Source organism: Saimiri boliviensis, chromosome 2, assembly GCF_048565385.1.
Source record: "Saimiri boliviensis isolate mSaiBol1 chromosome 2, mSaiBol1.pri, whole genome shotgun sequence".
Taxonomy (NCBI): domain Eukaryota; kingdom Metazoa; phylum Chordata; class Mammalia; order Primates; family Cebidae; genus Saimiri; species Saimiri boliviensis.
In genome coordinates, this window is record NC_133450.1 from 239823181 (window position 1) to 239966104 (window position 142924).

A 142924-nucleotide genomic window follows, 5' to 3' on the forward strand; every position below is an offset into this window, starting at 1 on the left:
CCCTGGAAACGATCGCTAGGATGTCGGGTCCAGTGGGGAGCAAGACTGTGCCCCGAAACAATGCACAGAGCACGTCATTTACGTGAAAGGGAACTTGATTCCACGTGTGTGAACGCAGAGAAGAAACACTAAAGGACCCCCTCCAAACCTGAGGGTGTTGGCCATCCCCCGGGAGGAAAGAACGGCCTTCAGAGAGAGGCCAGCCACGGAGAGGCTTTCCCATTCCACTCTGTGTGCTTCCAATGTGTTTCAGTGTCTGAGAATGGAAAATATATTTGGGCATTAATTGCGTGACTTTAAAAAGCAGCAGAGAAAAGCAGACAGGGATGTGCTGGCTTTGGCAGCACATATACTAAAAAACAAAACAAAAAAACAAAAACCAGAAAGGTGGGAAAGAGGTTGGATTCATACCCATGAATAAGAAATATAATTTGTTTAAAAGGCCGGGCACAGCGACTCACGTCTATGACTTCGCCACTTCGGGAGGCCGAGGTGGGCAGATCGCTTGAGGTCAGGAGTTTGAGACCATCCTGGCCAACATGGTAAAACTCCATCTCTACTAAAAATACAAAAATTAGGAGGGCATGTTGGTGGGCACCTGTAATCCCAGCTACTTAAGAGACTGAGACAGGAGAATCACTGGAACCCAGGAGGCAGAGGTTGCAGTGAGCCAAGATTGTGCCATTGCACTTCAGCAAGAACCTCTCTCTCAAAAAAAAGAAGTATGATTTGTTTAAATGCATGCCTCCATTGGCAGGCAAGACGCCCTGGGTTTGGTGGCTGTTTTTAAGCTGAAGACACTTGCAAGATTACTAGTAGAACACAAAGCGACTTCTAAAACACCAAAGAGGCTTATAAAACATCTTCAGTGTGCCTTAACCCACTGCAGAGCTGAGGAGCCCCAGGGACTTGCAGGCAGCAGGTGTCACCGCAGGCAGAGAGGTCACCAGTGTGAGTTTGGGACCAAAGAGTCCAGTTTCCAACTCTGCATTGGCCACGGCCACGCTGTATGGTCTAGGCCATTCACTTCAACTCTTTAATGGAATTAAAGATACCTACCTCACTCACTGAAGAATGACTGAAGCTGAGCACAGAGGCTCACCCCTGTAATCCCAGCACTTTGGGAGGGAGGCAGATCACTGGAGCCTAGGAGTTTGAGGCCAGCCTGGGCAGTATAGTGAGACCTCATGTCTACAAAACAATAATAATAATACAAAAATTAGCCTCGTGTGGTGGCACGTGCCTGTAGTCCCAACTACTCAGGAGGCTGAGATGGGAGGATCACTTGGGCCCAGGGGGTTGAGTGTGCAGTGAGCTGAGATCACTCCACTGCACTCCGGCCTGGATGACAGAGCCAGACCCTATCTCAAAAAAAAAAAAAAAAAAAAAAAACTGAGATAAAAACATGGGATGTGCTTAAGCACTTCATGGGACAGTTTCTAATTGTTCTAATAATATTGGCGATTATTACTTAAGTAACCCTAGGGATTCCCACCAGAATGCTTAGCAACATCCCAAATCCAGAATGCAGGAGAAACTTCCACTAGCCAGAGTCAGGTTTCAAGGCCCTACACTCTGCACCGGGTGAGTATTCATTAAGAACTGTCCGTGGGCAAAGGATATGAACAGACACTCTACAAAAGAAGACATACAGGATGCCAAGAAACATGAAAAAATGCTCATCATCACTGGTCATTAGAGAAACGCAAATCAAAACCACATTGAGATACCATCTCACTCCAGTTAGAATGGCGATCATTAAAAAATCTGGAGACAACAGATGCTGGAGAGGATGTGGAGAAATAGGAACACTTTTACACTGTTGGTGGGAATGTAAATTAGTTCAACCATTGTGGAAGACAGTGTGGCGATTCCTCAAGGACCTAAAAATAGAAATCCCATTTGACCCAGCAATCCCATTACTGGGTGTATATCCAAAGGATTATAAATTGTTCTACTGTAAGGACACATGCACACGATTGTTCATTGCAGCACTGTTTACAATAGCAAAGACCTGGTACCAACCCAAATGCCCATCGACGATAGACTGGACAGGGAAAATGTGGCACATATACACCACGGAATACTATGCAGCCATCAAAAACGATGAGTTCGTGTCCTTTGTAGGGACATGGATGAACCTGGAAACCATCATTCTCAGCAAACTGACACAAGAGCAGAAAATCAAACACCGCATGTTCTCACTCATAGGCGGGTGTTGAACAGTAACACATGGACACAGGGAGGGGAGCATCACACACTGGGGTCTGTCAGGGGGAAATAGGGGAGGGACAGCAGGGGGTGGGGAGTTGGGGAGAGAGAGCATGGGGAGAAATGCCAGATGTAGGTGATGGGGAGGAAGGCAGCCAATCACACTGCCACGTGTGCACCTATGCAACAGTCTTGCATGTTCTTCACATGTACCCCAAAACCTAAAATGCAATAAAAAAATAAATAAAAATAAAAAATAATTAAAAATAAATAACTGTCCGCCTTGGAGGGCGCTTTGGAGGAGTAGAGCCAGAGCCTCTCCAGGACCCTCACTCAGGGACAGCAGTCAGAAACAAAAAGAGCTAAGGACGCACTGCCCAGGCCCAGCATGGGCTGCCCTGGGAACACATGGATGTAGGGTGCAAGGCGTACGGATGTGGGATGCAGGGCGTCCAGTCCCGTCCCTGGGAGAGGGCAAGTCCCGTCCCTGGGAGAGGGCAATCGGGTCAAGCTTCTCAGTGGAAGCAACATCTAAGAGTGAAGATGGCAAGAGGAATGATAATGTGTCCCAGATGGAACTCAGGAACAAAAGCTTGGCGGTGAGGGGCACAGTGGTGCCCACCCAGCCACGCAGACGCTGCAGGTGGACGTGGAGGTAGGAGTGTGGGCAGACAGGCCCGCAAGGTGACAAATAAAAGACGGTTCACACCTAATAAATTCTCCGGCACATCACACACCCTGTAATAGCAGAGCTCCCTGCTGGGCTGAACGTGGGGACTGGATAGCTGCACCCTCAATGGAAAAAGTATGCACGGACTCGGGGGGCCTTTCCCAGTGGCAGCAAAAGGGCGCTCCCGGGCTGGGAGACACAGAGGAAAGTCCACGCCCACAACCCCCTGGGAAAATCCCCTCAACAGCTGATCAGCCTGTTGCACAATCGTCAGACTAAGGAGAGATAACTGAAACCTCAGTGATGCAGAGCTCCCGTCAGGCACTGGCAGCTCAAGGTTTCCCCAAGCCTGGACCTCAGGGTCCTTCTCATGCAATGTCCTTAGCTGTCTGCTGCAATGGGAAAGCTGGTGACAGAGCAGGGGACAGGCCCCAGCTCCTTTCAACAGTGAATTCGCTCGGCATAGCCCAGGAAGCTCATCGAGGGGGAGGAGACGGACCTGAAAGTCGAGTGTGGCTGGGTGAGCACAGGGAGGGCGACTTCGTCCCTGAATAAAACCCAGTGAAGTAGAGAGGCTGGTTCCAGACAGAACTCATCCCCAACTCTCAAGACTTACACCTTGTTTCGTGTCCGGCGATGTGGGCAAATCATGGCTCACTGGCCCAGCTTTCCTTTCTGTCCGTGGTTTGTTGTGGATTCACCTCAAAAGAAATGCTAGCCTGAGGAATCCCAGAGCCCGGCTCCCCACTGTCTTCGAAGACCCAGCAGCCACGTGTCATCACAGGACCCCAACCCACCTCTGCCCGGGGGACTGGTTCTAGTGTGGCCAAAAGGGGCTGGCCAGTGGACTTCCCAGCTGGGGAATTGACTCAAGAAAAGAGAGAGTCGCACTGTGGGAACCCCAGCTGACGGGATATAGGAAGAGTCGAGCTGAGAAGCTGCGTCCTGCAGACGGAGCCACTGGGTGCAGGAGAGAAAGAAGCCCCCTAATAATCAGAAGAGAAGATGCGGACACAGACGCCAAGGCTGAGAGAGCAGCCACGCTGGGCCCGGAGTGGAACACTCCAGGGAAGGTGCCAGGGCTCCAAGGAACTGTGCTGTGTCAGCGAGGGAGCCCCCGGGAGGCTCAGGTCCTGCTCCCCACGGATGCGGTGACCTCAGGGTTCGCCTCCCTACAGCCCGCCTGCGAGCGCTTCTGTTCTGGTCCCAGCAGCATGCACTCTGAGTGCTAGTCGGCGGTGGGGGCAGCCAGGTTTTTGCTAGAGATATCTCACTGTGTGGCTGCTGTTTCTTCTGGTTGCGTATGCCCGACTATGTCGTATCCAAGCTTCTTTCTCTGGTCTTCCTGAAATTCTGTATGAACTGCTTAAACTTGCAGGGTGGATTCTGTGGTCTGCAACTAAGACAGACTGTCTCTTTATGATTTCCAGGAGCTGGAGCGGCGTCCGGACGGCTACACCACCACCTCACAGCTTTCTTCTCCAGTGCTCCCAGATGATCAAGGGAGACTCCGGGGCAATGAAAAATGACTCTGGTGGATCAGCTAGGAGACCTAAAACTAATGTTTTAATGCATTACATTGAGCGATCTGAAAGGCTAGGAATTTCCTCACAAACTTTGTGCTGAAAATACTTCTGTATCTTCATGTTCGAAGGAATATATTTTGAGGAAATGGATCACATCTTATGTTTTTATACAATAAGTCCACTTCAAATGGCATCAAAACAGTTTAAATTTGGGCACAGTGGCTCATGCCTGTGACCCCAGCAATTTAGGAGGCTGAGGCAGGAGGATCACTTGAGGGCAGAAGCTGAAGACCAGCTAGGGCAACATACATCTTGTCTCTACAAAAAATAAAAACTTAACTGGTCATGGTGGTGCACGCTTGTAGCCCCAGGGACTCGAGAGGCTGAGGTAGGAGGATCTCCCGAGCCCAGGAAATCGAGGTTGCAGTGAGCCAGCCTGTGTTCACGCCACTGCACTCCAGCTTGGGCAAAAGAGTGAGACACTATCTCAAGGAAAAAAAAAAAAAAAAAAAGAATAGTTAAAATTCTTTTCAGAAGTATTTGAAAGGAAAATACTGTATAATCCAGTTCATTAGTGAAAATAAATAGCTGAAGTAGGTTTTTATTTCCTGTCACTTCTTTTACATTTCTGAATTCCATTCTTAGCAGGTTTTGAATTAATATTTCAATGTTTCACACTGTTCTCCTCAAAAGATCATTTTAAAGCAATTGCATTTGATCTGAGAGCCACATCTCCATCTGCTAGCTGGGTCTGTAGGTTTATAGAGTAACGAGAACTCTTTCACTAACTTACACATTAAAACTATGACCCAGATGCTCTTATTAAAACTATAAGCCTACAGATAGTCACCCAGTGAGTAAGTCATATCGGTGGAAGAGGGCACAAGAAAGTTCGTTAACACAAACCAGGAAGTGACTTTTCTTTTGAGGCCGACTGTAGAGAGATACTGGGAGCACCGGAGGATGAGGAAGGTAGACTTTACGGGCCGTGAGAGGGATCTGGTGTCCCGAGAAGAGCTTTCCCGTCTTTGTCAGTGACAGCTCCCTTCCCCCAGTCCCTCAAGCCGGAAGCCCGGGAGCACTCTGCACACCTGTCCCTCCCTCACGCCTCATGTCGGATCCACAGCCAGGTTAGTCCGTGCCAGCTCCAACATGTTCGTTCCCCAAATTCGTCTCTGTCCTTCTAAGTCTACGGGCAGCAGCCAGTCCCGCTGAACCCGGTCTCCTGCCTGAGGACTGCAGCGGCTTCTCACCGGCCCCTATTTCCTCACTTGGCCTCGTACGGCTCCTGCTCACGGCAGCCAGAGCCATCCCCCAGCTGTGTGCGGCAAACCACACCCCCCACTCCGTGGCCTCCCCACGGCCAACCAGACCCCACGCCAGGTCCCACCTGCCTTGCCAACCTCACCTCCCCCATGCTCCTCCCAGTTCACCCATGTACCCAGCTCCTCTGTACCTTGGAGGCCGAACAAGAGAATATCCTGCTGCCAGGGAAATCCTTCGCCCAGCTCCTCACAGGAGGCACTCAGGTCTGAGCTTAGCTGTCACTCTTCAAACTCGGCTTTCTCCCACTCGCGCCACATCTTTGGATCTAAGCGGTGCCATCTCTCCCCACGGCCCCTCACCCGCTTTTCCTACACAGAACGTCTCCCCATTTATAGTTACCTATTTGGTCTCATACCTGCCTGTCTCCCACCAGACTGAGAGCATCACACAAGACAAGCGCTTCCCCGTCTCGTTGGCTGCTGTGTTCCCCGCACCTCGCACTGGGCCTGGCATGTAGTGGCTTCCTATGCATATCCGTTTTATTTTCTGGACAGATCAAGAGAAAGTGTTGATCAGTTAGCAGCCTGGGCAACATAGGGAGACCCTGTCTTCACAAAAAAATTAAAAATTAGCCAAGCATGGTGACATGTGCCTGTAGTTCTCTCTACACTGGAGGCTGAGGCAGGAGGATTGCTTGAGCCTGGGAGTTTGAGGCTGCAATGAGCTATGACCACTCCACTGCACTCCAGTCTGGGTGACAGAGCAAGACCCTGTCTCAGAAAAAAAAAAAAAAAGAGTCACTGAGGATATTAATTCAGGAAGATTTAGCAATAACCAACAAAGTGGGGATTACATTGATCAACAGAACTCCAGCTGAAAACAAATCTGGCCAGTACCTTCCAAACTCGGGGGATGGGAGATGACACGAATTACATATAAGCTGATAGTTTGTTTCCACCTACTAGTCTGCAGAGATACAGGCAAAGATCCTTAAAATTGTACTTCCAGTTGGTAAAGCAGTTTGCATTCTATACACATGTTGAAGAGAAGCTCACCCAGCAGTCTCGCTCTTAGGTGTGACCAAGAGAAATATGATCCGAAGGAATGTGGAGGGCAGCATCATTCACGACAGCCACAACTGGAAAGGAGAACCCAACGTTCATCAATGAAATAGACCAATAAACTGTGGCTTATTCCCACAGTGTAATAAAACAACTACGGAAGGGACATGAATGAATTTCACAAACCTAATGGTAAGGAAGCAAAAAACACAAAACGCCCAATGCCAAACTTCATGCTGCATAACTCAATTTATATAGAACTCTGCAGGGCACGGTGGCTCAAGCCTGTAATCCCAGCACTTTTGGAGGCCAAGGCGGGTGGATCATGAGATCAAAAGATCGAGACCAACCTGGTCAACATGGTGAAACCCCGTCTCTACTTAAAGTACAAAAAATTAGCTGGGCGTGGTGGTGCGTGCCTGTAATCCCAGCTACTCAGGAGGCTGAGGCAGGAGAATCGCCTGAACCCAGGAGGCGGAGGTTGCGGTGAGCCGAGATCGCGCCATTGCACTCCAGCCTGGGTAACAAGAGCGAAACTCCGTCTCAAAAAAAAAAAAAAAAAAAAAAAAATCAATTTATATAGAACTCGAAAAAACAGACAAAACTCTACTATGATGTCGAGGGATACGTGTTTAAATGAATCACTGAATTTTAACACGTCCCCTCTCAGGAAAGGCATTGAAGCAACTATGCAAACTCAAGATGATAGTGATCCTTGGGGAAGCTGGGCACGAAGGTATCTCTGCCGTTGATAAAGTTCTGTTTCTTGACAAGGGTCATAGCTACATGCATGTTCACTTTCTAGTAAATAGCTGTTTTAAATAAACTAAATATGCATAAGAGTCACATATTGAAAATACCAGTTCTTGGGCCCATGCCCAAGAACTGTCTGATCCAATGGGCCTAGGAAGCTACCCTTTAACAATGAACTTGAGAGCTTCAGATGGAGCGGGTGAGGCTTGCAGAAATCATACCTGACAACCTCATGGCTGGAAAGAGTTTTAAGGGACAGCCAAAACGTTTGCCCTCATTTGGAATTTATCGCCCTGGACTGATCAGCTCAGACCGTTTGATCCAGGCAAGGCCCCCATTGGTAGAAGCAGATACAAAGAGCGGCAAGATGTTAGGACCATCTCACAACCCAGCAGGGGTTTAAATCAACTCTGAGACAAAGCAAGGGTGAAGCTGGGAATTGCATTGCAGTGTCTCTAAGGTCAGAGCTGTGTGTCTCATGGGAAAACTGACCCTGGCGTATTTTCACAACTCCGTTCGATCACTTTCCTTAGCTTTGGAAAGAGCAGCTGTACGTCCACCGTTGGGTTCATTGTCGGTGATATGTCATGTGTCAAAGGCCATTATTTTGCAATATGGAAAACCAAGCCTCGTCCTGATGTGGGCATTCAATCTGTGAGCACTCATGTCCAGCACAACTGGGTGGCTGCTGAACAGGCTCCGGTTTTCTGGGGTAATATATCCGCAAAATGCAAGAGAATGGGGCGCACAGAGCCAACAGTTCCTTGAGTTTCCGACAGTCTATTTTGCTGACCTTTTTCTCTGGACAGCTCCTGAGCTCCCAACTTCGAGGAGCCCTTCCCCCGCGGGGCTCTGGGCTCGGCTGACCGGGACTAATGCAGCTGCGACGCCAGGAACTACCGCTCAGCTCCGCAGCACTCCAGCCTGAAGTCGCCATTGAAAACCGCTCAGCCAGAACTAGCCAAATACACCCATTCATCAGAAGGACTTTCCTCCTGAAGACAGGCCCTAATCCCTAACTACTAGCCAGAGAAGCCTGGGTTGTGTTACACTGTGTGGTGGTGTGTGGTTGTGTTGTGCTGTGCGACGTTGTGTTGCGTGGTTGCGTTGTGTTTAACACCCCTTGGAGACTCTGAGATTTGCATACAGCAGAGTCTTCTCTTTGACTCCTCCTCAGATGTTCTGGATTTTTGATAACCTATGCTAGGGATTTCTACAATATTGACTAAAACCAGACATGTTTCAGGAACATCTGGAATCCCTGTGTTTTTCTTTTCCTGGACCCAACAGGCAGCTTTCCCTGAAAACCCCCTCGTCTGATGATCCCACCTGCCACCTGGTATTCCCCACGCGCCAATCCCTGGCCCCACACTTCCCAAGTCCTATTGTTTCCAACAAGCGCCTTCTGTGTTTTGACATCCACCTCCCGCCAGCAGCCCTCCAGCACAGGCAGGCCGAGCAGGGAGCAGGCTGGCACAGGCGTGCTCCTAATCCCCAGCATTAAATCCAGGGTGAGCTCGGAGGAAAGCGATGAGGGGGACTTTGCTTCCATCAGCTTATTGAATGTGGAAAGTCTGCGGGGGGAAAAATTGTGCATATGCAGACATAACCTCTTAACACACTTCCCAAGGATCTCAAATGAAAAATTCAATACACAAAACGGGAAGAACTGAGCGTTGTGGGTGGTATCGTGGAAAAAGCTGGGAGGAGAGAGAAAAATATTTTCATCCCATTGTCTCTGCCAGTAAGTAGTTCTGGGCCTTAGGTAATGTGCTTGGTCTTCAGTTTTCCTCATTTCTGTAAGGAAGTATTTGGATGTACCAACAATGCCTTTCAGCTCAAAAATTCTGTAAGCCTATGGATACATGTTCTTTTCCATACCATCTTCTACTTAAGACTACATGAGCAAAAACTTGACCTCAGGACTTGACTGAACTATGTGTACTCAACCATCTTTTAAAAATCTGTCCCAGGCAATATTAAATTTCCTTTTTTTTTTTTTTTTCTTTTTTGAGATGGAGTTTTGCTCTTGTTACCCAGGCTGGAGTGCAATGGCGCGATCTCGGCTCACCGCAACTTCTGCCTCCTGGGTTCGGGCAGTTGTCCTGCCTCAGCCTCCTGAGTAGCTGGGATTACAGGCACGCGCCACCATGCCCAGGTAATTTTTTTGTATTTTTAGTAGAGACGGGGTTTCACCATGTTGACCAGGATGGTGTCGATCTCCTGACCTCGTGATCCACCCGCCTCGGCCTCCCAAAGTGCTGGGATTACAGGCGTGAGCCACTGCGCCCGACCCAAACATTAAATTTCCAACTGTGCCTGCTGGGCCAAAAGTCCTAGCAGTTTGTCCCAGACATCTAGGCAATCAAGGACTGTCACCTTCTCCATGTGTGTGTATTCATTTGAACCCTCAACAAGCCCCTTACTTCTCTCCCGCCTCTTCCTTGGGTTGCAAAAAGAGCAAACTCCACAACACAACACAACACAACAGGCACAATCAACGCGGGTGGAGGACTGTGAGTAAGTCTGAAAACTTACAGCCAAAGAGAAAGGTAATAAAGTCCTACAGAGTTGTTAGAGTTCGCCCTCAAATTTGGCCCCCAACTTTCTGGAAGCCAGAGGGGAGAAGGAAGCCTGGGGCAGAGCAGACCGGGTACTCAGGGACGTCTGCACAGTGCAGTCAGTGGGAGAAGGCAGCTGACTTGTTTTGATATCATTTCTCTCAAAAGCTGTGGTACGGTTGTTCTGTCTGCCTGTGGCTGGAAAGTCAGGTGACACTCAGTGCTGGAGAAGGGAAGGGAGCAGGGGACCGCATGTGGTGGGTGGGGCAGGTGCCACTCATGTAGGGTGGCTGGGGAAGCTCAGATCAGGGGCATGTGAGCAGAGGTCTGCAGGAAAGGAGGAGCCTGGATACTGGGGAAGAGCACCCCGGGTAGAGGGAACAGCGACTGTACAGCTGCTGGGGCCGCTGAGCTTGGTGTGTCTGAGGAGGGAGGCCAGGGGCTGGAGCAGGGTGGGCGGAGGGAATAGTGACTGGGGAGGAAGAGTCTCTGGGGTCGCGTGAAGAGCAGATCCTGTGTGGCCAGCGAGAACTCTGGCTTTCACTGTAGGGGACACAGGGAGGTATGGCAGGCTTTCCAGCACAGTTCCTGGTGTATGTAGCTGGAAATAACCATTACAGCTGTTTCTTCCTTCTGAAATACCCGGAAGCCTCAAAGAGAGAGAGCCACGACCCCTCCTCCACCCACATTTGGGTCTTCACCATTCAATCTGAAGAGCTCCTAAGCTCTGCAAATGAGCACCTCCTTACGTTTTCATCCACATGCCTTGCCCTCATCCCAGCTGCCTTAATCCATTTGGGCTGCTGTAACAAAATGCCACACGCTCCGTGATTTATAAAGAACAGAAACGTGTTGCTCACAGTCTGGAGGCTGGAAGTCCAACGTCAAGGGACCAGCAGAGCAGGTGTCTGTGACGGCAGTCCCTGCCTCCAAGATGGTGCCTTGTTGCTGGGTCCTCCTGCAACAGGAGACAGAAGCACAAAAGACCTTGCTGGCTCCCTGCAGCCCTGTCACAGGCACTAACCCCAACCCTGAGGGCAGCCCTCACGGCCTGACCACCTCCTAAAGACACCACCTCTTACTACCATTGCTTTGGGGATTGTTTCCACATGAATTTTGGAGATGACACGAACATTCAGACCATAGCATTAACCTTGCTTGCCAAGGCCAGAGCCCCCGGAGGGCTAAGATAGTGGTTTTCAACTTGTCTTTGTTCCTTATAGTTTGTGCATTTCATGGAGAAATTGTGGGAGGAATCGTCAGCGGGTTCCAAGCATTCCACCCGTGGCTGCTTCAACAAGCCCAGCTCTGTTTCCACCTCTGTCAGGGCTTACGTTTCCTGTATGTCTGAGTCCATCGTCACTTGGAAATCATTTTCCTAGAGAAAGGATTAGAAGGATGTTCACCAGAGTGTCTTGGTCATCAGCAGTTACCATGGGCACAGGAAATGGGATGGAAGAAGCAGGGGGTGAAGGCAGAGCTTATTCTTCTAGATTGTTTCAATTACCTACAAGTCGTGCAAGGCATGCATTTTGCTCATTTGTAAAAAATGATATGAAAAAAGTAAAACCTGCAAAATTATCTTTCAACTCTAGGATGTGAGCCTTCTGAGGTGTTTTCGTTGGGTGCTGTTGAGTCTGGATAGAGAAGAGAAGGCTGGAAGGGAGGGGAAAAGAGGGAGGCTTTGCTCCAGGGGATGGCTCCAGATGCTCTAAATATAAGAAGAAAAGGCTAGCTTTGGTGACTTCCTTAAGTGAATCCAAAGGAATTGTGTTGCACTGGATAGCTTTCAGCCCTAGATACAACCAAGCAGAAAACAGCAGATTGACAGGGTGTCTCTACCAGTTTCTGATGGCACCACAACCAGTGACCACAGACCGCCAGTGACCACAGACCACCAGTGACCACAGACCAGATGGACTAAACAACAGAAATGGACCCTCTCACAGCTCAGGAGGCAGGAAGTCCAAGATCAAGGTGTCAGCAGGGCCACACTCCCCCAGAAGGCTCTAGAAGAGAACCCGTCCTGCCCATCCACGCCCCCCCTCCACAGCTGTGGGCAGCTCTGGGCATTGCTTGGAATCTCTGCCTGCCTCTCTGCACACGGCCTTCTCCTCTCCACGCCCCCGGCACCGCGCCCCCGTGTCTCTTACAGAGACACTTGTCATTGGATCTAGGGCTCAGCATTAGATCTCCTCTGGAACGACCTCCTCTCAAAAACCTTTACCTAATTTAATCCTCAAAAACCCTCTTTACAAATCAGGTTCCGGGACATGGAAGTGTCTTTCGGAGAGCCGCCACTCAACCCACTACAGCCCCCCAAATGACACCTCCAGAGACCGTCACCGCCCGCGATAGGCGGTGGGGGGTGGAGGGTGGGGGCGCGCGGCCGGAGCCCGGGGATCACCCGGGAACTTCAAACCATCCACGTCCGCCCTCAGCCCCTCCTCAGATGCTGGTTTCAGGGCGCTGGGTTGGTGCCAGGGCATTCGCAGTATTTCCAAGGCCCCAGGGGTTCTAATGCGCAGCGACGGCAGAGAAACCCTGGCCGCTGGAAGGGGGGTGCGGGCAGGACGCGGAGGCTGGGGTCCCCTCCGGCTCCACCTGCGGGGAGGGCAGGCGTGAGGACAGACGCGAGAGCCGAGGCTTCCCGCGGCGCGTGGACGCCGCCCTCGTGGCTCTGCCGGGCCGTGGGGTGCGGGCTCCTGCCCTGCGGGCCATCGGGGTCCACCCGGCCCCCGCGCGCTGTGCCCGCAGCTCGGCCGTGCAGAGTCCTTCTCGGCCTGGCAAGGTCTTAACAATGTGAGCAAGTCGTCTTGGGCCCTCCGCAGAGCCCCGGATCCATCTCATGGTCATCGGGGAGGAGATTTTCATCCTTTGAGGGCAGTCCCCAGACGTCGGCCACAGTTACGCTGAGAGCCCCCACGCTGTCAACAGCTGGGTGCGATGGTTCTCTGTTGTACCCCTCTGCTCCAAACGCCCTTCTCTGGGGCCTGAACTCTGCAGCAGTGAGCGAAACTCATTGGTTTTCTGAAAGAAAGACACACACTCAACAGGGTGTATTGTGTTGCAATCGTTACCCAGCCATGGGCCTCAGGTTTTACTACAAACCTAAACGTGTCATCTGTGGGTGGCTGTGTCACACACTGAGACACTAAGTTGCGTGCATTCTTAATCCTGTATTTTACCTTTTCTTTCCCCCACCCCATTCAAGCAGGAAGCCTCTTCAGTGCCCATTGGCGGGAGCCTGCCCGGGTGTGCTCGTGGGCAGGGAATGCACAGAGCGTGGGAGCTGTGGAACCAGAGCCCTTGACCAAGAGCAGCCTTGTGTGGAGCTCCGGGGAGGGCAGCTCAGGCAGGCCACAGCCTCCAGGGTGCCCGGTGCCCTGCAGAAGGCAAGCACAGCCTCCCCTGCTCCCGGGGACCCTCCAGTCTGGCCGAGGAGGCCTTCTGTTGAGAAGTGACCCTGCCCCCTTGAGTAAACATTCTAACCACCAAACCTTCAGTAGAACTGCTGAGTTACTTCGAAAATTAGGTAAGTAATCTGTTGGAGACGGAGAACTGACTGAAGACAAAAAACGAAGAATAAATGAACTATTCTTGCGATAGAGAAGTGGTAAAGGCAGGGATTTCCTGAGACTAAATTGGCCTAAGGTTGGGGAGGCATTTTTAAAAATATTCTGACCACCTACAGTGAATGCTCCTGGTTTAAAAATGATGCTGGGCCGGGCGCGGTGGCTCACGCCTATAATCCTAGCACTTCGGGAGGCCGAGGCGGGTGGATCACGAGGTCAGGAGATCAAGACCATCCTGGTCAACATGGTGAAACCCCGTCTCTACTAAAAATACAAAAAATTAGCTGGGCGTGGTGGCGTGTGCCTGTAATCCCAGCTACTCAGGAGGCTGAGGCAGGAGAATTGCCTGAACCCAGGAGGCGGAGGTTGCGGTGAGCCGAGATGGTGCCATTGCACTCCAGCCTGGGTAACAAGAGCGAAACTCCGTCTCAAAAAAAAAAAAAAAAAAAAAAAAAAAGATGCTAAACGCTTTGAGGAAATGCAAACTACAGAGACATGAGACAAACTAATTTCTTAAGTTACCACGATGTGCAGATAAGCATTGAACTAAGAATTGTGTTGCCTGGCTTTCAGGGCTGACCTCACCATTACCTAGTTATACAACCTGGGAGAAGACACTAACATTTCCAGAGCCCAAGTTTTCCCCCCTTCAAGTGCAGAAGCCGGCTTACAAGGTTACTAGGATGCCTTTTTACAAAAATCATCATTTATATCTATGGGAGTGAGCTGGAAATTAGAAGGGAGCTATAGTATGTATTCCTGGCATTGAGCTGGGTGTTAAATGAGATATGTTAGGGCAATAAAATTTTGCAACATATAATGACACATAGGAAATCCCTCCACTCCCTCTACTCTGTCTACAGTTGAGAAAACTGTCTTCTCAATAATTTTGCCCAGTCACACAGCGAGTAAAAGGTGCACTCACCTACATTTATTTGACTCCACAATTTATTAAAACATGATTCCTCTGTTCAAAATTGTACTGATGAATTTTTATCAGCAGTTGGAACCTAACACAATTCATGAAAATAACTGGATGCTCAAAACATGCTTTTTGCGGATGAGTCAGTGTTGAATCTAAACTGTACTATCTAAGGTAACTATGAGTTGATATGATGGTGATTTGCCTAACTGTAGTAATCACTTCACTGTGTATATGTGTAAATAAGTATCAAAATATCATGTTCACTTTAAATACATACAATTTTTAAAAATACAATTTATTAAAATAAGATTTATTATCAAACCAGATCACAAATCCACAGCACCTAGAATACACGCTGGCACACAGTAGGTGCACAGCAAGTGTTTGTTACAGCAGGCTACTCCCTGGACCTATTAGTCCAGCATACTGTCACTGCTAAGAGTACCAGAGACAAAGGTTTTATTGGCAAGGATATTGGAAAGCAAAACATAGATAGCAAATTCCTGTCCTAGCAAGAGTCTGCGTGCTGCTCACCACGACGTGTGGCTGCCCCTTCAAAGCTCTCTTTGCCTCTGCTCTCTGTACCTACACGAAGAGGTGAAGGAGCTGGAGACAATTCCAAGGGGGAAGGATTTCTGTGGTGTGAATGATTTCCAGGGCTCTGCTGTCACCAGCACTCTGCTCTCAGTCCCCATCTTCTTAGGTGTTCAGCAGAGTGGATGGCTCCCCTCAATCCACGGCCTCCTGCTCAGAAAGCGACCAGATGAGCTCCAAGGCAATGTTTGTCTTCAAACATACCAACAATCTAGTGAGTAAGACAACTGTACTTGACATGACACTTAAACTCATTCAAAGATACACTGAATTACTTCAACACAGTCTAATTTTAGAGCAGTTTCAATGTCCCCAAAAGCAACCCTCTGCATGCCTGGGCAACACAGTCAGAACTTGTCTCTAAAAAAATGTTTTTAATTAGCTGGATGTGGTAGCATGCACCCGGGAGGCTGAGGTGGGAGGATCTCTGGAGTTGGAGGCTGCAGTGAGCCATGATCGTGCCACCACACTCCAGCCTGGGTGACAGAGCAAGACCCTGTCTCTATTGAAAAAGGTGGTAGGCAGTGGGGAAGAAAGCCCGTGCTATAGCACTTTTCCTGATTCCCGCTTACCCGTCTCCTACTCCATCTTCAGACAATCTCTATGGATTGGCCTATTCTGACATTTCACATCAGTCATCTGTTGCTTAATGACAGAGTCGCATTCTGAGAAATGTGTCGTTAGGCAATTTTCTTCATGTGTACACATCAAAGAGTGTCCTTACACAAACCCAGATGGGACAATCTACTGCCCACCTGGGCTGTGTGGTAGAACCTATTGGTCCGAGGCTACACACCTGTGCAGACGTGACTGTACTCAACGCTGTAAGAGACTGGGAGACAATGGTAAGTATTTACGCATCTAAACTTTCCTAAATACAGAAAAGGTATGATAAGAAAATGGCATAAAAGGTAAAAAATATTATACCTGTATAACACACTTACCACGAGTAGAGCTTGCAGGACCGGAAGTTGCTCTGGGCGAGCTGTGAGCGGGGAGTGAATGGGAAGGCCTAAGGCACGAATGGGCAGCCCTGTAGACTTTATGAACATTGTACACTTAGGCTACACTCTTCGTCGAATTTTCTTTCTGAAATGATAAATTAACCTGAGTTTACTGTAACCTTTTTACTTTATGACCTCCTTAACTTTCGTTGACTTTTTGACTCCTTTGTAGTAATGGTTAGCTTAAAATTGTACAGCTGTACAAAAGTATTCTTTCCTTATATCCTTATTGTACAATTTTCTGTTTTCAAATTTTTTTTCTTTTTTACTTTGTAAACATTTTTGCTAAAAAATAAGACACAGGGCCGGGCATGGTGGTTCATGCTCATGACCCCAACACTTTGGGAGGCTGAGGCAGGTGGATCACCTGAGGTCAGGAGTTCGAGGCCAGCCTGACCAACGTGGAGAAACCCCATCTCTACTAAAAGTTCAAAATTAGCCGGGCATGGTGGTGCATGCCTGTAATCTCAGCTACTTGGGAGGCTGAAGCAGGAGAATCACTTGAATTCGGGAGGCAGAGGTTGTGACCGAGATCGCGCCATTGCACTCCAGCCTGGGCAACAAGAACAAGACTACGTCTCAAAAACTTTAAAAAGACGCAAACACAACATTAGCCTGTGTCTACGCAGGGTCAGGGTCCTCAATGTCACCATCTTCTACCTCCACATCTTGTCCCACTGGAAGGGCTTCAGGGGCTGTAACACACATGGAGCTGACGTCACCTGTGATAGCAATGCCTTCTTCTGAAGGAGCTGCTGGAGACTGTCTTACAGTTACATTTTTATAGTAAGTCAAAGTATACAATAAAAAGTATAGTATAGTACATACATAAACCATAACAGTCATTTCTTATCATTAGCAAGCATTATACACTCTACATAATTGTATGTGCTCAACTTTTATATGACTGCCAGCACACTAGGCTTGCGTATTCCGGCATCACCACAAACTCGTGAGTAATGTGTTGTGTTATGACATGACCAGGGCTCCCTTGTCAGAAATATGATTTGCAAATATCTTCTCCCATTTTGTGGGTTGTCTTTCTTCCATTACTGGCGGTATTCTCTGATGAACAAATGTTTTAATTTTAGTGAAATCCAATTTAACTCTTTTTTTCTTTTCTTGCCTATGCTTTTGGAGTCGTTTTTAAGAAGATATCTTCTCACCCAAAGTCACAAAGTCATATTTTCTTTGATGTCCTAGACCTTATGTTGAGGACTATGATTCTGATATCACTAGGCAATAGGAATTTTCAGTTCCATTATAATATTTTTTTCTTTTCTTTCTTTCTTTTTTTTTTTTTTTCGGTTTTTTGTTTTTTGGAAACCGAGTCTGGCTCTGTCACCCAGGCTGGAGTGCAGTGGCACGAACTCCACTCACTTCAGCCTGCACCTCCCAGATCCAAGGCATTCTCCTGCCTCAGCCTCCCGAGTAGCTGGGACTACAGGCGCATACCACCATGTCTGGCTAATTTTTGTATTTTTAGTGGAGACAGGGTTTCACCATGTTGGCCATGCTGGTCTTGAACTCCTGACCTGAAGTGATCCACCCGCCTCAGCCTCCCAAAGTGCTGGGATTACAGGCGTGAAATCCTTTTCCAGTAGGTTGTCTTTTTATTACCACGTTGCGTTTTCTAGATATTCTGGATTTAAATCCTGTGTCAGAAATGATTTGCAAATATCTTCTCCTGTTTTGTGGGTTGCCTTTCTCCCTTTACTGGGGGTGTCCTCTGATGAACACGTGTTAATTTTAATGAAATCCAATTTAACTATTTTTTCTTTTCTCGCTTATGCTTTTGGTGTCATTTTTAAGAAAATATCTTCTCGCCCAAAGTCACAAACTCCTATTTTCTATGATGAGTTTTATACTCCTAGCCCTTATGTTGAGGACTATGATTCATTTGTATTCTATTTTTATAAATGGTATAACAGCAGGTCCAAATTATTCAGATGTCCTTGGGTTCCGGTACTATCTATTGAAAAGACCAGTTGTAATGGTTAATATTACAGGTGGATTTGACGGGTCCAGCAGGTGCTCAGGTATTTGGTTAAACATTAATCTGGATGTATCTGTGAGGCTGTTTCTGAATGAAACAACATTTGTATTAGAAACTGGGTGAAGCCAACTGTCCGCCCCCCTCCATGTGAGCCTTATCCAGTCTGTTGGTTGAAACAAAAGGTCGACTAAGGGGAAATTGGCTGTCTCTGCCTGACTGTTTTCAAACCCGAACACTGATTTTCTCCTGCCCTTGGATTAGGAATCGGACTGGAGCTCACCCCGTTGGCTGTCCTGGTTTTGGGGTGTTAGATCGACTCCCGAGGGCCTCCAGCTTGCTGACAGCAGACTCTGCTGCCTCCACCATCGTGGGAGCCAGTCCTTATTTCCTAACTATCCATCCTATGGGTCCTGCTGGTTTTGTGTCTCTGAAGAGTCCTGACTCACACAGCAGCCTTTCCCCTGGACTCATTCATCGTTGAATTCCTATGTCTCGGGTTGGACTGCCTGGAGAGCCGCTGGGTGTCTGAGCACGTGGGTGAGGGTGTCTGGGGAGTGCTCACCGCAGCAGAACCCAAGGGAGAGAGACAGAGAAAGACGCGGGGTTGCGGGGAGTCCCCGAGCGGGGATGGCCCTTCAGAGCAGCCCCAACTTCGCACTCGCGGTGGGCCCTGGAGAGGGCTCGCCTGGGTCCGGTGGTCTCCGCGGCTGAGGGCGGTTCTGCAGCGGGACCTCAGCGAAGCTCCCACCAGCCGAGTCTCCTGGCAGCCCGGAGCCGCAGTGCCCGGCGTCACAGCGGGACCTGGGCCCCACGCGGCGGCATCCACCACCCCTCCAGTGTTTACCCAAATCAGCGGGAAATTGGGGGCATTTCAGCGAAATCAGCCAAGAGACAAAAATCATCCTTTCTGGTGTGCGGGGGGTCTTCCTTAACTGTTTAAGAGCTTTGGCAGGAAAAGCTGCAAAAGAAACAAAAAAGAAAAATCGCCCTCACTAAGTGATGAAAGAATTTTAGAGCCGTTGGCAAGAGCACTGAGAAGCGAGTGTTGAGATACGAAAACAAAACCTTCAAGGCGCGTCCGCAAAACACCAGCATTCACCACGGAGCCCCTGGCACGCTGGGCAGGCGGGTGGGCAGGCGGCGCGGAGACCCGCGGCTCTCGGGGCTCGCGGCTTTGGTTCCATCCGCCGGGGCTTCTTTATCTTCCCCTTTAGGTGCTGCATTCAAAGGACCTGCATGGGACTCACTGAAGATCAAAGCACATTTTTTCAAAGTAGAAAAAAAGAACGAAAGAAAGAACTATTCCAAATATCCGTATGTTCTGAGTTGGGAATATTTTCCATCCTTTGTTGTAGGAAAATAAGTGGAAAAATCTAGGCGACAGAATGCACCGTGTGCGTGTCCTTGTCAAAACGAAGATACCCAATTCAACACCGTGTTCGTCCGTCCGTGAGGCCAAACTTCTAGAATTTAAAATCATCAGTGACCACCTTGCTTAGGACATTTTTTTTGCTGTGATTACATTTGAGATATTTGTAAAAGATGATTTCCTCTAAAGAGTTTTCCAGCGTATTGAATTGAGTTATAGATACCTAAGTATTTCATAGCCAGTCTCACATCTCACATATCATCCTTTTTTTCCTGCAGATAATAGACTCTCTCCACAGAAAGCCACATGTAAAGGAAAGAAAAATTACCCACTATGTTCTTAAAATGTCCCCAACAGAAAAGTATTTCTAAAGAGTACACGTTCAGCACACATCCGAAACACGTATTAATGCCTGCCTTCTTTGTGCCAGGTGTTGGCACTAAGGATACACACACTAAGTCACGGTTCCTACATTCTTTTTTTTTTTCTTTCAAGAGAGAAGGTCTGGCTCTGTTGCCCAGGCTGGAGTGCAGTGACTCGATCACAGCACACTGCAGCTTCGACCTCCCAGGAGATCCTCCTACCTCAGCCTCCCAAGTAGCTAAGACTGCAGGCACGTGCCACCACGCCCAGCTTTTTTCTTTTTCTTTTTCTTTTTTTTTTTTTTTTTTTTTTGTAAAGTTAGGTTTTTCACTCTGTTGCCAGGGCTTGTCTCAAACTCCTGGGTTCAAGCAACCCTCCCAGCTTGGCCTCCCGGAGTGCTGGGATTATAAGCGTGAGCCACTGTACCCAGCCTAGTTCCTGCTTTCAGAGTATAAGGAAGACAGGCAACTCCAACGTTATGGAGGAGATTCAAAGGCAGCGTGTAAAAAGGACGATGCTTTGGAAATCACCTGCTTACTCCTGCGGGAGGAGGTGGAGGATGAGGAAAGGTTTCGTGGAAGAAACAGCCCATGAGCATAGTCTAATAGGATAAGCGGGAATTGGATGGGGGAATAGTCCCAGGAAGGACTGTCCAGACTTGAGGAATGGGAACTACAGGCCACTCTCTCGCTGTGTATGGAAGGAAGTGCAGTGGGGAGGAGGAGAACTGGACGGGTAGGTAGAAAGCAATCTCGGAAGCTCTGAATGGCATGCTAAGGAGCTTGGGGTCACTGAAGAGTCACATGGCCGGATACGCGTTTTAGAACGGCTGTTCAGCAACCCCGTAGAGGAGGGTTTTAAAGGAGACAGTATAGACCTGGGCTTCAATAAAGGTAGTTCTTAGAGCGGTCCAGGTGGGAAACAGTGAGGGCCAACGCCATTCGGCAGGGCATGTGGGACCTAGATGAGGGGACACATGTGAGAACTGTTTCAGAAGCAGGAAGAAACTGGGTACTGCTCAGATTTAGGAGTGAGGGAGACGGAGAAACTACATATCATTCCAGGGTCTCTAGATTGGACAACTGGCTGGATACATGACTGGGCAGACAGAGACTCCAGTGGAGCAGGTCTAGAACGAAAAGGTAAGGAGTTTGATTTTCGATATCTGGAGTTGGAGGAAGCCGAGGAAGAGGTGGGTGTGGGTGTGTGAATCTCTGAAGAGGGGCCTGCGCTGAGCATGGACTTGGGAGTCGTTTTCATGATCGAGCATGAGAAATGCGTGGATTTGCGTTTGTTTGTGTGTTTTGTGCACTACTGTAGATCCTACACTTCGAACTCTCCCCAGTGATCTCGGCTCGCTGCAACCTCTGTCTCCCAGGTTCAAGCAATTCTCCTGCCTCAGCCTCCGAGTAGCTGGGGTTACAGGCGTGTACCACCATGCCCAGCTAATTTATATAGAGATACATATAGATAAATAGATATTTATAGATATTATATATATATTATTATTTTTTTGAAATAGAGTCTTGCTCTGTCACCAGGCTGGAGTACAGTGGCGTAATCTCAGCTCACTGCAACCTCTGCTCACTGCAACCTCCACCTCCCAGGTTGACGCTATTCTCTTGCCTCAGTCTCCGGAACGCTGGAACTGCAGGTGCACACCATTACGCTCAGCTAATTTTTGTAATTTTTAGTAGAGACAGAGTTTCACCATGTTGGCCAGGCTGTTCTGGAGCTCCTGACCTCAAATGATCCACCTGCCTCAGCCTCCCAAGTGCTGGGAGCCACCTCGTCCAGCCTTAACTCTTTTTAAATAAAAAGAAAATAAAAATTGTTTAAAACATTACTGTAGGAGAGATCCAAGATGGCTGATCACTAGCAGCTCGGGGTTGTAGCTCCCACTGAAAACGCAAAGAACGAGAGGACGCCACACCTTCACATGAATTCTTGTTGCTCAGGCACCAGGAGATTCCCAGCGGAGGAGCCCCACGGGTCGCCAGCGCGACTCTTGTGACCGGCGAGGCGGTTTTGCCAGCGCCTCAGAGCGTCGGTTCTTGGTGCAGAGTCAGAAAAGCACCATCAATCTTAACGCCGCTGATTTAGTCGGGGCAGTGGGTTGCTCAGATTTCGGCGCTGAGAATCAAGAAGTTGGACGTCCACTCAGAAACCCAATTACAAAGACGGTAATTATAAAGACCACATGGATAAATCTACAATGAAGGGAAGAAAACAGCCAAAAAAGGCTGAGAATACCCAAGATCAGAAATGCCTCTCCCTCAGCGGGGGATCCCAGTTCCTCATCAGCGACGGAACAAGGCTTGATGGAGAACGAGTGTGTTCCAATTACAGAAGCAGGCTTCAAAACGTGGATAATGAGAAACTTCTGTGAATTAAAAGAACTTGTTTCAACCCAATCTAAAGTAACTAAGAACTTTGAAAAAAGATTTGACGAAATGTTAATAAGAATACACAATTTAGAGAGGAATATAAGTGAATTGATGGAGCTGAAAAACACAATACAAGAACTACGTGAAGTATGCACAAGTTTTAACAGCCGAATTGATCAAGCAGAAGAAAGGATATCAGAGGTCGAAGACCAACTCAATGAAATAAAACAAGAGACAAGATTAGAGAAAAAAGGATAAAAAGGAACGAGCAAAGTCTCCAAGAAATACGGGACTATGTGAAAAGACCTAATCTACGCTTGATAGGTGTACCTGAATGTGACGAAGAGAATGAATCCAAGCTGGAAAATACGCTTCAGGACATTATTCAGGAAAACTTTCCCAACCTAGCAAGCCAGGACAATATTCAACTCCAGGTAATACAGAGAACACCACAAAGATATTCCTCCAGAAGAACAACCTCAAGGCACATGATCGTCATATTCTCCAGGGTTGAAATGAAGGAGAAAATACTAAGGGCAGCCAGAGAGAAAGGTCAGGTTACCCACAAAGGGAAGCCTGTCAGACTTACAGCAGATCTTTCGGCAGAAACCCTACAAGCCAGAAGAGAGTGGGGACCAATATTCAACATCCTTAAAGAAAAGAACTTTCAACCCAGAATTTCACATCCAGCCAAACTAAGCTTCATAAATGAAGGAAAAATAAAGTTTTTTGTGAATAAGCAAGCACTCAGAGATTTCATCACCACCAGGCCTGCTTTACAAGAGCTTCTGAAAGAACCACTACACATAGAAAGGAACAAACAGTATCAGCCTTTCTAAAAAAATTATCAAAAAGAGCATCAATATAATGAAGAATTTACGTCAACTAATGGGCAAAATAGCCAGCTAATATTAAATGGCAGTATTAAACTCACATATATTATTATTAATTCTAAATTTAAATGGACTAAATCCCCCAATCCAAAGACAGACAGGCAATTTGAATAAAAAACTAAAACCCATCAGTATGCTGCATCCAGACCCATCTCACATTCAAGGATACACAAAGACTCAAAACAAGGGATGGAGAAGGATTTACCAACCAACCAGAGAGCTAAAATAAATAAATAAAAAGCAGAAGTTACAATTAAGCAACAAAGATCAAAAGAAGCAAAGAAGGACATTATATAATGATAAAAGGATCAATGCAACAACAAGAAGAGCTAAAGATGCTAAATATATACGCACCCAATACAGGAATACCCAGACATACAAGACTTATAAAGAGACTTAGACTCCCACATAATAATAGTGGGAGACTTCAACATTAATATTAGACAAATCAGTGAGACAGAAAATTAACAATGATATCCAGGACTTGAACTCAGATCTGGAACAAGTAAATGTAATTAACATTTATAGAACTCTCCACTTTAAATACACAAAATATACACTCTTATCAGTACCACATCATATCAACTTAGAAGTTTAAACGAAATCTTGGTTGGCTCCTTGTTTGTTATTCTCTTCCCTCATTTTCTTTTATATCTCCATTATTAAGGACAATTATAGGCATACCCATATTTAGATTGAATTCTAGCCCGGGCCATAAAGCAATACCCCCATCCTCTCTCCTTCTTCCTCTTTCTCTTTCTTCCTCTTCTTTATTCTTTTTCTTATAAAAAAAAAAAGAAAATTATCTTGTAAAGTTCTTTACTTATTATATATGTAAAAAAGATAAAAAAATAAAACATTACTGTAAGCAATCCATATATTGTGGAAATTTAATCATGATATTGCAGATTAAATATTATAGAATTTCAAAAAGGCAAAACAAGTTTTGTAAATATATTTTAAACAATTCACAACTGTATTTAGTTAGTGTTTCCCATGGCTGCTTCCTCAATCACATAGAGAGAGGAGGTCTTACTGATCTTTTTATTGCCAAGGGCTAGGCTCACATGTTTCTACCCAGTAGCAACAAGTGTTCCTTGAATAAATAATTGCCAGCCTCAAAACTTTCACCAAATTTTCCTTTTTTCAAAAATAAATAGGAGATCAGATGTGATAACGTGCACCTATAATCCCAGAACTTTGGGAGGCTGAGGCAGGAGGATCACTTCAGGCCAAGAGTGTGAGACCAGCTTGGGCGACATAGTGAGTCCCTGCCTATAAACAACACTTCAAAAATTAGCTGGGATGGTGGTGCGTACCTGTTGACCCAGCTACTCAAGAGGCTGAGGCAGGAGGATCGCTTGAACCCAGGAGTTTGAGGCTGCAGTGAGCTGTGATTGCACCACTGCATTCCAGCCTGGGCGACAGAAAACAGAAAGTAGGATGCATTCAGTTTAAGACAATATCCACAGCCAGGTGGGGTGGCCCACAGCTGTAATCCCAGCACGTGGGAGGCCAAGGTGGGCAGATCGCTTGAGCCCAGGAATTTGAGACCAGCCTGGGAAACATGGTGAAACCCTGTCTCTACAAAAAATACAAAACTTAGCTGGGTGTGGTGGTGCACTGTGGTCCCAGCTACTTGGGAGACTGAGGGGTGGGAGGGCCACGTGGGCCTGGGGAGGTCAAGGCTGCAGGGAGTCATGATCCTGGCACTGCACTCCAGCAAGGGCAACGGTAAGACCATGCCTAAAAAAACCTAAAACCCAGAGACTGAATCTCCAATGTTTATAGATTTTTTTTTTTTTGAGACGGAGTTTCGCTCTTGTTACCCAGGCTGGAGTGCAATGGCACGATCTCGGCTCACCGCAACCTCCGCCTCCTGGGTTCAGGCAATTCTCCTGCCTCAGCCTCCTGAGTAGCTGGGATTACAGGCACGCGCCACCACGCCCAGCTAATTTTTTTGTATTTTTAGTAGAGACGGGGTTTCACCATGTTGACCAGGATGGTCTCGATCTCTCGACCTCGTGATCCACCCGCCTCGGCCTCCCAAAGTGCTGGGATTACAGGCGTGAGCCACCGCGCCTGGCCTGTTTATAAATACTCTTATTCCTTTTTTTGCCCCCCAAAAATATTTATGTTTAAAGAGAGAGTTTTGTTGTTTTTGCACAACCTTCTAAGACAGGACGACAGAATCCTCTGTTGAAAGGTTAGAAAAATACGGCAAATAGAACATCAGGAATCACTACAGCAAAAAAAAAAAAAAAAACCAACCTATGAAAAAGCTGTTTAACGTGTTTATTGTGGCAGCTCCCAGACAGTTGGTGTTGGGTCCACTGCAATCATTAAATAAAAACTTTTCATGACTCAGTTGATGACAAGGCCTCATATCCTGCTTGCAAGAAGCTTCCTTGTAGAAGTTTTGGAAACAGGATTCATGTAAATGAACGACTGAGTCGCCATTCATCATGGAAATTCTTCTTCACATTCCAGGCGATTGTCTTAAGGTGGGTTTCCCCAGAAGTGGCCCTGAGGAAGGGCATGAGCGCTGGTTTCTTTGGGAGTGGCGCGTGGGAAAACGCAGCAGGGAAGTGGGGAAGGGCGAAGCGGAAGGGAAGACAGTCGCTAACGGGGCGTTGTCTCAAAAGCCACCTCTGTGGATAGCTGGGGAACTCACAGAACCAGGGTAGAGCCCGAGAGTCAGTTATTCCAGTCAAGTGGCAGGGGAGCTGGGGTATTTATACACCAGTGGATGCTTGTTTGAAGGTGGCCTCCAGAGTTATTAATTCCCTAGCTCTTCCAACCTGGTTGTGTGAGAGCCACAGAAAGCCCTTGGGCAAAGAAGGGCAGATGCCAGCAGCTGGAAGTCGAGCCTGTGATTTCTGAAGCGGTAGGAAAGGGCAACACATGGTCACCCATAGCGTCTGCCACAGTGACAAATCGTTTGGTTAATTCCCACTTATTTCGTGCTTGCTCTGTGCAAAGGTCCTTACATGTCTTATTTCATTTTCCAGCTCATAACAACCCTCTGAGGTAGGCATAGTTACTAGGATTTTACAACTCAAAAGCAAAGGTAGCTAGCTTTTCCAAGGCTGCACACCAGGCTGCTCCAGAATATATTTGGCTGCAGTCTTGGTTCTGAACCACTACCCTGTACTGGCAGGACTAACCCTGCCCTTCCGCAAATACATACAGACCCCGCTTCCATACGCAGCAGCGTTGACGTAAGATCAGCACGTCCCTGGTATCGGGCACTGTACTCTGCCTTTCCTGATTCTTTCACATTGGCATGAGAGCAGTGCCAATTATTCGACAGTCAGTTGACCAAATACAGGACAACTTTGTGCGGGGTAGCAAGCTCTATGGGCCTTTGACTGAAACTTTCAAATGAACATTCCATGAGGCCAAGGGCTCAGTGAGAAAGAAGGTTTAATGAATCTCCATGGCGTAAGAGTAAAGGCAGTGCCTGAACCACCCGAGCTTGAAGACAATTATAAGGGGGTCGTCCCAGTGCTTTGGGGCACAAAGTAACTGTTATCTGAAGTCGGGAAGGAATTTCCTGAAATAACTGATAATTGTACAATGAAGCACGTCATAAAAGCTTGCTGCCCCCCAGTCCCTGGTCTCGAAGACAAAATTCGATGAGTTAGGGCGTGGATTTAGACCATGAAATTAATTTCAGAGACTTGTCCTCCAATGGAGAAAAAAAATCCACCTCCCTAAAATAGCCTCCCTTTAATAGACCGTTGCAGTTAATAAAAGGCTTTATTTTATGGTACCTGCTGTGTATTCAGAATGAATTTGGACCAACCAAATTCCCATCCTTCTGTGTAAGAACAGTAACGACCTGTTATATATTCATGCATACAAGTCACAGCATTTTAAATTTTGTCTTGAGAAAACCTGAACTCTTTCAAAGTTAGTTAAGTGCTAACTTGTCAGCGTCCCCATTTTTTCTTCTATGATTATTCAAAGAATCTCTGTAGGCTCTTTGTTTCCATGGAAAGCCCACAGCCAAGAGAAAAAAAAAATCATTTGTCCTGTAATCCTTTTCTAAGACTAGACAACTATAAAAGGATGCTCAGGAGACAATCACACCAAATGTAGGGTCAAATATTTAGGAGAAGAAGCCGGGAGCTCCCCCGACACTGATCCTCCGGTGTCGGCCTGAAGCTGGTTAATTATCTCTGTCGTGCGAGTTGTTCACCATGGTTCACATTCTCTTGAGATAAAAAAAAAAAAGTGTGCGCGTACTCCACTCTCTGCAACAATTAGTTCAAAGGAATATTGCTGCAGACAGGCATCTGGAACAATTTGGAACTCAAATTAGACTGAGAAATGTTAGGATCTTCTGTATTCCAGCAGATAGAGTCTCCTCACATCAGCTTTCCGTTTTTTTTATTTTTACCTGTCAAAAGCGCCAAATTTAATCCTGAAAATGATCTACAGTATTATGGAAAAATGTATAAGCATATAAAATACACAAACCAATTTTTTTTTAAAGTGAGATACTTTAAAAAGTTTCTTTAGCATGCCAACAAACAGTGAAGGTAGCACCGCGTTTTACTATAGATGTGCAAATATTCAAAGTCCACCATTGTCCTGTATAGGGCTCAACAGTAATGTTTAAGAATATACTGGGTGGGCATGGTGGCTCGTGCCTATAATCCCAGCACTTTGGGAGGCCGAGGTGGGCAGGTCACCTGAGGTCAGGAGTTCGAGACCAGCCTGGCCAGCATGGTAAAACCCCATCTCTACAAACATTAACCTGTAATCCTAGCTTCTTGGGAGGCTGAGGCAGGAGAATCACTTGAACCTGGAAGGCGGAGGTTGCAATGAGTGGAGATTGTGCCACTGCACTCCAGCCTGGGCGCTAGCAAGACTCAAAACAAAATGTGTAAAAATACAAAATTAGCTGGGTGTGGTGGTGCATGCCTGTGATCCCAGCTACTCAGGAACCTGAGGCAGGAGAACGATCCTAAGACGCAGAGGATGCAGTTGAGCTGAGATCGCACCACTGTACTTCAGCCTGGGAAACAAGAGTGGAGCCTTAAAAAAAAGAAAGACTCAGATCTCATAAACTACAAAAAAGAAAGAAAGAAAGAAAGAAAAAGACTATACTGTAAAATAACAATCATAACCATCTTTAGAGTTAAGTCGTGTCTTTGTTGAGTATATGAACCATGATTAAGGTATTGCTCTTTGGTATTAACACTGTCAAGTTACAGACCACAGCTGGTTCATAGAAAAACTCCTTTAAATAATGAAATTGAATTCCATAAAAAATTTCTACAGGATCAACTCAACTATAAGGCAGAGACACAAAACTGTCAGGTAATATTCTTATAGATGGTTGGGGTCATCTCAACATTCACCCTTACTAGCACTACGAAAAGAACAACCAAAAAAAGCAACCTCTATTCTGTAGATGCTAAAGGTAACATATCCAAATAGATCTCATCTGCTTGAAAAGCTTCGCTGATTCTTTCAAGCGCCAGACCTTAAGTTCATCAGCATTTTGAAACTCCACCACGCCCAGTCATGCTCCACAGCCGAAAAGCACATCAGCTTTTCTACGGGGAGTTTGGTTTCTTGTGCCTTTAGCATAGATGTTGTAAAAGCGTCAGTTGATTGCAGGAGGAAAGTACATTTAAAGTACCACTGAGAGGAAACCACCAAAAAGAAGGGCCCGGGGACTGATGGGTCTGTAAACCCAGCAACGGGGACTTCTGAGATTCTGCATTGCCTCTGCCCATTTAAACAACCAACCGCCTCCTTTTCTTCGGCTGAAAGTGAAGAAATGCTTAAAAATGAGCTTTTCTGAAGACCAGCTCAAATATCTGTGGTTGGTGCTCATTTTTAAAGGATGCCCAAAACATTTGCATTGATAAAGCAAAGGGCAGTTATCACTGTGAGACTCCTAGATGGAGTTTCTATGACGTAATAACGCCTGACCTGTGAAGACTCGGGCAGAGTAACGGAGTGTGTGTGAAGGGTTTGTGCCCTGCAGAAACACTGAAGAGCTGCCCCCGCCATCATCAGGACAATCTTGGGTACGCATTCTGCCTCCCAAATAGCATCACTTGCTCCGACCAGTACAGACTGGGGGACCACAGCACTGGGCTGTGCTAAAAAATACTAAGAAATTAAGAAGTTATTTTTTTAAAAGCGGGGTATGGAGAATAAAGAATGGTTTATCTTAGACCTCAAAAAAAGGTATTTCGGGCCAGGCTCACACCTGTAATCCTAGCACTTTGAGAGGCCAAGGTGGGCAGATCACTTGAGGTCAGGAGTTTCATACCTGCCTGGCCAACATGGTAAAACCCCATCTCTACTAAAAACACGAAAATTAGCTTAGCTAATTGTGGGTGGTGCACACCCATAATCCTAGCTACTCGGGAGACTGAGGCAGAGGAATCACTTGACCCAAGGAGACAGAGGTTGCAGTGAGCCAGGATTGCACCACTGCACTCCTGCCTGGGTGACAGAGTGAGACTCCACCTCAAAAAAAATATATATATATTTAAAAAGGTATTTCCTATCTTCAGTCTCAGTAGTAAGGATAATGCAAAAAAATAGAAAAAACCTATAGTGATATGGAAAGGCATACTTAAATTTTTTTTAAAACTGAAGATAGGCCAGGTGTGGTGGCTCACACCTGTAATCCCAGCACTTTGGGAGGCTGAGTCTGGTGGATCACCTGAGGTCAGGAGTTCAAGACCAACTTGGGCAAGGTGGTAACACCCTCTCTCTACTAAAAATGCAAAAATTAGCTGGGTGTGGTGGCAGGCACCTGTAATCCCAGCTACTTGGAAGGCTGAGGTAGGAGAATTACTGGAACCCAGGAGGCGGAGGTTGCAGTGAGCCGGGATTGCACCGCTGCACTCCAACCTGGGCGGTAGAGTGAGATTCCATCTCAAAAAAAAAAAAAAGAAAAACAGAAGATATGCTTTTTGCTATGTTTGCTATGTCACCTTTGTATAAAGAAAGAGACATATACACATAGACACCTAATTACATACAAAATAATCTTAAGAGATACACAAAATCTCAAAGTGATGGCTGCCTCTGGAGAAGGTAATGAAGGATTTTTTTTTTTTTTTTTTTTTTTTTACCTTTTATTTTAGGTTCAGGGGTATATGTGCAGGTTTGTTATACAGGTAAACTTGTGTAATGGGGGTTTATTGTACAGATCATTTTTTCACCCTGGTGCTAAGTCTAGAACCTAATATTTTTGTCTGTTTGTTTGTTTGTTTTTTAAGACAGAATCACAATCTGTGGCCCAGGCTGGAGTGCAGTGGCACTATCTCGGCTCACTGCAACCTCCACCCCCTGGGTTCAAGTGATTCTCATGCCTCAGCCTCCCAAATCGCTGAGATTACAGGCACGCACCACCACGTCTGGCTAATGTTTTTGTATTTTTAGTAGAGATGGGGTTTCACGATGTTGGCCAGGCTGGTCTGGAACTCCCGACCTCAGGTGATCCACCTGCTTCAACCTCCTAAAGTGCTGGGATAACGGGCGTGAGCCACCACGCCTGGCCAATTAGTTGTTTTTTCTAATCTTCTCCCTCCTCCTACCCTTCACCCTTAAATAGGCCCCAGCGATTGCTGTTCCCCTCTTTGCGTCCATGCATTCTCGTCATTTAGCTCCCACTTATAAGTGAGAGAGAACACGCGGCATTTGGTTTTCTCTTCCTGCATAGGTCCATCCACGTTCCTGCAGAGCACATGATCTCATTCTATTCTCCAACTTCATAGTATTCCATGGTGTATCTGTACCATATCTTCTTTATTCAGTCTACCATTGATGGGCATTTGGGTTGATTTGATGACTTTGCTATTGTGAATAGTGTCGCATCAACATACGGTTGTGTGTGTGTCTTTATAGTAGAACTATAATTTATATTCCTTTGGGTATATAGCCAGTAAAGGGATTGCTGGGTGGAATGCTAGTTCTGCTTTTAGCTCTTTGAGGAATTACCAAACTGATTTCCACAATGGTTGGACTAATTTACACTCCCATGAGCGGTGTTTTAGTGTTCTCTTAGTTTAGTTTTCTCCATAACCTCACCAGCATCTGTTAGTTTTTTACTTTTTAATAACGGCCATTCTGACTGGTGTGAGATAATATCTCACCATGGTTTTGATTTATCTTTACTGATCAGTGATATTGAGCTTCTTTTCATATGCTTCTTGGCTCCATGTATGTCTTCTTTTGAAAAGTGTTCATTTCCTTCACCTACTTTTTAACGGGGTGGTTTGTTTTTTTCTTACACATTTGTTTAATTTCCTTATAGATACTGGATATTAGGCCTTTGTCTAATATGCATAGCTTGAAAGTATTCTCTCCCATTCTGTAGGCTGTCTGTTTACTCTGTTGATATTTTTTTACTGTACAAAAACTCTATACTTTAATTAGATCACATTTGTCAGTTTTTGCTTTCATTGCAATTGCTTTCAATGTCTTCTTCATGTTATCTTTGCCAGTTCCTGTGGCCAGGATGGTATTGCCTAGTTGTCTTCCAGCGTTATAGTTTCTGGTTTTACATTTAAGTCTTTAGTCCATCTTGAGTTGATTTTTGTAAACAGTGTAAGGAAGGGGTCCAGTTTCAATCTTCTGCATATGGCTAGCCAGGTACACTGGCTCCATTTATTGAATAGGAATCCTTCCCATTGTTTGATTTTGTCAACTTTGTTGAATATTAGAGGTTGTAAGTATGTGGTCTTATTTCTGGGCTCTGTATTCTGTTCCACCAGTCTGTGTGTCTATTTTTGTACCAGTATCATGCTGTTTTGGTTACGATAGCTCTGCAGTGTAGTTTGAAATTGAGTAACATGCCTCCAGCTTTGTTCTTGTTTAGGATCACCTTGGCTATTTGGGGTCTTTTTCCCTGTCATATGAATTTTAAAACAGTTGTTTCTAGTTCTGTAAAGAATGTCATTGGTAATTTGACAGGAATAACATTGAATCTGTACATTGCATTGGGCAGCATGGCCATTTTAATGATATTAATTCTTCTTATCCGGGAGCATGGATTGTTTTCCCATTTGTTTGCGTCATCTCTGATACCTTTGAATGGCGTGTTTTAGTTCTCATTGTAGACATCTTTCGCCCAGTGGAGGATTTAAAGCCAGTGATGGAAGAAGGACACTTACTCTTCTTTCTGTACCTTTTACACTCTTTGACTTCTTACCTTGGATGCGTATTTCTTCCTTTTAACTACTAAATATTCGGAAATGTACAGCCTTTAGAAAGCAGGAGCAGAGGAACACAGAATTCGGAATGTGTTGTGCATGAGTAGCACCTCTGGACATTGACGGGAGGCTGAGGCTTAAACCCGCAGGGAGACTCTAGGCAATAAGCCTTGGAATTATGCCAACCAAGACTCGGGGGTCTAGTGGGTGTATTTATGCACCAACTTCTGACGGTCCGCCACCTGCTACAATTAGACTCCACTGAGAGCCGCTGGGCAGGAAGAGGTTAATGATTCTGCTGGGAATAAGAGTCCTCAGGCCCAGAGAGAAAGATCTGGACAGCTGGAAACTTGCACAGCACCCATGGCATCTCTGCAGGCCTCATCCTTTAGGCGCCAGGAGAGAGTGGCCTACTGACCACCACTGGGTGCTCCTGCACATACCCTTGGAATATTCAGAGGTCTTGAGTCAGACCAGGTAGAGCTTTGCTTGTGCTCTTAGGAGATGTTACAGGGGCTGTGTGGAAAATGGAAAAGCAATGGAAAGGACTGAGCGATCATGAACAGCAAGCCTCGAACAGAAGCGGCAGCTCCGAGTGCCGTCACCACACCCGGGGCAGACACCACTGCTCAGTCATGCCGCTGTCCACTTTAACCTGACCTGGCTCAGAATCCTCTTCAATACCAGCCCCTTTGGGCTCATCAAAATCAGCCATTGAAATGTCAACTACTCGTCATGTCTTTCCTAGAGGATGCAAACAGTTCAGCCAGACTAGGGACTATGAATGACTTTTTTTTCTTTTTTTAATTGATAAATAATAAGTATACATATTTATGGGCTACAGGTCGTATTTTGATACATACATACCATGTGTAATGATCAAGTCAGGGTAATTAGGACACCTGTCACCTCGAACAATGATCATTTCTTTTTATTGGGAACATTTCGAATTTTTTCTTCTGGGTGATTTGAAATACACAGTACTGTGTCGGTAACTGCAGTCATCCTACTGAGCTATTGAACACTATGTCTTAGTCCTTCTATGTAATTGTTTGTGTGTATCCATTAAGCAACAACCCCCACTGCTCCTGATTCCCAGTCTCCGGTAGCTATCACTCTACTTCCATGAAAACCACTTTTTTAGCGTCCATATATGAGTGATAACATACAATATTTGTCTTTCTGTTCCTGGCTTATTCACTTCACATGACGACCTCCAGTTCCATCTATGTTGCTGCAAATGATGGGATCTCACTCTCTTTTACGACTGAATAGTACTGCATTGTGTATAGGAAGCACATTTTCTGTATCCATTCATCTCTTGACGGACACTTACACTGATTCCGTATCTTGACTGTTGTGACTAGTGCTGCAATAAACATGCGAGTGCAGGTATCCCTTTAATGTATCGGTCTCCTTTCCTTTGGATAAATACCTAGGAGTGGCGTTGCTGGATCATACGGAAGTTCTATTTTCAGTTTTTTGAGAAACCTCCATGCTGTTTTCCAGAAGGGCTGTACTAATTTAAATTTCCGCTACTGGTGTTTAAGAGTTCCCATTTCTCCACGTTCTCAGCAGCATTTGTTATTTTTTATCTTTTTGATAACAGCCATTGTAACTGAGGTAAAATGATATCTCACTGTGGTTTGGATTTGTATTTCCCTGATGATTGGTGACACTGAGCATTTTTTTATATGCCTGTGGGTCATTTTTATGTCTTTTTAAAAGAAATGTCTATTCAGATCTATTGCCTACTTTTTAATGGGATTATTTGTTTTTGCAATGGGAGTCATTTGAGTTCCTTGTAAATTCTGGATACGAGTCCTTTGTCAGATGAGCAGTTTGCACATATTTTCTCCCCTTCTAGATTGTCTCTTTACTCTGTTGATGGTTTCCTTTGCTGTGCAGAAGCATTTTACTTTAACATAGCCCCATTTGTCTGTTTTTGCTTTTGTTGACTATACTTTTGAAGTTTGAACCATAATATTTTTGTCAAGTGTCCTGAAGTCTTTCCCCTATGTTTTCTTCTAGTAGTTTTACAGTGACAGATCTTATGTTTAAACATATTTAAAATAAGTTTTCTTTCTAAGCGTTGATGTGTGGCCTCAGGCAACAGAGGGCAGGGGGGTAAGGAAGGGAGAGAGAGTATCTGCATGAGCCTCCTATGCTGCTGTCACAATGACCACACACTCGTGGCTTACAGCAGCATGAATGTATTCTCTTAGTGTTCTGGAGTTCAGAGGCCAACTGAAACTCCAGTTTCAGTGAACTGAAATCAGCGAACTGAAATCAAGGTGTCAGCAGGCTGCATTTCTCTCTGTAGACTCCAGGGAGAATCCATTTCCTTGCTTCCTTCAGTGTCTAGAGGCTGCCTGCACTCCTTGGCTGGTGGCCTCCTCCTTCATCTTCAAAGCCAGCAACAATAGGTCAAGTCCCTTTCACATCACATCACTCTGAGTTGCTTTTACGCCTCCCTTCACTGTTAAGGACCCTCCTGAGTTCACTGGCCCCACCCAGATAACCCAGGATCTCAGGGTTCCTAGCTGTTCACTGCCTTGGCAAAGTCCCTTGCCAGGTAAGAACATGGACATCTTTGGGGGACCCTTATTTCTACCTATCACGGGTCCTTAACAACACTATTTTATCAAGGTCTCAATTTTTCATAAAATAGGGCCTAATGTTATGCCATCTCGCTTAGTCTTTTTAATCCGTGTAATTTTTGAAATTCTAACAAAGCTATCTATGACCCTTAGCTCATTTGATCACATAGGGTTTTACCAGATGTATTCCTCTAAATCCAACTTTGATAATTTTTTAAAAGAATGATTGTGGCAATCTACAGAGATTGACACAGCCAAAATCCTACCCCAAGTTGTTGGTAACTGAGATAAAATTTTAGAGCTAATCCAAGACTTCCATTTAATAAATGAGGAAACAAAAGCTGAGAGATGCTTCCCCTGGTCACAAAGCTGGTCAGTGGCAGGCCAAAGATTGGATTCTGGGTTTTCAGGGCTCTTTCTATGGCGTTGTCTCTAGAGAGCTATTACAGGGAAATTCCCACTAATTACAGGGAAAAAAAGTGTCTGTGATGACCCTGAAGCTTAACTCTACAGCCTACAAATAGCCTTAGTAATTAAAACATTTTATGCCAATAAAAGTGTTTCAAATATTGCTAACTAGTATTACCTAAAGAATTGACTAGTAGCAATTCTTATGCTAATCGACTAGTAGCATTCACTAAAGAATTGTAACTACATTTACAACTTCAAAGCTAAATCACTTTTATACATAGAAATGAGTTACAATTATAATTGAAAACTATAACCATTTTGATAAAGCAGCAATAAAGTATCTTTCAGCCAAAAGGAACAGAAAGCAACAATGCTTTAGTGTTTGCATTACTATCACTATTACCATTATTTTACCTAATTCAATAAATATCCATACCCCATATCCTGACGGTACCTCTTCTTTCATGCTTCAGAGCCAAGAATTTACTAGAAATAGATATATCCAACTAAATACTCGATTTCTCAGGCTCCCTTGGAGGTAAGTGTGGCTTTGTGAACAATTCTAGCCAATGAGGTGTAAGCAGAAGGCCACTATGAGTGGCTTCTGGGAAGAAGATTGTTTTCTTATAAAAAGAATCAAACTGAAAGTCAGCAGGTGTGTTTTGCCTTTCCTCCTGCCTGCAGCATGCGCGTGATGCCTGGGGTGCTGCCATCTTTGAAGTGTGAGAAAGCCACGTGCTAAGGGTGGCAGAGTGAAAAGCTACAGAGGGGACTGTGCCTGTGACATCAGAACCCCTGCACCTGCCCAGGACCCCTATCTCCAGGATTCTTGGGACACGAGAAAAAGAAACCCTTACGTGGTCAGAGTTATGTCAATGCTGCCAAAAGCAATCCTAACGGATGCAGATGTCATCAACAGACACTGAGGTTCAGGGAAGAGTCTCATTATATGTTTTCAATCTAATGAGGAAAGGGTAGAATCATAGCTTGAATTATCTCTGTCATTCTCATTCATTGTCTTTACTGAGTAGTAACTCAGCTTTCTAATTCCCAGATTACATGTAAATTTTCTTTAAGATTTTGAGTTTGTATACTCTTGTTTTAAATTTTCCAACTTGATTTTCTGTTTTGTTCCAAATTATGTAGCTCTTAACTAATTTTTTGTTGGTGTTGAAATAGGGTTTTGCTCTGTCGCCCAGGCTGGAGTGCAGTGGTGTGATCTCAGTTCACTGCAGCTTCCACTTCCTGGGCTCAGGTGATTCTCTCACCTCAGCCTCCCAAGTAGCTGGGACTACAGCGGTGCACCACCACACCCAGCTATTTTTTTTTTTTTATAAAGATGAGTCTCCCTATATTGCCTAGGGGGTCTCAAACTCCTGCACTCAAGTGATCCACCTGCTTTGGCCTCCCAAAATTCTGAGATGACAGGCATGAATCACCACACTCGGCCTAATTGCTTTGATAGTACACACATTATTGTAGATTCTAGACCAAAGAGCAATATTTTCCCAGCAAGATTTCAATTTAATCATGTTTGATAAAAATCGACTTGGTACATTAACATTTCTTTAGCTCCAAATTCACCCATGTGCCAGTTCCATATTCACAGGAATATTGTGGAAATACTATAAGAATTTCAATAAATATTTGGATGCCACAGATACATTATTTCATATTTTGGGTTTTTTTTTAATTTTTGTTTTGTTAAAAGATAAAATGTCTAAAGGCGTTTATGACTCTCATGAAGGCATCAACTAAACACCTGTCAAATGTTTTATTGAACTTGTGATTCATGAGGGAACTAGTAAGATGTTACAAGAGAGTCAGGGTGAACTGAAGTACCATACTGATGGTCTGGTAGGGAAGTATTGGAATGAATTTACAAATGGTTGCAAAAACTATAGACAAGAATCTTTTGTGTTACCCTCTGTTTTCTACGACTCGCAGTTATAAAGTAGCTCAAAGAAATGAAAGTCTGAATGAATTTAATTCCCACTGAATTAAATTATCTCCTTTGTCGGACATTATGTTCCTGTATTTACTGGGATCTGTTTCTGTATTCTCTATTCCATTGACTCAACTATTTGACTTTCCTTAAGGCTAGGAATAGCCAGACAAAGCTCTAAAAGTAAGCTAGAGGATGGTCATGAATCCAGGCTGTCTAGAGAATCTGTCTCGAGGTCCTCAGAGGAAGATAAACAGAATGAAGGAGGGTTGAATACATGTGAATAGTTTGGTGTGAAAAAATACAGCCAGTTTCGGTGACATGGAATTTTGAATTTGGGGGCGGTACCTGCATGTTGCTGGCTGTTGAATGAGAAGTTCGGCCAGGCAGTGGATCAAAAGATCACTCATTTGAAAGGAGAAAAGACCCGGCAGTGAGATGAGAAAACCAAATGCAAGGTCTGGCCATCAACGCCAACTTCCTGGTCCTGAGACCAATTTCTATCCCATTCGGAGAGCATCTGATGGTCTTCCTGATGGGAAGGGACCTGTCTCGGGCTACGTGTGAGTCAGGTGAGTGACTGCAGCGGGAAGAGACAAGGGCTTGGCCACGGGAAGCCCCCTCCGCTAACTACAGTGGCTGCATTCACGGTGCAGGTGCATCTCCCCTTTCTCCTTATGCCGGGTCTAGACTAGTGGTTCTCAAATTGGAGCAGGCACCAGAATCACCTTGAGAGCTCACACAGATTGCTGAGGAGCGGTTCTGACTCAATAGGTCTTGGCAAGGGGGAGGTGCGAACCGCTACTCTAGATTTTTAACGCCAAAATGGCTACGAATACTTGAGAGATTTAAATGTGATAAGAGAAAGCCTCGATTTGTGAAGTTCCCTCTGACCCTCTCATGCAGAGCTGATGTCACTCCCCAGCCCCCACATGCACTGATGAAGGGGCATTTGAGCTGCGTCTTAAAGGATGTGTGGGCCGGGTACGGTGGCTCACTCCTGTAATCCCAACACTTTGGGAGGCCAAAGCGGGCAGATAACAAGGTCAGGAGATGGAGACCATCCTGGCTAACATGGTAAAACCCCATGTCTACTAAAAATACAAACAATTAGCTGGGTGTGGTGGCACGTGCCTGTAGTCCCAGCTACTCAGGAGGCTGAGGCTGGAGAATCACTTGAACCCGGGAGGTGAAGGTTGCAGTGAGTCCAGATCATGCCATTGCACTCCACCCTGAGTGACAGAGCGAGACCCCCATGTCAAAAAAAAAAAAGAAAAAAACAAAAAATGATGTGCGTAAGGTAGAAGATGCAGGAAGTAGGTGAAGAGAAGGACGAGGAACAGATATGGGAGAGTGAAAACATCAGAAAACCGCACAGAATTCTGTTTCTTCACTAAGGAAGAGTGGCAGGGTGTGGAGATACGCTGGAGAAAAACGCAACCGGCAAACGCACCAGGGCCTCTGCAAGCCGCCCTGAGAAGGTGGCCGTGGTGCCCGACAAACTCCTTCGGGTAACAGAGCGGGAGCCGTCCACGGGGCTGCGTATCTTGTGATGGGAAGAGCCATTAACTGAGTCAGAAGAGCAGCTGTGGGGTGTGAGGACTTGATCCTGAATTCAGCTGGAGACAGGGCAGGGACGAGTCAGATCTCCCGAAAGATCCGAAGATCGGGGTAGACAGCTGGGAGGAGACATGGGTACCACTGGGCTTATTATCCAGCCTCAAAAGTAAAGAATATATCAGCAGAAGGAAATGAGGCAGCCCTGAGACCCCAGGAACACCCAACTTGCAGAAGTAGGTGGAAGAACAGGAACCAGTGGAGAGACGGGAAGGAAGGTCAGAGAAGTAGGCCAGAGACCAAGAGAAGTTCGCCACCAGGAGCCGCAGGACGCCAGCACTCCATGGGTGAGCGTCGGGGCAGTCCTGCCGGTGAGGCAGCTGGAGTCTTCCAGGCAGAATCTCCAGCCACCTCGAAAGAGCAGCTTTCCCCAAAACTCCCTGAGTGCAGGAGGTCAGCCCACTGAGGTTCCCAGGTCTGGGGCCTGAGAGTTTCTTGGGTTCCCACACTTGCTGGTCCATGACATGGACACCACGAGCAAGCCCTGGCTCCTGAGGCAGCTGGGAAGGTCGGGAGCCCCGAGTAGCTTGTTGCTGTTGTGGGCTGGGAGGCAGAGAACAGCCTACAGCAATCCCAAATTTCTGTCTTCACAAACATTGAATGTGTTTCTCTTTGCAACTGGTGCACTGTTTTAACGGTATCCCAGTTGACTCAGTGTGGCTCTAATTATTCATGAATATTCTGCAAATTAGAACCTCACTGCTATTTTGAAATGCTTGTTTTGAAAAAGTTCCGTGGTGTTACGGGTTCACTTGCGTCCATCAAAACAGTTACGTTAAGGTCCTAAAGCCTCTGCACCTCAGGATGTGACCTGAGGTTGTGGCAGATGTAATCAGTTAAGGTGAGGTCACACTAGAGTAGGTGTGTTCGTGATCCAGTAAGAGTGATGCCCTAATGTGAACAGGCAGACGAGCTCCATGTGCAGACGGAGCTGGTGACTGGAGAACACTGAGGAGCTGGGGAACACCGAGCGTCGCCACCACAAGTTAGGAGAGCGTTCTGGAATAGACTCTGCCCTCGGAAGCCTCAGAAGAAACCGACTCTGGCAACGCCTTGGTTTCAGATTCTTGCCTCCAGAACTGTGAGAGAATGAATACAGTTGTTTTAAGCCACTAGGGTGTGGTTCTTGATTATGGCAGTCCTGGGAAACAAATATACATAGAAAACTAGAAATCCATTTGTTATTAAAGTCATACTCAGAAGCTGCATGCAGCCATTTTAGGCATTAAAAAATTGATATTTGACCGGGCGAGGTGGCTCACGCCTGTAATCCCAGCACTTTTGGAGGCCAAGGCGGGATGATCACGAGGTCAAGAGATCGAGACCATCCTGGTCAACATGGTGAAACCCCGTCTCTACTAAAAATACAATAAATCAGCTGGGCGTGGTGGCGCATGCCTGTAATCCCAGCTACTCAGGAGGCCGAGGCAGGAGAATTGCCTGAACCCAGGAGGCAGAGGCTGCGGTGAGCTGAGATAGCGCCATTGCACTCCAGCCTGGGTAACAAGAGCGAAACTCCGTCTAAAAAAAAAAGAAAAAAATTGATATTCATGGAAGGAAGTTTAGGGTTCTCAATCAAAGACTTGAAAAGCCTTGATTTGGAAGTTTTATATGAATTTCATATTTATTATTTTTTTCTAATGCTTTCCATCTTTAAAAACTTTATAATATAAAAAGATATAAATCGTCTACTAACCCCCCCCCCAAAGATAAGTGCTTTAAACCTCTTCCAGTTTATTCCAGTGTGAGTAGCAGTATTATTATTGCTTCTGTGTGTACCATGACATAAAAAGTTAGAAAGCTCTAGAAACTCGAGAAGAGAGGGTGTTGAGAAGAGGTTAGTGGAGCCAACTAGCGCTGTATGTCTGCAGAAGTGGGGCTGGGAAGGCGTCATGGTAATGAGCGGGCCAATCCGTGAGGGTGGGTGGGTGGCTGTTTCAAACCACACTTCTGCTTAAACAGAAGTGTTCACCTGTATAAGCAAATAAGGAGCTGCAGTGAGTGAGTCACCTTCACCTTTGTTTCCTCCCTGCCAGGGCCATCTGTAACTGAATATTTCTGAAGGAGTCTGTCTGTCACTTTACCATAAAACTTCCTATCAATGTGCAAATTGACAAGTGAGTTAAGGTCACTATTTGATGGATTTTCACTACCATATACCCTTATAACTCCCTCTAGCATTTGTAGTAAATAAATAACATCACCTTATACACAAGGCCCCACTGCAATGTCATTATAAAGTGACCCCATCGAGGAGTTGACTTATATAAGCGGATTTTTAAAAACCCACATTGGGGCTCCCAAAGTAACATGGCATTTGCACATTCCCTAACATTAAGCTTTGCACGGCTTACATTTCTATAGCAATGGGCTTTGCTCATTCTCTTGGAGGAGACTGCCTGGGTTTCTAGGCTATACCAAGGATGATGAGTTAATACGGGGTAAGCACAAAGTCAGTTACTCCTGAGGCCAGGGCCTGGGGCCTGAGGCAGGCTGTGCTCTGGATGCTCCCCGCTGTCACCCTCTGTCCCAGAGGGAAGCCCTTGTCTCTCCCTTTGACTTGGTCGGCAGCCCTCCCCGTCTTCCCCAGCAGGCCCCTCCCCGCTCCAGGCCGTCTCAGGAGTCAGGACCCAGGCACACTCCACCTGACCCTCCACGTGTTCTTCAGGTGCAGCGGACTCACCCCCCTCAAACTAGCTTCATGTTCCCCTTCACTCCCCACTGTGGACTCTGCACTGATCCAGGACGACGATGGCAGCTTTAAAATAAAAACGTATGAAATAGAACATACAATAAAAAGTGTTATTGCCTGTATGTACATTTTGAAGAACAACAGTAAAATGAATACTTCACGGAACTTCTCATCCCTTCACCTTCTGCACCCCCAGAGGTAACTGCTTCCCTAAATGGGTTTTTCATTCCCTTTTAAAAACAAGTATTACTTCTGTACAAATGGAATTTATGAATGCATTCTTTTTTTTTTTTCATTTTTCTTTTCTTTCTTTCTTTTTTTTTTTTTTTTTTTTTTTTTTTTTTTTTTTTTTGAGACAGAGTCTCACTCTGTTGCCAGGTGCCAGGCTGGAGTGCAGTGGCGCGATCTCGGCTCACCGCAACCTCCACCTCCCAGGTTTCAAGCAATTCTCCTGCCTCAGCCTCCCGAATAGCTGGGACTACAGGCATCTGTCACCACGCCAAGCTAATTTTTGTATTTTTAGTAGAGACGGGGTTTCACCATGTTGGCCAGGATGGTCTCGATCTCTTGACCTCGTGATCCGCCTGCCTCGGCCTCCCAAAATGCTGGGATTACAGGCGTGAGCCACCGCGCCCAGCCTATGAATGCATTCTTATGAGACTTGCTTCTGACCTGGGTATTTCACCCAAGATTATGTTCGTGCGGTTCATGTGTGTTGCTGTAAGGTGGCTGTGGCTTGCTGCTTTTCACATCTTCGTAGAATTGCATTGCAGAAATTCTCCACTGTTGATCTTTTCCATGTTAATGTGCACATTGTGGTCGCGTCCAGTTTCATGCTTCTAGAAGCAGCGGTGCTGTGGACATTCTGGTGTGCGTCTCCTGAGCCCCAGGGAGAACAGTTTGTCCTGGAGAGACCCCTAGGAGGGCGATTCAGCTTTTCTAGAGAATCCCAGGTTGCTTTCCAGAAGTGAGTAAACCCATCTACGCTCAAGCAAACCATGCCCAAAAGTTTCCATTGTTTCACAATCTTGCTCCTCTTTGTTGCAGTCAGATTTCTCGATTTTGACAATCTGATGGGGATAAAATGGTATTTCACAGCATTTTAGAGGAAGATAGCTTTTTTGTTTCCAAATTCCCACCACCTCGCAGAGGACTATGCACCTAAAAGCTCACAAACCTTGTATTTGCTGAATGAACAGCAGTAATATAATGTGACAAATGCTGTAACAGAGGGCAGCATCAAGAAGATATTCACCAGATAACCAAGCGTGCCTTAGGTCCTCAAACTAGTTGCACAGCAGAATAATTTGGGTATCCTTGTATTTTCCTTTTGACATTTCATTATGAAAAATTTCAAACATACAGCAAAGTTGGAAGAATTTTATACAGTGAACATCATACACCCACACCAGGATCCCACTGTTAGCATTTTACTGTACTTGCTGTATTAGGCATAAAGGAAAGAGGATTAATGGACTCACAGTTCCACATGGCTGGGGAGACCTCACAATCATGGCGGAAGGCAAATGGGAAGCAAAGTCATGTCTTACGTGGTAGCAGGCAAGAGAGCGTGTGTGTGTGCAGGGGAGCTCCTCTTTATAAACCCATCAGATCTGGTGAGATTTATTGACTATCAGAGAACCGCATGGGAAAGACCCGCCCCCGTGATTAAATTATCTCCCACGGGGTTGTGGGGACTATGGGAGCTACAATTCAAGATGAGATTTGGGTGGGGACACAGCCAAACCATATCACTTGCTTTAGGGGGACTATTTTTTAAAACACTGATTCCCCAGGATGGGGATGCTGATTCTATAGTTCTAGGATAGGGTCAAAGAATCTACTTTTCTTTCTTTGTTTTTGTTTTTAAACTCCCCAGGTGATTCTGATGAACAGCAGCCTTAGAAACGGCTACCTTAGGGAATTTGCTGCAATAAAGAAAGAAGACAGATTTGTAATTAGCCTAGCTGTGCTCATTCTTTGTGGGGTGGGGGGGAAGTTCCGCTGGGTGCCTAAAGCCATTTTCTTAGACCACCAACATTCTTAGAAAACGTGTCAGCCAGTGTCTGTTCTGTGGAGGTGTAGACAGGTCCCTGAGAGGTGGATCAGGTCCTTTCAGCACTGGATGCCAGGAAGGACCCAGTTCCAGTCTGCCCTGACTCCCCCTCCAAACACAGAGCTGAGAAATGAACTTGCCTTTCAGATCCAAGCCAGATCTTTCCAACCTCTGGTTACTGTTGTGGGCTGAACTGTGTCCCCCCTCCAAAATCCCTCTGTTGAAATCTTAACCGCTAGTGCCTCAGAATGTGACTGTCTTTAGAGATTGGTCTTTAAAGTGGTAACTGAGCTAACACGAGATCATTAGGGTGGGTCCTAATCCAATATGACCAGCGTCCTTGTATGGAGAGGACACGTGAGGGCTGCGTGTGGGCGCTCATGCAGAACTTTGGGAGGCCAGGGTAAGAAGATCGCTTAAGGCTAGGAGTTTGAGATCAGCCTGGGCACCATGGCCAGACCTGTTCAATATGAAAAAATTTTAACAATTAGCCAGGTATGGTGTCACATGCCTGTAGTCCCAGCTACTCACGAGGCTGAGGCAGGAAGATCACTTGAGCCCAGGAGTTCAAGGCTTCAGTGAGCTATGATCGTGCCATTGCACTCCAGCCTGGGAGACCAAGTGAAACCCTGACTCGAAAAAAAAAGGAAATTTCAACACAGACACCCACAGAAGATCATGCAAGGACAGAAGAAGAGTCTCAGGAGAACTCAACCCTGCTGACACCTTGATCTTGGACTTCCAGCCTCCAGAACTATGAGGAAAATTCAGTATCTGTGTGTAAGCATCCCAGTCTGTGGGACTTTGCTATGGCAGCCCCAGCAGACTCATACAGGTGGAGAAGAAGACACTGAGCCTGGGATGTGGATGGCAGGGCAGGGCCAGCCCAGACCCAAACTCCCACCTCCCACACTACGCGAAACCAGCCACAGTCAACAGCTGGTAACACATCCTTTCCACCTCACAAAAACAAGGAATGGCACTGTCTGGATATATGTGGGAAGGGTCTTCAGAGCCAGCAACGGATACCACAGACGGCTGGACGGGTGCCCCCCAGGGCACAGCCTAACGAAAGGACTCTCAGAGGCTCAGCTCCTCCCACATGGCTCAAACTTGCTCCCTTTTTAGGAGTGTGCTTTACACAACCTCTTTCACAAATAGAGTGGATATAAATTTTGACTCACGCCTCCAAATTTTCAGCCATGTAGCATGAGTAAATGAGCTTCAGTTCTGCACCTCCTCCCACCAATGTCAATGGAAACAAGCAATGAATGCGGAGTTGCAACAATGCCGAGTGTGGAAGCAGCACCTTTTGTCAGATGGAGGCTGTCATTCACCTTCACAATATTTCATCTCTTTATGCAGGCCTCTTAGGTCCAGGCAGAACCTCGTGATAATCTGGGGAACCTGCTTGATTGCAGTGGGCTATGTCTCTGGCACTGACCCATCACCCTCACCACTGGCCACCCTGGCCACACCTGCCTCCCACGGTTGAGCACGCCCTTGGCATTTGTTTTCTGAGCACATTCTTCGATTACAAGGCTGCCCCTCCAGGTCTTGCGTACATGGGAAGGTCCTCTCTGGATGGATGGGAGTCAGTTCACAGGTGTCCCTCTGTTGTAGGAAGAGCAACTGGTGAGTATCATTTTTGGAGGTGAGAGTTCCACAGGTATCTCTGTTTCTTCTTGTCCTGAAATTATCATCTGATTTTTTTTTGTATTTTTAAAAGCAGAACATTTATTGCGTGACTAATCATTGAAACTCCTAAGATGAACTGGATGCTGCAACAGCGGCCCTCCTGGGTGTGGGTGTTGTTCCTTCATGGAATCCATGCCTCAGTCTGTGGCACGCAGTCTTCAGGTGCCTCATTCGACCAGTCCCGGTGGTATTTCGTCTTTTAGCCTTCGCACTCCAGTTACACTTTCTCTTGCTCTTGGTGAGGCAGCCACATTTACCGCAGGTGAACGTCTGAAGGTGGCCTTAGAGCCACAGTGTGTCTTACTCGGGGCTTTCCAAACAATGACCTTCCCTTCGTCATCTTGCTTCTGCGGCCGAGACCAGAGAGCTCATCTGATTTCTTTTTTTTTTTTTTTTTTTTTTGTTGTTGTTGTTGTTGTTAAATGACATTTATTGAAATATATTTTCCTTTGTGCTTAACTAGCTGGACATTCCACAGCACCACTGTGGATGTCATCTATGATGTCGTGAGGGTGGCGGCCATCAACATTGCAGCCCACAGACTGGGCAGTCCCCAGGATCTCTTTAATGGTTCCAGAGAGTTCTCTGGCTAAAGATCGGTGCCGCATCTGTCGAGCAATGTTGACAATCTCATCAAAAGTGATATTCCCGCTGTGTGTAATGTTTTTCTGTTTCTTTCTGTCTCTTGGTGGTTCCTTAAGAGCTTTGATGATCAGGGCAGAGGCAGAAGGCACCACCTCAATCTGGGCCTGTCTGTTCTGAATGGTCAGTTTCACTGTAATCCGCAGGCCCTTCCAGTCACCCGTTGCCTTGGCAATGTCATCACCAACCTTTTTTGGAGACAGACCCAGGGGGCTGATCTTGGGGGTAAGCGCAGAAGTAGCACCGACTTCACCCCCAGTGCACCTCAGGTATACGACTTTGATCTCGTTGGGGTCGAACTTCGGCGGCATGGTGGAGGCGGCTGGTGTCGGATGAACCCGGCTTCGGGACGACCGAAGAAAGTTGCACCTTGGCCTCCTCCGAGCCGAAAGCCGAAAAGCGCTCCTCTGATTTCTTTAACACTACAAACATCTCTATCTGCCTTCCTACTCCTCAGTAATGGGGTCCCTGTGTTCCACGATACTCCAGGTCTCACCCCACCCTCTCTGTTTCTAACTAAGCTGTATGTTCTGGTGTTTCTATTCATACCACATCATCGCCTTTTCTGTTTTACAATCCCGTTTTCCTTCTTTTTGCTGTTTGTGTTTAAACAAGTCCTCTGTTTCAACTCAAGGGATCTTGCCACTGGAATTCAATTGTTCATTGGGTCTAATTCTATGTTATAACAAACAAACACCTTTAAATATTTCTTACCTCTCCAGGCCTCAAAGCCCTAATTCTGAGAGTTTATTTGGCTTGTGAATATCCTCCCACAGGGAAGAGGCCAGAGTAGGGGGTGAAGGAGTAGTCATTTTATAATTGAAATCCACACATTGAGCAAGAGCACTTTTATAAAAGCTTGTGAGGATCTGTCTGATCCAGAATCAAAGACTGACCACGCCTAAGGTGTGGCCAGTGTGGTATGGCCACTGACCATGTAAAGAGCGGCATTCCTCTTGAGGTGGAGAGCTCCTTAAATGTGGGCAAGTGCTTCTTCTGAACCCTCAATTACTCATTTGAAAGCCTTCCAATTGCTGGAGGTTACCATGAGGGAGGAGATGAATGGAAATGCTTAGGTACCCATTTTTATTGGGAGCCAGAGAAGAGGGGAGCTTAAAATGAAGAACGTGTGAACATGGGAAGGCATGTGAAGTGTGTGTAACAGTGGGCCTGTGTGGAAGGTACAAGAGTAACACTGTATCTCCAATAGCAACAATATTCAGAAAGACCACAGAGCCGGGATGACCTCCCCTACAAACGGATTTGTACATACTCACTGTGGTCTGTTTCAGGTCTGTTTCAAAAGTCCTGTTGTCCCATCTTCCAGGGCTCCCTAAATCTCCATCTGGTCCTGCCCTGAAATCTTCAACTTTGGAATTATTCCTCTGTGTATGGCTCTAAAAGGCCAAGTTAAGCCGTGAAAAGTATTGTCTCGTAGCCTCATCAGCCATTAACACCTTGATGCCAACTGGCTTATCAGACTGGGAAGATTTGGAGCTGAGCTGTGTTGTCTGGTAGCCTTGTGTGCCCTTAACACCACCATGCCAGTCAAATTGAGCGGCACTGGAGCTGGTTCTCAAGAAGCGGGAAGACATGAGCAACTTCAGAAGTGTGGAAGCCGCTGTCTGATGAGAGAGAGCCCACCCTGGGGCTCAGAGAACCACCAGAAGGTAACACATAAGGGTACTGGGTCCCTGACCCCCTACCAGAACCCAAATGTATCATTGACTTGATTTAACGCTTCTAGCATCTGAGAGTGGAGAGAAGCGAGGCGCAGCGCTGACATAACCTGCGAAGATTGATTTCAAAGGAAGGAAAAGGACAGGTTGCTTTTGGGAGAGAACATTTCCAGGGGGTTCCCTCCTTCCTGAATTTTTCCATTTTAGCACCAAAGATTTTTTTTCTCCCTGCCTCATGATGCCACTCTTGCCCAGCTCTAAAGTACTTACACTCTTGTGCAGGGCAAACTCGTCCTTGCCTCCATTTTTAAAGCCTTGGACTAAGATACGACTCAGACGAACACATTCAGTCCTAGCTAAGCGATAGGGTAGACAAGCAGGACCACAAAGACTGGGTGGTTTCGCGGTCCTCCTGTCTGCACACTCAAGAGAGGCGATTTGCTGGAAGCCCAGGTAGCTTTAGGGCTCCTCCCTGCCCAGGCCACTTCCAGGGTCCTGTACCTAAGTTTGTGTTTGCAATTTCGAGTTGCTGAAGAGGCTCCCCGCTCCCCCTGCGATCTGCAAGTTGCCTAAGTCGCAGGCCACACAAAACTGGTGTCTGCTCTTGAGTATCAGTCTTGGCCACGACTCAACAGGAGCACGTAGCTAAATGAGCTTCCATGAGTCTTCATTTCAACTAGGAAAAGCAAACTTCACAAGTTCTTCTGGACTTTTCCTAGCAACTGTACACTGTGGGCCATTTAACTGCTGTTTGTCAGCAGTTTCTCTTTTTTTCTTATCCTCTTTCTCCTTCATATTCTAGACCCTTCTATTTGGAGATTATTTATACCTTCCTCTTTATAACCCACCCACATTTATAGATAAACAGCGTCCTTTGATATGACATCAAAAGACAGGGGGAAGTGTTTCAAAGGGAAATATCCGTGTTGGGTTTTGTTTTGTTGTTTTTGTTGTTACAAAGATTGTGATTCTTAGGTTCAATGCTCAGCCAGTATGCATTTGAGTCCATTTTTGACTGAAGTAACTGGTATGAAATGACCTTCTGGACCAGCCAAATTCACAGGACTGCTCCGTTGTAATGCTTAATTACTTAATGTGTCTCAAATACATACAGTCTGGAAACTCAAGTGACTCTGCTAAAGAATGATTATATCATCTCTGTGGGAGGGAGACCCTAAAACTCCTAAGATGATGATCATTATTTGATAATACCTGGGGTACACCCCCCCCACACACACACACACACTCCTAATCACGCTGTCAGCCCAGAATGAAGTGAGAAGAGTCTGGCTTTATTTCAAGACCAGTTAGTTAGCTCTTCAGAGTTTCACTAAGTGTTCTCACTCCCTCCACCCTGCCCTTGTATCTGTAATTCATCTTTATTCATAACGTGGCCCGTTTAAAGCCGCGGTGTATGAAACACCGTCTAGCAGCTGTGGGTTTGAGCAGATAAAATGCTAGACATTGCAGCGGGGGCTCTCCCGAATAGGACACTTCGGTCTTGGGGCAGAACAGGGTTCTCTCTCTGGAGCGACCCCCCAGCACCTAGGTGTAGCCAGTCACCCAAGGCCGCCTGGCACAGGAAGGCAGAGTGGGTGGGAGCCCTTGGGTGGCATGCCCCAGAAACCACAGGAATCGGAAAGGAAAGGGCGCGAATGTCAACTCGTGATTACTCGGACCAGCTACCAATCCTGGTTTCCAAGGGACGCCACCTCGATCTCTTCAGAATGAGCGGCTTCCCACGGACCGGCACGAATCCGCACACATCTCGTGCTGAAATGTCCCCGGGAAGGCGCCGCGATCCGCCGGGCGCTCCGGCTCTCCGCCTCCCTGGCGGCCTGGGGGCCTGTCATCGAGAGGGCTCCCAGCTTTTCTGCGCTTCCGTGGGAATGCGAGCAGGAAGGGCTTTGAGAATGCAGGCCATGGAAGGTGGTGTTCTTCTTCAGCGCTCTGGGCGCCCCCCACTTCCCGGAGCGCTGGGGATGCTAAAACGCGCTTCCTCGCCTCCCCCACCTCCCCCCACCGGCGTTCCGGCAAGATGGCCAAAAGTTAGCAAATAACGTGTGGGGGGTGGGGGAGCCCAGCACAAGGTGGAGAGGCCGCGGGAGCGCGCGGAGACCCGCCCCCCGCCCGGCGGCCCCCAGCGGACAGGGCCGCGGGGGGCGGGGAGGGGGGCGGGGAGGGGGGCGGCGGGGCTCGCGGGAGCTCGCGGGGCCGGGCGCCTCCCAGGAAGGCGGGGAGGGCAGCGCCTGTTTACCCAGGAGGGCTGTGCTGATAGCACGTTCCTCGAGTTTACTTTGCTTTCCTTGAGTTTATTGTAAAGGGGTAAAGTTTTCGGGCCCGTCACGTGACCCTGACAGGTCCTGCCTATGGCGCGGCAGACCACCCACGCCGAGGGCCATGGAACTGCTTAATAGAAACAGGCTTGTAATTGTGAGTCCGCGCCGCACTCCGCCGAAAGCCGCCGGCGGCCCCGCGCGCCGGGGTTTTTACACTTTCCGTTCCTTTTGTAAAGACCGAGGAGGAGAAGACGACGACGGAGAAGAAAAAGACGGCGACACGGAGACAAAGAGGCCCGCAGCGCCACGGCGAGGGGGAGGCGAGGGACGACGGGGAGAAGACAGCGGAGCGGAGCACCGGGAGAGGGGGGCCAGGAAAAAACACGGCATTGATGTGAAATCCAAGCCCAGCGTCCGCGCCATCGGCACCCGCGCTCCGGGCAGGGCTTGACGGCCGGCTATGGTGAGTGCAGCCGGCGCGGCGGCCGCCGACGCCCCCTCGCTCTCGCCCTCCGTGCGCCCCGGGCGGCGCGGGGACGGGGACGCGGGGACGCGGGACGCTCCGCGCCGCGGACGGAGGAGCGAGCCCCGAGCGCCGGGCGGGAGGGGCGGGCCGCTCGCCGGGGCTGTGGGGCCGGGTGGGCTGCGCCGCCCGGGCGCGGGAGCGCGGGTCCCCGCGCCTCCACGCTTGCTCGCACGCCGGGGCCCCCGCCCTCGAGGCCGGCCCCGAGGGGCGGAGAGGGGGCTGGCCGCGGCGGGCCCGGGCCGAGGAACGGCTCCGGGGGGAGTTCTCACGGAGGGGGTCGCCGGGGCCCCCATTTTCACGCCTGAAAGGGTCGCCACCTCGCCTTCCGCTCCCAGCCTGGTGGTGGCTGCCGACTCGCCTGCGGAGGCAGAGCTGGGGATGGAAGGGCCGGCGCGGAGAGTGACAGCGCCGAGGGGAGGGGGCTCGGGGCGCGCGCGCCGAAGCCGCGGCCGCCCGCTCGGGGGAGCAGCAGCCAGGACGGGCGCACGCTCGCGGCCCGCAGCCTGGGCGAGCGGGGCGCCGGGACTGAGAGAGAGGCGCCTTACCCGCCTCCCTGCCTCGCCACTGGAAAAGGGTCGGAGGGGTTTGGGGGGTTCAGGAAGCGGCGGTGGATAGGAGCGGTGGAACATGCGACTCTCGTGCCCACCGATTCAGGCGCTCGGGTGCCTGCCACCCTTACAGAAGTGGGCCACCAGCCCTGTGCTGAGGGCAGGCAGGCCCCAGGGGAGCCCGGGAGCGGGCCGGGCCGAGCCGCACCTTACCGACCCGGGCTCAGCGCTGAACCCCAAGACCCCCCAGAGACTGTGCCTCTGGGTGAGATGCGCTGTGTCTCCACGTATTTATGTTCATGTTTAAAATCATGCTAGCGTATGGATGAGCACACACTCATGGAGACTGGTATGTTTCCATCACCTAAGAAGAACCGTATGGGTGGTGGGTGGCTTGTGTGGAAGACACCCACAGACCTGTTCTCCTGCACCTGGGATAGAACTCCGTCTTCCTCCTTCGTTCCTTTCTTTCTCCCTGGGGAGGAGAAATACAAAAGAACTATACATAAATAATAAAGAGCCACATGGGTGGCTCTAAATATTGATAATTGGATCACTGAAGTATTGAACTACCACAATAGGCCTTTTTCAGCATTCTGCGTGTGTTCATTTCTTTTCGGTTTTTATTTCTGTATTTATTGGCAGAGTAGTTCAGCATGCAATTAATTGCCTCCACAAAGAAAGACAGTGCTTTATGGTGTCATCCTTTGTTGCTGCAACTTACAATTTCTGGGTGGTACTTAGGATAAATTGTTGCCTCAGGTGCATGGAGTGCCCAAGTTGTAAAACAAGGGGCTTTCAATTTTGAGTTTGTGTGTGTTCCAGTTGTCACCCAGCTTCCTTCCACAAGGCTGTAAAATGCCTTTGAGTCCATGATCTGTTTCAATTAAAATGCTGAATCAAGATGGATATCAATAGGCCCCACCATTCTCAATTTAGGGTATTAGCTTCATTTTAAACTCGCTGTGAGAGGTGTATCTAATTTCTGGTTATAATCTTGTCATAATCTGACAAGCTATTTGAACAACAGTTAGAACCATTTGGAATTATTTTGTGAAAAGAAAAAGGCTATTTTACAAATTATCTTCAGCTTTCTATAGATAAACTGATGACATTAATCAAGGTGGATTAAAATGTCTGCCGTTTTTATCCTCATTCCTCTCTTCTCTCTCTCACACACACACACACACACACACACACACACACACACACCTTTTATTTTCTCCAGCCTCTGCCACAGTGTATAATGCCCTATTGAGACGTGTAGGCGTGATGTGTAAACCGGATTAGCAGTATGAAAGAAAGACACACAATAAGCTGGAATTGTTTTACTTCCCTTTCATTTCTCATGCCTATATTTCTAATAAATTTGTTGCTCCAGCAGTGGGTCAAAGGGATCATGTTGCTCAGCTTCTTTTTCAGGCAGGACCCAATGGCAGAGATCACTGAAATGAATAGTGTGCCTCCTAGCAAACGCAAACCTTGATAGAGATATATTAGACAGGGAGATAGAGGCGAGGTGAGGGAAGGATGCAAAGCATGTTCAAAGTCTGGGTGTTTCAGGAATACATCTCTATCATTAGAGGAAAGCAATGTGGGTAAGAATATATTTAGAGAAAGGGGGATCAATACAGGGGTCAATGCTGTTTTCTTTCAAGTTCATAGTAGGCTCTGAACATACTCTCAGCAGTTGGTGGCATGCTTAGCAAGAGAATACCAATAGCTTTTGGCAATGCATAAAGTCTAATTCCCCTTTCAAGCTAGTATTTAAACCTGGAGTAATCTATGTGATTTCTGGGACCTTCTCAGGACACTCCCCTCTGTGGCTTTCCCCACCCCCAGCTCACTGTAAGCTCAAAAAATGCCAGTGCTCCTGGGTTTGTGCTGTAGACCCCTCATTTACTCCTTTGTGGAGTTAGGAGCAGCTTCCCATTAAAGGAGATCAGGGGTAATTAGCAGCATTATTTTGACAAGTTGGCTAGAGCTGTTCCCTTTCCTCCAGCCTGGGGAGGGGGTAAATAAGGGGAGGAAACAGAAGGTGGAAGGGAGTAGGGGAGGGGAGTCAAGCCCAGTAGTTTTACATTTTGTGGCTGCTGAATCTCCCCCCCCCCCACTCCACCCACTCCACCCCACCACTTCCCTGAAACCTTTTAGACACATTTTTTCCCATCACCTTTTAAGAATATACTAAAGCTGCCAATGAGAAAATAAAAAGGCATTCTTAGGGAGCCAAGAAAATGTGGTGGATGGTGGCACACTGGCTTGAGTTGAGTCAAGGCTCAACTCTTATTCAAGGTACCCGCTTGGATGCTCAAACCCTGCCTTGACCATCACTCACATCCTGTATCCCAGGCTCCCCATGCACGAAAAGAAAATTGCATCAAATCCCCAATTCCTCTCTGTCCCACCCTCTCAACAAGAATACTGTAGGATTTAAAATCATGTTTGCAATTCCCTGCATTTCTGGAAGAGTATTAAACTTAGGATACAAAATTATAAATGGCCCTAGGGCCAAATTACTGGAACACATTAACCCCTTTATTCATTTATACTCTGCAGAAGTTAGCCAAATTACATTGGATTGTAAAGACCCATTTGGTTTGGACTGAGAAACCAGCGAAAAGTTAAATTTCACTGTGGTTTTCCCTAACTCCACCAGGTCTGGCTCCCACAATTGCTTATCAGTGGAACATCCCAACACGAAGGGCAGATGTTTTATTTCATTGTCATTTGGATAATCTGATGTCATTTCTGAAATGTGTGTGGTGTGGCTATGAGTATTTGTAGTATTGGAACAGAGAGGGAGGAGATGTGAGGGAATCCCGGGAGCTTAAGGCAACTGCTTTGAAAACTATAGACTCCAATGAGAAGTCTTGGATCATGGCTGGGAGATCAAAATGACAATTTATGATTGAGATGAACTTTACTTGGAAAGTGGAAATGGAACACTCAGCTCTTGTGTCATAGAGGCTGGCAACTCCTGCTGGCTGATGAGGTCCCAAGTTCTCACTTATCTGGTAACTCTCACAAGGGGTGCCAAGAGGCAGAAGGGCCATTTAAAGGAACTGTCTTCCGGAGGGCAACTTAGCAGGTCTGGCTGCCCCAGTCAGCCTCCTCTCAGGTCTGTGGAATCCTTGTGGTTAGTTGAAGCTAACAAACCCGGTGTGGCACAGCGGTGTGGCATGCATATTAAAGCCGACAATGCTTACAAATGTAAATAAGGGCAGATTGATTAGGAACAACATTATCGCTGGGAATGTCGCACTCGCATGCATCAGCAATGAGGCAAATTGGGGGCAGCCTCAGCCCTGACCACCCAAGTCGAGCAGGCTTTTACACTGGCTCCTCTTCCCTTCCTTAAAACGTTACAGAAACAAGGCCAATTAGATCCTCAAAGTAATTCATCTCTGAGTACGAAAAAAGCAGACCACAGGGGAAGCGGCGGGTGGGGGGCGGAGAGTGGGGAGATTAAGATAGCGCTTGTTAGAGCCCAGGCTCCGGAGTGCGTCCTGGAACCCACGGGTAGAATTTACAGGCCGGGACCATTGTGTAAGATGCTGAAAAGTTCACCTATCAAACAGCGGGCGAGGGGGCTCAGGGCACTGAAAACCCCGGGGATCAATGTTCAAAACGTTTAGGAATTAAGTCAAACTAAGGGATATGAGGCCGAGTGGAAGAGGCTTTGCCACTGAAATGAAGTGCATGTCGCAGCGGCCGGAACCGGAGGACATGCGGCCGCGTGCGGGGAGTGAGGCGGATCCACTACGGGTTCACAGCTTACCGTTTCCTTTCAGAATTCCATCATCCAGGCAGCTACACCGAAATCCCGCTAGTAAAAGATTGGGACGAAAAACTAACAGTTTTGGTCCAAAAAGTGGTGAAGAAGTTTGGAAAGACAAACAGCAACGTGTCTACGGCTACTCGGTTCCTTCCCTCCGGCACGCTTGAAATATAAAAACGCTGACATGTAAAACTAGGGGTTGCTATCCCCCTCCCCCAGTTTTTAAAAAGCAGTTTCCCAAAGCAAGCACACATGGCTCGACTTGAAGTGTCTGCACAACCGTTCCGTAAGAAAAGCGAGAACAGTAAACCTCTTTTCCTGGTTTGTGCTATTTATCAGACCTAATAAACATCGGGATTCTACTCAAAGATGAAACTGGCCACGTGCGGAGCCGTCCGTCTGCGCTCTTTACCAGCGCAGCGTTATTCTCCTCGCGCGACGCCCGCCTGCCTGCCGCGTTTCCGCAGCCCTTCCCGGAGCCACTCACAAAATCACGTGCTCCTTAAGCGGTCCGAGTTTTGAATTTCCGCGCTGGCCGGGCACTCAGGTCCCCCTCCGGATCCTGCGAACGCCCCCAAACACCTCCACCCCATCGCCCTCTCTGCCTCGGGACACCTCGCTCTTCCCCCGGCACCGCACACGGTTTGCGGGGTCGGGGTGCGGGGCCGGGCCTCCCCCGAAGCCGGGGAGGTGCAGAGGCTGGAGGAAAGGTGGCCAGGCTGGCGGGGGATGGGGCGCGGAGGAGGCTGCGGGGCGAGGAAGGAAGAAGGCGCAGGCCGCAAGAAGGAAACGGGGAGGGGAAAGCGCCGGGGAGGAAGGAAGGGGGCGGGGAAAGCCGGTGGACGGGCCCCCTACGGGAGCCGCGTGGAGCGCGCCGGTGGCCGCGCGCCCCGGGCGCCGCGGTCCGTAGCGCGCCCGGGCCGCCGCCGCGGGGCCACTGAATGGGCAGGGACTGCTGAGCGCCACCATTGGCCGGCGGCAGGGAGGCGGTGCGGGCGCTGGGCAGCGTCAGGGGGCCGGTCCGCCCTCAGGAATGTACTACGGCGCGTCCGGCACGTCCGTCCGCGCCGCCTGGGCGCGCGCCTCGCCTGGGCTCCCGGGAGGCCGCGCTGGAGGCCAGGCGCCCGCCCGGCGGACCCGCCTCCCTACCTGCGCTGCCCCGGCCGCGCGGGCGCGGGGAGCACCGGAGCCGGCCACGCGCGCGCGCACCCGGCCCCACGCGCGCGCGCGCGCCCAGGCCCCCCCCGGCGCGGGGTCACGTGGCCGCCGGAGCTCCGCCTTCGCCCTGCTCCTCCCCCTTTCCCTCCATCTGGGTTTCTTTCTTTCCTTTCCTTTCCTTTCTTCTTTTTTTTTCAATGAACACACACCGTGTGCATCTTAAAGCCACACCGCCCCATTTCAAGACTTCACTGGGCACCTCGCTCCTGCGGTCCCTCTGCAGTTCAACCCTGTTTAAAAAAACAGAAATAAATACTAAAGTGAAGCAAATGAAGGGTTTGCGAGTCGGGCTCCTACCGCAGGGAGGAACGTTGTAACTCGCAAACGTAAGAAAAACACATTCCACCTTCCAAAAACAATTTTTAAAAATAAAAAATAAAAAGCCTAGTTGTGTAGACGTGTCTCGCTTCGGGATCCACCTCGAAGGGTCGGGTGTTTTCCTCCTCCGCGGGAAGCGAATCCCCAGGACGTCTTGGTGACACTGGACGCGGTGTCAGGACAAATCCTCGCGACCCGCGCACTATTTGTTTCGAATATATCCAACATCGGAGCGCTTGTAATCTCCTACGTCATACTATTATTAAATATAACATGCATGCCGGGTTTTGAAAAAAAGAAAAAGCTAACTATATAAACATCTGGTTAATAAAAAAGGGGGTTACAAATGAACCCAAAATAATCAGGAAAACTTTACTCTCTCAAGGAAACAATTCCGTTTCTCTGAGTTGTAAAAAGGATTCCGTTGTTTGTTTTACTTTTGTCACATTGAAGATTCAAATAAAAACGCCTCTGCCTCCCCAAGACTGCTTCGGTGTCTGGAATCCACATTTATAGAACACTGACTCCTTCAAACCAGGACTGTGCTGTCGTGGGTTTTTTTTTTTTTTTTTTTAAGTGGGGGGAGAGAGCAGGGGGCGGCGGGGGGCAGACGGATTTTAAGAAAGGATGGCTTTTCCCAACGCTCGCTTTCCTCTTTAACTTTCCATTCTGTTTATCTTAATGCGAGACGTTGTTCCCTGCAAGAGCCTAAATCTTCCCTTTAGTTAGAAAAGAGAGGAGGAAAAAAAATCTGGCACACACTGGCGCACTATCCAGCATGCTGTCATTATTGGTGCAGGCCTGGGAATGCGAGCCGGACCGCCCAGTATTTGCTGCAGCTTGAGGCCAAGGTGCCTCTGAAAGGCTTCTCTTTGAGGAATTTCAGAAATTGTTTAAGCGCTTGAAAAAATATTACATTTCCCCCCCGTGTCTACCGCGAGGGAAACGTTCGTGTGTGTGCGTGTGCGCGCGTGTGTGCGCGCAAAGGGCATCCCACAAAAAGAAGACACTGTTGAAAAGAAAAGGAATAAGAGAAAGGAGGGGGAGCATTCCTTAATGGAAGTATTGCATGCGAGAAGGTTGGCGCTCTCAGAGGCTGCCCCGAAGCCGGGGATGCACACACTGGGTTGCCTACCTGGGTGGTCTCTCTACTTTGGTGAGCTGTTGCTAAGCAGCTAATAATAGTCATGTTTGCTGAGTAATTTCTGCCCTCCGCGAGCCAATCGCGTAGCAGAAACCCAAGCCATCTGACAGCCCCGGGGGCGGGAGCTCCAGCCTTTTTCTCTTTCGCTCGCTCTCTCCCCCTCCACCCCCTCCCCTCCTCCTCTTCTTTCTCCAAATGGAGAGAGTTCTTTTTTTATTTCTTCCATCTCATCTATTGAATCAAGGAGCTGCTGCGGCCGCTGCCCGCTGCACACACACAGTGCGGAGTCCCCAGGTCCCGGGAGCGAGAGAGGCGCGCTGCACAGGGACAGAATGGTCCAGCGAGTTGGCGAGGAGCACAAGAAAGCAGAGTCCGGGACCGAGCAGCCACCGCGAACCCAGCAGCCAGAGCCCGAGCAGCAGCTCCTGGAGCCGCCACCGCCAGCAGCAGCCACCGCGGGAGCAGCGGCAGCGGCGGCTGCCCCGGCCCGGCAGCGCTGAGACCCTCCGGGCACCCTCGGACCCCGCGGCGGCGGCGGCGGCCGCTCTGCGCTTATCCTTCCCGGCCGCTCGGGCGACCCGGGAGTCGCCGAGGGAGCCAGCGCGGCCGGCGGGAGCGGCGGGGATTCGCTGGCTCTTTCTGCAGTGAAGGGGTCGCGGCGCGGGGCGAGGGGCGGGTAGGGGGAGTTGGGGACCGCAAGGAGCGCCGCGGAAGCGCCCGAAGGACAGGCTCGCGCGGCGCGCCGGCTCTCGCCCTCCCGCGAACTGGATGTGGGCAGCGGCGGCCGCAGAGACCTCGGGACCCCCGCGCAATGTGGCAATGGAAGGCGCAGGGTCTGACTCCCCGGCAGCGGCCGCGGCCGCAACGGCAGCAGCGCCCGCCGTGTGAGCAGCAGCAGCGGCTGGTCTGTCAACCGGAGTCCGAGCCCGAGCAGCCTGCGGCCAGCAGCGTCCTCGCGAGCCGAGCGCCCAGGCGCGCCAGGAGCCCGCAGCGGCGGCAGCAGCGCGCCGGGCCGCCTGGGAAGCCTCCGTCCCCGCGGCGGCGGCGGCGGCGGCGGCGGCGGCAACATGGCCTCGGCTGGTAACGCCGCCGAGCCCCAGGACCGCGGCGGCGGCTGTATCGGTGCCCCCGGCCGGCCGGCGGGAGGCGGGAGGCGCAGACGGACCGGGGGACTGCGCCGCGCCGCCGCGCCGGACCGGGATTATCTGCACCGGCCCAGCTACTGCGACGCCGCCTTCGCTCTGGAGCAGATTTCCAAGGTGCATTTCAGACTCTCTCCTCTCCTCCCACTTTCTCTTCCCTCCTCTCTTTGGGATCGCCCCCGCTACACACACACACACACACACACACACACACACACACACTCCTCCAGGAAAAGCAACAGACAAGTGGGGATTGAAAAATTCAAACCCTCCCTCTGGTCCTGGGAGGAAAGGGCTGTCTGAGGTCCGCAGGGGGTGGAGGTGTGCGTGCGTGCGTGTGTGTGTGTGTGTGTGTGTGTACACACACGCCCTCTCCGGCGTGCCTTTTCCGGAGCACTGGAAAGCCGTCCACCGCGGGCCACCTCCCGGGCGGCCGCGGCACTGCCCGCGGCCCCGTGCCCCCTGCCCTGGAACTCCCTCCTCCTGCGCCCCGGCCCCTATTTGCAGCCTAAGCCCCGGTAATGCTGCCACATTTCTTAACATCTTGCAGGGGGAGGCGGAGTGGAGAGGCGGAGAGAGGAAGGGGGGAGGGAGCCGAAATAAAGGTGGTTTCCTTTTTTGGCAGCCGGTTTTGCTTTTGTTAAGCATGAAATCTCTGCTCCCTTAAAAAATTATTCTCGGAAAAAGACATCTCCCCTGTTTCCCAGGTTTAGAGCTGCCTCTCCTCAGGGCCTGGTCGGGGGAGGGAAGGTTGTAAACAAATTGCCACCTTAAATTCGCGGTGCGGGTCTGCGGAGCGGCCGGGTTCATTGTGTTTACGAGGCTCGCTGAAATGTGTGGAATCCGGGGAAGGCGAGCACCCAGACGGGGGCCCGCCGGGGCCGCGGGCAGCACCGGGGAAACGCCGCGCCGGGGAGCAGCCTGCGCCGGCCTGGGCCCTTTCCCTGTGTACTCGGCTGTTTTTTACGTTTAACCAGAAAGGAAGGGAGAGGAGGGAAAGATCCTTGTGGCTGCCCTCTTCCGATCACAAACATTGTCGTAAGTTGCAGATGGCTGCCCCATTTCCTAATTCAGCTCACACAGCGTCTCCCAACGCTATGGAAATTCGCCGGAGTGAACGCCCGCGGCCGCGCTCACCACGTGGATCCCCACTTACGAGCACTCTAGGCGGGGGTCCAGTTGGGGGAACCCGCAATGTGTTGTTCCCAAAGCGCGCTCGCCCCTAGCGCCCATCCCCGAGGGTGATGGACGGAGCAGGACTTCAGGGACAGGGGGACCCGTTTTGCGGGCTCCTCAACTTTGGGCTCCGCCGCTGGGATTACGCGGCCCCTCCCTTCTCAGGTCTGGGGTGAACGTTGCCTGTGTCCAGTGGTCTCTCTCCTCTCTACCCGGGCTTCCTCTTCTCTTGCATTGCAGCCCCAGCAAATCGTACTCGGGGATCCGGCGGGTGGGGGCGCCCTGATGTCCCCGAGGTGCAGCTCCCACGCTGCGGCCCGGCTCTGACTTCTGACCGAGCCCCCCACGACGTCCGGGTCCGCTGGGGCTGCAGCCTCGAGGGTGAGTCCCTGGGCCGCGGCAGCGCGCACCCCCAGGCTGTTGGGGGCTCACCCTGCCTGGGTGCGCGGGCCGCGACTTCCCGGCGCTCACTCCTCCCTTCTGCTTCGTCCCCAGGGGAAGGCTACTGGCCGGAAAGCGCCGCTGTGGCTGAGAGCGAAGTTTCAGAGACTCTTATTTAAACTGGGTTGCTACATTCAGAAAAACTGCGGCAAGTTCTTGGTTGTGGGCCTCCTGATCTTTGGGGCCTTCGCGGTGGGATTAAAGGCGGCGAACCTCGAGACCAACGTGGAGGAGCTGTGGGTGGAAGGTAAGAGCGCCCGCCGCGGCGCCCGCGCCCCCGGCCCGGTCCCCGCTCGCGGCGGATAGAGATTCGCCAGCGCACCCCGAGAGCCCGGCCGCGGCCGGCGAAGCCCCCTGCCCGCACCCGCGGGATTGTTTATTGTTTGGGCGCCTGGCCGGGAGCCAGGCCCTCCCGACAAAGGCCGCGCTGTAATCTACTCTGGGCGCTGCGCGGCGGAGGTGTGGTGGGAGAGCGCGGCGGGGGCGGGCCGGGGGCGCGGGGCCCCTCCGGGACGGACCACTCCGCGCGCCGGGGGCCCCGGGGCTCTCCGTCGCCGCCGCCGCCCGCCTCGGCCGCACCCCGAGACGCGCCCTGCGGCTGGCCTCTCCCTGCCTGGCTCCCCGGCCCGGCTTCCTTCTCTCCCCCACCCCCACCCACCGCGTCCAAAGAGAAAGGAGTCGGGGGGAGCCAGAGGCCACCCCTCCGGCTGGCGGGAGTGTGCGCGCCCCCGGCGGCCGCGGCCGGTGCGCTGGGGAGGGCCAGGGGCGGGCGCAGCGCAGGCCTGCGGAGGCGGCGGCGTGTGTGGTCCTGTTTTTGGACAGCTTTCAACTCTTGGGGAAAAAAACATTTGTCTCAAGGTACAAAAAAAGCGGGGCAGGGGTGGAAGGAGTGGAAAAAAAAATAGTAAGGCACAGACTGGAACGCATGTTTGCAAAGTAGATTAATGTTTCCTCGCGGGTGGGGGCTTTTTACAGGGAATTATTCTGGGGAAAGGCTGCATTTTGCAGGCAAAGAAAAGAAATGTTTTAAGAACGCGGGGTTGAAGGGACCTCTCAGAGGGGTTCTGCCAGTCTTTTATCTGCGTTCCTCAGTTTTGGGGTTCTTGAGACCTTCACAAGGCAGTTGCAGATTTAAAATAGATACATATTTTTTCGAAGACAAGTATTTTTACATTATTTTGGTGACACCGGTTTAAATTTGTTTCTCTCCGCTGGTTGTTTCTTAATTATCTTCTTGGCAAGTTCCAAATGCAGCTATTTAGAAACATTTTAACCCTAAACACCACCTTGGGCATCTCTAGGGAGGTAGGGGAGGGTTGAGGTGACTATGTAGATATTTCAAACTGAAATACCTGGAGCGTTTCTCGGGATGCTGAAGAGTTACGGGCATCATCGCTTCAGTGATCAGGATGCTGTTGAAGATGAACCCTGGAGAATATTTCCTTAATCTCTCCTTGTTTGTGAAGTTGGAGCATTCGGTTGAGAAGTGACAATAAATAGTCCACGTAATTAAGACAAAATATTCCTGCCTTAAGTAGATTGGTAATTAATACAAAAGTGTTCTTTGAATTGAATCCATGGAGTAATTTGCCTCAGTTCAGCGATTCGGTATCATTGGTAGATAAAAGAGGGGTTTTATCGAGCAGCTATTATGCTCGTAGCAACAAGTTTCCTGAGCGCCTGTGATGTCGCTAGCAGTGTGTTACGCACTGTAAGAGACTCAGGTGTGTTTGACACTGCACAATTTCATGCACTTAAAACTATTAGAATTCGACGCATTTGGACCACATTTGGGTTCCAAGTTGAAATGGGCTGTGAAAGTTACAGATGAAAAGTTTCCCTGAAGGTGGTGAGGCAGGCTGGGGGGAGAGGGGGAAGGGGAGACAACTGAAAGAGTGGGGGAAGGAGGGCATCTTAGGCAGAGGGCACAGTTCCAGCAGGGGCAGCCGCCGAGGGGTTTGGAAGTGGTGTGATTGGCTAGACTGTAGGGGCACTGCCGTAGATTCTAGGACAGAACAGGGCATGAGCACAGGGGAAGGCCGACTCATCCATGTGTTCACTCTCCACCACTTGGCCCAACCCGTATTTGTTGCCATCCATTGAGGATGACAAAACATGATTTTGTGGTGTTCCGAGCGAGTTTTTAGTAGACCTTTAAGCACGTCGAAGGAGAGAGAATGTGATTTATTTTCTTAGCATTGCATATTTCTGGAAATAAGTTGGTTTCTGCATAACACGACCCATTTCCAGTCCTGGAAGGAGAAGCAATGTGCTTCCTGCCAGTTGTGTAGTGAGAGGGAGTAGAGTTTTCTTTTTCAATGGACTGGATGGGGACACCTGTGAGGGGAAGGCTGTTTGCTTACTTTTGGCAGTTTCAACATGGCTCACTGGTTCTTGGGCCAAATGTTATTTACTCAGTACAAATACTATCACTTGTTGAGCAACTACCATGCAGCAGGCATTTATTATATATTATCATATGCATTATAACTCAATAAAATAGCTATTAATTATTATCTTTATTTGTATAACGTGGTAGTGGACGTACTGTCTTTATGTATGATGAGGATTGTCCCACTTTACAGACAGGAAATACGAGTTCACTGCGTGTCTCCCTATTTACTTTGCCTGCTGATGACATAAGTCATTTGTTCTCCTGTCACCTTGTCTTTTATCTTTTATTTATTCATTTATTCAGTGCTAAATTCTTCCCCTAGAGAAGAACCAACAGTTTCATAAGTTCAGATAAATCCAGCTAGGGAGGTGACCAAACTGTTGTATAAATTTAATTTCATTTCAAAGCAGAAGTAGCTGTGTAGAGATCATGTTTGTGATGCAGTGAGCTGAGTGTTCATATCAGTAGTAAGTCGTGTGAGCATCTGCATTCAGGAGTAAGAATTTCCTGCTGTTCTAGACGTCAATAGACATCCATGAATTGAAGTGAGTAACAGCTCCAAATTTAAGTTCATCTTATGTGTCAGTCTCATAGATAAATTCCTCATCTCTATCAGCAAAGAAGTCTGTAGGATGGTACTTTCTTGGTGGGTTTTTCTGAAGGTTTTGGGCATGAATTTTTACATGAACTGAGTGCTTGCTACACAAATAAACGAAATAGATGGAGGTAGCGTATTTTCCTAGTTAGAAAACAGCAGAAGAGAGCCAAGTGTGAGATTTTAAGGGATGAGGGATGCTGAGGGATAGTTTGTAAGAAGCTGTTTCTCCTGCAATTTGAAATCACAGGAGCGTGTGTGTGTGTGTGTGTGTGTGTGTGTGTGTAGCACATTTTCTTATTCTGCATATCTTCCTGTCTGCCAAAGTCACGTTAATATTATCTTTTTACTACAGCTAGCAAATTAAAGGGATCCACTGGATAGGCTGTATCTTCTAATTGACTTTCATGCTTTGTTTAACATGCTGGGGAAATGTGGCTTTATAAAGAGTTGGAATACATGAGCCACAATGTACAGACCAATATATGCTAGATAAGGAAGAGTGTGTGTGTGTGTGTGTGTGTGTGTGTGTGTGTGTGTGTGTTAGTAGGCATTGGTGATAAGAATTATTGTATTCTGTTGTTACATTGTTCATATAATGATTGCCTTTTAAGAAACTGTCAGTTATGTATTATGATGCCAGCTTGAGTTTTAGGGTTATACTGTTAGCAAATCAAAATTATCAAGTCAATTTCACGTGTCTGGAGTCATGAGGTTTGATACAGAATATGTCTACTGATACAGTGGACATCTGCTATTGCAGAAGCCCATGACCATGGCAGCAAGGTAGGGGAGAAACTAATTGTCATTGAAAAACAGAAGCGTGGCTGGGCCTGGTGACTCATGCCTGTAATCCCAGCACTTTGGGAGGCCAAGTTGGGCAGATCGCGAGTTCAGGAGTTTGAGACCAGCCTGACCAACATGGTGAAACCCCATCTCTACTAAAAATACAAAAATTAGCCAGGCGTGGTGGCACGAGCCTGTAATCCCAGCTACTCAGGAGGATGAGGTAGGAGAATCGCCTGAACCTGGGAGAATCACTTGAACCTGGGAGGCAGAGGTTGCAGTGAGCTGAGAGTGCACCACCGTACTCCAGCCCAGGCAATAGAGCGAGACTCCATCTCAAAAAAAAAAGAAAAATAGAAGCATTCATTCTGCACATGTTCTCAGTGCCTATTCTGCACCACCATTGCAGAAAGCTCTCCAGAGAGACGGCAAAAAGCCACAGTCTCTGCCCTCAGGGGAAATGTATACAAACATCCAGCAGGCATAGACCAGTGTGTGGGTGTTTAACATGAAGGACAGCAGTGCCAAGATGGCAGGAAATTGGGGACATCTTCCGGGCTGGCCTCAAGGTAGGAGGCCTGAGCCAGGCACAGGGGCTGGAGGAGGAAGGGCAGAGGCATTCCAGGCAGAAGGAACAGCATGGGCAAAGGCTCCGAGAACAGGCATGTGGCCCCCCTGGAGGGCAGCCTTTGTGGGGTCTTCGAGATTGCGTGGGAGCCTGGAAGATGGGCCGGTCCCTCAGGGCCATTTCACAGAAGTCTCCCTGCTTGGCTGGGGGCTGCCAGTGCTTCCTGCTAGCCATCCCTGTCTCATGAGTATGCTCACATGTTGGCCTCTCGTGTCCTCCCAGATCCATGAATGCTTCACCCAGATCTCGCCCTTCTGGAGACAGACTGCTGTTATTTTAATCTTACCTATTTCTTTGTTGGTATTTCCTTATTGTTGAGCAGTTTTAGCCCATCTCCCTCAGTATCTACTTCCCTTCATATCAACCCCCGACTCCAGCCCTCCCTCAGACACAAGTTTCTTGTCAAGCTTTTTCAGTGATAGAACATTCATTTATCTCTTTGAGCTTTCTGTTTTTTTCTGAAAGCTTGCTCAGCTCCTGGCCTCCTTTTCTGCAGAGGGCAACTGACTTGAAATGAATCCATATTGCCTTGGTGTTTGGATGTTAATATTGCTGCAGGCCAGTGTCGAGGGAGGAGAAGGCAAGTTGTGAGTTTGACTCTTTTAAAGAAAAATAGAAGGAATTGTTTTTTAAAATACGTTAAAATTTGTGCTTGATATGTCTAAGTGCTTTCGAGTTTGTACCTTGCCAGTGTTACACTTTCGGTGTTCTTGAACTCAGACGATTAGTTGTAGGAGATAACCACTCCTTCAGTTTGGAGCACGGTCCCTCAACCTCAGTACTGTGGACACTGGGGCGGGATCATCTGCTGTCGGTAGCTGCTCTGCACACTATAGGCTGTGTAACAGCATCCTGGCCTCTACCCACTAGATGCCAGTAGCATCCTCCCAGATGTGACATCCAAAATGTTTCCAGTCATTGCCAGATGTCTCTAAGGGAGAGGGTGAAAATCATCCCAGTTGAGACCCACTGGTTTCGATGATAAAAAGATTTTGATTGGAAGACCCATGCTGTGCAGAATGAAGGTGTTTGTTATGACGGAGTTGTGGCTGCGATGCATTGCATAGATGCAAGAGTATTAGTCTTCTTCAAAATAACACCCCCATCCCATTCCTGTATTTGCTGACCCAGATAACTAATTCTTTTGCTTAGAATGACATTAAATATCAAAGAAAAATACCATGATGGGCCAAAAGAGGAAAGAGGCCATGGAAGAAAGAAATGCTTTATATTTGGGTACCTGTTGAGATGGGGGGTTATCTAATTTTGCTGAAAGACTGGTTGTACCTCAACCCCAGTAGCCTGAAGATTTGTAGCATGAAAGTGACTTTCTGAAAAGCTTTAACAGAAGATACCACTGCCTTTGTTGATATTGAAATAACAGTTCCTTCAGAAGAGCCCGTCTAGTGTGTGAGCTCTTTGGTGATCTCATTCTCTTCCAAATGTGTTTCTATCACAAACCACTCCCACTTGTCCCTCCAGGAGACCTTATGGAGCAGAAGCAAGGGACAGCAAGAGACCAAGGCAGTCCAGCTGGAAGGGCAGAAGGGGCTCTGCTGTCACTGCCCTTCCACAGTGGTCATCTGGTTTCTGTTCTCTGGGGCTGCCATTTTGGGGGCATTTCACAGGGACAGGAAGAAAAATGCAGCTCCTTGGACCCCCATCCATGGTTTAAAAGGAAGAATATGTTTAGATAGGTATGTATTAGTTTCCACTACTGAGTACGCACATTTAGGTGGAAGCAGTTGTGGTATTTCTTTCATATTTGGTGAAAAACGATAGGAAATGAGAAGCTACCAATGATTGTTTAAAAAAATAACAAATAGCCCTCAGGTGCCTTCTACACAGGGCAGTTGACCCTGCAAATCCTCCCTATCTCTTTACTGTCTACCATTCTTGACCCTTCAACAAGTTGAGAGAACGGGTTAGGTAATGGGGTGTTTCTGATGCATAGGACACTGCCCGGAGGTTCCAGAAGATGACAGCTTCCAGATGTATGAACAGCCTGATCCGTGTGTTTAGATTACGCGCCACAGCTGATGCGGAGATTAATGCTGGCTGGACAAGCCCTGGGAGATTTGTCTGGTTTCCACAATGCCATGTTTACGTTTCATTTGGGTTTCTCCTTCAAAGCTGCCCTGCCTGTGACCCTGGGCTCTGTCCACTCGGGGCAAGCTGGAACTCATCCGCCCTGCTCTCCTGCTTTTACTGGGGTGGGGAGAGTCACAATTCGGCAGAGAAAGGGGGCACTCTGGTGGCTGCCTCCTCCTGACCATGCCAGCTGTCTGCCCAGATTCAGCCCCTGATGACTATTCAGTTCTACTCGGGATGTGTTTCACTGTAAAAGGTTTTCTGGCTTTTAAAACAAATATGGAAATACTATGAAATAACTTTAAAGGGGACCAGATTTAATAGAAGCCACTTTGCAGAAATGTAGTATTTGAACTTCCGGTACTTTTTGGACACTATTTGGGGGAGAAAAGTTGAGAGAATTCCAGCAGTGTCAGACACCCCCCGTAATAACCATAGCTGCGTCGTTCTCTTCTAATCCTATTAATATTTCCTTTGCCCCTCCCTGGCTCCCAGAACTGCTGCTGCCTCCTCCCCCCTCCCCTTCCCTCCTGTCCTTTCTCCCACCCACCCGCCCCTAAACCGCCCATGTCATTTCCTTCCAAGTGGATCTCTGCAGTTACTAGTGTGAACTCTGAAATGGTAGTAAGTCTGGCTAATCACAGACTGAGAGAAGGGAATTAGAACATTTATTATTTCAAGCCAGCTGCAGGAGATGCTAGATACAGAGCTGCCATTTGCATCCCTTGGCATTCTTATTTTGGTTAGGGTTGGTTCCAAGACCACACTCTTTGATGGGCTCTTGGCAGAAGATGTGATTCCCCTGTTGCAGAACCATGACTTTTTTTTTAATGGGCTTCTGAGGCAACTTTAGAATCCATTGACAAGCTGCTTCAATCCCTACTGCACCACCGGAGAGAGTGGGAAATAAGTTCTGGACCCCTGTGCTTACTGTGGCACGTGAACAGTGCAAGAACTGGGTTCCGTAGCATTTCTGGGACTAGTGGCTTTCCCTCCCAGGTGCCTCCCGCTTCAGGTTTTCCTTGCTTAGGACTCCCACCAAAGCTAGTCAGCAGCATATGGAGCTTGGCTAGATTGAAGGGGATGAAATTCTTTATCCAGATTTTGGCCGACTCTGAAGCTTTATATGGTCCATCCTCACAAGAGGTCTTGGTTAACATCCAGAGAGCAGAGGGCTTTGCTGGTGTGGGCACTTCTGCCTGCAAGAGGAGGAAGCTCTGTGGGATTCTCTCAGTGGGAACATTCCTTGAATACACAGATATAATCAGGGTCATCAAAATATAAACACTTCTGTTACTTTCTCTTCTAATCTTTGAATTTGGGTGCTTACCATAATACTTACTGGATTTTTTTTCTCTTAAACTGGATTTAGGGTGCTTTTTTTCCTTTCCACTGCAGTATCTGATGCCTTCCATAACCGCAGAATACTGACATTGAGAAACTGCTGGGCTGCTGTGGAGGATTTCAGGAGTCTGGTGTACAGGAAGATGCGCCCCGTCCTTAGTCCCTCCGGGAAGGAATATGACTGTTTCACTTGGGGTTCACAGCATGGCTCGAGAAACAGCTGTCATGTGTTAGGGAAGCTGTATTGTTGGTGGGCAGTCAGATACCTGCTAATGAATGGCAAGTCTGTTGTCGGAGAGATTTATAATGTGGGGGCAGGACCTTATTTCTAATCCAGAAACCCAGGTGTGAGTTGACCCAAATAGTCCGCTCTGCGTGTGGGTCCCACAATGCCACTGCCATGAGAGCGAGGCTAGTGACAAGCAAGTCCCCAGACCACAGTGCAAGCTTTATTTGTTATTGTTAGGATAAATGAAAAGAAGCAGTAGACTTACCCAATTTAGCAACCAAGATAGTTTTCAGTTATTAATGAAACATGTACAAAAGTAAGCAAAAGGAACTGGAAACGGGCTTTGTTAAGTCAATGTGCATGATTTTTTTTTTTTTTTTTCCTCCTTAAATCATTGCTTAAGGGCTTCTGGCCCCTAGCTCAGGAAGCCTGCCCAAAAATGCCAGATGTATTACACAGTCAAGTATTGCAATGTAAACACCGCTCTGTGCCACGAGGCAGGGTGGTCCATCTCCTATTTAAGAAGAGTGAGCTATTGAGAGGACGCGGGCTGGGGGTGAATCCTCCGCTCTGCAGTGAGCATAGTCGTGGTTGTGTCATTTCTGGTTTTGGCTGCACAGTCAAGATTTGAAACTACCAAACCCAGATAAACACATTGGAATGGCAGAGAATAGCAACTTGAATTGGGATGCCAAAGAAATCAAGATGCGGCTTGGATAGTGTGGCTTCATTGGGTCAGATAAGTTTATAAACTGTGGGACAGAATGCAGGGTGCGGAGATACGGGAAGAGGGTTCTTGTCACAGCAGCATCTTGAAGCTGCGTCGAGCATCCTAGTTTTCATTTACTGGTGGCTAAATGGAAAGGTGAGCCTAAGCAAGACTGAGAGATCCCAAGCCTCCAGGGTGACTTCCTCCGTGGGAGGAAGCCCGCGGGTGGGTGCACCTTCCAAGTGTGGAAAGCGGATAGGTCAACAAGCCCTTCTGGTGTTCTGCAGCACTGAGGATGTGGCCCATGATACATTCTGATTCTCTCCTGCTTTCTGCATTTCTGAACTAAGGAGTCTGCTAATGATGATTGTTTGGAGGTGAGAAAGTCACTGGCACTTTGGGCCACCCTCCGGTAAAACGTGTCATTTCCGGCAATGACAGGAAATTGGAGTGCCCAAACATTACCTGTCCATCCAGATAACCTCATACGTAGCAGCCTCAGAGTGACTACGTTCAGGATTTCTAAAAATTAGTATGAACATGTTTTGTGAGTTAGGAAGTAATAGGATTTCAGTTTGAATTTGGGGAATTGTTGAAATACCTGCACTAATAATCTCCTTATTAAGAAATTTGTTCTACAGACTGATCTGAGAAAACTAAGAAATGGTGATGATAAAAACAGGAATTTTGAGATGAAGGAAGTGTAAGTTTCTTGACTCCCTCTTTCTCCTCCCACCACTGGTTTTTTTTTTCCTTTTGTGAATTCTTCCACATTCCCACCCCCACTCCCTGATTTCCTCTGCTCCTTTAGTGGGAAACCAGCAACCTTCACAAAATAGACTCAAACATCACACAACCTCTTTTTAAATGGAGGCTTTCTAAGAGAAAATAACAAAAGAATTTTTCCTAGCTGCCTAAGAAATTATTTTGTTTTTCTTACTGTGTTTTCCTCATGAGGTTTACACATTGTTGTATTAAGTAAAAAATGATAAATATGATACCATCATTTTGGTCTACACATGATCCCGAAAAAAAAAATTACACACGTTTAATACCTTGCTTAATTGCAAACAAAGCTTGCAATTTGAGAGAATTGGGATTAGGGCTAAATATCTATTAAGTGCTCTTTCTAGAGATTTGGGGAATAGGATGACCCTTTTTTTTTTCCTTTTTTTTTTTTAATAGGCTACAGTTTCACATGGCTCCCAAAAGAAATCTCTCTCGCTTTTTGTTTCCCACACCAATTGATTTATCATTTTGCTTGCAAGCAGATCCAGAATGTTAGGGCAAGAACACACTCACTTTTTTCTCGTAACTTTTTTGTTGCGGACCGAAACCAGTTGACTTGAATAAATTTTTCTGAGGCCTGAATGTAGCCAGCAACGTGGAAAAATCTTGCCATTCAGGGCCGTCTGAATGTACATTTCAGCCACACAGTAAGCTGCATTGGGAGGCGCTGGACTGCTAAATGCAACCATTTTTCGCAGCAGCGAGTTAGACAGGTGATTAGCATAATTAGCACCGAGCAGCTATACATATGGTAATGCTGAGTGTGTAAATGCCAGCTGCGGTGTAAAATTTATGTCAGGGGTCGGCAGGGCTGTGCGAAAGTATTGTGTTCCAGCTGCAGGTCAGGGCCGCCAAAGCTCACCTCCTTTTCTCTTGTTGGTGAATACGCCAAACAGGAGAGAAAGACAGAAATATAACAGATACGGCTTTGATGGGACAGCCCAGTTCTGTGCAAGAGGGACTGCTCTATAAAACACACACACTTGCAGAAATCCCGTCACTTTCTCTAGAAATTGTGTGTTTACTTCACCCAGGGTCCCGATGAGTGGGGCCAGGACGGAGGTAGGTAAAGGATTTCCTGGGAGGAAAAAACTTCAGTCATTGAACTTTTAAAAGGAGTTAGAAGGTCTGTTTTGTTTTTCTCACCATCCTCCATTACCTTCACGACCCTCCTGCCCACACTGTCTTATTTCACGTTGGATGGGGTGATACCCTTGCTGGATGGGTTAGCATTGCTCCTTTACAAGAGGAGGAGCTAACCATCCTGGAGGTGTTGACCTTGAACACAACACAAGGTTTCAGCAGCGCAGCTCTCTTCCCAAACTGCTTACTGCTGTTAGAAAAGGGCCAGAAGGGGCCGGGCGCGGTGGCTCAAGCCTGTAATCCCAGCACTTTGGGAGGCCGAGGCGGGCGGATCACGAGGTTGAGAGATCGAGACCATCCTGGTCAACATGGTGAAACCCCGTCTCTACTAAAAATACCAAAAAATTAGCTGGACATGGTGGCGTGTGCCTGTAATCCCAGCTACTCAGGAGGCTGAGGAAGGAGAATTGCCTGAACCCAGGAGGCGGAGGTTGCGGTGAGCCGAGATCGTGCCATTGCACTCCAGCCTGGGTAACAAGAGCGAAACTCCGTCTCAAAAAAAAAAAAAAAAGAAAGAAAAAAAAAAGAAAAGGGCCAGAAGCTTTTTTGTGGGCTTTTTGTTCTTCCTGTGGGTAGCTGTACTTGCCTGCCTTTTTACAAAACTACCTCCACTGTCAGACCCACCAAATTCTTTATAGATAAAAAAAGAATCACATGGGTTGCTTGTTTGAAAGAACGATAGTCTTGAATGGCTCTCACACACTTTGAAGTGCCTGATTCGGGAATTTATTGCTATGATGAGTTTATACATTTTGCACTCGAGGCTTTTTCTCTGCCACGCCCCCACCTCCACCCTCCACCCTTTTTTGGTTGGTGGCTATAAGGAGTGGTGGTGTTGACAGAATATAGTTCACACCACGCTGACCCGGTGATGAAACTTCCTCACGGCACCAGGGGGTCCTTATGTACCGGCCCCTAATCCAGCTAATCCTGATGGCAACAAAATCATGACAGTGGCCCCCAGTGACGTGCGTCTCCCTGCACAGATGCAGAGCGAAGGAACCGTGCAGGAGATAGCTGAGGCCAGCCTGGTGTTCCCCAGGGGCCAGGGAGCCTGCGTGCGAAGGTGGAGACTTGCATTGTCTTCTCCCTCGTGTGGGCTCAAGTCGGAGGCCAGTGAAGGGAGGCCCAGGCTGGATAATGGCGAGAAGGCTGTTGACAGCTGAGAGGTGATGTCAGCGCCACAGAAGCTGGGAGACGGGAGCTGGGGCTAATGTTATGCAATGCCTGAATGCTGTGATGGAGAGCCTGCCGTGGAAGCACTTGGGTTTTGTCGTTGTTGTTGGGTTGTTTTCTGTTTCTGTTTTTTTAATGAAGACTTTAGGAGGTTTCAGCTAAGCTTGATGAAAACACCCGTGTTGGTTCCCGGGTTCTGCTGCCCGGTGGAGTGTGGCCTCTGAGCCAGCGGCCCACCTCCAGGCACGCCCAGGTCCTGCGGAGCGCGAGGATCTCGTTGGGCATCTGCCTGCCTGTTGCGCTTGAGCAGCCCGGCTGCACCTGAGGTCGTGGTAGAGCCGGGGACAGACATTTCCGCCTGTGTCCTGCAGGAAGTCAGCCACGTTCTCGGGCCTGCCTCAGGTGGCGCCGTGCACAGCCTCACTTGCCAGTGCAGCCAGTGACCCGTGAAGAAGGGGCCTCCTGGCAGGTGCAGTGTGGTCTCGGGACACCATGGCTCCTTGGGAGCTGGGGGGATAGCCACACATAAAATGCGACAGGCAGCAGGTCCAGCGTAGGCGGAGTGCTGGGCTGACCTGATTGCATCCGACAGGGCGAGCAGGTCTCAGTCAGGGAAAATCATTCAGAGGGAACAGCCCGGGCAAGGTCGGTAACAGATGGCACTGCCAGCAGCCGGTGGGGGCGGGGAGCTCGGGGCCGGCGCATGCGCGGTCCGGAACCCTGCGCCCGCGCCTGCGCACTGCCAGCGCCCGGCCCGCCACGTGCCCGGTGAGGCCCCGTGCGGTCCCGCGTGGGCCCGTGGGCAGGTGCGCGGTGTCCTGCTCCCGGTGTGTGTTGGTGGTTGCCCTCTCGCTGGGCCCGCTTCATGAAGGCACATTCTCTTTGGGCTGATGGTGGCATTTTTCCCGTAGCAGCACGCAGGGGCACCAGCTCACCAGGAGAAAAACGGCCCAGAAACTTGGGCAGCGGTTGGCTCCTCCCGAATCAAAGAGATGAGTGGGAGAGGACCAAAATTCACAGCCCGTGCGTTTTCAGCCGCTTGCCCACATGACTGAATCTTCTTTTTTTTTGTTTCTCCGATTTTAGAAAACAGGCGGTGCTAATAATTTTGCAGTTACACCCGCTTAGAGATTTCCACTTTTTCGGCCTCACAATAACGAAATGCAACATTGAAAAGAGGACCTGAAGCAACGAAAAGAAAAAGAAAATCTCTCTAGAGGCTGTTAGATAATTCATGGGATTAATCAAATGCAAATGCAACGCTTGCATATACACAAACCCCATTTTCCTAATTGGACTCTGAGTGGGTACTTTTCAGACTGAAAGGGTCATTTGTTTTGACTGATTGACTTTTTGAGGCTTTGGGGGGAATTAATAACTTATACAGATGACTGCCTGTTCCCAAGGCTCTGTATTGAGACCGCGCATTCATTTATTCATTCAGCACACTTGGTGTGTCGTGGCCCTGGTGCCCCTCCGCGTCCCTCGCATATGGAGGTGCGTGGGCAGGACTTGAATTTTGTGGGAAATAACTTCGGTTGGTCCCTCAGATCATCTTTATGTGGATCACAATAAGCTTTTGCTAAAAGGTTTTTGTGTGAATGCCACAGACGTTTCTTAAGCTCTGTGCAGAAGGCTGTGCTGAGGAGGGGGCACAGCAGGGAAGCGTGATGAGGGAAACATCTCTTGTCTACAATGGATTGGAATCATATTGGCCTACAAGTATGGGCCTCTGGGTTAGCTGGTATCCCACCTGTGCTAGCCCTTCTTCACTTTGGAAAGTTAAGCCTGGGTGGATTTGGGGATGAGAGGATCAGCAGAGTTTGATCAAAAACTTATTTGCAGAAGTGATGCTTCTTTTGCCTTTCAAAGAAATGATTTGAGCGTTGGATTTCTGGAGAATAAGATGGCGGAATTGGCAGGTAAAGAGGCTTAGGGCTGCTGTTCTCTGTGTGCCTTCATCTGCCCCCTCTAAAACAGGGCCCCTCTGGGGACCAGAAGGAAAATAAGGCCTGTCCACTGGAGCCCGGGGAGCCCCATTGAAAAAAACTGCATCTCCTCAGTGGCTGAGAAAAATCTTTGAGGCAACGTGGTTGTACTTTAAATAAAAATACGGATTATTGTCATGTTTCATGCATTCTAAAATTCTATCTGTGAGTGTGATACAGGTCAACTATCCCTTATATAAAATGTTTGGGGCCAGAGTGTTGGGGATTTTGGATTTTTTTTTTTAAGGGGGGAAGGATATTCACACATGTACATAGTGAGATAACTTGCGGATGGGACCCAAGTCTAAACATGAAATTTGTTTATGTTTCAACTACGCGTTATGCACCCAGCCTGAAGGGAATTTTATACGATATTTTAAAATAATTTTGTGCCTGAAACAGTGTTAGCGTACATTGAACTATCTGAAAGCAAAGATGTCACTGTCTTAGCCAGACATGTGGACAATCTGCTTGTGTGGAGTCTCATCTTTCCTCTGAATTTATAGGCTACCAATCAGCAATCATTTTCCTAAACTGACTCACACGTACGTACTTACCAGTAAAAAAAAATACGACCTTCCATCAATGCAGTGAAAAAAATACCGTGTTCAGGGAGTCAAAGCAGCACGGTAGCATCATCAGATACCTGCATCAGTGGCCAAAGGACAGCAGCTTCCGGTCCCCACCTACAGTGCTGCGTTTCCACGGAGAGGTGACTGTACACCATGGTTGTTTTTGTTTTTTTTTTAAAGTGAGAAGAAACATCAGAAGCAGTTGAAGGGTCAGGAAGTGGGTCCTGTAGGGGTGAGGTGGCATCTCTAGATGGCGTTTCAGAATGTTTCCTCCAGCATCATCTGCCTCATTAACAACAGCTTCTGTCTTAGACTCCTCTCTTTGATTTTATGAACTGACATGATTTCCTGTCTGGTTGTGGATGCATACTGCTCTAGTTTTCAATGAGCCCATCACACATTTTCACCAAGTCCACTATAGGTGCTTTGTCTGCCATGGTGACAATATCATCTTCATGGTTGTGAGCCCGTTTTGACTGTGACTGATACATGAGGTCAGGTGTGGAATTTTCCACTTATAGCAGCTTATTGGCTTCGGAGCATTTGAGACTTTCAGATGAGGGATGCTCAACCTGTAGAGTGTGCTGTATGGAACTGCGTACTCCTAGGCTACCTCCTCCTGCTGTACTCAGGTTCTCAGCTGGTGCTCAGAAGCCATGAGGCTCGCAGGGCAGTTGGACTTGTGGTTAAAGGGTCAGTTCTGCCTCTTATTAATAAGGTGGGTAACCTTGGGCGAGCCACCCAAACTCAGCAGCTGTGGGTTCTTCCCTGTAGTGTCAGGGCCATGGAACAATGCTTTGTGACAAACGCATGGGTGAACAGACACTTGCTCAGCTCTTGGGTAAGGGCCTGAGAAATTTCACACACACTGTCAGCTAAGGCTCACACAGTCCTGTGAGGTTCATCAGAGAATTTGTCATCCCTGTTATTCTCAGCAACCAGAAGAGGTGGCTGAGGCTCAGCTGTGTCAGGGACTTGTCCCAGGTCTCTCTGCCACTAGTGGCGGTGCTGGGGTCTTCTGGTCCCCATTCTCACCGCCCGTCCAGTACAGCTGGCCCCAGCTTGATGGAGGAGCTGCCGTGATCAAAATATTTCCAAAGACATAAAGAGTATGGGTTAAAAGGGCTTTGCAAATGGAAAGCACCACCCAAGTATAAAAGGTTATTTTGTGTCTCAGGATTCTGAGATAATGATTTTTCTTGAGTCCTGTTCAGAAGGGTTGTTATTTTATTGTTGATATAAGAGGACTGCAGGATATGATGAAGCTGCATATTATTATTATTTGTAGCTTACTACCATTACTGATACATAATACTTTATATATTTATGGTGTGCCTGTGATGTTTTGACATAATCATGTGATGTGTAATATCAGATAAGGGTAATTGGGATGTCCATCACCTCAAACACATCGATCATTCTTTTGTGTTGAGAGCATTCTAAATCTTCTCTTCTAGCTATTTTGAAATATACAGTCTATTGTCTTTAACTGTAGTCTCCCTACTATGCTATGGGCCACTAGAATGTATTCTTTCTACTTAACTGTATGTTGGTACCCATTAACCAACCTCTCTCCATTTCCCTCTTACTCTTCCAGCCTCTGATAACCCTCATTCTACTCTCTATCTCCATCAGATTTTTTTTTAGCTCTCACATATGAGTGAGAACAGAGATGCATATTATTTTTTTGCATTGAGCTTGTTTTTTTTTGTTTTCTCTTTTTTATTTGAGCTTATTTTTAATTCATATCTCTACCAAGTAGTTCTCATAACTGTTTGTTTTTTGGTTTTGGGGTTTTTTTGGTCACATAGAAGGTTTTGTTTTTCTGGTTTTGGTTTTGTTTTATTTTGCAGTGGGGTCTCACTCTGTTGCCCAGGCTGGAGTGCAGTGACACAATCACAGTGCACTGCACCCCCAACTCCTGGGCTCAAGCCATCCACCCACTTCAGCCTCTGAAGTAGCTAGAACTAAAGGCAGCCTCCACCACTCCCAGCTATTTTTTTTTTTAACTTTTTATTTGTAGAGATGGGGTCTTGCTATGTTGCCCAGGCTGGTCTTGAATCCTGGTCTTAAGTGATCCCCCCACCTTGGTCTCCCAAAGTGCTGGGATTACAGTTGTAAGCCACCATGTCCAACCATAGAAGTTTTTTATTATACCCATTCATCGTAGAAAAATTAAGAAATAGAAATAAACTCAAAGCAAAGCAGGTAAATATTAGCCATAGACCACCACACAGCAAAAATGGCTTCTGCATAACAGATACTGGAATTATTAGTTATTTTCTTCTGCACTAGCTCATGAACATTAGCTTATTTAAAAATGTATTAGGACTTTGATCCTGAAAATGGAAAAGAGTCATGCCTGGAATGCCAGAATTGGGAGGCCAAGGCAGGAGGATTACTTGAGCCCAGGAGTTTGAGACCAGCTTGGGAAACTTAGTGAGGCCCCTGGCTCTAAAAAAAAAAAGTTAAAAATTAGCTGGGCATGTGCTGTAGTTGCAGCTGCAGCTGCTTGGGGGGTTGAGGCAGGAGGATCGCTTAATCCCAGGAGGTGGAGGCTGCACTGCAGCCTGGGTGACAGGTCAAGACCTTGTCTTTAAATAAAGAAAATTGGAAGAAGGGAGAAACCTATTTCTCTGACACCATGACCTTCATCTCAGTCATCTGGAATGGGTTCTGTGGAACTTCCTGAGCTCAAAGCTTCACACTTAGGGACGATAAGGAAGACAGCAAGGTAATGAACAGCTTTCAGCTGTCATTCAGCAGTGATTTAGGATAGGCATGTGCTAGGGTAGCAGATGGCAGGTGAGTCTGTAAAAGTGGATTTTCTGTTTCTGGCAGCTTGTTCCAGAGTGCCTTGGGTGAATACTGATGTCAGAGTATATGAGTATCATGCACTTTATGACACAGTTATACCCGAGAAGTCTACCGGTTCACATGGTGAATGACACTAGACTTAATTATGTTCTCACCAATCTCTGCCACACTTGAAAAACCATGCACATGCTGATGTTTGAGGAGGCAGGTAAAAATGGAAATGATTTCTAGGTTATGGCGTTAGATGTGATATCACCAGGAAAAAAGAAGGGGGTGAGCAAAGGCCGCATTGAGCTCCTTGATGGGCAGCTCTGCAGCTGTGACCTCTGGGCCAATAATTGGCTTTTTAACCTCATACAGCTTCTGCACTGCTGGAGGATGTGGGCTGGGTCAAATTCAGTTAATTGGTTGGAAGTCTGTGTGGTGTTGAATACTGTGGTTTCTGCTAGAGCGAGCAAGCCCCTGCCTTCAGGCAGCTTCCCCGGGGCCTGCAGAAGAGGCCAGCAGCAGTAGGTTAATGCTTCTCTGTGCAAGCTGTTTCCTGGTATTTTCCTGTGGTTTTTTTTTTTTTTTCTTCACTTCACATTGATTGCAAGGCCCTCGGCAATTCCTCTGGCATTTTTTAAAATTTTCTGCACACAGAAGTCTTACTCCTTTTTGTTAACCAGCTGATACGTTCCTCCCTCCTTCCCCGACCCCACACGCAGTATGTTAAACCTCACCTCACCGAGCTCCTGGCCCTGGCATCCATGTGGACCGGCACAGAGGGTCCTGCCAGGCGGTGAATTTGTACTGGTTTTCCTAATGAGGGCATTATTTGCTTTTTAGCCTGCCCCCTTGTTTATAAAATATGCCAAGAGAACTAAACAACCCGCTGTTCCCAGTCCCTATTTACTTGTCCAAACCAAATGTTTATGTCCTTGAATACTAAACTTGAAGAGAAAGGATTCCTCCTCGTGGGAAAGCTATGATCACTGAGTTCTTTCTAAACTGTAGCTGCAGGCCCGCTTTTCAGTAAACATGCAGCTTATCAGTTACTTCAGGAACAGTTCAGACCGCTTCCTTTGCCCTGAAGTGTTGGGTAGGGGAGCTCCAGGTTCCTGGGTCTGTAACTGTTAAGACCTGAGGCACTTCCTGGCCCAGGTGCAGCATTCAGAGCTTGGCTTGGCCCAGAACTGTAATTGAACATAACCTTGTGCCTAAGGATATGGAAAGGAGAGGAAAAGGCAGTTGGCAGTCACAGCGTTGATGGTTTTCTTTGGTCACCTGTGCCTGCACTGGCTTTGGGCATGTCCCGTGCTGGCCAGTTTGCTGGAAGGCCGGCTTCGTATGAGCCTGGGCAGCAGGTTCAGGATCGCCTGGGTCACTTCCAGCACACAGGGTGCTCGCCCCCAGCTGACTCAGAACCTGGCACCTGTGTTTTCTGGATCCAGATTCCAGGGACTGCCCCTGATGACTGTGGCTGATAGATTTTCTTCCTCTCAAGCAGGATTTCCCCATGTGCATCCGACTTGAATCACTTTATTTGTCTTCTCCTGGCAAGTTTTGTGCTGAACACACACTTGTCACCTTTCCTGTTTCTTTTCCCATGGAGGAGAAACATATTCCTCATTACCTTTGCCAGATGACATAGGAGAATAGTGTATATTGAAGCCATTTATCTTGAAATGTACTGCAAGGGCACATTGTTTATTCAAGTGAAAGGAATTGTAACAGGGTTATTTGGTCCGGTCTGCAAGGAAAAGGTGTCTCAGGTTTTCCGTTCTGCTCCCCGCTCTCTGCACATAGTGTATTAGTTAGAATTAGGTTTGCGTCTGTGACAAGCGGGCCAGCCATTAACGGGCTTAGTGAGTATTTTTTATGTTGACTATTGGTAAAGTTAACGTTGCCAGTGAATGTTACTTCTCACACATCAGCCAGTCTCATGACCGGAGTTCGTTTGTTACATATCCTGTGGCAGGTAGTGAGATAACAGATAAAACATGAGTTTGCGGTAATTTTGCTATTCTGATTAAACCTGTACATGTTTGTCAGTTGGAGGACGAGTAAGTCGTGAATTAAATTATACTCGCCAGAAGATTGGAGAAGAGGCTATGTTTAATCCTCAACTCATGATACAGACCCCTAAAGAGGAAGATGCTAACGTCCTGACCACAGAAGCGCTCTTACAACACCTGGACTCGGCCCTCCAGGCCAGCCGCGTCCACGTTTACATGTACAACAGGTAAGGCCCACCTCGTCCACCTACTAACGAGCAGCAGGTAAGGTGGTGGGAGGTGGCTGCTGGTTTAGGGCTTGTTATTTTAGTAGATGGAGTTGCCCTGAAAATGCACCTGGAGTATTAGTTCAAATAGTTTTACAATGAAAGGATTTTTTTTTTAATCTTGATTTGTTTCTCAAGTTTGGTAACAAAGCAAATGCATTACTTTGTAATGGTATTGTTGGAATCTTGGCAGTGTCCCCAAATGAGGAGGACCCTGAGCCACTTGGGGACTATATACCCAGCCTATGTTTCATTGCTTAAGGGATTTTTGGAGTGGTGACGTTTTGAATTGCCCTTAGTCAGCTTACAAACAGTGTGAAAGAGAAGAGCTGCTGCCTGTGACTTTGTACTCATTGTTTTTTGTGTGTCACACAGCCTGTTGGGAGCTGAGCCACTGTGGGAATTGTTGCTGATACCTTTTTATTGATTTTTTTTTGAGACAGAATCTCACTCTGTTGCCCAGGCTGAAGTGCAGTGGTGTGATCTCTGCTCACTGCAACCTCCATCTCCTGGGTTCATGCGATTCTTGTGCCTCAGCCTCCCCAGTAGCTGGGATTACAGGTGCACACCACCATGCCAGGCTAATTTTGTATTTTTGGTAGAGATGGTATTTCACCATGTTGACCAGGATGGTTTCAAACTTCTGACCTCAAGTGACCCGCCAACCTCAGCCTCCCGAAGTGCTGGGCTCACACGTGTGAGCCGCTGCACCTGGCCTGCTGTCACCTTTTTAGAAAGTCATCTTTTAGCATCATGGTGCTCATTTCACAATGCTGTGAGTAAAGGATTAGGAAGAGTTCAAAACTCTGTCCTTTTTCTTATGTGTCTAGACTGTCACTTGCTACAGGGCAGGGGCCACCCCTCGTCTGTTTTCGCCCCAGCATTGAGAACAGAGCGGGCATTCAGTTTGTCGATTGCTGTTGAGGTTGGCGTCACTACAGCCCATTTCCAGAGGACCTCTTAGTTGACGTCCCCCAACCCCATCCCCTCCGCTAGGGTTTCAGCACCTCTTCACCGAGGCCTTCCCTCGGACAGTTTATTTTTCCCGGAAGAGGTGAGAAAGTAACAGTGTAGGCGTATTCAGCAGCCAGGGAGAACCGAAGAAGAGAATAAAAATAAGGTTTTTACTTGTCCCTGCTCTAACCTCTGCTGACATTCCAGCTTGACAGGATTCTAGGAACAAGCCCAGCCAGGGGCGAGTCACATATCTTTGGCACACTCTTGTTGGCTCGTTTGTAACCTGGGCTTACGGTCATGTGTGCTCATATCCTCCGTGGCTCGCAGAACAAGATCAGATATATGAATGCAGCGAGTGCCTTAGAAAATGGAAAATCGCGTTTCTGCCAGGCAGACTTGCCCTGCTGGTCTGTACCAAGCACTGCAGGGAAGCAATTGCCCAGTGCAAGTTTTGCAGAATTTGCAAGTGACATCCCTATGGTGAGCCTGGAAATGGGTGTCTTAGGGCCGTGTCCTAGGGCCGCTGCAAGCATGGCCAATACATTCTTAGTGTTTGTCACCGACACCCTTCAGGAGAAGATGTGAGGGTCTGTGCAATTAAAGGACACTGTTCTTAGGCTGAGATGGAATTCAGAGTAACTTATGCATTTGGAATGGACTTTAATAACATGGAGTTCAACCCGTCCCATGTTTTAGGTGAGAAAACTGGAAGTTAGACTAATAAGAGCATTTGTCCAAGTTCATACAGTAACTGAGGCACTGCTCTCAGAGAGGAAAGACATGAGTACAGACAGATACGAACCAATCAAACGTGGGCGGTCCCCGTGACAGCCGCGCCAGGCAGAAGATCTGGCCAGCCAGGGCTCTAGAGTTGAGGAGAAATGTCACTGTCTCTCAGAGACATTTCAGCAGGGCACTGAGAGGCAGATAGGGAGGCACAGGGGAGAGGACACAGCAAGCTCCTTGGGTGAAGGCAGGTCTCCCTTAGGAGGCCAATAACAGAGCAACTGGGAGGGAGGGTTTGACTTTGATTTTGGTTTTTTATCCATCCCTTAGACTTTTTTATCCCTACCCCTTCCAAATGTCTTTCCTTCTTTCTTTCTTTCTTTTTTTGTGAGTCTGATCTCCCTAACGCACTTGGAAAGCTATGGACTTATGTAACACTCTTCTAGAGACAAAACTCCAGATTAATTCCTTTTTTGTATGTGTGTGTGAGAGACAGCTGGGGCCTTACTCATCTAGGCTGGAGTGCAGCGGTGCAAGCATAGCTTACTGCAGCCTCAAACTCCTGGGCTCAAGTGATCCCTGCTGCTGCCTCCCAAGTAGCTGGGACTGCATACGTGTGGAGCCACACCAGGCAATTATTATTATTATTATTATTTTTTTTTTTTGTAGAGACAGGGTCACTGTCGCCTAGGCTAGAGTGCAGTGGCACAATCACAGCTCACTGCCTCAACCTTCCAGGCTTAAGTGATTTTCCAGTCTCAGCCTCCCGAGTAGCTGGGACAACAGGCGTGCACCACTGCGTCCAGCTACTCTTTAAAGATATTTATTTACGTATTTATTTTTAGTAGAGATAGGGTCTCACTTTGTTGCCCAGGCTGGTTTCAAACTCCTGGCTTCGTGCTGTCCTCCCACTGCCACCTCCCAAAGTGCTGAGATTACAGGCGTGACCGCTGCACCCGGCCCCAAATTAATTCTTGATCTGTCTATTTTTTTCTCATTTCTGTAAGATAGGAATAGAAGAGACTGTGAAGTTAGAATTTGACCCGCCTGACAAATGTTGTTTATAATATTAATGGTTAAGAGCAGGAGAGTTCATTCTGAACACTACCTATTAAGGACATGATCTGCCAATAAAACATCCCCGCACCTGAATATGTGTCAATACGGTACCAACCTAATTTAGTCCCCACCTATTCTGAATTTGTGATAATTCAACTGGGCTGCCCTGAAGTTGTTTAATGTATGTAGAAAAGCAGATTAATGGTGTAAACAAGATTATTGGGAGAACACTTAAGAAAACAAGACTTTTCAAGTACTTTGGTAGCATTCATTTACATAAACACCCTACATGTTAATTGCGATTGAGTATTATCTATTCATTAAAGCAAGCTTGCTGGGTCTCTACTTGGCAAAAGCTCTGCTCGTTTTGACAGACGCTTAAAAGTGATCGAAATTGCAGTGCTTTTTATATGTTCTATCATTCCAAATTTGCACCAATTTTCTTAATTTCTCAGAAATTTTTGTCTCCGCTTTTCCTTTTATTAGGCAGTGGAAATTGGAACATTTGTGTTACAAATCAGGAGAGCTTATCACAGAAACAGGTTACATGGATCAGGTATGTTTTCTTTTTGTCGGCAAAAATTTCTCAGGAACACCCCGGTAGTGTGCCTTAGCCTCATGCATGACCTCTTCTTTTTAACTTTGACAGATAATAGAATATCTTTACCCTTGTTTGATTATTACACCTTTGGACTGCTTCTGGGAAGGGGCGAAATTACAGTCTGGGACAGCATACCTCCTGTAAGTGTGTGATCACTCTTTCTGATATCTGTGACTTCTCTAGGACTCAGTGTTTCTGACGTTGCTTATCACTGTTGGTTCCATTTCGGTTTTGAACAAGAAATAAAAAACATTGAAATTCCATGTGCATTTTTTGAGTGAATAGTCGGGGGAGAGGGGATTTCAGCAGAATGTTTTTTCTCTTTTCAAAAAACAGTTCTGTAGGCATCATTAAATTTCATTCACTTTTACCAACCTATTTATATGCAAATAAAATGCAAATTATTGCAGAGTACGTGTGATTTTTAACTCTTTAAAATGTTTTGAAGACTAGGCATTTAGTTAGGTTTGAAGACCAGGCATTTAGACACTTATTTTTTTCAGGAGAGACTTTATTAGTGGGTACACATCAGAATGAAATATTTTGAGTATAAGTTCGAGATCTTCCTGTGAAGTAAAATGCTAACCTTTCTTAAGATCACACTAATGGCATTTAGGGGGAAATCCACTATCTATGAAGGCCACAGTAGGGAATGCTTCACAGTTTAGCAGTTGGATAGTATATATACCGCATCATTTAAAGAATAATTGTTAATCAGCATAGACATTTTCAGTTAATTATGCAAGAGTTAGAGCTTGGGTTATTGTTTCTGTCCTGGCTTACACATATCTGCAAAAGCAATTTGCAGTGGCCATCCCCTGACCTTCAGTGTACAGTGTTAGATGGGAAATAAGGGGTTTTGTGTTTTCTGGTTGGGAGATTCCGAATAATGACTTCAGCCTGGTTAAGCAGCTACAGTGTGGTTTGAACCACATAACAGGCAGCCAAAAGCCTTTCTGGTCTGTCAACAGCACAAATTCAAAAGTGAGTGTGGGGGGAAGTGGCTGTGATGGTGGTGATGGCAGAGGCCGCTGGGGGCCTGCCCATTCCATTGCCAGGCTGTCAGAGAGAGCTCATAAGTATGGGATTGTTAAAGGTAGCAGAGATCAAATATTTTGGTTGATGACATTTACAAAGCATTTATTAGGCTGGCAAGTGCTAATTTGATGTCGTGATGCCCTCTTTTTTAAAAAAAAAATTTTTTTTTTTTAATTTTGGATCTGTCTTCTGTCTACATGCACTCATTGGCTAATTTTGTATGTAGATATTAAATACACAGTATCAGCGATTAAAGATGATTCAGTGCCCTCATTAATGTATGAGTCCTCTCTCTGCTTAGCATCCTCAGTCATGAATTATTTTCCTGACCTAAGTTTGCACGCAGATATGCTGGAAAGGAGCATTTGTTTTGATGCCAGAGTCCAGAAGTGCCGCATTGCCAGGTGGCTCCTCCAAGGCGGATGCAGGGGTTGCAGCCTTGTGACTTTACGATGGGTTTAGAAGGCTCCTTTCATGGCCCTGTCTCCTGATTCCTTTCCCAGAGGTAAACCTCCTTTGCGGTGGACAAACTTCGACCCTTTGGAATTCCTAGAAGAGTTAAAGAAAATAAACTATCAGGTGGACAGCTGGGAGGAGATGCTGAATAAGGCTGAGGTTGGTCATGGTTACATGGACCGTCCCTGCCTCAATCCGGCCGATCCAGACTGCCCCGCCACAGCCCCCAACAAAAATTCAACCCAAGTGAGTTACCAGCAGTGAGCGCTCTCAGAAGGGGTGGCGAGCACGACGCGTTGTTGTGGCCCTTCGTCCTTCCCTTTATTATTTTCATTTTTAACATTTCATTCTCCACGATCGTCTTTTGTCTGTGGAACTAAGTTTGTTTATAGGGCTAGATTTTGCCGTAAGATTTGCCATACGCCTCTCATTAGCCTTGCTATTAATGTTCTCTCTGAAACACACAGGCTCTTAACGCACTGGATTTTAACAAGGCATGTGACCTGCCTACTAATTCCCGTAATTATGTGGCTGTCTTTTTATTTTAGCCTCTTGATACGGCCCTTGTTTTGAATGGTGGATGTCATGGCTTATCTAGAAAGTATATGCAGTGGCAGGAGGAGTTGATTGTGGGTGGCACAGTCAAGAACAGCACTGGAAAGCTCATCAGGTAAGCCAGCTCCTGAGGACGACGAACGCCACCTAGCCTTCCTCCTCTCCTCAAAAGTCACTTCCCTCCTGACATCGGCAAGTGATGTTTGTACTAATACTGAAACCGTTATCCCAGCTAGCTGGGTGTTGTCATAGAATATTAAGAAATACTAGCAGGCCGCAACAGCTTGGAAAAGCACCTTGTGGGGACCTTTTCAAGAATGGATTTGTAGTTTTCATCAAGATCATAGTTACTGACTGTAGGGTGTTTAGGAGCCCTGCCTGTTACGTAGAGAATGGGAGCAGGTGTAAAGTCGGCCGGGACACACTGATCAGAGTTCAGGATGTGAGCTGCACAGTGTCACAGGCTGCTACAGGGAAAGACGAAGAGCCAGCAGCTCAGTAAGAATTGTCCTTTGTGCATTCGTGGACCCTGGTGAGTCCAGTGTCAGGAGTTCTGTCTAAGATTTCTCCCTGGGGAACGCCTTGGGCTGGGATTTCTGCACAGCGAGTATGCGTCGCTGAGCCCGGTATATCTGCTCAAGCTATCTGCTCCTCTCCCCTTCCTGTTTCACGAAATGGAAACTGTGAAAGGAAATTGCCTATTAATTTAATTTGAGGGTGTATCTGTAAAAGGTTTGTAAGGTTACACCTTTAATATGGTACATCAATCTATTAAATAAAATAACCATCCTGGTCCCATTTTAATGGAAACATGTGCTCACGGAGAAGGAAAAGAATTGCAGCTGGTGAGTTGGGGGGGATCTGGCTGGGGATTTGAGGCGGGAGAAACTGTGTCCTGGGAATGCTGGTGACGTGCCTGCCCTTGGATTCTGCCACAGCGCCCACGCCCTGCAGACCATGTTCCAGTTAATGACTCCCAAGCAAATGTACGAGCACTTCAAGGGCTACGAGTACGTCTCTCACATCAACTGGAACGAGGACAAGGCGGCAGCCATCCTGGAGGCCTGGCAGAGGACCTATGTAGAGGTAAGCCCACCTTCAAATCGGGGGCGGCCTCGCTGGCCTTCACTGTCACCATCATTTAAAACGGTGATTTCCATTCGCTTTACTTTCAAAACATTGTGATTCTGGAAACTTGATGGGATGAAAACTTTTCTCCTTTTCTTTGATATTGAAAATTCTAGAATACTATCTAAGAGACTGGTTCTAATTGGGGTGCCCTGAAGCCTGTTTAGTAACCAGTTGCGAACTCCAGAGCTAAGGCACGTAGCAGTGTTTAAAAAAACACTCGGTGAGCAAAGGTGTCTGGAAAACATTAGCCAGGCATCGAATCTGTTCACAGCTGCAAGCCCCTTGCTCAGGTCATGTGACAGGAGCTGGCCTTTGTTTCCCAGCAGTGACCTCTGCTGAGCTGCATGTGACCTTTTAAAAGTGGCCAGCAAATGAACAGGGGGAGGAGTGCCATAAGAACGGGTTGTTTTGGATTAGGGGGAGCTGATGGGACCGAAAGCCAATTGTGAAGTTACAGAGAACAGAGAGCAGTCTCAGCCCTGGAGTAAGTACAGCGCTGGGAGTCAACTCTCGCCAACTCCAGCGACCCCGGCCCTCAGCAGCACCCACTGTCACTGATTCGCCATGGCCGTTGCCCTAAAACAGGGTTGTTTAATGTTAGCCCAAGTTCAGCCTCGCTTCCTGCACTGGAATCACGTGGAAAAATGCATCAGGAAAAAAAGAAGGGCTGGGCTGTGTGGCCTGAGGTCTGTGCTGTAGAGGCTTGTGGAAGCATCCATTCTGTTTGTGCATTTCGCCTTCTCTTGTGACCACAGGTGGTTCATCAGAGTGTCGCCCAGAACTCCACTCAGAAGGTGCTTTCCTTCACCACCACGACCCTGGACGACATCCTGAAATCCTTCTCTGACGTCAGTGTTGTCCGTGTGGCCAGCGGCTACCTACTCATGGTAACGCCGGATTCCAGGCTTCTGGGGGCCGGGGTTTGGTTTGCTTTTTTCAGTCTTTACTTTTCTATGACCGCTTCTGCTTTTGAACTGCTCTTAGCATCCACATGCATCCAAGACACAGAGAGGGTGGCTTCACAACGGTTTAAAAGTGGCCGTTAAAGTGTTTTTCCCCGTTTGCCTACCTTTGACTCACGTCCTTTTATGTGAGGTCCTTGATGGAAAGTTTTGCTCTTGTTGGATTAGATAAGTTCTGCCTTTTGATTTGGGGTGATGGGTGCGGGAAGCATTAGAACCGCGACACATTCTAATGTTCGGCTTTTGTCCTGTGCCCCCCTTGTTCTGCTTGCAGCTCGCCTATGCCTGTCTCACCATGCTGCGCTGGGACTGCTCCAAGTCCCAGGGTGCCGTGGGGCTGGCTGGCGTCCTGCTGGTTGCACTGTCAGTGGCTGCAGGACTGGGCCTGTGCTCATTGATCGGAATTTCCTTTAACGCTGCAACAACTCAGGTACTAAAGGAGCCATTCATCCGCTGTCCCAAACGCCCCCTCCCCCGCCCCAGCCCCCAGGCTTGGCCCAGCCAGCCTCCTGTGTGTCCTTCTCACCCGGAAGGGTCTTACGGCCTTTTCCGCTAGGATGCCACCAGCCTCAGGGGGATGCTGTCTCTCGATGGACCCCTCCAGGCGGTGGGTAGAAAGTCCGATGGGCTTACTAGTTACTAGAGACACTTCACTGATAGGAATGTATGTCACTGACCAGGATTGTGGCTCTCCGGCTCTGGTGGGCATTCACGTTGCTTGCAGGGCTTGTGAAAGCTCAAATTGCCAGGCCCCACCGCCAGGGGCTCCTCAGTCAGTAAGGCTGAGGCCAGGGCTGAGAATGTGCCGTTCTGGGCAGTTCCCAGCTATGCTGGTCCATGGGCCACACTCTGCTCAAATGAGTTAGATTCCTTCTCACTTAGTAGGTTAGAAAAATGGTAGTACACAGACCTTCCGAGAGAAACCTGCACCATCTCCTGTGAGCTGACACTGCCAGGCTTTGGGGATCTCAAGTGAATTCTTCACCGCGAGGTCCCAGAGGCTCTCCCTCGGGAGCTGCTCGGCGCTGGTGGCAGGGTCCTGAGCCAGCTGCAGAGTCATCTCACTGGGATCTCTCCTGCCTAGCGTCCGTCCTCTGTTTTTACCGCAGGTTTTGCCGTTTCTCGCTCTCGGTGTTGGCGTGGATGATGTATTTCTTCTGGCCCACGCCTTCAGTGAAACCGGACAGAATAAAAGAATCCCTTTCGAGGTAACGGAAAAGCCAAAGAAGACGGCTCTGGGGGCACCTGCAGCTTCCTCCGTTCCTGTCTGTCCTTCCATTTGTCTCCGGCGGGCCCAGTGAAGATTTCAGCCCCATGTCAGACGATGTGTCACTGGCCGCCAATCCAGAAATAAGCTGGAAGGCTCTCGGGACATGCATTTGCTACGGGAAGTCCCAAGAGCTGTATTTGGGGTGCCTTTAGGAATATGGGTGTTTATTTCAGCGTGACACGTTGGCCCTAATTGCCATACCTTTCCAGAGGCTGCATTTGCTTCTCTGGAGATTTCTGTCACTTGGCCCTCACCTCCCTCCACTCCCTTTTAAAATTACATTTTAAGCTTAAGTCATTATCTTACAGCTTTCTGCTCTGGATGGTAATAACCATGAAGAATTCACGACTCCATGGGTAGTACTGAATAATGCTGGTGTTGGGGGTAACGCAGGCGGCTCTTTCTCGCTCCCTAATGCCAACATGATAAGCTGCAGTCGTGTTACTCTGCCGCGTATCTGCTCACACGGTCTGTGCTCCACGGGGACCCTGTGCAGTGCAGCTCTCAGCGCTGTGGTTTCTAATTCCCAGGACAGGACCGGGGAGTGCCTGAAGCGCACAGGAGCCAGCGTGGCCCTCACGTCCATCAGCAACGTCACAGCCTTCTTCATGGCCGCGTTAATTCCGATTCCCGCTCTGCGCGCGTTCTCCCTTCAGGTGAGCTTCCGGTGACAAAGGCTGCGGTGATCCCGAGCAGGGCACTGACTTCTAGCATCCCACGTCTGCTCTCTCTGCTAAGGCACTTCAGTTACTTTGGAGTGAAATAGAAATACCTGTGTTTGAGGTCCTGTTTAACTGGACGGATGCTTCTTTAAGCTTAGAACCCTGATACTCCCTCTAAAAAACTCAACACTTCTGGAGTTTTTCCTTCCTTCCTAGCCCTATGAAGCCCAGATGCCTGTTGCCTTATAAAGTGGTCCCGTCCTTTATACATGGCTTTGGGGGCTACTCCGCATTGCCCTCTGGGGTCACCGGTGCTGCAGCCAGCTTCTGGGCCATGCTCCGCTTCCAAACACCGCTCCCACTGCCTGCGCTCAGCCCCTCTCCCGCTGCCCACCTCATCCCAAACACGCCTCCCTTTCTTTCGCTTTTGCCAAAGCAGCCCCAGCCCAAGACAGGATTAAGCTGAGCTCACATGTCTGACAGGACTACCTGACCACAGACTGGCCAGTCTGCCATGGAGAATTTCCCGCGGGTCACTCCTCGGCGGGCCCTTGCTTTCTACCTCCCTTTCCTAAGTTGGCCACCGCTGTCTTTCCTGTGCTCCCTTCTCTTGCTCCCATCTCAGGCTGCCCAAGCAGACCCTCCCACCCTCGCATGCAGAGCATGTGGGTCCCTCATGACTTGTCCTCTCCTTCCAGACCAGGCCCTGTCACCCCTAGAGTCAGTCCTTCAGGGTATTTTCTAATCAGAGACTCAGCTTCTGCGAATTGTAAGCACGGACAGTTCCGTAGAACGGAGATACTGCTGTAGTCTGTTCTGCGCCTGGAGTAAATTACTGACATTGCCCTTGAGCTACTTGAAACTCACAGGGATCCTAAAATTAGTTACTGCTGCCGATAAAGCAGAGACTTCACCAGTTTGTGCCATGGTCTTCCAGAGCCCAGAGTCTCCTGGAGTTTTGACATCTCAAGATGTTATTGGGATTTAGTGAATTAATTTCACATTTTAAAACGTCAGTTGTTTCCCCTTTCTTTTTTGTGATGATACGATGTATAATTCTCAAGCTGGCCAGGTTCCTAAAGGAAACTACTTCTGTGTCACTTTTGAACCTGTTATGATGCCCAGCACACTCACACAGCTCTCTGCCACTCACCAAGAGCTCCTGCAGATATGAGCAGGAAGCGAAATTGGCCAGTCATGCATCTGGTTTCTGCTCATATTTTGTCAATATGTTTAGCTCTTTTCTAGTCTTAAATGACATTTGTCATGTAAGAGGAACGAATCGGTCACGTATTGGAATGTCATGTCACTAGTTACCAGGAGGCCTGAGCAACTACTGATCCTACAGGGTGGGATTCAAGACCTCCTTAGTATTTCATGGGAGCCACAGCTGGAAAAAAGATTCTATGCCAATTGCCATAACCACCAGCCCCAAAAGAAACACAAAAAGAAAAGAGGGTTTATTTGTATTACAAACCTACGTGGAAGTAGAAACAGTGAATCAATGAATAACGTTCAGATCTGACTCTGTAACCGAAGCACAGGACAAGGAGACCCTCTGATTGCCCAGTGGTGTGAAAGGTGAGCCAGACCCACAGCACAGCTGAAGTTTTCGAATGCCTTTGTGCACAGGCGTGCATGCGCTCGGCACCCTGTGCTACCGCAGGCTCATTTCACATGGAACAGGTGCCGGTATTGAGAAACTTCTAGAGCCTCTCAGTCGTGGGACCCCGTCTCCCTGTTCTTTCTCCTCTCCCCTTCTTTTCTGCTTGCTTTTTGCTCCCTGTCTTTCTGTATCTGCTCACACTCCTTCTTTTCTTCTTTTCTCTCTCATTCTCTCCTCTCCTCTCTCAGTACATACTGATGGCTCATGGAGGCCGACTCTCCTTTAATGATCCCCTATGGTGTGGTGGTCTGAAAAGCTACATGAGGTTTCCTTATGAGGAGTAGCCTTGTAGAAAATCCAGTGCACTAAGTTCTCCCAAGGTAAGCACCTTCCAGAGACAAAAATGAGTACTGCTGGGTTTTGTGTTCTGTTCCAAACCTCGTCAGCGTCACTTTAGAAAATCGCAACTGGCCAGGTGCTGTAGCTCACGCCTGCAGCTCATCCCAGCACTTTGGGAAGCCGGGGGCAGGCGGATCACGAGGTCAAGAGATCGAGACCATCCAGGCCAACATGGTGAAACCCCATCTCTACTAAAAAATACAAAAAATTAGCTGGATGTGGTGGCACGTGCTGTAGTTCCAGCTACTCGGGAGGCTGAGGTAAGAGGATTGCTTGAACCCAGGAGGCAGAGGTTGCAGTGAGCCGAGATCGTGCCACTGCAGCTCCACCCTGGTGCCTGGTGACAGAGTGAGACTCTGTCTCAGAAAAAAAAAAAAAAAAAAAAAAGCAAATCACAACTATAGCTTCCAAGGGTCTTCATCTTATTAAGGGATGCCTCCCCATGACACTGGTTGATTCTCTGTCAAAAAAAAAGGAAAGAAAATTGGAAAAGAGAGGATGCAGTGATTCCTGCAGCGGCCATCAGAAGAGTTTCCCTGGTTTCATTGCAATGTATTGACCCTTAAAGTTGGCCATTATGTAGCTTCTCTTGCCATTGGTGAAGAGTATCGAGTTTGACTCTGGGTGTTCAGTTGTGTTTATATTTACAAGATGCTACAGATTAAACATCAAAAGGGAGCGATCAAGGTGGTTCTGTCTAATAGGAAACCTGCGTTACCTTCAGAATTTTCCATGTAAAACTCCTCCAATTTTGTAGTGTGACCAAATAATTAGATATTTTTTTCCGCAGAGAAACTGTCTTAAACCTCATCAGCCTTTATCCATCTGCCTAAATGCCACCTCTACACCAGAAAGCACTGACACCAGCTGTAATTCTTTGTGGTCAACTAGGGCTTGCTGGTTGGTTGGTTTGTTTATTTGTTTATTCTTCAGTGAGAACTCCCAGAACAGACCCCCTTGTTGTTCTAACTGGTAGGGCGGTTTGACTGGGACTTCCTCTGCACGTGTCCCAGCCTTAGCCACTTTGAGGGGAGGGGACATTTCCAATGAGCATGGGAACTGGAATTGATTCACAATTGCAATATCATCCCGTCATCTTCTCTGGTTTACTTCACTCTCTTGCCTTTGTGAGGACCCTCTTCTCTTTCTGAGAAGCGCTTGCTGGTTGCTTTACTATTTTGGTGCACATTTGGGGTCTGGCATTGAGAAAATGTTCCCCCATACATGTAGTGGATGAGGAGAAAGTCAGTTCGACGGGACGCCTCCTGGGGTTCTTCCTCTTCTCTCACGCGTTCGTTTCCGTCACAGGGGACAAGCAAGATGCCCAGCAGGCTTCTCTGACCGATGAGGCCTGGTTGCTGAGAAGCTCCCCCAAAGTCTGTGGTGGTCAGTGTGGCCAACTGGTGCCCATGTGTGTGCCCGTGGGACTTTGCATCACGGAGCTCTGCCCTCCTCATCCTCATGAATGCCTGTCCAAAGCGGGATGCCCGGGGTCTCTTCTACATTCTGCTCCTCAATTCTAAACATGGCTGTAATTTTAAAAGCTGAAAGGATCCGGCCCCCAGGATTACATGCTCCCGGAAAGTCTCCGTTAGAACCCTACCTGTTCCTCCTGGCATCCCCTGCTGTCTCACGGTCAGGTATCCTAACCCTGTCCGCAGATGCCCTCTCAGTAAGGGACCAGCTCTCACGAAACTCCGGTTCTCAGCTGGGCTGGGGGCTTAGCATCAAGTTTGTTGGATGTGACTTACTGGATAACCTCAGGGAGGTGACTTGACTCTGCATTTGGGGACTTTATCGGGTAATACTGTCAACCTCAGGGAGAACGTCCTGCTTGTCGTGAGTCAGGTATAAACGAACTAATCTTCACAGCGTCTCCTTTCTCTTCCCCAAGTGAATTTCAGACCCCAGCAGCACAGAGGAGCTTGAGCTGGATCTCCTCTTGCACACTCTGTGTTTTCTTCACAGGGAACACCTGCCGTCCCCTGCGCCTGCCTGACCTCTTTTTCTTTTCTTTTTTCTTTTTTTTATTTTTTATTTTTTGAGATGGAGGTTCACTCTGATTGCCCAAGCTGGAGTGCAATGGCATGATCTCGGCTCACTGCAACCTCCACCTCCTGGGTTCAAGTGATTCCCCTGCCTCAGCCTCCCAAGTAGCTGGGATTACAGGCATGTGCCACCATGTCCGGCTAATTTTGTATTTTTATTAGAGACGTGGTTTCTCCAAGTTGGGCAGGCTGGTCTCGAACTCGCGACCTTAGGTGATCCACCTGCCTCAGCCTCCCAAAGTGCTGGGATGACAGGGTGTGAGCCACCACACCCAGCCCTCTTTTTCATCTTCTAAACCCTGCTGAAGCCTCTCTCAGGAAGCCTGCCTTGACTTAACCACCCTGCACCCCATTGAGCTGCTCTGCAGCCTGGCACCTGCCTTTATGATGCCATCCATCAGTTGGGATTGCCATTTGCTTGGAGGTCTGGCTCTGTGAGAATTGAGAGCAGGTTTTTGTCTTACTTATCTTTGTGTCTCCAGCACCCAGCATAGTACTAGACTTTTCTCTTTAAAGGATCTCTGTCAGGTAAATTCTCTCGTCACAGTGGTGATGAGCTTACTTGGGTAGGTCTATTAGACAGGTCTTATATACCTTAGACTGGTAAGTTAACATGCTTTGTATTTTTCAATTGATGAAGGATTGTCAAGATAGACCAAGAAGAAAGAGGTTAGGTAGTTTGTAGAAGAAGACTCTTGACAGGGAATTAATTATTGGAAGACATCTCCAGAACTCGGGCTTGCTGGTTCACCTTGAGCATAAACTCACAATTCCCATCCAAAGGCCCTTGTGAAGTTCTCCCTCGATTGCGTTGGGTGCCAGTTACAGCCAGGTCTTCTTTCCTCACCCTGGGACGTTTACCAGTTGGACGGTTTTTGTACTAAGCAGTTCTTTGAGAAGCCTGCCTCGTTTTTGTTTTCGTTTTTGTTTTATTATTATTTTCAAAGCCACGCCTGGCTCTTTCCTGGCTCCTCGGCATTGCCAGTGTGTTTCTCTGTGGTGCCCCTTCTGCCATGCCCTTCCCAGCTGGGTCGACTTTCCACCGGCCTCTGGTGGCTTCCCCTATTAACAGCCCAATTTTGTAATTTTTACTAGGTCAGCAGGAGACTTGCCAACGCACTAAAGAATCTAGCCCCGTGTTTATTTTAGGTTACAGAGTGACTTTTGAATCTGTACTGACTTATTCTGCGTACTATAATCACACACAGGAATTTCTTCCTGCTTAACTCTCCTCGACCTTTCATGTTTCTTGCTCTCACACCCCACAGGCTACTCCAGAGGCTATTTGGAATGTGCCTGTTAAAACCTCAGGGGAGGCGTGTGAAATTGTATTTCACGTTTTAAAGGAGACATTTTGATATACTCGATCCACTTTATATAAAAATGTTTAAGTGTAAAACCAGGGTCGCGTGACCTCTCGGAAGTATTCTGGAAGGGAAGTGCTTCTTTTTATTTTAAATTGGATCTTGAATGTGCTGTGCCTTTGTGGGTTTGGTTCGGTTGGTTTACTAGCAACACATTAGTAGTTTCGTTCCTGGGTTTGTACCTTACGGGTTTATGGAATTATTCGCAATAGGCCCAGAAATAGTCAAGACTATTCCTGTCAGATAGTCTCTTGATGATGTAGCAAAAGACAGTCTTAACGTCCATCACAGCTTCAAACACTGCAAGAGGAAAGCGAAAGAAAAATACTGTTCAAAAGCATCTTTATTTTCACAGCAGTCCTCTGATTGGACAGAGGCAGATTGGTGACCTCTGAATTTTTTTTTTCTGCCCCCAGGCGGCGGTAGTAGTGGTGTTCAATTTTGCCATGGTTCTGCTCATTTTTCCTGCAATTCTCAGCATGGATTTATATCGACGTGAGGACAGAAGACTGGATATTTTCTGCTGTTTCACAAGGTACATTTCAGACTGCTGTGGCCTTTTGGTTGGGTGCAGAGTGGTTCTGTGGGAGAACTCTTTCAGCCTGTGGACTTATAAAGGGATGTGGGCAACAGGGTTTCTGCTGGTGTGGTGGACGTAGGGAGATGCTGGACGGAGGCGGCTTCCCTAGGGGGACACCGGAGGCCCTGAGCACCTTCTCCCCTGCCCCAGCTGAACGTCCCACCGCCCTCGAGATGCTGATACTGATGACCCCTTTTTCCATCATGAACTGATGCTGCTCATTGTGGGAATGTTTCACATCCCTCCATTAGAGCAGAACAAGATTGAAAACCACCCATCTAGAAAATACGTAGTTTTTGGTGGTGGTTTGGTTTTGTTTGGAAGGATTCGTCATCGTGTTACTTGCTTTTGGAAGCCAAATTTAGGATCAGTCTTCCGTGTGTCCTCCTCAGACTGACTTTTGTCTAGTTCATCAGGAGATGAACCAGGTGACGTTATCAACCAGGCGATGTTTCTGGAGTTCAGCAATGTGATGTTTCTCTCCCAAGTCAGAGCTGTGTAAGAGGGGTGTTCTCGGTACACAGTGAAAACTGGCAGAATGAAAGCACCATTTCCCTGATCCAGCATAACATTGCAACGTGTTTCCCCTCCTTTCAGCCCCTGCGTCAGCAGAGTGATTCAGGTTGAGCCTCAGGCCTACACCGACACGCACGACAGTACCTGCTACAGCCCCCCACCCCCCTACAGCAGCCACAGCTTCGCCCATGAGACGCAGATCACCATGCAGTCCACTGTCCAGCTGCGCACAGAGTACGACCCCCACACTCACGTGTACTACACCACCGCCGAGCCGCGCTCTGAGATCTCTGTGCAGCCTGTCACCGTGACACAGGACACCCTCAGCTGTCAGAGCCCAGAGAGCACCAGCTCCACAAGGGACCTGCTCTCCCAGTTCTCCGACTCCAGCCTCCACTGCCTCGAGCCCCCCTGTACCAAGTGGACGCTCTCATCTTTTGCTGAGAAGCACTATGCTCCTTTCCTCTTGAAACCAAAAGCCAAGGTAATCTGCCACAACTGAAGACTCTTTCTGTCTTCAAAAAATAACAGAACAGGCTTCTTTGGAGTTCATCGAATTGCTTCTAGTTTTCTTCTTTTTCCTTAAAAAAAAAAAAAAATCATATGAGTATGATACAGTTCAGTCCTCCGGAAGTCAATGCTTTGAGAGCATAGGGCCATCGAATCTCTATGCAGCACATCTTTTTATGAATGCGGTTGTTTAAAAATGTGGTTATTGCCAGGAGCGGTGGCTCATGCCTATTATCCCAGCACTTTGAGAGGCTGAGATGGAAGGATTGCTTGAGCCAGGAGTTTGAGAACAGCCTAGGCAACAAAGGATGACCCTGTCTCTACAAAATATTTTAAAAATTAGCCAGGGACAGGTGCAGCAGCTCACACCTATAATCCCAGCACTCTGGGAGGCCAAGGCCAGCGGATTGCTTGAGCCCAGAAGTTTGAGACTAGCCCAGGAAACTTGGTGAAATTCCAGCTCTACAAAAAATTACCTGGGTCTGGTGATGTGCCTATAGTCCCGGCTGCTTAGGAGGCTGAGGCAGGAAGATCACTGAGCCCAGGGAGTTCGAGGCTACAGTGAGCCGTGACTGCACCACTTCATTCCAGCCTGAGTGGCAAGAGTGAAACCCTGTCTCAAAAGAAAAAAGCATGATGCTATGTACCTGTAGTCCTAGCTACGTGGGCGGCTGAGGCAGGAGGATCACTTGAGCCCAGGAGTTGGAGGCAACAGTGAGCCCTGATCATGCCACTGCCCTCCGTCTGGGAGACAGAGTGAGATCCCAACTCAGATAAATAACAAAACAAAATACGAATGTGACTACTATGATTTTATCCTTTTCCCTATGCGAGAACAACCCCTACAGGCTAAATCAGGTCAAGTGTGGTGGTGAAAACAAAGTATTAGCTAGACAGCTTCTCTTTGTTAAGAAAGAGCCGGTGGTGCTCCCTGGGGTCTGACCTTGTGCCTCTTCTGTTCCAGGTAGTGGTGATCTTCCTTTTTCTGGGCTTGCTGGGGGTCAGCCTTTACGGGACCACCCGAGTGAGAGACGGGCTGGACCTTACGGACATTGTACCTCGGGAAACCAGAGAATATGACTTTATTGCTGCACAATTCAAATACTTTTCTTTCTACAACATGTATATAGTCACCCAGAAAGCAGACTACCCGAATATCCAGCACTTACTTTACGACCTTCACAGGAGCTTCAGTAACGTGAAGTACGTCATGTTGGAGGAAAATAAACAGCTTCCCAAAATGTGGCTGCACTACTTCAGAGACTGGCTGCAAGGTGAGACGCCGCGGGAGGGCTTTCGCCCTTCCGACCTTTTGCGTGTTCAGCTTCAGCAGGTCTCCTTTGTCCCGATTGTGACAGCGTTAGGTTCTAATGGAACACTGATGTGTTTCCTGGACTTTTAAGTTGCTCAAGATCCTTACATGGACCGTTTCTGCAGCAGCCTCCCAAATCTGGCTTTTACCTGTTAAAGGATGCAAATCATTTCGATGCGTAACTGGGGACTTCGGTGAGAATGAACAGGTGTGCACACTAGGAAAACAGAACTATATTTTAGCAGGTGGACCCGAGGCTTCTGGTACTCTTTGCTCTTGGCTAGATGGTGGCTAGTTTGGTGACCCTGTGAAATCAAAGTGCGGAAGGGATTTCCAGACCGATGGCCAAATTATAGCTTACTGCATCAGGAGGTGCTGAATAAGCAGTGGACATAGTCTGAAATTCCGTATTTTGACCATCCTTTAAAAAACTATTTCTCTATTTCGATTCGACTTTGTTTTTAGAGCAGTTTTAGGTTCCTAGGAAAATTGAGCAGAAGGTGCAAAAATGGCATGTATCCCCCTTCCTCACGCACACACAGCCCCGCAACTGAAGATGTCCCCCACCAGAGGGGTGCCGGGGTGCGTGTGTTACAGCTGAGGAGCCTGCACGTCATTACCCAGGCACCGTAGTTTACAGTTGACCATCTTGACCATCTTTTGACTTCGTACATGAAGTAAAGTTATAAATGCTTAATCACATTTCACATTATTTTAGAAATAATCAAATTCTGCTTCAAAATGCCTTTCTTGGCAGGGCAGGGTGGCTCACGCCTGTAATCCCAACACTTTGGGAAGCCAAGGCAGGCAGATCACCTGAGGTCAGGAGTTCGAGACCAGCCTGACCAACATGGTAAAACCCATCTCTACTAAAAATACTTAGCTGGGCATGGTGGTGGGTGCCTGTAATCCCAGCTATTCGGGAGGCTGAGGCAGGAGAATCGCTTGAACCTGGGAGGCGGAAGTTGCTGGGAGTCTAGATCGCACCATTGCACTCCAGCCTGGATGACAGGAGCGAGACTCTGTCTCAAAAAATAAAAAATAAATAAATAAAATGCCTTTCTTGGCTTCTTTGCTCTTAGAAATGTTTCTCGGAAATATTAGTCAACTGGAGGGGAAAAAAAAAAGTCTAAATTTTCTGCTGACCAACTGCATATAAATGTATGCAGTGATTCCAAGAACATCTGTTCATTTGTTCTGTGTTGACACATGCAGAGCCAAGTAGAGAATCAGGATCGTTATCCACCCAGTTCAAGCAAAAGCACTCTTACTGGAGTACCAAATCATTATGGCCCCCAACATCTTTTGGCTTAAATTATCCAAATGATTGTCTTAATTTCCCACTTAATTAGGCTTGTTTAAACACAGATGTAAGTGCCTTTTTTTGGTCTGAAGTCAACACACTTGTATGTAAAGACGCAGCAGCCAGTTTCCCTGCGAGTTTGCAGGAAATGGTAAACAACTTGAGGTTGGTGGAGGATGGCTCCATACAGCTCTGGCCTTGACTTGTGTTTGCCAGGACGTTGTGCCCACACGTCCACCAAATTTGACTTTCCTTTCAGAGGAACGTAAAGAGAACATGCCATGATTATTATTTTCTGACACCCTCCTGAGATGAACATGAATTTGTTCCAAATTTTATTTTTTACATTTAGTTTAGAAAGCAGTGGTTTTCGGGATAATGAGTTAAAAGAGAGACGATGGAGACAGTCCCTGCTTTTCATTTTCCCCCACTGACCAAAGACATGCAAATAACTTGCCGCCAATGCCAAAGAGATCCGCTGTGCCCTGCCAGTCTGAGCGGAGAAGGGTCATCGTAGAGTGTGTTTCAGTGTAGCTGGCCATTGCTCTGGAGGCTCAATGTGGCGTGTTAGGCCGGGATTGGGAAGGGGTAAAGGGGGTTGTCTCGAGGCCGTGCAGAGGGTGAACCTTCTTACAGAGCATTGTAGGTCATCTCTATACGTTGCTTCCTTATAGATGTAAAGCAGCTGGACTTGAGGGTTTTTTTTTAAGGTACATTTGAATCATGTTTTGATTGCTATGTGGACAGCTTACACCTGATCCATTTGTGCTAAGCAGTCAGGGTTCCAGGCAGCCCTGGGACTCCACATCTGACTCTTAAAGGGTCCGCTAGAGCACTCCACACAGAATGACCAGACACTGGAGCCCTTTGCTGCCTAGATGTTTTTCAGACCTGTTGAATGGCTGATGTGGTCTTTGAACATTTTCTCCAAGAAAACTATTATCCTTGAGTCAGCTTTCCTTGCTAATATTTTTGTGTGGTTTTTAAATGGTGGGAGCCTCATTGGTTTAAATGGAATTGCCACTAAAGCAATGTCATATCATTGATCTTTATCAAACTTCCAATAGTTTGTCTTTGATTTTACTTTTTTACCCCTTAAACTATATAATGGTTCATTTCAAAACTATCCCACTTGTCACATCTTAAAACATATATGCAGATAAGGCAAAGTTAGACAAAAGCCATGCCTTGAATCATGTGCAGGTGTGTTCATTTTATTTCACACTGGATTATGCAAATAAAATTTTGATTAACATTTTATTTGCAGGGTCCCATATCTGAAGGAAAATGGGCAATTGGGGTTTTTCCTTTAGCCCAGAGCTTCACACTAGAAAATAATTATTGGCACAATATATTCGTAAGGGGAGAACTTCCGGCTGAGCTGTTAAGATTTGCCGTAAAATAAATGTCACCCTTTTCTAGAGTGTGCGTGCGTTGGAACAGGAGACGCTGGCGAAGGGGCAGTGGTGACCCGTCCTCATGTCTTGTTTTGTGTCCAGGGCTGTATTTGTGCCTGTGCTTAGAGCAGCCCATTGTTACTTGAGCTTTTTGGTGATCAGTGAGAAAATACTGTACTAATGGGGAAAAGACTTAACTGTTCCATAAAGTCGCTGACTGTTTCTAGTTCATCTTTGAGCCCCCGGTAGAGTGAATGGCACCTCGGGCACTGGCAGTGTGGGTCTGACTTGAATTGAGTTTCCAGCAAGGCCGACCTCCTCAAATAGGATCTTTCTTCCTTTGTTTCACCCTAGGGTGTCCCAAACGTCTTTGTGTGCAAATACTGTAAAATCACCCTCAGATTTTGCAGGAAAATCCTGGGGACCCCTGTTAGCCACCAGACGTTGTTGATGCTGAGTTGATGCTGCTCGTCTCACTCCTGCCTTTGACACATCCTTGGGCACCACGGTGTAGTGAGCGGCTCCAGCTGCCTCTGCTGACTTACTGCCTGGGTTTGAGCTCTGTCCAGCACTCGCCTGCTGGGCGGCGTTTTCCAGTCTCCCCCCATCTGTGAAGCCAGAGTGATGAACGGGGCTGTCCCTCGGTTGCCGTGGGATGCCCAGCGCAGCCCCACACTCAAAAAGCCTGAGCCTCTCTTCAGGATTAGCTGGTTACGGAAGAGGGGCCGCAAGCCCAGGACACGTCACAACATTATGAAAATTGTTATGGCGAAGAGAGCAGACGAGGCGTTCCTTTTCCTGGGGGAAAGGGGAAGCAGTAATTTTTCTTTTTTTTTTTTCTTTTTTTTTTCTTTTCCAAAAACAGGAAGAAAGGGCTTTCAGTAATAAAATAACATCTGCTCAGTACTGTGTGCACGCCTCCCTCTGAAAACCCATCAGTCTGAGAGGTGCGCGGCCCACCCGGTGGTCTCCTGTCCCAGCTCCACGCTTGCGCGCACGGCCTCCTGTCACCGCCCAGCCCACCTCATCCCGAAACTGTTCCTCTAACCAGCAGTGTGGGGAGGAAGGTTTCACTTCTTAGAGAGAGGAGGCCTGTGCTCCGCCTCCCTCCCCCCACTTCAGACCCCAAGAGCTTAACCATTCTGAGCACTAACGCAACCAGATTTTTTTTTTTTTGTCTTTGAAGTCATCCAAGGCATGTCCTGAAATGAAATAAACCCTTCTCCCTTCTTACTGGCCGTGTCCAACCCATACATGTACAGCTCGTTCAAAAGCTGTGGTTTCCTGAGCTGCTGGGGCTTGGGAGTTCTACTTGGGAGGTGGCTGGGAGGGGGGTGAGGGGTGGGGGTGTCCCGGAGGGCGTGCACGCCAGCCAGCGCGCAAGACCCTAAGGCCGGGTCACCAGGGCCCTGTTTTCTCTTCCAACACGCTTATCTCTTTACAGCTGCAGCCAAACCGTCAGGTCTGTAATGATGGTTTTGATTACCGAGGCCAAGCGCAGCTGTGTGTGGCGGGCTGGCGGGCTCGCCCATCCCCCAGGCCCAGAAAGCTCTTTCCTCCCCCTCCCCGGCTTGTGGTTTGTCATCTGCTCTCACAGAGCCTCCTTGTATTGGCCTGTGGCTTCCTGTTCTCAATGGGATCCAAAGCTGCCCTGCGAGGTATTTCCCTGCGCACGGGCGCGCCTTCCCGCCTCCTCCCCCGGGAAGGGTGGCAGAGAGGAAGAGCGCAGGGGAGCGGGAAGGGGTGTTGGCTGTGATCTTTACACAACCTGGCAGCGGATCCCACAGCTTGTGTGCGCTCCACAAGTCGAACAGATGGAACAAATTGACAGAATCGTGTTCGCTCACCCCGGGCTCCAGAAGCAGCTGAGCTGCCGTTTGAAGTTGGGGGTTTGAATGTGCTTTTTCCGCTCCGCGTGGAATTTCTGGTTGCGTCGAAGAACCCATGACTTAGCACCCCGAGTGGCACGAAGCGGTTAACGACCCTGGTGTGTGTCTTTCCCTCGCGCTGTTGGCTGCTTCTGTGATTGTCAGGGGGAGAAAGGAGGAGAGTAGTCTTTCTTAAAATACGAGTATTTGTTTCATAGAAGGAGATCATCGCCTTCCCCCTTTGGAGCAGGGGCTGAAGCAGCTGCAGTTCATTCATGAAAGGTCCAGTGCTTTCTGTCACAGTGGGTGTGTGTTTCTGATGGACGTCTAAGAGTCCCCTGCCTTGCTCACTCTCCTCGGCCCACCCCCCTAGGACCAGGGTCCTTCTGGCTGCGAGTTACAATGTGTTACAATCATTTGCCTTTTCTAGGACTCCAGGATGCGTTTGACAGTGACTGGGAAACCGGGAAAATCATGCCAAACAATTACAAGAATGGATCAGACGATGGAGTCCTCGCCTACAAACTCCTGGTGCAGACCGGCAGCCGCGATAAGCCCATCGACATCAGCCAGGTACCCCAGCTGCTGGGCACCCGAGGGCGCCGCCAGGCTGCCAGGCTACTGCCCTGGGGAGGCTGCTTGACGGCATGCCACCCCGCCCTGTGCTTTCTGGAGACCTGAGGCACTGGGAGCTGGTAGAAGGAATATGGGGTCACTCGAATTCACCTCCTCCCACCAGCTAATTGCGTGACCTCAGGCAAGCCAGTGCGCCTCCGTTTCCTCATCTGTGAAATGGGGACAGGCGTGTTGGCTACTACCAGAGCAATCGTCAGAATACTAAGTATAGCTAAGACAGTGCAGGCTCTTTCCAGTGTTAGAAATCAGCATTACGTCATTATTTCAATTCTAGGACTTGGTATCATGTGGGACTTGATTGTATTCAGGCTTGGAAAGACAGATTTCTTGGGTAGCGGTCGTTTGGATGAGCAGAATTTGGGGTAGGTGACGGGGTTAGGAGATTGGAGAGGTGATAGAAGGATGGGAGGAGTTGTTACATTTGAGATCTTTGGGTCTTCCTGGCCCCAGAAGTAGGCAGATCGCTCTGTGATGAGTGAAGCACACGGAAATGCACACCCTTGGAATCGGAGCAGCTGTGCCCCTCTGCTCACTCCTTCGGTCATAACTGTTTCTGTTTGGGAATCATACTCTCCACCTGCGTTTGCCTCATCTTCCTGCCACTGGATTCCAGCATACCCCTCTGGGTTCCGCAGGCGTGTTCGGGAGTGTGTTTGGACTCTTCAGATTGCACGGGGCCCGGGCAACTTTGGCTTCCTCGCTCTTTGTAGCTTGCTAGCTTCACCTTCAGGCAGAAAACCGTCATGCTAATGATCTCAGCAGCTCTGTTTATTGTCTCCCCTTTTTTGCTGGCATTCAAGGTGACAGATTTACAAAGTACATTGTTCAGAGTTGTTAAGGAGTGTGAAACTCCTCTCACAGCAGCAGGCGGCAGGCTGTCATGTTTCTCAAGGATGCGGGCAGAGGAGCCTGCCTCAGAGACACCAGGGAGGTGCCCAGGCAGCGGGGCTGGGCGAGCGACCAGGGGCACTGTGGGACAAATGGGACGGGGCCAGGTCCCAGATAGCACTTCCTCCTCCTAGGACGGAGAGAGGCGTGCCGCACACACGGAGGCCACGGGCTACGCTGTGCGATTCCGGGGATAGTTGAGGACATACAGTTGTTACATATCCTGTGGATTAATTGAATCCAGATCCCCGAAATCCAGTTCTCACTCTCCTCCCTGCTCCTTCTTCCTTCACTCCTTCTCTATGAGCCGCTGTCACTGGTGTTTTTCATTTTGTTTAAAAAAGACCCAAAGCGAGGAATGAGGCCTGAATCTAAAATAAACAGGAAACAAAACTTCTCTATGTATATAAAATATCCATCCACACACTCAGTCCCACAGAGCTCCCCACCTCAGCAGAGCCCACAAGCCCTCCTGCAGAGGACGCAGCGTGCCCAGCATGACGACCTCCGGGAATAAGATCACCTGGCGGGCTGAGGGTGTGTGCTCGTCCCTTGCACTTTCCGGCACTGGGCATTTTTTGAATCCACAGGTCATAGGAGGCTAGTGTTAGCGAAATTTATACAGATGTTGTTTTATTTTTATAGCTCTCCTCCATTTACTGGGTGGCATTTCCTTCAGTGTTAACAACAGAGGTTAACTGCACACAGACGTGCATGGGGATTCTTGCCAGGTTTTTCCCCCTTCCCCTCCTATAAATATGTTTCTCCAGATTGCTCATTCTCTGCCTTGGCTGCAGACGGTCTTTTAGCATTCAGATTTAATTGGTTCAGCCAATTCCTGGGCCATCTGCAGAACTGTGTTTGTTATAAACACACCGATGATTGCATCGTCCGATAAGTGCACTTTGAAAGAAATCAAAGGTGTTCTGATGGGATTTTCGACACTTTCAACAGTGGGCGTTCTATTCTTTGTTGTAATGCTTTCTGTGCTCTCGAGGCAGAAGTGTGTTTACCCCCAACCTCATCCTCAAAGGCCTCTGTTCTTCCCGTTTTTGTAGTTGACTAAACAGCGTCTGGTGGATGCAGATGGCATCATTAATCCCAGCGCTTTCTACATCTACCTGACGGCTTGGGTCAGCAACGACCCCGTCGCGTACGCCGCCTCCCAGGCCAACATCCGGCCTCACCGACCAGAATGGGTCCATGACAAAGCCGACTACATGCCCGAAACCAGGCTGAGAAGTAAGCAGCGCTCTACGGTGGTGCCGGGCGGTGGCGGGGGGCGGGTCTGGGAGCTTACAGAGGTACCCTCCCTCCCGTGTTCTCCAAACTCAGCAACAGCCTTCGTTCGTCGACACTACCCAGGGTTCAAAAGTGTAAACAGAACAATCTATTTCTTCTCGTTTAAAACTCTGGGAGACAGACGATGTGTCATGGAGTACAACCCCGCACTGTGTCACGTTGGGAAATAAGTGTCTCGTCTCCATTCGCAGCGTCGGTGCTAAGACGTTCATTAGGCGTTGCTCTCGCGTGCCAGCTGTTCCCCGTGAATGCCGGGGACGCCTCCAGGTTGAGTGTTACTTTACTATTGCAGAGTTTTATCGCTGGGGCTTATATGTTTATCTTAACTTTGTCAACTCTGGTGTTGAAGGGATTTTTGGCACATTGGGTCATTCCTATAAGCCACCAAGCACCTGCACCCCGTCAAAGCTGTTTAAACGAGAGCAGAAAAGTCTGTAGACAGCAGTGTCCTCTTCCTTTCACCTCTCAGCCCCGCGTTTGAAAGGTGGTTCTGTGTGCGTTTCATTTGCATTTCTGGTGGTGACACTAGTAGTGTATGCTTTGGGTATTGGGCCAAGGGAGGATGTGAGAAAGAAGACGGATCCCCTTGCAAACATGGCCGGAGACTCGGCGACTTGTGCTTCCCCAGATCTAAACCCCAGAGCCGTGTGGCAGGCAGCCAAGGCTTGTCTTAATGAAAATTTATAGTTGAGATTATAATAGGGCAAATCATGTTTAGCAAGTCAACTGAATGACCCCAGAGGGTCTGGAACACACAACGGCAGTAACTAAATGCTTGTTGTCTAAGGATTTCTTCCCCTGTTGCTGAAGACTTAGCATTGCATTAGAAAAGAAGCATACAAGGTTTAAGTTTGTTCAGTCACTAAAAGGATAAGTTAAGCATTTTTCTCAGGAAAGCATGGCTCTGGAGTTATTTTGCTTTTGCAAGTGATTGGGTAAAACTGTGTGAACTTGGTATTTTTGTGTGTGTCAAGGGAACAAAAAGTGTTCCCGAAATTTAAGCCTGGTGTTTTTAGAACCCTCACAAAGAATGACTGCTGGCAGATTTAAATCAAACGTTAAAAAATACAAAGATCATAGATTTAAACATTTTTAAACCAAATCGGAAGGTCGTAAAGGCCTGGAGGCCATGATCAGCACTATTTCTCCTTCGTATCCTGTATAAGAAGAAAGGCCAGTGGGCTTTCATGCGAAGTTCTCTTTCCATCGAAACGGTGGCGTTCCCCTGCGCCAGGCCTGCCCCTAACCTGTGCCCTTCTCTGTCCAGTCCCGGCAGCAGAGCCCATCGACTACGCCCAGTTCCCTTTCTACCTCAACGGCTTGCGAGACACCTCAGACTTCGTGGAGGCGATTGAAAAAGTAAGGGCGATCTGCAGCAACTACACGCGCCTGGGGCTGTCCAGTTACCCCAACGGCTACCCCTTCCTCTTCTGGGAGCAGTACATCGGCCTCCGCCACTGGCTGCTGCTGTTCATCAGCGTGGTGTTGGCCTGCACGTTCCTCGTGTGCGCCATCTTCCTCCTGAACCCCTGGACGGCCGGGATCATTGTGAGTGTATCATAAGGGTCTTTGTGGAAGTCAAATTCCTTTCAGCATAGCTCTTTCTGCAGCCGGGAAGTGTTGTTTATGTCTGGGCCTCTGGAGGAGGGTATAGCTTGCATCATCCATCATATATTTATTCTACTCGAGGTGGTGAGGTCCGTGGCTAAGGTAGACCCTCTAATGGCCTTATTCTTAGGCCCTCTCTTAGCCTGAGGATTTTTGTGGAAAGATAGGGGACTTTTTAAAGCACACTTTCCATCATGGCTCTGAGCATTTATTAAATCAAAACACTCAAAGCGTAGCTAATTTTTTCTTTAATTGAAAAATGCCATTTTGTGACGTCATCCCAGGCCTAATAATAACATAGCCGGTTCTTCTACATTGAACATGAGGGGCAATCAGAGAAGTCAGGACAGTGATATATGGAGAAAATGATTTTGGAAGTGGGTTTGCGTGTTTTAAGTCCTGGGGGATAATGATAAACTAATATTACGAACCTGTTTTTTGGCCTCCTTTCTCCAAAATACTCTCAGATTTGATGTAAGTTTCATGTAGAGTCTAATAAAACCGTGGCAGTGTTTAAATTCTGTGAACTATGGTATAGCCTTTAAAATGCCAAAATTATAAAAACAGAGACCAGATTTTGTGTCTGCACCATGAGTCTGTGCAGCAGGTACGTTAAAAGGTAAATGTTTAGTCTGTGAGAGTTTTCATGGCACTTAGCAATTGATGTCCATCTTTCATCATTCCTTCCCCTCCCTCCACCTCTGCCCGCCGCCCACCCCCAGAAAAGAAAGATCATTTTTCTCCTTCTCTTCCATCTGGGTACCTTGTTTATTTGTATCTTCTCCCCTTTGGACCAAGAAACTCCAAAGCTAACTCACAGATTTTATTGCCATTTCCCCCCAAATTTTTACAAGAAAGATGAAAGGCAAGACGCTTTTCCTTGGATTTAACCGTTTGCTCAGTCCACCACAGCTGTCCCCGTCTCGTCAGGGGTCCTGTAACCCGACACACGTCAGACGACCTCCCTGCTTACCTGGCCCCCAGATCATCTTCGCTTAGCCTGCAGGTTCACCCACAAAAGCAAAACAACTTCCACGCACAGGAACTTTCTCTCACCCTATCCTATCAGCTTTCTTTAGAATGGAGCGTGAGGCAACCAAAAACTTCAAGATGGGTTCCCGGATAGTCTCTGATGATTAAGACCCAAGCAAAAGGAGCAATTGATCTTGTTGCAAACTATGTGAAATTCATAGCTAAGTGATGCATCCAGGCTCGTGTGATGCCCCTGGATTGCTCTGTATGTTTTTTGCTCTCTGGAGAAGGTATATTGGAAAATAGTTTGCATTATAACGCTCCCCTTTGCCTTCTATAGCTTTACCCGTGAGCTGTCCTACACAGTCTCCCTCCCCAGCGGGAAGGTCAATTAGGAAGGGAAGGCAGCGTCCAGAGTCAAAGCAAGTCAGTCCATTGTTTTGATCTGAACGGAGGACACCTTAGCCCTCTCTCTGGTGACCTCCCTTGTGGTCAGCCCTGGAGGGTGACGTGCCCGCCCCCTGACCCCCGTGTCCCTCCTCAAGGTGATGGTCCTGGCGCTGATGACGGTCGAGCTCTTCGGCATGATGGGCCTCATTGGAATCAAGCTCAGCGCTGTGCCCGTGGTCATCCTGATCGCCTCTGTTGGCATAGGAGTGGAGTTCACCGTTCACGTTGCTTTGGTATGGGAGACGTTTGAAGCAAAAACTTTGTGAAAAACAACCCGTTTCCTCTGGCTCTGTTTGTCTCTAAGTGGGAAACTTGGCATTCTCCCTGTGCCGTGGTAGCGAAAAGGTCTCAGGGTACAGGGTTCCCCTGGGAGAGCCTGCAAGGTTTCTGGATTCCTTTCCCTCGAGGGGTGTGGAAGGTGCATGGTGGCGGGCCCTGTCAGCCGTAGGCAGTGCAGCGTTGGTGTGCTGGAGGGGCCTGGAAGGACCATGCTCGCCTGATGTTGACTGTCATTATCACCCCCCACGATTCCTGACGTTGTCACATAAGACGAGTTACGTGGCGAGTATGGGGGTGGGCATACACAGAGTTTTAAAAGCAACAGGAACAGTGCGGATACAATGAGACCACACTCACAGGCTTGGGGTTGGCATCGTTGAGAGTGAGGTGAGCTGGCAGCCGAGCAAGTACCCTCGGGCTTAGGAGTGGAGGGAGGCGCCAGGGTTCACCCCCAGGGAACTGGCGCTTCCACCCACGCCCTCCCGCTCCTCAGACCTCCCAGCCTCGCATTCATGACAGCAGAAAGTGAGGGAACCCGTGAGGCTTTCAGCAGACATTTTTTTTTTCCTCTCTTTTTTTTATGCCTTGCCCTGTGAATGCTTTGTGGGAGGTAATTAAACTTCAGAAGGAATCTTTAATCCAAGAGATAAATCCGTTGTGTACATTTATCAAAGAATCGTCTAAACCCTCACAACTGTGTAAATTTTGTTCCATCTGCAGATTACAGCCTAAGAACTTGGGGTTATCAGTAGGCATTCAATAAATAAATGTGTTAACTGAATCAATAGCAACGTGTGGAATACCTTAGCTAGGAAGCCTAGCCTTGGGCTGGCACCTGCCACTTCCGAGGCTGCTTTCACAGTCTCCAGCATGGATTCTCTCTGGGCTCAGCACACGGCACATGCATGTCTCCACACAGGCTGCAGCCTTGTGCCTCCTGCCGTCTTTCCAGGGCTATGATTACACAATCACGAGGTTGTAAACTTTCTGTGTTTTGGAAGGAATGCTTTCTTGAAGTTATCCCATTTTTTCACAGTGTATAATAAAAAGCCAATAATATAGAAATAGTATTCTCTAAATTTTGAGCCTGCTCAAGTTATTTTTTTCCTTTGAGCTGGGAGGAGGGACTTATCTTTTTCAAAAAGAACAGCATGCCAGCTGGAGTTTAGGGAACCCATAATTCCAATACAGTTCTTCAAAAGGGAGATAAATTTGCATGCGAGTTAAGAATCCACGAGTTACTTTATTCTGATGCAAATGGAAACCACCTTTTTTGGAAACCAGCGTGGCACACAGGGGCATCCCAGAGCAGACTTTCACCACGGAAGTGCCAGCTACAGTCTCTGAACTCTAGGACCTCTGTCTAGTCCAAGTCATTTTCAGTATTCTGATCCTGTATGTGAAATTGCATTTAGAGGAGGCGGCCCCTGCTCTTTTCACGGTTTGTAAAATGGTAGACTAAGGCTGTGAAGAAGACTCTGCTTTCATGAACATCTTTAGGAAATCAGTGGGTTCCCATTCATTTGCTGCCTCGGAAACACAGAAGCAGCATGCAACAGGTTAGTCACGACTTGGCCCTTACGGCCTCATGGCCCAAATACGACACAAGGCAGCGCGGCTGAAAACCCCCAAGTGCCTTCCTCCCAAAAGCAAAAGGCAGCCATATTGAGTTGTCTTTACCAACTCTGAAAGAGTAGAACCTATTTCAGAGAAAAGTATGAAAACTCTTAGCACACCTTTGTATACCTGTAATTTTTTCATCTGTTAAGGAGAATGAGCATTCCCATCCTTCCACAGGTAAGGGATAGGAACACATCCTGCCAGAGACACCCAGCCCTCTCCTCTTGGCATATCCCAGAACAGCCCGAACTGCTGAGGGGGAACTTGTGCCAGGTGCAACACTCCCTGCAGGGGCCACACGTTCGGGCCAACAGGCAGATCTTCCAGAATTTACTCCGCAGAGTTCCCATTTAGTATCGACTGCATTCCTGGCCTAGGAGAGCTTTAGGACTGCAGGAGAGGCAGGGATGTGTTCACACAGAGTTAGAAAGGGCTTGATTCAAATGCACAGTCCCGTGTGTTTCTTGCAGTACTTTCATAGTACTTAGATGTACTGCAAACACTGCCTGGAACCGTGACAGAAGGTCTCAGCTCTGCGTGGTTATGAGGAACCGTGTTAGCACCTGATCGGCTGAGGTACTGAACAAAGTCCCTGGCCATCCAGTGCGTTAGCCAGAGTACTGTTGCTGTGGGAGTCAGAGGTCTCACGTATGAGTGATGTGAGATCATTTAAGGGAGGAAACTTGAGGGCAAGTAGCAGTGAAAAGGGGACGTTTCCGTCCATTTTTATATAGTTTTGGTTTTACTGTGCTCAAGATTTCTGTCAACACCGAATGCAACGCAGTGCCGTGAGGAGGTCATCTTAGTATAAGTCTAGGTGTAGCTAGTTGAGCTACTCGGATTACACGTTCCACCAGCTAAAATAGTAAGATGTGAGCAGTTTGAGAGCTCGTAGCATTTAGGAAGGAGCTGAGCGTTTACCATGTGAAGTCAAGGAACCTGATCTTGTGAACATCCTCATTGCACAGGCCTTTCTGACGGCCATCGGCGACAAGAACCGGAGGGCTGTGCTTGCCCTGGAGCATATGTTTGCACCCGTCCTGGATGGCGCTGTGTCCACTCTGCTGGGAGTGCTCATGCTTGCGGGATCTGAGTTCGACTTCATTGTCAGGTAGGCAGGCGTGTGCAAGGAGACAGGTGATCTTCGTTGCTTATTTCCTTCTGCGTCTGGTAAATTGCAGCATCTCTTCATTGTGACTCTGCTTTCTTTTGAACTTGTTAACTTAGAGATACTCCGAGGTATAAAGACAAGCTCTCTTCTAGAGCTGTCTTGGGGAATATCTTCAAAACAGAAGATAGAGGGGTTTGGCTCCGCAGCTTGAAGCCACAGGTCACCCAATAGGTGGCCTGTTATTGGTGTCTCGGATTAGAACATTGGCAGAAAGAGATGGCAGATTTGACCTGTGCTTCTTCTCCTTCGAACTGTAGAAAGTTAAAATACCTGAAATTGTCACCTGATGGTATTCTTTTAAGAAGTGAAAATGATGTGCCCAGATTTCACATTCGAGTCCCCACAATTACGAAGCATTTAGCATTGGACTTTGGTATCAGCTTTTGGGAATCTAAGCCTAGTTTGGATCTCAAGGCAAGTAATTTTCAGTTGATTTAATTAAGAATATGACTTAGGGAAATATAAAAGCACAGCGAGTTTTCCTTTTGAAAATAAATTGAGAACTGCAGAGAAAGAAACCCCTTGCTTTGTTGAGCAGGGCTTTGTGAGGTAGCTGTTCTTGGATGGAACTCTGCTACTTTATGGAGCGCTAAGGCCAGAATCGCCGGTAAGTAAAAGATAGTCCAGGATTAGAACCATGACAGGGCAGAACCAGATGTGAGAAATGATTGGTTTGTTTGGCACGCTTCAGTACTGAGTGTGAGTGTGTGTGTGTGTCTGTGTGTGTCTGTCTGTGTGTGTCTGTGTGTGTCTGTCTGTGTGTGTCTGTGTGTCTGTGTGTCTGTGTGCTCATGTGCGCAAGAGAAAGATAGGCTTCTTGTCTTCAAGTAAAAAGAAGAGGGTTTCAGCTAAATTTTAGCCAAAGTTTTATTACGGGGAAAACATGAGTTCATCGGTTGGCCTGTGGCAGAGCTCACTGGGCAGTCTGGCATCGTGGAGGCCGCCTTCCTAGAATGAGTGCCAAGTTTGCTTGTTGTAGTTTTTGCAGAGAGTGAATGGGGAAGTGGAATTGCTGTCGACCAGGGCTTCTCACCCTGATGGGCTTAGGAATCACCTGAGGCTCTTTCAGTGCAGGGCAGATTTCCCGGGGCAGGTGGTGGGAGGCCACCTCCCCACAGCGTCCGCGGAGATGGACTTCTCAGCACAGACTGCTGCTAAGCCGACAAGCCAGGTCCTAAATTCCTGTTTGCCAATACCAGATAGATAGTTGCCCAGCGTAGTTCAATGTTTTGGTCTGTGTTTTATTTTAGTCCTTAGTTTGATCTTAGCTTTTCCTTCGTTCTTGGTATACACTTTTTCAAGCGCTAGCACGTTATCTCTGTCATACGAAAGCCCGATATCAAGTGCGAGTTTCTTCTGCGTATTGACGTTCTCTAGTGCGAATCTGACAATTACCCTGTCCGTGCCATTTGCTCAACAGCACATAATGGGGAGCCCCATATCCCTCTCTGGGTAGCTTAGGGTCTTTTAGGGGCAGAGACGAGTTCACAGGCCCAACCAGGGGCAAATGCAGTGTGTGCTGGGATCTCGTGCGTTAGAGGAGAGTCACTGAGCCTTGTGGGGCGGAGGCTTGTGAGGAAACGTAGCCTGAATTAGAGCCCCCAGCCGGGAACCTGGCGGCCAGAATCCCAGAGCGCTTCTCTCACCCAGGGTTGTTCCCGTCCAGAAGGATCAGGGTTCCTCTTTCAAGCACTTAAAAGGGCTTCCCGTTTCCTAGAACAGGATGGATTAACCTGATAAAGGCCGCACCAGGGTCAAATAAATGAGCGATACTGTATATGCTGAGCCGTCAGAAATCTAATTGGTCTGTTTACGCTTCAGCTAGATGGATGGGATGCAAATGTCTTAATGCTGCTGCTGCTATTTGCCCCAGCCGAAAGTTCCAGCAGTTTACATTAGAGCAAGACATTGGCTGCTTGGTTTTTACTAACGCAGCTCAGAAGTTTCTAGTGTTTACAATAGCTGCGAGGTATTTGTATTTTTATAGGGATTCTCTCTTCTTTAATCTGATGTCAGAACATATATAGACATGGCAGCATTGGCTGCCTGTTCCGTTTTCTGAACCAGAGGGCCATTAGCAGATATCTTGCTCTCCCTCTTCCCAGAACATCCTGAGCCTGTCCCCAACCGCAGCCCACTTCCATCAGAGTGGCCCTAGAAATCATTAGTTCCAGAGACCCATCCCTGCATGGCATCCGTGCCCTCCAGCCATGCAGAGTGTCCACCAGAGGCTGTCCCTGGCTGACAGGTTTACCTTGGTATTCATGATGGATTCCAGACCTTAGCCCTCAATGGCGGGAGAGCAGAACTGCTTGTGCACTCTCCTCCTCTGCCATGGTGCTGCGGCCTTTATGTTTGAATTGGCTGACGCAAAACAAGAGTATTCAGAGATGCTAAATTGTTCAACAAAAGATTGGCCCGCAGAGCAGCACCGCCATTGTGGAGCGCCCTCGCCCAGCACAATGCCCCAGCTCCCACAGAATGGGCAGCATTTTCTTTGCAGAAAGCTGGTTCCTGTGTTCTAAAAAGGTTGCAGTTGGAGCTATTTGGTAAAACTGGAACTCACAGAATTCTAGGCAGAAAGTTGTGATTAATGAAAGCCCAGGGAAAGCCTTACCTGATACGCTAGAGACTTAATTAGAGATTCTGCCGTAAGATGCAGAAGCATTTCACAGTGGATTAGCAGCCTGCAGACGTGGGCTGCTTTTCCTCCTGGGCTAAATTGTTTAAATTCTACACCCTTCACTTCATTTGTTTGCTTCTGCTGGGTTTTCCTGAGCGGGGCCCCTCGGCATTGTGTTTGTGCTTTCAGTCTGCCCTGCCATTCAGCTCACATTCCATATTTTTGTGTTTGTGTAACACACTCATAAATAACATTACATGCCATCAGAGTTCGGCAAATTAACAGGCTAATTTTTTTTTCCTTCCCTTCACGAACTAACACTTTGGGTTGTGGAATGCAGTCCTCAGAGTCATAAGGTAAAGAGACAGAAACAAAAACGCACCTTGTGTTGAATGTGAGCTGCAGTCAGATAACAGCCTTTTCAGCGGGGTGGGTTTTGTTCATTTCTGGCGTTGCCGTGCTGCCGCGCTTGGCACACAGAGGGTGGTGCGATCTCCCCCGCCACAGCGCGCGTTCCTGTTTCCTCTTGATCCCGCAGGTATTTCTTCGCTGTGCTGGCAATCCTCACCATCCTCGGCGTTCTCAACGGGCTGGTTTTGCTTCCTGTGCTTTTGTCTTTCTTTGGACCATATCCTGAGGTCAGTAGTGACACGGGGGTGTCCCACGTGTAGGCCAGCTGCAGGCCGTGTTTCCCGTGCCAGTCTTCATTTAGACACTTAGGCGCGTCCCCACCTGCTGATTGTTTTTCAGTAAACGTCTCAAAGTGATGGCTTTGTTCCTCGTCACTGCACCGGCTTTGAGGGATATATGGCTGGTTTGGTTTGGTTTCTCTAAATCAACTGATTGGCAGCCTGAGCCTCACAGATTTATATACAGTAAAAGAAGACTTTCCCCTTGAGATGTACAATTGGACTTCACAAGGGTAAAAAGTACACATCCCTCCTTTCCAGTGTGGAGCAGAGGGCAGTTCTGCTCCAGCTGCGGGACCTGAGGGTCCCAGGTAGTAGAGAAAGGTGGGTTAATGCAGCACAGTGCGCAGGGCCCCAGGGCAGGTGACAGAGGCCCCTGAATAATTCCGTGCTTTGAACTTTTGAGTGTGGCCAGCAGGTAAATGAACAAGAACACTTTTAACATGGAATCCCTTCAAATAGGTGTCTCCAGCCAACGGCTTGAACCGCCTACCCACACCCTCGCCTGAGCCACCCCCTAGCGTGGTCCGGTTCGCCGTGCCCCCCGGTCCCATGCACAGCGGGTCTGATTCCTCCGACTCCGAGTACAGTTCCCAGACGACAGTGTCAGGCCTCAGTGAGGAGCTTCGGCACTACGAGGCCCAGCAGGGCGTGAGAGGCCCTGCCCACCAAGTGATCGTGGAAGCCACAGAAAACCCCGTCTTTGCCCACTCTACTGTAAGTGACCCTGGGGAACAGGGGGAGGGATCTTCCACCCATGGTAGTGGGCCTCGTGGTCCAGCGGGGTTCCTGCCTGCTCTAAGCAGCACGTCACACAGGCAGATGGATACAGAGATAAAGTGCAGGCTAGGTCAAATCATAGGAAATTGCCAATATTTCACTCTTTTTCAGCTCTAAAAATGCTGTCTTCCTGTGGTTTGATGTCATAAGAGATGAAAAAAAAGGGGTAGGGGCAGGGGCCGGTAATGTCACTGTGCAAAGCAATGGTATCTGTTCTGTCCGGGGTAAGAACAGTTTGGGCTTGAAAGGCCGGAGATAAAGCATTCCTTGCCTTTTTTTTTTTTTTTTTTTTGCTTAAGGTGCATGTCATTTTAGAGTGACATTTTCTGAAACTGTAGTGGTATTTTTATTGCCAACATAGGCAAGATTTTTTTCTTCTCTCCTTCCTGTTAAGTTTCATTGCCCTCGATACAACATTAATTATTATCATCTAAATACTTCACCACAGCTTTTGTGGCTCCAAGCTCATGTTCCAGGTGGCAGGAAGGAGCAGAGAGGCTGAGACCCACCCCTGATTTCTTAGCCTTCGGTGATTCACGAGGTCACCAGGAGCCTGGAAGCCCCTCCTCGGAGGCTCCAAGGGCCTGGGTCCTTCCCTCTGCCCTGTGTCCCGGGATGGGCTCCGCCCCCCAGGCCAGGAGCTCAGCGCCAAAACTCAGGGAGGCTCTGAGGCTCACGTTGCTCCCCTGAGGGCCCCCTGCCGTCCCTCCAGGAAATGGGTATTCCAGTCCCAGGCCGGAGCAGCCCTTCCGTGAAAGAGAGAGAGGCCAACCAAATAACCTAAATTGTCCTCCCCCTGCCCCCCGTGACGACGCCCGCTGAGCTGCAGTGTGAATCTGGTTTTGTTCAGCGGGAGCCTAAAAATAGGTACAAGCTGAACGACTTTGAAGTTGGTCACGGTCCTTTTGATTGATGTGGCCACTGTGTTGCTCTGTGCTTTGTATAGAGACGCAGAGACCAGATTCCTAACAATCAGATGGAGCAGGCTGCCCGCCACAGCCCTCCGCGGTGATGAAAATGCCCTCTCAGCTCTCCAGGACGGGAGCCACCGGCCACACGTGGCTGTGGAGCACTTGAAATGTGGCCGGGGCTACCCAGGAGCCGGATTTTGAATTTTAGTTCATTTAAACATAAGCAGCCACATGTCTGTTGTTTGCCGGAGTAGGCACAGCCGGTCCTGCGAGCGTCCTGCACTCAGGCCGGCCAGGGCCGCACGTTTGGCAGCTTCAGGAGCAGGGCCGTTCGGGACCTGCAGCACTGAGCAGGGTGGGGAGTCGGTGGCTGGGGGCGGCAGCTTGGATGCTCCGACCACAGCCCACATTCATGGACAGCAGCAGTAGCGTCCGGCCAGCTGCGTTGGGGAAAGCCTGGAACCGGGATTCAGACAAGGCGCTCCTCTGCCAGGTCCTGGAGGCTGTTAGAAGGACGGGCTCTTCTTCTGTGGGTGGAAGGCCCCCTCTGGTTCCTGAGGGTTGACTGAGCCTTTGGGTGGGAGATGTGGGAGCTGCAAGGGCCCATGCCCAGCCTCAGGCAGCACCCTGCCCACCCTGCTAACCCCCCCTCACCCTCTGCAGGTGGTCCCTCCCGAATCCAGGCATCACCCACCCTCGAACCCACGACAGCAACCCCACCTGGACTCAGGGTCCCTGCCTCCCGGACGGCAAGGCCAGCAGCCCCGCAGGAACCCCCCCAGAGAAGGCTTGTGGCCACCCCCCTATAGACCGCGCAGAGACGCTTTTGAAATTTCTACTGAAGGGTATTCTGGCCCTAGCAATAGGGACCGCTGGGGCCCCCGCGGGACCCGTTCTCACAACCCTCGGAACCCAGCATCCACTGCCATGGGCAGCTCCGTGCCCGGCTACTGCCAGCCCATCACCACTGTGACGGCTTCTGCCTCCGTGACGGTCGCCGTGCACCCGCCGCCTGTCCCAGGGTCTGGGCGGAACCCCCGAGGGGGGCTCTGCCCGGGCTACGAAGGCTACCCTGAGACTGACCACGGCCTGTTCGAGGACCCCCACGTGCCTTTCCACGTCCGGCGTGAGAGGAGGGATTCAAAGGTGGAAGTCATTGAGCTGCAGGACGTGGAGTGTGAGGAGAGGCCCCGGGGAAGCAGCTCCAAGTGAGGTGCGTGCAGCTGAGGGACCCAGAGCCAGGCGGAGAGGAGGCAAGGCTCTCCCGGGGTTCTCGGCATCCCTGAGGGGCCCCGGCGCTCAGGCCCATCCTGCGCTGGACCCCAGTGACCTTTTTATCCCAGGGCAGAGCTGATGTGGTCAAGCTTTGTCATCCTTGGGGAGCCAGTCCAGCCCCACACTGGGTCTCTCTTCTCCCGCCGCTGACCTGCGGACAAGGACAGAGCAGCACCACCCTTTACCTAGTTGCCAATTTTCATTGCTCCCCTGGGAACGCATCTATGTAAGCAGCCCCCAGGTGAAGGGAGAGGTCCCAGGCAGCCCCCCGGGGTCCTCAGGCCCACACCCCACCCTCCTGATTGCTAGCCCCGAGCTCACTGCTGGCAGCTTTTGTCCCTCATTAATGTGGATCCGCACACCTCTTAGCTCAGCTTGCTTTTTTGTTTCTTTTTAAAGGGTGATTCTGAAGCAAAGAGGCCAAAGATTGGAAACCCCCCGCCCCCACCTCTTTCCAGTACTGCTTGAAGAGAGAACTGCTTGGAGTTATGGAAGACGCCCTGCGCCAGGATAGCAGTTCACTGTTACTGTAACCGATTGTATTATTTTGTGAAATAGTTCTATAAATATTTAAGAGGTGTACACATGTGTAATATAGGAAGGAAGGCTGTAAAGTAGTATGATCTGGGGCTTCTCCACTCCTGCCCCAGAGTGCGGAGGCCGCAGGGGGGCCCGTCCGTATTTGTGCGTTGGGCCCCGTGCCGCAACCAAGCTTCGTCAGTCTTAAATTTCAGCATATGTTGCTGCTGCTTAAATATTGTGTAATTTACTTGTATAATTCTATGCAAATATTGCTTATGTAATAGGATTATTTTGTAAAGGTTTTTGTTTAAAATATTTTAAATTTGCATATCACAACCCTGTGGTAGAATGAAATGTTACTGTTAACTTTCAAACACGCTATGCGTGATAATTTTTTGTTTAATGAGCAGATATGAAGAAAGCACGTTAACCCTGGTGGCTTCTCTAGGTGTAGCTGAGCGTGGTCCTCTTGTTTGGCTGTGTGTGCGAACACGTGTGTGACTTCACCATGTACTGTACTGTGATTCTTTTTGTCTTGTTCTGTTTCTCTGTCCTGTCTGTAACCCTGAGTAGGCTCTGACCTAGTCAGGCTGGAAGCATCAGGACATCTTTGTATTACTTTGTGCTGGTGAGGGCTGGCCCTAAACATCTGCCCAGTCCTTTCCCATCTGCCCAGCAAAAGCAAGACTCTCCTCGTGTCCACAGGGTCTGTTACGATCATTGGCTGCCATCCAGGACCCCGATTTGTGCTTCAGGAGAATAAGCTCCTTCTCATGGATCGTTGTGATGGATGCTGGAACCTCAGGGCATGGGGCTCACATCAGTTCATCATCGTGGGTGATAAAGAATTGGGTGACATGCCTAGCGGAGAGCCTTGGCTGGGCCGTGAGAATATACTCTTAAAAAGCATGCAGCGTTGAGCCCCTCTCACGACCAACACACACATGACCCGTCCCCCAACACCCCCAAATTCAAGAGTGGACATGGCCCTGTCACAGGTAGAGAAACTTGTTCGGCTAACTCTTGGGCCACAGTCAACCCAGAAATGATGTTTGGAGCCCGTGGAGTTTAAACTCCCTCTCTTAAATGGAGCCGCTGGTTGAGGCTTTCTGGATCTGATTGTATCTTTCTTTAAAAATACACAGTGAGCATGCATTGTGGCGGTACCGGGGCAGGTGTTACGTAGGATATGACCTCCGGAGGGATTCTTCACACACCGGTGTGTAGGGTGCACACTTCCTAAACAGATCCGAACACCGCCTCCCTCCTCCCCCCATGAGTGCCTTCAGTGAGATGTGGGAGAGCGAGAGGGTGGACATACCCACTGAAGGATGTTGGCAGGGGCAGATCTCGCTACCAGGCAGTTTTTAAAAGTTGTTTCCATACTGGTTCTCTTCTTCTGCTCTGAGGTGTGGGCTCCTCCAGAGACCAGCAAATGTCAGGGAAGCACCCAGTGTCAGCTCCGCATCCAAATCAACACCAGCGCCTTGCTACAGACAAGAAATCAGAGGAAAGGGCAGGGTTCCTGCAGCGCTAAAGCCTAAGCTACTGTGAGGTGCTCACAAGTGGCAGCCCCTGTTATTCCCTCTTAAATCGTGTGGGAAACCTTAACGGAAGGGCATGGGCCCCCGGGAACGCCCGCAGTGTGTCACCTCGGACCCTGATACTCACCACGAAACTCTAAGATGCTGATTGGGAGCTGCTCGTGGCTGCCAGGTGTATATGTGTGTGACTCTGCCGGGGACCCTGGCCACCTGCCTACTGCTGTCGTGGTGCCTCTCTGTCACCCACATGGTCTGCCAGCTTGCCACCCATCTCTGCTCAGAAAACATGCCCTACGTGGAAGAGGGATGATGCAGAATTCTGAAGTCGACTTCCTTCTGGCTCCTGGCGTACCCTCGCTTCCTTACTGAGTCCAGCTCGTGGTGCACCGGAGTCTGTGTGGCCCCTGATTTCTGCACGGTGTAGAACTTTCTCTGATAGTCACATTGGCAAAGGGAGAACTGGAGGGCTGGCAGGGAATTAGAATTTCTCTCTCTCTCTCTCTCTCTCTCTCTCTCAATAGTTTTATTTTGTCTGTCCTGTTTGTTCATTTGGATGTTTTAATTTTTTTTTAAGAATTTTGCTGATATTTATAATTTTGTATCATAAGAATGTTTTCCTCTACAGTATTTGTCATGCCAGTTTATAACAAAAAAAATGCAGGGATTTTATTTCTATTGGAAACATTACAGCTATGTTTTACTTTTGGACAGAATTTTTATTTGTATAGAGTGCTTACTAATGTTAAATAGTTCAGAGTATATAACATTTACATTAAAGACTCATGGTAGGTTTTAGGGTAAGGAGTTTAAAGGAAATAAATATTCAAACTGGGTCTCATTGCCAATTTTGGTGGAAATGAGTTTGTGTCATTTCAATTACAAAGATAAAAGTATGCCATATAATTTATTTATATGAAGATTTATTTTTGTAGTGTACATAGTAGTTGTCAAGTCTTTCGACAGAAGTATATTTTTAAAGAATTTATATGTGATGAATCCATAATGTCTGGAACTTTGCTGAGACATGAGTGGGGCACAGTTTTCATTGTAAATCGCAGCAAGGAAAGAAAATGTTTGACAGTGTTAAGAGAGTGGTGAGAGCAGAGTGGATATTCATGCGATTGTGAACTGTTGATTAGTTACCACTGGTGACCTAGCATGCTTCTCATTTCAAACCTTGGAAGGTGAAAATGTACAAACTCTCTAAATATTAATGTTCAAACACTGATAGAAATTCTAACATGAATAAAAAATAATATAACTTGTTGGTTATATCTTTGTTTGTAGAATGCTTTTTTTCTTTAAAATTCTTGGGAAAGGCGGCTGGTGCTTAGAGCCATCATAAACTGTGGTTTCATCTTGCTGACCTTGTGATACTTCTTTTTTGTTCTGTCTGATAGAGACAGTTTTAGCTGTTTCTCCTTTTTGTGTTGTATGAATAGTGGGTACAAGTGTAGTTCTGTTACACGGATGTATCACCCAGATAGTGTGCATTGTACCCATTAAGCAATTTCTTATCACTCTACCCTATTTTTGCTTGTCTCAACCAAGAAACTTCCTAAAGTAACCTTCGAAATTAGTCCTGTCATCTCTCTTAGCGTACTAATTTCCCTTATGTGGTGCCTAATAATGAGGGAACATAAATAAAAGCCAAATTCAAAGACGATTCTCATCAGTGCAGCGGTCATACTTCTAAACAGTGTCAGGCATCACATGGAACTGATTGAACCTGATACAGAACCTGGTAAGCAATGGTTTCCTCATAGGCTTGGAGAAAAATACGACCAGGAGTATCACGCCCACATTACAGCTGTGTAAGCCAGGCGTGGTAGGCCTGAACTGAAGGCCCGCGTTGCCGTGCGCATGGGCGAGCTGCAGAGGGATCGGCGAACCACAGCCGGCCGGCCACGTGCTGTTGCACAGGTTTATGAGGGGACAGCCGAGGTGACTGCCACACATCCTGTCGATGGCTGCTCTTCTGCTGCGACGGCAGAGTTCAGTAGCTGCAACACAGACTCTGGTCTGCAGAGACTTAACATATTTGCTATCTGGCCCTAAGACACCTGCCAGTCCGTCTTCAGACAAGGTGACATAGGCCAGTGCTACTCAAGTGTGGTACGTGAATCAGCCTGCCTTGGAAGCTTGCTAAGAAAACCGAATCCAACACCACCCCAGACCTACTAAATCAGAATCTCGGAGTGAGGCCCAGGAATCTGGGCTTTAACAAGCTGTCCCGGTGGCTGTGTTGCACCAGCAGAGGCCATCCCGAAATTCCTTCCAGCTGAGTGTGGCTGGATTCTGTAATTTGGCTTCAGCTCCTGGGCCAGTGTGGGCCGGATCTGGAAACGGCACAGAGATACCAACTGCGCTGTGTGGTCCCTCCGCGAAACACCGACTCTGCTGTGGGTTCCTCCGTGGGTGAGCCGAGGCCGGGAGCTTGGCTCTTACGTCTGGGAGTCCAGAGTCAGGAATTCCCTTTTTAGACCTGGGTGGGGAATGCGGGCTCCATTCCCAGAGGAGAGGGAGAGCCACGCCAGGCCAGACCCCGCTCCCACTGCTCCTTAGAGAGGGCTTCCCGTTGCCCACTTGACTGGCTTGGCAAGTCGCTTGAAACCCCAGAGGCTGTGTGTCCTCATCTGTAAATTAAAGACATAAATGTCCCTTGAAAACTTCTGAAGGGTGACAGCAGTAATGCTGGTGACAAGGTCTGGACCCCAGTAGCTGGCAGGAGTCATCTGAGTGAGAATCGGACAGCCCCGTCCTGAGGACCCCACTCTGAACCCCAGTTCAGTCACTGACTCTGCGTCAGGGTTCCCACCCTGAAGATGACAAGGACTCCCCATACAGAAACAATGGGCGCTGCTACGGGAATAGATCAAGTTTACCGAGCCCCTCTTGGGAGGCATTTGAGATAGCACAGTAAACTCTGGCCGAGGAACAAGATGTTCAGGTAATACAACGTCCTCCCTAATACTACACATAACGGCTAATTTGGTTCATTTCAGCCACAGAGAATATGTTCTCCCTGAATCCGAGTATGGAAAATAGTCATTGCATTAACTGGAATTCAGATTGGGACAGGCTTTCCACAAGACATGTTTAATACCACCAAATGACCATTTGCTATATCAAATTTTTAGTCTTTATAAATGACACATAGCTAACTAGCTTAGTTTTTTTTAAATCATGTTGGCCTAGGGAGAAGTTTTTAATCAGAGTTGTGTCCTGAAATCCACCCTATTTATTCAGGACTTAGGTAAACATCGAGCCCCATTTTTTTTTTTTTTTTTTTGCACAACAGATGTATTTAACAGCTTTGTGAAAGCTGCATCCTGCTACATTTCGGCAGCAGCACGTTGATGTAAAGGCAGGTGTTTCATTTTTGGTAACTGGTAACTGACCTCCCAAAAAGAGAAGTGGAAATGGTCTATTAATCATCCGAAAAGAATATCTGCCAAGTTCTAATTACTTTTAGTGAAGGCTGCACATAATGAGAACATGCCTTGAACATGAATCCGTTTAATCCTTTGCAGTGTCTCGACGGAGGAGGCATGTCGGGCCCCATTTTCTGCACAGGTTCCCTGCCAGGAAATTCCAACCACTGCCCAGAATAATTCCATATTCTGGCCTGCTAGCAACACGGTGGGCCTCAGGAAGGGTGAATTGTAGAGATGACCCAGATCGAACTCGGTGCACGTGGGAAGCACATACAGAAAGCGTGCAGCTTGTACACCACGAGGTGGTGTGAGTATCACGGATTCCTGCCCACTCTGGGGGAGTTCCCTTTTCAGGGGATAAAAGGAACAGGGCCTTTCAGGTGAGAGGCTGTAGAGAGAAGCAGTTTTGTCGAGATGGCGTCTGCCCTGAGAATAAGTCAAACCAGCCCCCCTGCCCCGCCCCGCAAACAGCGCCACACTGCAGAGACAGTGACAGCCACAGAGCTAGCACCGTCATGTGAGCACATCTCACAGGTGACCCTGGAACAGCGTGGGCTTGAAGTACACGGGTCCACCTATACGTGCATTTTCTTCCCCCTCTGCCAACGCTGAGACAGCAAGACCGACTCCTCCCGACCCCCTCCCTGTTGCTCCCCCCTCACCTTCCTCCTCCTCGTTTTCCCCCTTCTCTTCCTCCTCCCGGCATCCTCCTCCTCTGCACCTACTCAACGTGGGGACCACCAGGATGAAGACCTTTATGATGCTCCAGTTCCACCTAATGAAGAGTGAATATGTTTTGTCTCTTCCTTACGAGTTTCTTCATAACATTTTCTTTCATCTAGCTTTAAGTATGTAGGTGGGGCAAGGTGGCTCATGCCTGTGATCACAGCACTTTGGGAGGCCAAGGCGGGCAGATCACCCGAGGTCAGGTGTTCAAGACCAGCCTAACCAACATGGAGAAACCCCGTCTCTATTAAAAATACAAAATTAGCCAGGCATGGTGGCACACGCCTGTAATCCCAGCCACTTACGAGGCTGAAGCAGGAGCATCGCTTGAACCCAGGAGACAGAGGTTTTGATGAGCCAGGATCCCACTATTGCACTCCAGACTGGGCAACACAAGCAAAACTCCAACTCAAAAAATAAGAAGAAGTATGTAATACACATAATATAGAAAGCATGTGTTCGTTGCCATATTGTGGGTAAAGCTTCTGGTTTTTAGTAGGCTACTGCAGTTACGTCTTTGAGTCAGAAGTCACACACGAATTTTCAAGGGCTGGGCGATCAGCGCCTCTAATTCTCGAGAGTCCTCGGTGGACCCCAAGTTACTGGAGAGTGTCGTCTTAGTTCACACGCTTCCCATCCGCAGGGCTTGAGGCTGAGGATACAGGAATGTGACGTAAGCTACCAGCAAGGCAAACAATAAAGTCAAAAAAGCGCAGAAATACCTAAGTCCACAGCACCACCTCTCAGGACAAACACCGCCTGGACAGAGCTGGTCCTCTCTGCAGCCTGTCACCCGAAGGGCCCTGTCCCTTTTGCCCCCGCCAAAGGGAATTCCCGTAGAGTAGGCAGGAGTCAGTGATGGTGACACCACCTCGCGACCTGGAAATGGACAACAGCTTGCACTGCTATGGAAAGCGGGGTGGTAGATAATAACCTGTTTTATGTTTACGAGGAAGAAATCCCGGCGGGGCGGTTGGCTGCCCCACGCCGAGCGGCCGGCCCTGGGGCTCGCTCCTGGGACCACCTGGCCTCTCTGCGCCGCAGCTTGGGCGCCTTTTGCGAAAGGATCTTCAGAGCCGGAGGTCCGAGGGCCCCTCACGGCCTGCGGCCGCTCCCTCTTCCTCCTGGGTGAGATGGACAGATGCCCCCGGCCTGATGGAAGTCCCGCGGCCTTTCCTGGGCCCCTCCAGGGCTGTATCGGGAGGTCCCCGCTATCGCAAAGCCATCTTCATCTTCATCAGCAGCACGGGTGGCACCGGAGGCGCGGCGCGGCCGCCCGGACCGCGAGGACACCCTCCTGCGGGAGCCGCAGCCGGTCAGCCCGCTCCGTGGCTTCTCCCAGACGCGGTGGCGCCGGCCCGCCCCAGCGCCACGTGCCCCGCACCGCGGGCTCAACGAGCCGGCCCGGCCGGGCCTGGAGCCGAGCGATGAGGGTGTCCGGGCCGTGCTGGACAGCACCGCCTTCTTCCCCGAGGATCGGCAGCTCTTCTCCCGCAACGGCGGCAAGACCGTGGCCTCCCGAGTCGCCTCTCCTCTGACTCCGCAGCTGCTGTCCTTGTCCTCCCCTCCCGGCCAGGCCATGTAGGGAAGGCCTGGGGCCTCCGTCACAGGGACCCAGAGCAGCAAGCGAGACGAAGAGAGCGTCGGCCAGGCCACGGGACAGGCGGCTGGGAAGGGCCCTCGCCTCTAAACTGGCTCGAGAGCACCTCGGCCGCTGCCACCTACCCCAGGGAAACCCCTGGTCACCCCAGAACCTCACCGAGCCTTGACCTCCCCCTGCAATCTAAGCCTTCTTGCTGTGAATTATAGCTCTGGGACTGGGGCTCATGGCGGCGCTCCCTCCTCCGTCCGCCTCCTTGGTCAGCCACCATAACCCCTCCACTCCGCACCGCACCGCGTGTCTGCATCATCAAGCCAGGTGGAGACCTCTCCGTTTCCAGCAATGGAGGGACTCAAGCTACCACTCGGGCCTGGTTTTCGAAATTTTTAATTTTATAAAAGAAGAGAACAAGTATAATAAACTCTGCTGTGGGACCAGAAGAAAAAAAAAAAAATCCTGTAGTTGGAGAGGGATTGAGGAGCAAGTTCTAACTGGTGAGTTATTATGTAATAATGAGGAACGCAGCATGAAGCCCGACTCAAGACGCCAAAGAACCCTCCTGGTAATTACCCACCTCCGGCAGCAGCAGCGGTCAGCGGACTTGTGCTGAGAGCCTGTTTCCCAGCGAGGGGCGAGGAGAAGCAAGACAAGGCAGGAATAGAGAACGCCAGCGGGCTCTCGGCTGCGGACTAAGGGCCAGAGCAAAACTGTCCATCGGTGGGGACAGGCTCAGCCATCCAGAAAGTGAGGCCCCTACTGCGGCAAGGTACCACCAAAACCAGGAAAAGGCCATTGAAATAGGGAAAAGGTATGAAAAAAAGATAAAATGGAAGAGTGCTAAGAGGCAGGCAAAGACCTTCTCTTTCAAAAAATCCACGGATTGCAAGAGCAGCGGCCAGCCCCTAATACTTGTATTGTGACCGTGCCGACGTGTCCCCAGGCATACTTGGCCTTTCTGTTAATAGATGCCGTTGCTATTCCCACAGAGCTTCCACTTACGTGGCAGCATGTAGATGCCCATGAATCACGGAAGCTCATCATGAATCATGGAAATTCGTCATAAGCTGTAAGAGACCTTTGCCATCTTGTATCCAGGAAGCCTGGAGAAGCGATGTCACATGTCCAGTGTTAGACAACAGCCCAGCCATTGGGTCAGATTGAGAACCTGGATCTCTGGGGTCCAGACCGATGCTCTTTTTCTCTCTTAGTGTCCTCGTTTTTCTCCCCGATTTTTTCATGTTGCCAAGTCCAACAGTATGGTGACTGCTGTGTATACAACGACTCTAAGAAGAGTTTCCAAGTCTCTCAGCCGTCCGTGTTCGCATGCGGCATCACGTGCAGATGGTATATGTTTGCTCTAAAGGCAAACAGCTGCAGTGGAGGAAGCAATTAGCAAATTTCTGAATTATCCTTCTGATTCTACTTAAATTCCAAAAGCTAATTGGCCAAAATGTTCCTCCTTAATTAGAAGCAATTAATATGTGAAGCTAGGTTTGCATTTCACAGGAGAGTTTGCATTTCACAATTGAAATCACATAGTTCATTTACTAATGGTCTCTAATGGCCGGTAATCATAAGGCACACACAATTAAGGTGGGATTTTCAAAGTGTAAGTATGGAAGCCTGAATGTATGAATTGTTCTGCTGCTGCTGACGACACAGCCAGCATCGACTTTGGGCTGTAAAGCACACATCACGCATGCGCACGCTTGCCCAAACACATCCACATGCAAAGGCAACCCCGACCTGCCGACCTTGACCCCTTCTGAATTCCCTCCTCTCTACTCTCACTTCCTTTCCCTGGGAAAGCTTGGCCTCTCTCCCTGACTCCACCAAGACACCCGCCCTCAGCACTAATGCCAGTGGAAACCTATCCATGATGAAAACACTGACCGTGAGACCCCATCTTGGGTAGCAGTAATAAGAGTAACCAAGGCCGCCGTTTCCTGCTCAATATGTGTCATGCTACAGCTTATCTCACTAGACGAACCCAATCAATAAGATGCTGGCAGAGACTAGGAATGATCAGGAAAGAGCGCGAACATGCAGGAGGAAATACAAAAGATGAGAAAGGCGTGGGCAGGGCGGCGAGGATGAGAAATAAGGCATTACGGAGGTGAATTACGGACAGACGAGCCGGGCGCGGTGGCTCAAGCCTGTAATCCCAGCACTTTGGGAGGCCGAGGCGGGTGGATCACGAGGTCAAGAGATCGAGACCATCCTGGTCAACATGGTGAAACCCCGTCTCTACTAAAAATACAAAAAAATTAGCTGGGCATGGTGGCGCGTGCCTGTAATCCCAGCTACTCAGGAGGCTGAGGCAGGAGAATTGCCTGAACCCAGGAGGCGGAGGTTGCGGTGAGCCGAGATCGCGCCATTGCACTGCAGCCTGGGTAACAAGAGCGAAACTCCGTCTCAAAAACAATAAAAAAGAAGGACAGACGAAAGGGCCGCACTTAAGTTTTAGAAGAAGTCAGCAGAGCTGACGTGAGGACAGACATTTCTCACCACACACCCAAGTGATTTTTCTGAGAAACGCAGTGTTCTAAAGTGAAAGTAGAAAGACGGCTCATGAAAAAGCAGTGTCTTTGTCTTATGTATTGGTGTTTTCCACTATTTTCTTTTCATTGTCCAAAATCAAACCATGATAGATGTGTTTAAAGGAGGGTCCACAAACTATGGCCCACAGGCCAAATCTGTATTCAGCTTGTTTTGGTAAATAAAGCTTGCGCAACACAGCTATGCCTATTTATCTATGTCTCGTCTAGGGCTGCCTGTGTGCTTTAACGGCAGAGTTAAGTGGTTGCAACAGAGACTAAATGGTCTATAAAGCCTGAAACACTTGCTATCACGTCCCTTAAAGTAAGAGGCTGCCATCCCTGAGCTGGAGCATAGTATCTCCACACCAAACCAAGTAGCTGCCTGTAGCCCCTGTGCAGACAGACAGTGCTATTTCTTTCATTTCTCAAACACACCAGGCACTGTTCTGCCTCAGGCCATTTGCACTTACTCTTTCCTGCACCTGTAATATTAATCTCCCAGACAGACACGTGGCTCATTCTCTCATGAAATTCAAGTCTTTGTAGAAATACCATCTTCTCACTGGAACCCTGACCACCCAGTTTAAAGTCCCAAATCCAATCCCCACCCCACCCAACATATCCCCTCTTCCTTTACTACTTAATTTTCTCCATGGCATTTATTATTATGTAACTTTTTTTTTCTGAGACAGAGTCTTGGTGCATTGCCCAGGCTGGAGTGCAGTAGCGTGATCTCAGCTCACCACAACCTCCACCTCCCAGGTCCAAGTGATTCTCCTGCCTCAGCCTCCTGAGTAGCAGGGATTGTACAGGAACCTGCCACTACACCCAGCTAATTTTTCCTTTTGTATTTTTAGTAGAGATGGGATTTCACCATGTTGGTCAGGCTGGTCTTGAACACCTGATCTTGTGATCTGCCCACTTCGACCTCCCAAAGTGCTGGGATTACAGGAATGAGCCACCGTGCCCGGCTCTAACATCTTTTATATTTTTGTCAGTGTATTTGTTTATCTTTCTTATGCTACTAAAATAATGTCAGCTCTTGGAAGACAGGGATTTTTTTTTTTTTTTTTTTTTTTTTTTTTTTTTGAGACGGAGTTTCGCTCTTGTTACCCAGGCTGGAGTGCAATGGCGCGATCTCTGCTCACCGTAACCTCCGCCTCCTGGGTTCAGGCAATTCTCCTGCCTCAGCCTCCTGAGTAGCTGGGATTACAGGCACGCGCCACCATGCCCAGCTAGTTTTTTGTATTTTTAGTAGAGACGGGGTTTCACCATGTTGACCAGGGTGGTCTCGATCTCTTGACCTCGTAATCCACCCGCCTTGGCCTCCCATAGTGCTGGGATTACAGGCTTGAGCCACCGCACCCGGCCGCGGAAGATAGGGATTTTTTACTATTATATTCGCTCCTTATCGGTGCCTAGAACATAGTACTCTCAGTTTAGTAAAGTATTTATTTTTTTAAATATGCATCTACAGTATTATTCCTGTTCACAGATGAGAAATCCAAACCCTATGAGGCTCAATGACTTCCTAGAGATTGCAGTGCTAGTAATGGGAAAGGCAGCCATGGGTTCCAGAGAGGCTAAAGGATCGCCGATGGGAACGGATCGGTGCTACAGGTTTCTTCCACTGCTTGCTCAGGCTGAAGCTAGCTCAGCGCATAGTACCTGCTGAGACCCAGGCACCATGCTAGGCTCTGTGCAGGATACAAAGACGACAATGACAGTTCCTCACAAAAAGAACCTTAAAATCTACCTCTTTCTAGCTCTAAAAACATACATCATATATAAAACATAAAGACACCTATGTGCATTCTTATTTTGTTTGCTTTATTTTTTGTTATGAAAAAAAATTTTTTTGAGACAGAGTCTTGCTCTGTCACCCAGGATAGAGTGCAGTGGCACAATCTATGCTCATAACCTCTGTCTCCTGGGTTCAAGTGATTCTCCTGTCTCGGCCTCCCGAGTAGCTGGGGCTGCAGGCGTCCACCACCATGCCCAGCTAATTTTTGTTGTATTTTTAGTAGAGACGGGGTTTCACTGTGTTAGCCAGCATGGTCTCGATCTCCTGACCTCGTGATCTGCTGGCCTCAGCCTTGAAAAGTGCTGGAATTACAGGCGTGAGCCACTGCACCTGGCCTATTATGAAAAAATTTTAAACACACAAGCAGCATAGAATAATGAAGCCCCTGTATCTGCCACCCAGCTCCAATGATTAGTAATAATAATACTGTTTCATTGGTCTCCCTTGACTTTTTGATTATTTGCTGGAGTATTTTCATGCAAATCCTAGACAGCGGCACTTCACCTGCAGTAATTTCAGTATGTATCCCAAACAGAGAAGGACTTTTTAAAAAACTTGATCACCCATTATTATTACCGCAAACATAATTAACAGTAATTCCTGCACATCATGTAATATCCAATTCATACTCAAATTTCCCCCAATTGTCCCAAAGATGTCCTTGCGTGTGAATTATTTTCTCCTGTTTCTTGAGTGATTCATTCTTTTTTTTTTTTTTTTTTTTGAGACAGAGTCTTTCTCTCTGTCACACAGGCTGGAGTGCAGTGGCATGACCTCGGCTCTCTACAACCTTTGCCTCCCAGGTTCAAGTGATTCTTGTGCCTCAGCCTCCCGAGTAGCTGGGACTACAGGCATGCCTACCACACTCGGCTAATTTTTGCAATTTTAGTAGAGACGAGTTTTCGCCATTTGGCCAGGCTGGTGTCGAACTCCTGGCTTCAAGTCATCTGCCCACCTTAACCTCCCCAAATTCTGGGATTACAGGCATAAGCCACCGTGCCTGGCTGATTAGAGTATTTCTATGATAAACCTGTCTTGTTTTGTTTTGAAACAAAAAAAGTCTAATTTTTTATATTCTAAAGAAATATGTAAGACAAATAAAGGCAAATGCACAACTAAATGTTATAATATGTAATATGATGCATTATTTTATTTGTTTTTTATAGAGATGGGGGTCTCACTATGTTGCTCAGGCTGGTCTCAAACTCCTGAGCTCAAGTGATCCTCCTGCCTTGGCCTCCCAAAGTGCTGGGATTACAAGAATAAGCCACCATGCCCAGACTACAATGCATAATTTTTAAGAAGGAGTACAGCCAGGCGCGGTGGCTCAAGCCTGTAATCCCAGCACTTTGGGAGGCCGAGGCGGGTGGATCACGAGGTCAAGAGATCGAGACCATCCTGGTCAACATGGTGAAACCCCGTCTCTACTAAAGATACAAAAAACTAGCTGGGCATGGTGTTGCGTGCCTGTAATCCCAGCTACTCAGGAGGCTGAGGCAGGAGAATTGCCTGAACCCAGGAGGCGGAGGTTGCGGTGAGCCGAGATCGCGCCATTGCACTGCAGCCTGGGTAACAAGAGCGAAACTCCGTCTCAAAAAAAAAAAAAGAAGGAGTACATTAGGTACCATGAGACTCAAAGGGATGGATGGATCAGTAAAGATATCGTGGAAGATGTGGCATTTGAATTTGGCCTTGAAAGCTAGGATTTCAACAGATAGAAATTGTGGGAAGGACATTATCAACAGAAGGAGGAGCTAGAGCTGAGTCCCAGAGGATAAGAAAATAGACGTGGCGTGGTGTGGTGGCCCATGTGTGTCATCCCAGCACTTTGGGAGGCCAAGGCAGGCGGATCACCTGAGGTCAGGAGTTTGAGACCAGACTGGTCAACAAGGCAAAATCCTGTCTCTACTGAAAATACAAAAATTAGCCAGGCGTGGTGCACACACCTGTCATGTCTGCTACTCGATAGGCTGAGGCAGGAGAATCGCTTGAACTCAGGAGGTGGAGGTTGCAGTGAGCCGAGATCACGCCACTGCACTCCAGCCTGAGCAACAGAGCGAGACTCGGCCTCAAAAAAAAAAAAAAAAAGATAGAGGTGCATCTGAAAAACAAACAGCCCATTTGGCAGGAGCAGATACCACCACCCATGAGCTGTGGTTTGGAGCGTGGTTCTAGGACTGGTGGTTTCGGCGCGAAGTGAAAAACTGCTACAAACGCAAACACATAGGCCCCGCCCCCAGCCCCGCCAAGTCAGAATTTCTGGGTTGGAGGCCCAGAAATCTGGGTTTCCATTAGCCTTCCAGGAGATTCTTAGTCGTCTGAAAGTTAAGAAGTGCTCCATGTAAGATGCACTAGAAGAAGGGGACCTTCAATGATAAACTGAAGACAATGGCAGTTATCTGTTTGCAAAGCAGTCTCACCCTCTCAAAGACTGTTGAACAGATACCTGACTGTACCTGTGACGTAGAGCTCTGCCAGATGGCTGAGAGGTGCAGAAAGAGAGCCTTGAAGTGGGAAGATCACAGGAACCTTTTCTAGTGATTGCAAAATGGAAACATAGAAGCAACCTGTTGTTCCCAACATCCCTTCACTATTCGGGTCCCCATAACCTGATTTCCTTCTTGAAGAGCCATCCCCTTTCCCACTCTCGGTCTATTTGATTCAGACAGTGCTGCCTTCATCCCAGGGGCCGGGGTTGGTCGTGTGACTCAGACAATCGAATAAGAGCGTCACATTCTCTTGGCCACCATTATTGGTTTGAGGATAAGAGCATGAACCAATCAGACTGTGTAATATTTTGTGAAGCTTTGTCTGAAACATAAGATGTGCTTTTCCATGAGTCTTTAATCTAGAAATGTGCAGCCTTCTTAAGGGAATAGAGTGGGTGGGGGAGCTTTTCTGAGAAAGGAACTAATACAGCAGAAAACAGAGTCAATGAAGGAAGAGGGAGCAGTCAAGTCTGGTCACATCATTTGAACCCTAGGTCGAGTTGTAGCTAAAGCTAAATCTATTCCTACTTAACCTTCCTTTCTAACAGGCCTTTGTGCTCTGGCCAATTGGAATGAGATTTTTTGTCCTGATCGACCCAAACTCAGGCATGGCTCTGGACCTGATAAGGGAGTCACAGACTGGTAAGGTGTTGGCAGACTTTGGACTATGATTCAGAGAAGAGAGGGAAAGTCACAGGCAATTAACAGTGTTGCAGGACACATTTCATGAGAAGCAGACCATGAGAGGGAGCGTTGTGTGCAGGAAGAGCATTCTGGGGTGGCCCCAGGTCAGCACCTATCAGGGAGTGAGGAAGCCGCCCTGCGCAGTGGGGGAAGCCCAAGTGCCCTGCGGCTGAGCCTGCGCGGAGCTGAGATGCCCTTTGGAGTTGGCTCAGGTTAGGGCAAAGAGGCCAGAGCCTCATGCCCTCACATGGACCAGTCATGAATGCAGGCGGCCACCAGGAGACATGATCTTGAGCCAGGTGTCTCTCTTCCATCCAGTGCAACTCTCAAAGACAGATTCAACTGAGCCATCGGCCAGCACACTCCCGCAGCCGGGGGACAGAGTGCTGAATCAGGGTGTGGATGAAGTGGCAGGGTGCTCAGGACAGCCGGGTTCCCAGCCAGGACCAGCAGCTGTGAGGACACAGCCCTGCAGCTGGAATGAGAAAGTGGGAGGAGCAGATGACATCAGAGAGAGGACAGATTTCATTCTGAGCTGGTGGCATTTAAACACTGGAGAAGGTGTCAACCTGGGATCCACGGGAATAGAAACCACAGTGGATGAACCCTGGCCCGAAGCGCAGGCATGGGGGAGCTCCCAGCTCAGGGAGCAGAGGGAAGAAACGGAACCCATGAAGGGGAGGAAAGGAGCAGCCAAAGAGACAGCAGAGGCCGCGCGCGGTGGCTCAGCCTGTTATCCCAGCACTTTGGGAGGCCGGGACGGGCGGATCACGAGGTCATGAGATCAAGAGCATCCTGGCTAACATGGTGAAACCCCATCTCTAAAAAAAAAAAGGCAGCGGAAACCAGGCCGTGTTGCCAGGTGATAACAATATAAATAACAAATGCTTATAGACTGTTGACTGTGTGCCGAACAGTATTTACCGTAGAATGTTGTTCTACATTCTTAGCTTGTATTATTTCTCCATAGGAAACAAAGGAGGTGACAGCCAGTGAGTGGGGTGGGATCATCTGCTGATGAGCAGTTAAATTAGGGAAGCATCTGGACTCTGCTTGGAAGATAGGTATTTGCTGACTAAAACGTAAAAGTCATCAAAAAAGAGTTGCTGTGTTTGCTGAAGAATTGTATCCCCACTCTCTTCATTCCTATCCTGTTAACAGCTTTATTGGATTACCATCCACATACCATACAATTCACCCATGTAAAGTATATTATAATTCAGTGGTTTTTATTATATTCACAGAGTTGCGGAACCATCACCATAGTCAATTTTAGGACAGTTTTGTCACCTCCAAAAGCAGCTCCATACCCTGTAGCGCTCACTCCCCTACTGTCTGCCACAGCTGGTCCCCGTTCACCTGAACCTACTTTCTGCCCTGCTCTGGATATCTCCTATCAGTGCAGTCTTAGAGTATGCAATCTCTTATGTCCGGCTTCGTTCAGTTAGCACAATGTTTTTTCAAGGTTCATCCGCGGGATAGCATAAATCAACATTTGATTCCTTGTTTATGTCCAAATCGTATTCCATTGTATGGCTATCCACATTCTGTTTGTCTTTCATCAGTGCGTGCACATGGGGATGATTGCCTGCCTTTTGATTTTTAGGAATAATGCTGCTGTGAACATTTGTGCCAAGGTTTTTCTGGAACGTTTGATTTCCATCTTCTTAGGTGTGCACCCAGGAGTGGGGTTGCTGGGTCTCCGGCTTCTTGAGGAGCCACCGTTTTACCTTCCCACCAGCAGGGTGCCAGGGTTCTGACGTCTGCAGCCGGACCACACTGAACACGCCCAATCACATCTGATCTTGGAAGCTAAGCAGGGTCGGGCCTGGTTAGTACTGCCTGGGAATACAGGGTGCTGTAGGCTTTTTAAAAAATAAAAAATAAAAAATAAAAAAGAGTGTTCTGATTTCCCCATGTCCTCACCAATATGTGTGATTGTCTGAGTGCTTATTCTAGCCATTCTAACAGGGATGAAGTAGTATCTCATTATGATTTTGAGGGGTTCCTTGTAGATTAGACTGAACTTGGTTGTGCTGACATTAAACTCACGTGCACAGAGGTGGATGCACACACATCCTACATGGGGAAGCAAGCTCAGGAGGGGCGAACCAGGGTGATCCCTCGGGAACGCCCGGCTCTGAAAGAGGAGAGGCACACAGGAGGAACGGGAGTGTCTGGTGTCTGTAAGAACAGGGCAAGAATAAAGCCAAGCACTGACCATCCTAAGGAGTGACCTGACCCTCGACCTTCCGCTTGAGCAATGCAATGACATTCTCCATTTGGTTCTCGAAGTGGCCAGGGATTTAGTCCACCCCATGTTCCACCCCCACCCATTGCCACCTGTTCTGGGACATGAGGTGAGGAGGGAAGGGAGCAAGATGGGTCCTTTGATCCCAATTAACATGCACGTTTTGCTTCCAAAGCTTATTATGCGCACCTTATGCCAAAATCTGAGTTGGACTCAACTTAACCAGCAGATGCCAAAGTCTTCCTGAGACTCTAAGAAAACAGACGATGCATAACGCTGTGTCACAGATGATTAAATAATACTAACAGGCAGATTGGGGCAGCTTCAGAGAAGGGTCAGCAGAGCCTAGAAAGTCAGAGGCAGGAAGGATCACCGTGGGCTGCAAGGGCCATCTGGGTATTTCTGTGGGCGGGGGAGGGGGACTGGTTTCTGAGATGACCTCTCTGGCAGCACTGTAGCCACCTTAAGAATAAAATTTTAGGAGAAGATGAGAGCAGAGACAGTGTCCAAAATAGATCTAACATCTTTGCCAAGGACTGTGTAACCTCTAGAGCAAGGCTGTGTGCCAGACATGAAGTGTCAATTTGCAGTCGAAGAAACTAAGCCTCAGAGAGGGTATCAGTTATGGTTCAACCAGAGAAACAGAGCCAGTAGAAGAGATGAGAAATATATAGAGAGACAGACAGATGATAGATAGATAGATAGATAGATAGATAGATAATTGATAATTGATAGATAGATGATAGATGATTAATAGACAATAGACAGATGATAGATAGATAGATAGATAGATAGATAGATAGATAGATAGATAGGAAATCCTATACTTTATTTTAAAGGTCTTCTAACTGATTAGGTCAGGCTCACCTATAATAACCTCCTTTTGGATCAGCTTAAAGGGGATTAATTGGGGATTTTATTCACATCTATAAAATACCTTCACAGCCATACCCACGTTAGCGTTCGAGGGAATGCCTGGGAGAAGGTGCATGCATGCCTCAAAACGGCCACTGCTTCCCATCTATTCTCCAATTCTCCAAAAAGAAAATCTCTTGCAACCCATCCTATCGAGAAACATACTCGAAAGAGAATGCTGGGGTCTGTAGCTGAGCCTAGCCCAGGTAACACATCAGAAGCCATCACCCTCACAGACCACAGAGAGGTTAAGGAACCCTGTTGGTCAGGATTCCATTACAGGGAATAGATTTCACTTTCCCTAGTTTAAGCAAAAATATTTCTTACAAGGTAATGAATGGTTTACAGAATTATTGAGAAGGCTGGAGGGAAAACTATGGGCTGAGCTTTCAGAAGCCATGCCAATACCAGACCAGCAGCCTACCGAGAGGGTTTCTGCCTCCTTTAAGATCGAGAAGCCGCCAGTCAAACTGCAAAGTCCTTGACAGCTCCCGAACCAAGCCACCAAAACCATGCTTCCCAGGAGAAATACCAGTAGCAACACAAAAGTAGCCTCGTGCTCATTTCTGCTTTCTGCTTTCTTTGACCTCACCAAATGGGTAGAACCTAAGCACTAGGTTGTAACCCCTAGCTGCAAGGGAGACTCGGAAATGATTTCAGTTTCTCATCTCTGACACACAAGATGAATGGACACAGAGCATCAATCCACTCCAGGTCCTTCTTTCACGGAAGAGTGAAGTCAGGATTCAAACCCAGGTCACGCTCTTGACCCGCAGAGTGCACTTTGTCCCATGGTCTGGAATGACCTTTCTTACCTTGCCATGCTGGGGGCTTCTCTCAGTCTGTCTGGGCTGCTGTCACAAAATACCACAAACTGGGTAGCTTCCCAACAAAGATGTGTATTTCTCATGGTTCTGGAGGCTCAGAAGTCCAAGATCAAGGTGCCAGCAGGTTCAGTGTCTGGGGAGGGCCTGATTCCTGGCTCACAGATGGCCCCTTCTCAAGGCACCTTCCTGAGGTAGAAGGCGCAAGGCAGCTCTCCAGGGCCTCTTTTATAAGGGCACTAATCTCATTCATGGGGCCCTCCCAAAGAGTTTACCTCCCAATACCATCACACTGGTGATTAGGCTTAACGTGTGATCTGGGGGGACACAACTCACATCATGGCGGCCTCTTTCTTGCAAGTTTGTCTGGTCTCTACTAAGTTTGCATTTCCTGGCTATATTTACAGTTGTCATTCTTGTCATCAGCTGCAGGATATTCTGAAATAGTCCATACGGGAGGAAATGAAAATGATCAGCTGTGTCTCCAGCCCATCTGCATCCTCTCAGGATTGGGAAGGCTGCAGTGTGTACAATCCACTTTCTTAACAAGGCAGTCATGCCAAAATGCTTCTGTTTATGGACATGTCCAAAGCAGCAATTCAGCCTAGGGCTCTCAGGGACCCCTGGAAACGTAAGAAGCCTTGGGGAAAAAAAAAAAACCTATGGCCATGATGACAGAAAATACCTAAAGTGAAAACCCAGCCTTCCTTGAATCTTCTCTTTATGTCCTGCTCCCAAACCCCAAAATTCCTAAATGAGTCCCAGCGAACAAACCTGGGCAGCTTCTGGGCAGGCACATCAGTGCCACAGCATGATGCTCTTCGAGGAGCCCAGGCAGTTAGAGAGGGTCAGTTCCTGAAAGAAGAAAGACCTACGTGAGTCAGTGATAACTCCTTCACACCGGGAGGAACCTGGAAATCAACAGTTTAAAGGCTCTCAAGAGAATGAAATTCACATTCCTGGCAAATGTCCCTGTATGAGTCAGTTCTCGCACTGCTATAAAGAACTACCTGACACCGGGTAATTTATGAAGAAAGAGGTTTAATTGACTCACAGTTCCACAGCCTGTACAGGAGTCATGGCTGGGGAGGCCTCGGGAGACATAATCATGGTGGAAGGCGAAGGAGAAGCAGGCACATCTTCACATGGCTGGAGAGGACAAAGAAAGCAAAGGGAAGGTGCCACACCCTTTAAACAACCAGATCTTATGAGAACTCACTGTCATGAAAACGGCAAGGGAGAAATCTGCCCCCATGATCCTATCATCTCCTACCAGGCCCTTCTTCTAACATGCGGAATTACAATTCAACATAAGATTTGGGCAGGGACAGATCCAAACCATATCAGTTACTAACAGTGAAGCTTCGGGTACACGATGCAGGACTGCAAAATTTATAAATCCAAATAAATGGATTTTTCTGACACAATTGTACAACTCCTTTGCAGGGCAGCATTCTCACAGTAAACCTTAGTTTAAGGAAAACCACTTTTCCTTGGGTGTTTCATTATGTAAACACCACACATTTGTGTTCAGCTGTATACATCTAAGGGTGGCATAGCAAAAATCTGTATACAGATTTATTTGTGACAATGTATCTAGAAAATAAGAAAATTCCTTGTGGATTTGCAGAGACCATATATTTACTGACAGAGAAAAATGTTCATGACCTATTATCAATGAAAAGGTGGATTATCCGTAAAAGGAGGCACATTATAAACCTGTTTCTGAAAAACAAAATACATCTTTCTATAAGAGTCGAGGCAGGCCAGGCACTGTGGCTCACACCTGTAATCCCAGCACTTTCGGAGGCCAAGGCAGATGGATCACCTGAGGTCAGGACTTTGAGACCAGCTTGGCAAACATGGTGAAACCCTGCCTCTATTAAAAACACAAAAATTACCTGGGTGTGGCGGCAAGAACCTGCAGTCCCAGCTATTTGGGAGGCTGAGGCAGGAGAATCTCCTGAACCTGGGAGGTGGAGGCTGCAGTGAGCCGAGATGGTGAGACTGCACTCCAGCCTGGGTGACAGAGCAAGACTGTCTCAAAGAAAAAAGAAGAGTAGAATCAAAAGTCAGAGAAAGTGTACATTTTTATGATGTTGTTATAGTATTCATACAGATGAAATTTAATATTAGTTATTAATATTAATATTATTGAATAATTATACATTATTACTTAATATGGCACACATTATTCATGACATTATTTCCTTATACGATTTTTTTTAAACTTTAAAAATCACTTTTAATATTTTTTGTGGTGCATCTACTATGGGCGATTACATCTACTATGCACCACAAAAAATGTATGGGGTCTACTGGATGTTTTGATACAGGCATGCTACGCGACATGAGTACACCATGGAGAATGGGATATCCATCCCCTCAACATTCATACTTTAAGTCACAAACAATCTGTTAACCATCGTATAAGTAATTTTAAAGCGTCCGATGAAGTTACTATTAACTGCAGTCACCCTATTGCGCTGTCACGTAGTAGGCCTTATTCATTCTTTCTAAGGGTTTGTGCTAACCACCCCCACCTCCCCGCAGCCCGGCACTCGCCTCCCAGCCTCTGGTGACCACCCTTCTGCCATGTCCGCGAGTTGGATCGATTTGAGTCTTAGATCCCACTAATAAGTGAGAACACGCGATGTTTGCCTTTCCGTGATTGGCTTTTTTCACTTAATTACCTCCAGTTCTGATATGCCTGTTCTGAGGGACTGACACGTTGGGAGGATCAGTACTTTCTGTGTGTTTAGTTGGTTTCTGAGAGGGAGTTTCACCGTCACCCAGGCCGGAGCGCAGTGGCACCATCTCGGCTCACTGTCACCTCCGCTTCCCGGGTTCAAGCGATTCTCCTGCCTCGGCCTCCCTGATAGCTGGGATTACAGGCTCCCGCCACCACGCCCGGCTCATTTTTGTATTTTTAGTACAGACGGGGTTTCGCCATGTAGGCCAGGCTGGTCTCGAACGCCCGACCTCAAGTGATCCGCCCACGTCAGCCTCCCAAAGTGCCAACCACGCCTTGTGTTGGTATTTTTAAACTACTCTGTCAAACACAACCTTGACCTGCAGGAGACCCACGTTAAAGAGACTTCTGACTGTCCTTTCTCCCTTTGCCTTCCTCATCTGGCTCCCGGCTGCCCCTTGGCCCGGCGCCTCCCCCTTTCTTCCTTCTCCCCGTGGCTGCCTTGCGGAGCCAGGGCAGGAGCCGGGGCAGGAACGGGGGCAGGAGCCCCGCGGGAGCCAGGTGCCCGCGCCGGGAGCCGGGGCCGCCCCGAGCCGCAGCCGCGCAGGCAGGGCCGGGCCGGGCGCGCGGGCACAAAGGGGCCGCTGCACATGGCAGGCAGGCGAGCAGATGCCAGCAGACGGCTTTTGTGAGTCCCTTCATGTTAATTAACTTTTGTGAGAACCTTCATGTTAATTAACTTTGCTTGAGCTTTCCCTAGACTTGAAAGCTCTGGAGTGGTTTGTTTTTGTCACATGCTTTGACTCCAGGGAGAGCTGCTTCAAGGGGGAAGAAAGCGGAGACAAAAAGACAGAAAGGGAACACTTTTAAGTGGCGCTTTGCTTACCAGCAAATCTCTTCCCTTGGCTCCGTCTCCCCCTCCCCCACAAGCCGGGGCTCAACCATCAGAGAGAATTTTAATGGCCCTTTTCTTACCCTAAAACAGAAACCCGAAGCGGACCTCCCGGTGGCGGTGGGGGCTCGGCTGGCCACACCCGGGGCGGCGGGGGACAGGTGTGCGCAGGCGGGGCCGCCTGTGTTTCCAAGGAAGCAAATCAGAGCGTGGAGGCCGCTGGCCAGATGTGCTCCCAGTTTAGAGAAGTGGGGACATGGTGCTAGGTTTGTGGGGGCCAGTTTGTGCTCCCCCACAGAGTCTCGGGCCCCCAGGGTGAGATGCAGGGGGAGGTCTGCTGCTTCCAAGACTCCTGCCTGGGTCGGGACCGGTGGTTGAAGTTTAACCGAGGCCACGTGAAAAGAGACAGCGCTGGAAAGACGATCTAGCCAGCCACCCGTGTAGCTGTTTATTAACATAAAGGCAGCAGCATCGAACCACTGACTTACCGCTTCTTTCCCCAACATCTTACTATGAAAATTTTCGACCACATGGAAAAAATTGAAAGAATTACGCACCTAATTCCCATATACCCACCACCTACTTTCTGTAATTAATATTTTACTGTATTTGTTTTTATCACGCCTATGACCCCCCTCTTACCTGTCCACCAAGTCGTCTTATTTTTAAGAATTTCAAGTTGCCAACATCAGTATTCTTAGATCTTAAAAACTTTGGCATGCATGTAACTAGAGTTCAATCTTCGCTTATCACTTACGGATTTTTTTTAAGGTAAAACGTACATACAGTAGAATGCACAAGTAATTGGAACTTTGATGAGTTTTTACGATGCATACAATTTACTTTTTCTTTTTGCTTTTAATTTGAAATAATTTCACACTTACCAAAAAGTTGCAAGCAGAATCCACAGAGCTCTTGTTTGCTCTTTATCCAGATGCCTACTTTTTTAACAAGTTTCAAATAAGTTCCGTACATTATGTACCTTTATTTCTCAACACTTCCGTATTTCCTAAGGACACAGCTATTCTCTGATTTAGAAAATCTGATTTTGATATAACACTTTAAACTACTGTGTTAGTTCCAATTTTGGCAACTACAATACAAGTTCCAGTCCTTTGCAAACTTTGGTTTCAGCTTTACTAAATCTCTTTCATCTTGTTTAATGATTTTTGGCTTCAATCCTACTTTGTCTTAAATCATTATAACAATCCCTGAATTCTTACTGTTTTCTATTAGCCTGCTAAATTTTTGTTTTTCTTCCTCATTTTTACTCTTTTTGAATCCCGGTGTTTTAGGTGTGTCTTTTGATCACAGCATAGACTTTGGATTTGCTGTATGAGCCAGTTTGGTTTGGTTTGGTTTGGTTTGGTTTGGTTTGGTTTGGTTTGGTTTGGTTTGGTTTGGTTGAGACAGAGTTTCACTCTGTTGCCCAGGCTGAACTGCAATGGAGAGATCTTGGCTCACTGCAACTTCCGCCTCCTGGGTTCAAGTGATTCTTGTGCCTCAGTCTCCCAAGCAGCTGGGATTACAGGCATGCATCACCACACTCAGCTAATTTTTGTATTTTTAGTAGAGACAGGGTTTCGATGTGTTAACCAGGTTGGTATCTAACTCCTGACTTCAAGTGCTCTGCCCCCACTTGGCCTCCCAAAGTGCTGGAATTACAGGCGTGAGCTACCGCCTTCGGCCCTATATGAACAAATTTGAAAATCTTATCATAAATAGGTCAGTTAAGTCTATGCACATTTAATATGACATGTTTAATCTCAACTTTACCATATTACTTCAGTGATTCCATCTCAGCTCACTGCAGCCTCTGCCTCCCACATTTGAGCAATTCTCCTGCCTCAGCCTCCTGAGTAGCTGGGATTACAGGCACATGCTAACATGCCAAGCTAATTTTCTGTATTTTTAGTAGAGACGGGGTTCCAGCACGTTGACCAGGATGGTCTCGATCTCTTGACCTCGTGATCCACCCGCCTCGGCCTCCCAAAGTGCTGGGATGACAGGCGTGAGCCACCGCGCCCGGCCGCCAATGTGTTCTTCTGGGGGTGTATTAGCAGGGTGTTCCACTGATAGCTTGAAGGGATATTAAATCTATGACTAGCACTTTCTCTCCTTGAGTCCATGAAAATACTGCTTCACTGTGGCCCGACCTTTTGTGTGGCTGTGAGAAGCCTGATGCCCTGCCTGCTTTTCTTTCCAGTAAGTAACCGGATATTTTTGTCTGGGGGTTCTGATGATTTCTTACCTTTGTCTTCGAAATCTAATCATTTTACCAGGATGTGTGTTAGAGATCATTGTCTCTTGTCAATTTTCTCATTTACACAGTAGGTTTGCTGTATATGTAGAACGGTTTTTTTTCATTTCCAGTAAGTTCTGTTGGAATTTAAATTTATTAGCTCTGTTCCAACATTTTACTTGTCTCTTTAAAGAGCACAATTATTCCTATGTTGGACCTTCTCTGCCTTCTGTTTCAACCACATTTTCTCTGACCCTTTTAACTTATTTATCTCGTTTTAAATCTCTTGGTCATTTGCCCACTTTTCTTCAGTGTCCTTTATTAAATGTTTGTTGAATTCTATTTTCCATTCAGATCTTTAATTTGTTCTCCATTTATGAAATAATCCTGTCTTTTTCTTTCAATATCTTTTGTGAGATTAGTTAATTTGTGTTGTATTTCTTTCTGTTTTA

General features: G+C 48.1%; 2 protein-coding genes and 1 long non-coding RNA gene across 3 annotated transcripts; 1 reads left to right on the top strand and 2 right to left on the bottom strand.

The window, feature by feature from the left end:
* Positions 1-45749: 45749 nt before the first annotated feature.
* LOC101048580 (large ribosomal subunit protein uL11-like) lies at positions 45750-46398 on the bottom strand. Its single transcript, XM_003938211.4, has one exon. It carries the CDS (start codon positions 46318-46320, stop codon positions 45823-45825), a length of 498 nt encoding a protein of 165 aa, XP_003938260.3. The 5' UTR covers positions 46321-46398; the 3' UTR covers positions 45750-45822.
* A 12168-nt stretch (positions 46399-58566) lies between these two features.
* On the top strand, positions 58567-120648 carry PTCH1 (patched 1). The gene is made up of 24 exons (XM_010348764.3): positions 58567-58761; positions 60316-60508; positions 79558-79747; positions 83015-83084; positions 83178-83269; positions 84671-84869; positions 85172-85293; positions 86117-86264; positions 87065-87196; positions 87546-87701; positions 88381-88479; positions 89072-89197; positions 95037-95155; positions 95798-96200; positions 97191-97500; positions 102537-102679; positions 104689-104872; positions 106200-106480; positions 108058-108195; positions 110830-110972; positions 114194-114293; positions 114807-115061; positions 116699-117248; positions 117710-120648. Exons 1-23 carry the CDS (start codon positions 58570-58572, stop codon positions 117245-117247), a joined length of 4344 nt encoding a protein of 1447 aa, XP_010347066.2. The 5' UTR covers positions 58567-58569; the 3' UTR covers position 117248; positions 117710-120648.
* Positions 120649-136864: 16216 nt separating this feature from the next.
* Positions 136865-138677, bottom strand: LOC141583270 (uncharacterized). Its single transcript, XR_012515954.1, has 4 exons — positions 138548-138677; positions 137701-137795; positions 137421-137501; positions 136865-137084 (listed from the first exon to the last, which is right to left on the bottom strand). It is a non-coding gene; the product is annotated as an uncharacterized LOC141583270 (long non-coding RNA).
* Between the last annotated feature and the right edge of the window lie 4247 nt (positions 138678-142924).

Bases quoted from the DNA above. Each gene is read 5' to 3' on its own strand.
- LOC101048580 (XM_003938211.4), bottom strand. From the start codon at position 46,320: ATGCCGCCGAAGTTCGACCCCAACGAGATCAAAGTCGTATACCTGAGG.
- PTCH1 (XM_010348764.3), top strand. From the start codon at position 58,570: ATGGCCTCGGCTGGTAACGCCGCCGAGCCCCAGGACCGCGGCGGCGGC. The intron at 83,270-84,670 runs GTAAGTGTGTGA...TTCCTTTCCCAG, and splicing joins TCTGGGACAGCATACCTCCT to AGGTAAACCTCCTTTGCGGT. The intron at 96,201-97,190 runs GTAATCTGCCAC...CTTCTGTTCCAG, and splicing joins TCTTGAAACCAAAAGCCAAG to GTAGTGGTGATCTTCCTTTT.